This window comes from Adiantum capillus-veneris, chromosome 1, assembly GCF_014529385.1.
Source record: "Adiantum capillus-veneris isolate H3 chromosome 1, ASM1452938v2, whole genome shotgun sequence".
NCBI classification, from domain to species: Eukaryota; Viridiplantae; Streptophyta; class Polypodiopsida; order Polypodiales; family Pteridaceae; genus Adiantum; species Adiantum capillus-veneris.
The window spans coordinates 53,148,351-53,292,529 of record NC_140931.1 but is presented as its reverse complement, the minus strand read 5'-3'; the positions used below and the strand labels follow the sequence as shown (position 1 = coordinate 53,292,529).

Below are 144,179 nucleotides of genomic sequence, written 5' to 3'. Positions count from 1 at the left end.
CGGTTTTGTCATAAAAGGACAAGAGACAAAGTGTGCAAATGTAACAAGGCTTTGTATGGGTTGAAGCAATCTCCTCGTGCTTGGTATGAGAAAGCTAACACTTATTGGTCAAACAAGGCTTTCGTAACAGTCCAACACAAAGCACATTGTATGTAAAGCGTGAGGGTGATGTACTTCTCATTGTGGTTCTTTATGTTGATGATTTGCTGATCACTGGACCAAATGAGAGACATATTTCTGAATTTAAGACTGATTTGAATGCTACTTTCAAGATGAAAGATTTGGGGCTGTTGCATCATTTCTTGGGTATAACAGTTTAAGCAGGAGTGGATGGTGGTATTGTCCTTGTGTCAGAAAAGTTACATAGAGACATTGCTATGTAAGTTTGGACTTGAGGAATTGCAAACCTATTGCCACTCTTTGGAAACAGGTTTAAGTTGAGTCTACATGATGTTGGTGATCCTACTGATGTCACTCTTTACTCTTTACCAAACTGACTGCTGTTGCTGCCTCATTTATGTATGCAATGTTAAGTATGGAGCCTGATTTACCCTTGCAATTTTCTGTGGTAAAAGCGCACATTTGTAAGGCTCCCATTATGAGGAGAAGCCATCGTGCGTGAAGGAAAATCACTCACCGGAAACCAAAATTTTCACGGACAAAGAATCAGGGGCAACTTTAAAGGCCTCGGGGCAGAGGCCCCCGGACTTTTTTTTTTCGACGGAATATTATGGCCGGACGGCGGCCGGGAAAGTGGTCGAAAAACAACACCGGTCGGTTGGCGGTGGGTCGAAAGTCAATGGCCGGTGTCCGGTGGCCGAAATCAAAAGCGGACTTGTCTTCTCAAAGGGCGGCCACACATGGGTGGATTGGAGGGTCCGATTTGGACTTATTCGCACAAGGGCGGCTACACATGGCTGTCTCTCACTAGAGAGGGCATCCTTTTTGGCCTACAAAAGGAGGCCATTTCTACACACATTTCATAGTGTGAAGTTGATGCAACAAGGTGAGTGTGAGGTGGTGAGAGTGAAGCAAGGCGGGAGCCATTCTGATGTTTGGGGTCCTGCAAGTACACCATCACTTGGTGGCTCATTGTACTATGTAACATTCATAGACGATGCGACTAGAAAAACATGGGTTTATGTCATGAAGAATAAATCCGATGTATTTTCCATATTTCAAAGGTGGAAAGCCTTTGTGGAGAATGAAATAGGTACCAAGGTTAAATGCCTCAGATCCGACAATGGAGACGAATATTGCAGCCAAATCTTTTGAAAGCTTTTGTGCTAGCAATGGCATTCGGGGCAAAGGACAACCCCAAGGACACCTCAACAAAATGGGATTTCGGAAAGGATGAACAAGCCAATCATGGAATGAGCACGAAGCATGCGGCTACATGCAGGCCTACCGCTTGAGCTTTGGGCGGAAGTTGTAAGTACGTCTGTGTACTTAATCAATTGGTCACCCTCAATGACATTGGATGGGGGAGTTCCAGAAGAGGCATGGACAGGTAAACCGGTGAATTATGCATTTCTCAAAGTGTTTGGGTGTGAGGCTTTCATGCACATAGATAGAAGCCTAAGATCAAAGCTAGATGCAAAGTCCAAAAAGTGTTTCTTCATTGGCTATGGAGAAGGAGACTTTGGGTATCGCCTATGGAATCCTGAGATGATGGTAAAATCTTAAGGAGTAGGGATGTAATTTTTAACGAACAAAATATGTACAAAGATTACTTGGAAAGAAAACAAACAAAAGAAATAGGTGATGAGTACATGGAGCTTGAGGACGGTGAAGACTCAAGGACTGCAAACGGTGACAATGTGCAACAACGTCAACCAAATGAGGAGCCTCAACCTATTCCCCGAAGATCTACAAGAGCAAGTAGACCTCCAGAAAGGTTTGTTCCTTCCTTCAACCATCTCTTGATCTCAGATTCTGGAGAGCCGGAATCATACGAAGAAGCTATGCAACATGAATCCAAAGAAGAATGGACGAAGAGCATGCAAGTGGAGATGGACTCACTACATCGTAACCAAACATGGGCGCTGGTTGAGTTGCCTAAAGGTAAGCGGGCACTTCAAAACAAATGGGAATACAAGCTGAAGGAAGAAGAAGGTGGGAAGAAAAGGTACAAGTCTAGGCTTGTGGTAAAAGGTTTTTCTCAAAAGAAAGGTATTGACTTCAATGAAATATTTTCTCCTGTTGTAAAAATGAACTCAATTAGGCTTGTCTTAAGCCTTGTGGCTGCTCATGATCTAAATCTCGAGCAAATGGATGTAAATATGGCATTCCCTCACGGTGACTTAGAGGAGGAAATCTACATGCTTCAACCAAAGGGGTATGAAGTAAAAGGTAAGGAGAAAATGGTTTGCAGATTAAAGAAGAGCTTGTATGGTTTAAAGCAAGCATCAAGACAATGGTACTTGAAGTTTGATCGATGGATGTTGGATCATGGATTCACAAGATGCAACTCGGATCACTGCGTCTACACGGAGAATTTGGGAGATGGGAAATTCATCATCCTAATGTTGTATGTTGATGACATGTTGATTGCAAGTGCTAACATGTAGGACATCAAAGACCTAAAAGAGGAGCTTTCCAAATCTTTCTCAATGAAAGATTTAGGTGCTGCAAAGAGGATACTTGGTATGAAAATATCAAGGGACAGGACGAAGAAGACAACAAAGCTATCTCAAGAAGATTACATCAAGAAGGTACTAGAAAGGTTTGCAATGCAAAATGCAAAACCAGTTTCTACACCTTTGGCTGGTCATTTTAAACTAACGAAGGATATGTGTCCAAAGACACAAGAGGAGATAGCCTATATGTCTAAAGTTCCATATGCTACAGCGGTAGGTTCTCTAATGTATGCTATGGTCTGGACAAGGCCAGACATTGCACATGCAGTGGGAGTTGTGAGTAGGTTCATGGACAACCCAGGTAAAGAGCATTGGCAAGCTGTGAAGTGGATACTTAGGTATCTAAAAGGGACAACAACAAAATGCTTTGTATTTTGGAGGAACTGATATTTTTCTAGAAGGGTATGCTGATGCAGATATGGTAGGTGACAAAGATACTCGAAGGAGCACTACTGGCTATGTGTTCACGGTTGGAGGCACAGCAGTAAGCTGGGCTTCAAAGCTGCAGAAAGTCGTTTCACTTTCTACCACGGAAGCAGAGTATGTAGCAATGACAGAGGCAAGCAAAAAAATTATGTGGCTTCACAGATTCTTAGAAGAGCTTGGATTCAAACAAGACAATTGTGTCTTGTACAGTGATAGCCAAAGCGCTATCCATCTTGCGAAGAACTCAGCCTTTCATTCAAGGACAAAGCACATTGAGGTGAGATATCACTTCATACTCACTCTTTTGGAAGAGGGACAACTAAAGCTAGGAAAGGTGCATACAAGTGAAAATCCTACAGACATGTTTACAAAGGTGGTCAACAAGGAGAAGTTGAGCTTTTGCTCATCTTCAATCGGCATTCAAGGTAAGAAGCCAGAATGGAAAGCAGTCATAGGTTTGGTTTGGAGATCAATCTCCAAGTGGGAGATTGTTAAGTATGGAGCCTGATTTACCCTTGTAATTTTCTGTGGTAAAAGCGCACATTTGTAAGGCCCCCATTATGAGGAGAAGCATCGTGCGTGAAGGAAAATCACTCACCGGAAACAAAATTTTCACGGACAAGAATCAAGGGCAACTTTAAAGGCCTCGGGGGCGGAGGCCCCCCAGACTTTTTTTTTTCGCCGGAATATTATGGCCGGACGGCGGCCGGAAAGTGGTCAGAAAACAACCGTCGGTTGGTCGGTGGCCGGTAGTCAATGGCCGGTGGTCAGAAGTCAATGGCCGGTGGCCGAATTCAAAAGCAACTAGTTTTCTCAAGGGCGGCCACACATGGGCGGATTGGAGGGTCCGATTTGGACTTATTCGCACAAGGGCGGCTACACATGGCTGTCTCTCATAAGAGAGGGCAGCCCTTTTGGCCTATAAAAGGAGGCCATTTCTACACACATTTCATAGTGTGAAGTTGATGCAACAAGGTGAGTGTGAGGTGGTGAGAGTGAAGCAAGGCGGGAGCTCCATTAAGGGTATAATCCCTTTGTAAACTACTTCTTGTTTTGAAGTACTAAGGCCATTGAGTGGCTGCTTTCCCGTGGACGTAGCCCACATTGGGTGAACTACGTATATCGTGTGTACTCTCTCTCTCTCTCTCTCTCTCTCTCTCTCTCTCTCTCTCTCTCTCTCTCTCTCTCTCTCTCTCTCTCTCTCTCTCTCTCTCTCTACTCTATAATCTCGTGTATATAAATTTGTCTCTCTCCATTAAGTAATCTACTCAATTATCTATTTAGCTACGTCTTATTTCCTAACATGCAACACGAGGCCGGATATTCAGTTTGCAGTCTCACACAGGTCAGCAGATTTATGCATAGCCTAGGGTCTAAGCATTGGCAGGCTGTTAAGAGGATTTTTCGCTACCTTAGTGGCACTTTACATCTTGGCTTGTTTTATCCAAGGGGGGATCATTGCCACCAGACTTACATGCTTTTTCGGACTCAGATTGGGCTGGTTGTTTTGACACGCGAGTGTCCACAAGTGGTTTTTTGTTTCATGCTTGGCAGTCATGTATATCATGGTTGAGCAAGAAGCAACCTACTGTGGCCACTTCGAGTTGTGAGACTCAGTACAAGGCAGTCTTCACAGCTACGGTTGAGTGTGTATGGCTCAGATGCCTTATGGCTGATTTGGGTGTTGGACAGGACACTGCCAACACTATCTACACTGACAGTAAGAGCGCATTGGGAGTTGCGAGGAACCCAGTTTTTCCATGCTCGCACAAAGCACATTGAGAGTGCATTACCACTATGTCAGGGAGAGGCTCTCAGAAGGAGAGATCAGCTTGGCTTATGTACCAACACAGGACAACCTTGCAGATCTTTTCACAAAGGCATTGTCTCGTGAGAAGTTGGAAGCTTTCCGCAAAGCTTTGGGCTTACTCCCCTTTGTGGACTGATCCTGTCCTCAGGGCATGGCACTTCCCTTTACTCATGTGCCAGCTCTCGTTCACCGCATCACTCCAGGGGGGGGGATTTGATTACATATACATGTGGTAGTGATGTGTGTGAACACACTAGGACCGCCGGGGCATTTTTTCCCTCTTTAGGAGGTTTTTTCCCCCGTGCATTGTATATACGTCCATCACTCTAGGGCTATCTATCTTTCCATTACACACTAAGTAACACACTCTCTATTGTGTGCCTTGAGCTTCCTTCGTCTTCTCCAAGCTGTGTGTGTTTCTCTGCAATCCTAATTCCAACAACATTGTTGACACCATTCAAAGAGAGTACATGCCGGCAGAGGGGTACCACAAGGTCTCACCGTCAATCAGAGGCCAGAGACAGATTCAATGACGGCGATCCCAATCCGGCATGGTTGGACACAGAGGAGTGGATTGGGATTTCCTGAGAGACACAAGACAATCCCAATAGATTTCAGCAACATAGAGATGCAGCCGAGTCTGCTGGAGCGTCACATCTTGGGAGTGGAGGCTACAATACGCTTCGACATGAGTTTGTAAGTATTTTACGTATGCTTTAAATTATTGATAGTATATATGTTATTTGAAGATTTATCTAATGATTAAACCATAATTTTGCAGGATGTTGCCATGAAGCGCCTTCGGACACGCCAAGAGGAGAAGTATGGGTACAAGCATGGATGTGGCCCTTTTGACCCAGCTGCTGGAGGAGGAGGGAGAGGACGTCGATTGGAGTAGGCATTACCATGAGGGCTTCTCACTCAGTGATCTCTTGCATATGTACAGTTTTGTAGTACTTATGTTTATGGTTTATGGTTATGTTTATGGTATGGTTAAGGTTTGACAGTCAACTTATGTTTATGCTTTATGGTTTATGGTTATGGTTATGGTTATGGTTATGGTTATGGTTATGGTTATGGTTATGGTTATGGTTGTGCAAGGTTATGGTTATGGTTATGGTTTTGGCAATGTGCTATGGTTATGGTTTTGCTATGGTTATGGTTGTGCAAAATTATGGTTATGATTTTGGTTCAGGTGATGGTTATGGTTTTGCTATGATGGATCAATCGTGCTATGGTTATGGTTTGCAATGTGCTATGGTTATGGTTTTGCATGGTTATGGTTATGGTTGTGCAAGGTTATGGTTATGGTATTGGTTCAGGTGATGGTTATGGTTTTGCTATGATGGTATAGCAATCTGTGATGTTTTTAGGTTTTGGTTATGGTTATGGTTATGGTATGCATGTTTATGGTTTTACAGTTTTTGACTCATGTTTTAATCATTTAACAAGTTATGTTATTCTTACAATTTTGCTAATTGCCATACACTCTCTTTAGTGTCAGCTTGTAGGTAGAGTGCGTGTTGCTGCAGCATTATTTTTCCTTTGGGTAGAGAGGGTTGTTTTCTTTTGCTGACAAGTAGAGCTGCAGTACATGCAGCATTAGTTCCCAGCCCTCTCTGCCCAAAAAAAAATTACACATTTTGGTCGTCGATACAGGTTACGGTATCACCGTCGGTAGGGGTCACGAAATAGGCATCGGAATTTAATATATTAATGCTGCTTATTTTGTTGATTATTTCGACTCTTGTTTATAGACCTATTCCGCCACCTGTCACACCGATAGTTATACCGACACTATGATACCGACGTCTCTTCCGAACCTTATTTCACCGCTTTTAAGTTTAAAATTTAATGTTATTTCGTCAGTACTTGCGTCGAATTCTGCGCGACCTCTTGTAGTGTGTCTAAATCTATTCAGTTTCATGCAATGTTTTTGGAAGTACCAAGATGATCATAAGGTGCAGCCAATGCAGATGGGAGCCTCGACTACTTGCATGCTACAGCAACCTCATGGGAGAGAGAACATTAGAACTCTCAATTTAGTGGTCTTTGTCTCAATTTAAGGCCTTTCACAGGGAAAATTGTAGTGCCAACATTCAAATTGCGCATTCTCCAAAATGGTTTTGGACAATCAATGTAAAAATAACAATAAAGGAATAATGATGAACTTGTGCATCTCTCTACGGCCTATTTTAGCAGCAGATAAATTTGTTTACTAGGTTAACCCAGCAAGGTTTTTTTCGAAGGGCGAAAGGATGCCTCTCCCAGTCAGCTGCCTACCATGAGTAACAGCACTTCCACTAGAGTCGACTCCGGTTGCGCCACCCAGGTTCCAAAGGTATATGCATTCCACGCCGTTCAAATAAAACCAGGCAGTGCACTCAAGTTTTTAAAAATTCTTTTGTGCGCTGTCTCAACTTTCATTTGTAGGCTTTGCTGCCTGCAGCTCCTCGGACGCCATTTAACCTACTGTTGTTGCACCTCCTCCCTCACCTTCCACAACCGCCATCGCCTGCACACTATGTTCACAAGCTCAAGAACATTATACTCATGAAAATCCCGCATGCGGAGAAGACATGCAGCTCTGCATGACTAGAGTGCAGTGTGCCTTATATGCAAAGGTCATTTTTTCTACAGTTTCAAGCTTTAATGGCACCAACCTTGCTTTCTGCTAAACCTGGGTCTGATCATCAAACCTTGCCATGACCAAGCAAGCTTATCGATCTTTGTTCTAATTACAGCATTTGGAGCTTAGGAAATTTCGTTACAAATCGTGTGGATATTTTTCTTTTTTTGATGATACTTCTTTCTGCATTTGCAGAACTTCTCGTCATCTACTACTCAGGTCAATGAGATTTTCTGCTCAAAAGTACATAACATTGACCCTCTCTCAGATGGGGCATTGCTTCCTTGTAGAGGATGCAGGAGCAGGATCCAAATAGTTATTGGGTGGAGAAGCGGTTATAGCAGGCTCACGAGGAGCTAGTTAGCATAGAGAAGAGGTGTCATGAGTTCGCTTTCCATCAACATGCATCTCAGTGGACCCAGGTAGGTGATAGACTGATTGGGGCGTTCTTTGAGACGGTGGGTCCCCGCCATGGACACCCTAGTGTCAGCCGTTGAGAAGACCTGACGTTTTTGTAGCTTCAGAGCCAAAGGATATGGGTGCAGTTGCCACTGACTTTACCGAGGCTTTTTGTCCGCAGAGCCCAAGTCAGAGCGTTGGGATGCATGTAGAGATCATGTTTGGGCACAAATGCCTTGTCTTGTGACTAAGGAGATGCGTCAGAGGCTTGAGCTGCCTCTCTAGTTAGAGGAGCTCCATACATCCCTCAGAACACTTCCCCGAGGTAGCTGTCCCGGTGAGGATGGTTTGACTCCCAGCTTCTTCTTGGAGTATTGGGATTTACTAGGCTCAGACCTTTGCAGCGCCTTTCAGTACATCTTGCACACAGGCGAGATGCAGACAGCATGAGTGAGGGCTTGATATACCTCATTTCTAAGGAAAGTGGCTCCTTGGATAAGATTCGACAGTGGCGAACAACAAAGGAAGATGTAGCAACCAACTTATGGCTATGGTGATCGTCATCAATTCCATTACAATTTAAGCTTGTAAGAGAAGCTGGACAAAATTATCATTGGAAAGAAGAGGACGTTTATACATGGACCATCAAGTCTCTTGCGAAAAAATGAAAATGGAGAAAAAAGAAACCAAACAACGAATCATCTTCTAGCACCCCAATGGTATGTGCCATTTTGTTGGATTTGCTCTATGTAATGAACTTCTATTATTTCAATGTATAATCAAAATGTCTTCATGAAATTAGATAGAAAAAACAAGATGACGATGATGATAACCAAGAAATCTATGAGAATGATGGGGGAGAAAGTGAACTACAAGGAGAAAGTGAGCTATGAGAAAATGGTTCACTCACAAAACTTGTAAGTAATCCTCTAAGGTATTGGAAATTTATATGGAAACGAATGATCAAGAAAGTAAAGCTTTTGTGGTTATTTAATAGCTAAAGGATGCTTGGGCATAAGGAACCACTTCTATACCTATTGAATGAGAAAAAGAGCAACTATAAGCTACTCATGTAAGCACTTTCATCTTAAAATAACAATAATATATGACCTATGCTGATAAAATTTGTTATTATGTGTTTAGAGAGTGACGAAGATATATGTTCCTAAAATGCTATGGGAAAATCATGCTTCACAAAGTGATGGCAGATTCTTATGAGGTATGTGGGGTTTACTCCTCTCTCTCTCTCTCTCTCTCTCTCTCTCTCTCTCTCTCTCTCACACACACACACACACACACAACACACACTCAAGCGAGACACACACACACACACAAAGATAGAAATTGAAATAATTGAGGTAAATTCGGCTAATTTGTGTGTGTGTGTGTGTGTGTGTGTGTTTTATCCAAATTCAATTGCTTAATGCGAGTAAACTATTTTGAATGTCAGGCATATAGAAACTATATGCAAGATGAAGAGTTTGTCAACTATTTTTAAGAAAAGGATATGGAAGTAAACAATGAATTTGATGAGTGTGTTGACCATATCATAAACCTGGTACAATTCTAATTGCTGTACTTTTTTCTCTAAAACTTTTTGTTGTGTCGATTAACATTGCACTCTGTTTTTTAATTTTTGTGAAGGAAAAAATCAATGAAAGGGCACATGGTGTAAACCAAGAACAAAAAAGAAAAAGCACACTAAAGTGCAATGGGCTATTCAAACATGTTTCACATGGATATTTATTTAATAAAACACTTACCCGACTTAATTGTATTGTTATAAAAAAGCTATGTTTTCTCACTTCTATACTTCTGAGATTGAAGAGCTACTAAAAGAGAAAGATCAAGCTTCAACATCTTTAAAGCTTAAAAAGAAAAGGGTATTTTTCTTCACATCAATGAAATTCTTTTTGCATGTGGCTATAAAATAAAGAGTGGACTTTAAATGTTTAGGAGAACAAATCTGATGGGGAATGTTCAATGAATCGGGATGTTCAATGATTCAAAATCAATATTTTCTAAAATCTTAGGTTTGTAATAAAAGCTAACAACATTGCCTTACTTATGTTTACAAAAATAATATGTGTCTCTCTTTAAATCATGTTATTTTGTTGTGACAATTGTGTAGGCGCAAAATCTTTTGCCTAGGGATGACAAAGAAACTATATTAATGATGTGGTTGAATCTCAAGAAAGTACAAGACTTGTACCTCTTGATCAAACTATCTATTTTGCTATGCAGAGATCGAATAGTTTCCTCGAGAAGAGAGCAAACGACGATTGATAATATTTACTATGTGTGAAGATTTTAGTAACATGGCTTTTGTTATTGGAAGCCTTGATAGTTTTTTATTTTGAAAAATTTGGCCCTTTATCCATGAAGGATATGATTGTAACATATGACAAGTATTTTTATAATCCAACAAATTGTAGCATGTAATGCACATTTTGAAAGATTGCTAAACTTCATTCTATTTGCTGCATCTTTATGAATTAAGCATATTTTAGTCTCCTGATGTTGAAGAAAATCTCCTAATTTTTTGCTCAGGAGAAAATTTCGAGATGAATTACTAGTTTGTGTCTGCATGCTCCTTAATGAATTACTAGGTGAACTACTAGCTCGTTTACAGAAAAGTTTGTAGATGAATTACTAGTTTGCAAGCAACCGTCCTCATATATTGCTAGATGAATTTCTAGGTCGAAACAAAAGTTGCTAGTTGACTTACTAGTTTGAGAGCACTCATATGTAAGATCAAACTAGTAAGTGAGTCAACTCCTACATTGAACTAGCAATTTCTTACCATATTGAGACTTAAATTATCATATGGCTATTCAACTCTCCATATCGTAAGAGAATTACTATATGTAGCATCTAGGAGTTGTCTCTTTTTTGCTAGTTTGCACTCTTACTAGATGTTTGTATTGGAACTAGTAAATCATCTAGCAATTATTATTTTTTTTACCATATGGTAAGTTGTCTAAGGCCCTTGTGAATTTTTTGGCACTGCATGCCTTTCATGCGTTCCTTTTGAGCCATATATGATGCATGCTTGTAATAAAACTAGCGCTTGCATAAAGAAAGCTTTGCGCTGCACAAGCTGGAGACTTGAGCGAGCAAGGAGCGCAAGTTAAGGTATCTGCTTATACAGAGCTCTCTCTCTCTCTCTCTCTCTCTCTCTCTCTCTCTCTCTCTCTCTCCACGCTCCAACGACTCTCTCTCTCTCTCTCTCTCTCTCTCTCTCTCTCTCTCTCTCTCTCTGAGGACGTCTCATTTTGCATGCATGTCGATCAAAGCAATGCCAAGAAACTACACGCAATAGCCCTGCAACTAGCATTCTCACCAAATTTTCTTGCCCAATGCCAACAACTCTTCAAGGCACATGCAAAGGTGATTGCATTTGAGGAACGGACTTCATTTAACATCCAACCATGTTGGGCATATTGTGCAGTCATTGCACTCCAACACGTACAACATCCTGGACAGCAAGAAGAATGTTGCGAGACGAAGTCACTCATATGCAATCCCTCTTCATGAGCTCATACTGCTAATAGCTTCAAAAGCTTGTAAAATACCATCACAGCCACACTATGCCAAATCATGTGATGATCTAATAAATTAAGACCCAGATTGTTGCAGCACATGAAGGCAACAAACATAAAATAGCAATGCCAAACTAGAAAACGACAAGATTAAGGTGTCTAAATCCAAGTGCCTAATTCAGTTTCATGCAATTTTTTTGGAAGTACCAAGATGATCGTAAGGTACAGCCAATGCAGATGGGAGCGTCAACATTTAGCGTACTTCTTGTGCATCTCTCTATGGCCTATTTTAGCAGCCAAATTTGTTTACTTGGTTAACCCAGCAAGTTTTTTTCGAAGGGCGAAAGGATGCAGTCCTCTGCTAGTCAACGCTCGTGATCATCTGCCTACCCACGCCGTTCAAATGAAATCAGGCAGTGCACTCAAGTTTTCAAAATTCTTATGTGCGCTCTCTCAACTTTCATTTGTAGGCTTTGCAGACTGCAGCTCCTCGGACGCCATTTAACATGCTGTTGTTGCACCTCCTCCCTCACCTTCCACAGCCGCCATCGCCTGTACACTATGTTCACAAGCGCAAGAACATTATCCCCATGAAAATCCCGCATGAGGAGAAGACATGCAGCTCTGCATGACTAGAGTGCCTGATCATCAAACCTTGCCATGACCAAGCAAGTTTATCGATCTTTGTTCTAATTACAGCATTTGGAGCTTAGGAAATTTCGTTACGAATCGTGTGGAGATCTTTTTCTTGCTTTCAATTGCAAAACTTCTCAGTCAGACTACTTAGGTCAATGAGCTTTTCTGCTCAAAAGTACGTAACATTGACCCCCTGTCTCAAATGGGGCGTTGCTTCCTTGTAGAGGATGCAGGAGCAAGATCCAAACAGTTCTTGGGTGGAGGAGCAGTTGCAGCAGGCTCGTGAGGAGCTAGTTAGAATAGAGAAGAGGCGTCATGAGTTCGCTTTACATCGACAGGCATCTCAGTGGACCCAGGTAGGTGACAAAGTGATTGGGGCGTTCTTTGAGACGGTGGGTGCCCACCATGGACACGCTAGTGTCAGCCAGTTGAGAAGACCTGACGGGTTTGTAGCTTCAGAGCCAGAGGATATGGGTGCAGTTGCCACTGACTTTTACCGAGGCTTGTGTCCGCAGAGCCCAAGTGAGAGCGTTGGGATGCATGCAAAGAGCAGGTTTGGGCACAGATGCCTTGTCTTGTGACTGAGGAGATGCGTCAGAGTCTTGAGCTGCCTCTCTAGTTAGAGGAGCTCCATACATCCCTCAGAACACTTCCCTGTGGTAGCTTTCCTAGTGAGGATGGTTTGACTCCCAGCTTCTTTTTGGAGTATTGGGATTTACTAGGCTCAGACCTTTGCAGCACCTTTCAGTACATCTTACACACAGGCGAGATGCAGACAGCATGAGTGAGGGCTTGATATACCTCATTTCTAAGGAAAGTGGCTCCTTGGATGAGATTCGACAGTGGCGAACAACAAAGGAAGATGTAGCAACCAACTTATGGCTATGGTGATCGTCATCAATTCCATTACAATTTAAGCTTGTAAGAGAAGCTAGACAAAATTATCATTGGAAAGAAGAGGACGTTTATACATGGACCATCAAGTCTCTTGCGAAAAAATGAAAATGGAAAAAAAAGAAACCAAACAACGAATCATCTTCTAGCACCCCAATGGTATGTGCCATTTTGTTGGATTTGCTCTATGTAATGAACTTCTATTATTTCAATGTATAATCAAAATGTCTTCATGAAATTAGATAGAAAAAACAAGATGACGATGATGATAACCAAGAAATCTATGAGAATGATGGGGGAGAAAGTGAACTACAAGGAGAAAGTGAGCTAGGAGAAAATGGTTCACTCACAAAACTTGTAAGTAATCCTCTAAGGTATTGGAAATTTATATGGAAACGAATGATCAAGAAAGTAAAGCTTTGTGGTTATTTAATAGCTAAAGGATGCTTGGGCACAAGGAACCACTTCTATACCTATTGAATGAGAAAAAGAGCAACTATAAGCTACTCATGCACTACAAGAGGTTGTGTGCTCTTGTGACGCTGTTAGCGACGGAAATACACTGGGTTTTTATAACCCCCGGCGTCGCTAATAGCGTCGCTATGAGAGCGTCGCTATATAGCGACGGTCATAGCGACGTTTACACAGAAGTCTATAGCGACGCTACAGAGCCATAAATAGCGACGGTTATAGCGACGTCCGAGAGAAAAAAAAATTTGCTGACAGGGCATTGAATGCCCTGCCACCCATCAACCATATTGTACTTGATTCACTTTTTGAAAAAAGTGCAAGGGTAGATAATAGACCCAAAATAGTCACCCACAAGACGCATTGTTTGCAAAATTGACAAGCGTAAAATTGACAATTGTACACATCATAGGCAAAATGAATTGATTGGCAAATGTAATAATGACAATTGTACAACATCATAGGCATAAAGAATTGATTGGCAAAATGAACTGCGGTGACAAATGTTAATAATATATGGTTCAAAAAGACGTATAAAATTCGTCTCATGATACATAAGCTATGAGAAACCTTAAACTAATGCTATCTAGCTACCGCTAAACTGACGTCGTCTAGTCAGACGTCTCATCGCGTCCAAGCGGCGTATCTGTCGGATTCTGTAAAAAAAGACAATAAGACAGCTTTCAGTAAGTATAAACATATAACGACATTTATAAAACAATACAAAAAATAGAAAAGAGTAAACCCTAATACTAACCATGCCGCCGCGAGAATTGAGAATGTCCATCAGGGCGCTTAAGCCCTTCCTGCTTGCGTACTTGTACCATAGAGATAGTCTCTTCATCCCTGGAGGCAATCCGTCATCGCACATCTCCTTCTGCTCTAACCATGCTTGTGCAGACATCCTTGGTGGCTCTCTTCCCAAAAAGCCGTCACGTAACACATGATTCTCTGGAAGATACGCTTGATGACCTTCGTAGATTTGCTTCTTCAGTGAGGGAGCCCTACGTGCATTCAGTTTAGGTCCACATGTGACACATGCTCTGTATCCGCTTGTTTGAAGCCCTGCATGTATACACATGATAATAGATCAACTATGCGAAAAAACAAGATTTACAGTGTTTGAGTGAGGAGTGTCAATAGATCACCTGAGCATTCTGTTAGCCCGGGATAGTCATGCATGGTCCACATTAGAATGCCTCTGATCAAAGCTCTTCCAATAGTGGACGAAGATACACATCCATATTCCCCACTTTATATCGCCCTGGCACAATCAAGCTTAGCCATAGGTGCCCCTTCTTCGTAGTCAACCACAGGGGAATGTTGTAGTTGACGATGACAACGGGCCATACACTGTAAGATGTTGATCTTTGACCAAATGGATTTACGCCATCCATAGCCAAGCCTAAGCGCAAATTTCGAGCTTCCTGGCAAAATCCGACCATGTTCCATCTATATGTTTCCAGGCTGCGCAATCTGCAGGAATTCGTAGCACACCATCCGAAGATTTATTCTCCTCATGCCATGATGCTAGGGCGGCCATGGACTTACATTCGAAGAAATGCTTGATGCGAGGAAGCAGAGGAAAATGTCGCAAAACCTTTTGTGGAATTTTTGTCTCGTGGAGATCTACTCGATATCTTTCGGAATCACATTTCGGACACTTCTCCATGTCTATGTATTCCCCTCTGAAAAGAATGCAGTCATTAGGACAAGCGTGGATAGAATTGTAATCCATCCCCAAGTTTCGCAAAATCTTTCTTGCTTCATCTCGGGAATCTGGCATCACATTGTCAGCTGGTAGTATGTGCTCTTTAAGCAATCTACACAACATAAAAATACGATACAGTCGTGTAAAAATCTATCAGATCATTATACATTTAGAGTTTTATTAAAGTAAACTAATTGTAATAGATCACCTGAAAAGCGCTGTGACGCTAGTGTCACTCCATCCAAACTTTGCCTGCATGTTGAGAAAAACCAGGAGTGCTTTCAATCTAGACATACGTGCTCCATTATACAATGGCGTATCGGCTTCAATTTTCATATCATCATAGATAAGCCTTTCTGAATCCATGATCGTCTCGATCATTTCATCAATCTCGGACTCAAACATTGCCTCGTTGGGAATGTGCTCTGCATGATCATCCCCCGAGCTGTTAGAGGCTACATTTTGTGGCCTCACATATGCTGCTTAACCAAAGCGCCTGCGAACACGTCTATTGGGTTGCAAGATTGTTGCTTGTTGGCCAGCGTCAGAGTCCGACGAGTTATAATTGGCAACAACTCGATCTATAATAGATGGATCAAACTCGCCAAATTCGCGAACGTGCTGCAAAGAAACACGTCTTGTCCGTCGCACAGCATGCTTGCATTGATTACAAGGACATAAGACCCTCGTTGAGAGATAGGTGTTTCGGTTGGACGGTCCCACATCCTCGTCACTACTCATAATGAGGATAAAAATCTTATAACCTGGACAACAAATTTAATATTCTATTGGCATTCTTCGTCTTATCTCTCTCTCTCTCTCTCTCTCTCTCTCTCTCTCTCTCTCTCTCTCTACACCTCACATTCTCTAGTCATGTCCAATCCCCACACACCTCGGTTTAGAGGTGCACGGAGATCAGAACCACCGGGTTATAATCTCGTCTTTATTGGTCAATACCTATATTTGTGGGTACAAGAAATCTACAGACCCACGTCTATATGATACTGCATGTAGTGGACAAAACCCCTTTGCCTCTTCTCTAGCTGTAGCACTTCACAGCATCTTAACATCTTTTCACAGTAGATCTTTTCATTGTTCGTCTAACTCTAAACCCTAAACCGTAAGTAATTCTTGCGTGGACTCGATCTAACGTAAATAAGCGTAAATCTAAATAAACGTAAATCTAACTAAAAATAAACCTAAATTTAATTTAACGTAAGTCTACATCTAACTTAATCTTTAACGTCTTTTGGGATAGTTTCCTACGACGTTAAAACTCTCTTCTTCTTGTGTGTGTGTGTGTGTGTGTGTGTGTGTGGGTAAACCTAAATAAACCTAAATAAACCTAAGTCTAATCTAATATAACATAAATCTAAATCTAACGTAAATTATGTTATATTAAAAACAAAGAACTAAACTAACAGGGATTATAAGAACCTTAAAACTGATTTAACACATAATTTTTCACATAACTCGACAAGAGTTGGCATTCTCATCACTAAAGATGTGAGAGTTAACTTCCGGCGGTGACGCTGCCTCATCTCCATCCACATCTGACGACAGCAATTGGCCCTTTAGACCGTTCTTGCTCTTGTTACTAACTTTGAAGTTGCTGTTGAATGACTAGAGGTTGTCTAGATGGTCATTGTGTCGGGGATGTAGTGACTCTTGCCGCCCTGAAGATCCACCTTCTTCCCTATCTTCTGAAGACATTTCACCAGTACTTTTGGATCGACGGAGCCCACCATGAGTGAAGGCAGCAATACCCTATATTCCATTGAGGGATTTCTTCACCCGCTTCATGCAGGCATCGCAGTCTATGGAGACCTAAATCTAATCTAATATAACGTAAATCTAAATCTAGCATAAATAAACGTAAATCTAATTAAAAATAAACCTAAATCTAATCTAATTTAACTTAAATAAACCTAAATCTAATTTAATATAAGTCTACATCTAACCTAATCTTTAACGTCTTTTAGGATAGTTTCCTACGACGTTATAACTCTCTTCTTCTTGTGTCTGCGCGTGTGTGGATGTGTGTGCCAATAAAAATAGATAAATGGTATAACCTTTATATCACCCATGCCAAGTATGATAGATTGGTTATGCCATTTCCCTCTTGAATAATAGGTCTTGAGTTCAACTCCTCGTCGGCTAGATCTTTAGGTCTTTTAATTTTAATTAGTTTCCTACGACGTTAAATTAGTTTCTCTCTCTTTCTCTACTCAATGTGTGTGAGTTTTTTTGTTTATGCATGTTTTCTCTCTCTTTTCCTCTCTCAATGTGTGCGTTTTTTGTTTATGCATGTTCTCTCTCTCTTTTCCCTCTTTCAATGTGTGCGTTTTTTGTTTATGCATCTCTCTCTCTCTCTCTTTTCCTCTCTCAATGTGTGTGTGCATTCTTTGTTTATGTATGTGTGTGTGCGTTTTTTGTTTATGTTTGTACTCTCTCTCTCTCTCTCTCTCTCAAAAACACTATGTGTGTGTGTATGTGTGTGTGTGTGTGAGAGAGAGAGAGAGGGAGAGAGAAAGAGGGGAAGGGAACATGAGAGTGAGGAGAGGGAAGGAGCATACCTGGCTCTCCTTCCTCTCCTCGTGTGTGTGTGTGTGTGTGTGTGTGTGATGTGTGTGTGGAAAGAGAGGAGAGAGAGAGAGAGGAGAGAGAGAGAGGGAGAGCGTTACCTGCTCCTTGCTTGAGGGCGTCGAAAAACTCAGATCTGAGATCTGAGTTTTTGAGCACTCTCTGTTATTTTTTTAGCCCAATCGGTGTCGCTATGAGCGTCGCAAATTTACTTGTAAATTTGCGACGCTCATAGCGACCCGGAAAATTTTTTTTGAGCGTCATTGTGTGAGCGTCGCTAATATGAATAGCCTCTTGTAGTGATGTAAGCACTTTTATCTTAAAATAACAATAATATATGACCTATGATGATAAAATTTGTTATTATGTGTTTAGAGAGTGACGAAAGTATATGTTCCTAAGATGCTATGGGAAAATCATGCTTCACAAAGTGATGGCAGATGCTTATGAGGTATGTGGGGTTTACTCCTCTCTCTCTCTCTCTCTCTCTCTCTCTCTCTCTCTCTCTCAAGCCACACACACACACACACACACACACACAAAGATAGAAATTGAAATAATTGAGGTAAATTCGGCTAATTTGTGTTTTTGTGTGTGTGTGTGTGTGATCCAAATTGTATTGCTTAATGCGGGTAAACTATTTTGAATGTCAGGCATATAGAAACTATATGCAAGATGAAGAGTTTGTCAACTATTTTTAATAAAAGGATATGGAAGTAAACGATGAATTTGATGAGTGTGTTGACCATATCATAAACCTGGTACAATTCTACTTCATGTATTTTTTTCTCTAGAACTTTTTGTTGTGTCAATTAAGATTGCACACTGTTTTTGAATTTTTGTGAAGGAAAAAATCAATGAAAGGGCACATGGTGTAAACCAAGAACAAAAAAGAAAAAGCACACTAAAGTGCAATGTGCTATTCAAACATGTTTCACATGGATATTTATTTTATAAAACACTTACCCTACTTAATTGTAATGTTATTAAAAAGCTATGTTTTGCCACTTCTATACTTATGAGATTGAAGAGCTACTAAAAGAGAAAGATCAAGCTTCAAAGTCTTTAAAGCTTAAAAAGAAAAAGGTATTTTTCTTCACATTAATGAGATTCTTTTTGCATGTGGCTATAAAATAAAAGAGTGGACTTTAAATGTTTAGGAGCACAAATCTGATGGGGAATGTTCAATGAATCGGGATGTTCAATGATTCAAAATCAATATTTTCTAAAATCTTAGGTTTGTAATAAAAGCTAACAACATTGCCTTACTTATGTTTACAAAAATAATGTGTCTCTCTTTAAATCATGTTATTTTGTTGTGACAATTGTGTAGGCGCAAAATTTGCCCAGGGATGACAAAGAAACTATATTAATGATGTGCCTGAATCTCAAGAAAGTACAAGACTTGTACCACTTGATCAAACCTACCTATTTTGCTATGCAGAGATCGAATAGTTTCCTCGAGAAGAGAGCAAACGATGATGCTAATACTTCCACTATGTGTGAAGATTTTAGTTACATGGCTTTTGTTGTTGGAAGCCTTGATAGTTTTTTATTTTGAAATTTTTGGCCCTTTATCCATGAAGGATATGATTGTAACATATGACAAGTACTTTTATAATCCAACAACATGATTTAAGAATTGTAGCATGTAATGCACGTTTTGAAAGATTGCTAAACTTCATTCTATTTGTTGCCATCTTTATGAATTAAGCATACTTTAATCTCCTAATGTTGAAGAAAACTCTCCTAAATTTTTTGCTCAGGAGAAAATTTCGTGATGAATTACTAGTTTGTGTCTGCATGCTCCTTAATGAATTACTAGGTGAACTACTAGCTCGTTTACAAAAAAGTTTCCAGATGAATTACTAGTTTGCAAGCAACCGTCCTCATATATTGCTAGATGAATTTCTAGGTCGTAAACAAAAATTGCTAGTTGACTTACTAGTTTGAGAGCACTCATATGTAAGATCAAACTAGTAAGTGAGTCAACTCCTACATTGAACTAGCAATTTACTTACCATATTGAGACTTAAATTATCATATGGCTATTCAAATCTCCATATAGTAAGAGAATTACTATATGTAGCATCTAGGAGTTGTTTTTTTTTTGCTAGTTTGCACTCTTACTAGATGTTTGTACGTATTGGAACTAGTAAATCATCTAGCAATTATATTTTTTTTTACCATATGGTAAGCTGTCTAAAGCCCCTTGTGAATTTGTTGGCACTGCGTGCCTTTCGTGCGTTCCTTTTAAGCCATATATGATGCATGCTTGTAATAAAACTAGCGCTTGCATAAAGAAAGCTTTGCGCTGCGCAAGCTGGAGACTTGAGCAAGCAAGGAGCGCAACGTAAGGTATCTGCTTATACAAAGCTCTCTCTCTCTCTCTCTCACTGGACGTCTCATTTTGCATGCATGTGGATCAAAGCAATGCCAAGCAACTATACGCAATGGCCCCGCAACTAGCATTCTCACCAAATTTTCTTGCCCAATGCCAACAACTCTTCAAGGCGCATGCAAAGGTGATTGCATTTGAGGAACGGACTTCATTTAACATCCAACCATGTTGGGCATATTGTGCAGTCATTGCACTCCAACACGTACAACATCTTAGACAGCAAGAAGAATGTTGCAAGATGAAGTCACTCATATGCAATCCCTCTTCATGAGCTCATACTGCTAATAGCTTCAAAAGCTTGTAAATTACCGTCACAGCCACACTACGCCAGTGCATGTGATGATCTAATAAAGTAGGACCCAGATTGTAGGCAACAAACATAAAACAGCAATGCCAAACTAGAAAACTGACAAGATTAAGGTGTCTAAATCCAAGTGCCTAATTCAGTTTCATGCAATGTTTTTGGAAGTACCGAGATGATATTCGTAATGCGTCGACTACTTGCAGCAACCCAGCAAGGTCTTTTCGAAGGGCGAAAGGATGCAGTCCTCTCCCAGTCAACTCTCGTCAGCTGCCTACCATCTGAGTAACGGCGCTTCTAGAGTCGAGTCCGGTTGCGCCACCCAGGTTCCAAAGGTCTATGCATTCCACGCAGTGCACTCAAGTTTTCAAAATTCTTCTGTGCGCTCTCTCAACTTTCATTTGTAGGCTTTGCAGACTGCAGCTCCTCGGACGCCATTTAACCTGCTGTTGCTGCACCTCCTCCCTCACCTTCCACAGCCGCCATCGCCTGCACCGCATGTGGAGAAGACATGCAGCTCTGCATGACTAGAGTGCAGCGTGCCTTATATGCAAAGGTCATTTTTTCTACAGTTTCAAGCTTTAATGGCGCCAACCTTGCTTTCTGCTAAACCTGGGTCTGATCAAGCCTTGTCATGACCAAGCAAGCTTATCGATCTTTGTTATAATTACAGCATTTGGAGCTTAGGAAATTTCGTTACTAATTGCGTGGAGCTCTTTTTCTTGCTTTCATTTGCAGAACTTCTCGGTTGGACTACTCAGTTCAATGAGCTTTTCTACTCAAAAGTACGTAACATTGACCCTCTGTCTCGGACGGGGTGTTGCTTCCTTGCAGAGGATGCAGGAGCAGGATTCAAACAGTTCTTGGGTGCAGGAGCAGTTGCAGTAGGCTCGCCAGGAGCTAGTTAGCATAGAGGAGAGGCGTCATGAGTTCGCTTTCCATCGACAGGCATCTCAGTGGACCCAGGTAGGTGACAGAGTGATTGGGGCGTTCTTTGAGACGGTGGGTCCCCGCCATGCGCACGCTAGTGTCAGCCAGTTGAGAAGACCTGACGGGTTTGTAGCTTCAGAGCCAGAGGATATGCATGCAGTTGCCATTGACTTTTACCGAGGCTTGCTGTCCGCAAAGCCAAAGTCAGAGCGTCGGGATGCATGCAGAGAGCAGGTTTGGGCACAGATGCCTTGTCTTGTGACTGAGGAGATGCGTCAGAGTCTTGAGCTGCCTCTCCAGTTAGAAGAGCTCCATACATCCCTCAGAGCACTTCCTCGTGGTAGCTGTCCCGGTGAGGATGGTTTGACTCCCAGCTTCTTCTTGGAGTATTGGGATTTACTAGGCTCAAACCTTTGCAGCGCCTTTTAGTACATCTTGCACACAGGCGAGATGCCAGACAGCATCAGTGAGGGGTTGATATACCTCATTCCTAAGGAAGGTGGCTCCTTGGATGAGATTCGACAGTGGCGATCCATCACCATCCTCAACTCAGCCTATAAGATTCTATCCAAGATTCTGAGTTTGAGGATTCATCCACTTCTAGAGAGCCTTATCCATGGGACCCAGACAGGTTTTGTTAAGGAGGGCAGTATCCTTGACAACATCTTCACCTTTTGGGAGGCTTTGCCCTTGCGCATCTCCAAGGGGAGGATCTGGTGATACTACTTCTCGATTTTGAGAAGGCCTACGAAGACAAAGTTGACTGGAACTTCTGGAGGGCACTCTACACAGGATGGGCTTCTCAGATGCTTGGATCAGAGGAGTGTCTACTCTTCATAGACGTGCACACAGTGAGGTGCTTTTGCAGGAGGTAGAGGAGACCGTTTCTTGCTTACACATTTGGTCAGGCAGGGCTGTCCTCTTGCCCCTTTCCTCTTTCTGTTCTATGCTGAGGCGATGAGCAGGTTTTTCGTTTTCCAGCAGGTTGGTTTACGAGGCTTAGCGCTTCCTATTCGGGGCGATGAGCTATTGAATGCTGAGTTTGCAGACGACTCAACTTTGTACTTGGAGGACATGAGGCAAACTTACACAGGTATGAGCAGGCTCTTGAGACATTTTTCTGTGCATCAAGCGCACTGATCAATTGGAGAAAGACAGTGGCTTTCTCGGTTGGCAGTGCTGACGCTTGATTGGCTGCCAGGTGAGGGTTTTGGATGGATCCCTCTAGGGACTGCAGTTCGTTACTTGGGTTGCCAGGTTTGCCTGGATCTGTCTCCTGAGCAGTAGATTGCTCCCCTCCTCTTGTCCATCAAGAGAAAGTTGCTTCACTGGAGCTCGGCACGGCTCTCGTTGGCAGGCAGAGTTGTAGTGATCAACCAGGTGTTGTTTGCACTATGTGGTACATTACCTCTTGTTTGATCTTTTCGAGTTCTTGTATCAGCCAGGTAGAGAGGCTGATCAAGAACTTTCTTTGGTCAGGGCGCGACATTCAGATGGCCCAAGAAAAAGTAGCTTGGCATATCATCACTCTACCGTGTTCTCAGGGGGAGTTAGGGGATCATAGGCCCAGCTTAGCAGAGCAGAGCCCTTCTTGGGAAGTTTGTGGTCAGAGGACTGCTTCCAGGGGAGGAGCCTTGGAAGGATTTGTTGCCACAGCGACTCAGAGCTCGAGTGCCTCAGGCAGGAGGCCCTTGGAGACCCTCCACTCATGGTCAGCACTCAAAGAGGCCACTTGGTTGGTAGTAGGCCTCATGTGTCTTGGGGTTCCATGGCAGAGGGTCCAGCACGCACTCTTGGCGACTGGCTTGAGTTCTCAGGTTTGATAGAGGAGCTACAAACCGTCCAGCTGTAGGGCATGAGAGGAGGACAGAGCATGTGTCAGGACATCAGCGAGGCAGTACCAGCCGAGTGGCTCACACCTTTAGAGTCAGTAGCTCCCAGATGGATGGAGGCCTTCACGCAACTGGAGGTCCTCACATCGCAGTTCGAGCTTGCTCAAAGACTATACCCTCCATCTTCTTCGAGGTACAGAGCAAGGATCGACTATGCAGTCTCAATTGAGGCGCCACAGGTTGCAGAGTGCTGTTTTCAGAGGATCAGAGTAGTGGGCATCTGTGGGAGGACTTGTGTCATCGATCCTGACCCATCAGCCCTTGAGAACAGGCCATTGGAGGCTTTGGGCTATTCTGAGCAGATGGCCACCTCTGAATATTGCACTACTCAAAACGTACAGCTTCAAGCAACCATTGAGGTTAGCTTTCTATCCAACCTCCCATGCAGACAAGTACGCTGGATTTGCATTAGGAAGTGTCTAAGAAGATGCTTGGGTCTGCCTGTACATGCTTGTCATGCTGCTATGAGTATATTGCATAAGTTTGGGCACAGTGTACCGATGCAAATTTGGACTCAGATTGTGTGTTTTTTAGAGAGAGAGAGAGAGAGAGAGAGATCCCACAAATTAACAAAGCACAGTATAGCTGAACCAAAAATGCAGAAGAAAGAAAGATTTAATCCAACACAAATACACACATACATAAACGTTTAAGACTTGTATGAGCCTGCTGATGCTGGCTTGACATGCAAGATTGCTGATTCCCAGTTCAATTTAGTTTTCTGCGGCTTATGATCCCTTCGGAGAGCCCCATCTGTTGATGGTTAAGACAAATGATAATCATTACACTTTAACATTTCAGAAGGGAAAAGCAGCTGGGCAGACAAAGAAGAAACAAGTTTCCTTTAAGACAAGTGAAGCTACAGCTTGCGAAGATGTTAAGAGTAGAGAGTCTAAGACTCGAGACAAGCCAGTCAGGTTGGTGAATGGTACACTAACACATGATCCAGATGACTCGCCAAAGACGCAATCAGCCCTCGTTATCAGCAAAACTCGTGATGGTGAGTGGGGAACTTCGAATTTCACAATATCATCACCATCATCATCAGAATTGGTAGAGAATAATGCCCGTTTCACAGTTTCGTCAGCAAAAGGTCATCGAACTTACCTGAATAATTTTACGGCTGAAATCTTTCGGAAAAGTGAAGAGTCGATAATGAATGTGGCATCCTCACACATTGATTCTTCAAACCCTGGAGTCGAATATTATGCAGGTAACACAGGGATGACAGATTATCATATGGCAAATGGATTTGAACCTGATATAACTCATGATGACACTCAGATTTTCTTTGACAAAGAGAGCTCTACTATGAATTACATTGAATTCAGCATCATAGAAGACTCTAACACGAACCTCATTAAACTCAATAATGCCCCATTCAAGCAGGTAATGTCAAAGCAATGAGATTTCCTTTCATTGAAGCTCTTGGCATTTTCAACTACTAAACAACTTCCCTCTGAAGAGCACATTTGGGTTGTTTGGGAGTAGTTACTACATGGGATTAGAGGAAGCTGTAAACTTTTCATTTATTTAAATATGGGTAGGTTTCAATCCTGTGATGCATATTGAGAGTTTTGCAGGTTGTTGAATTGAGCAAGGAGCACACGGTGGGTTATGATAAACATTTTGTTGCATTTCGGCCTTCCCATTCATTGGAGGTATATTTCTGTGCTTTGTTTGAAAGGTCTATTTTGGAGTATATATACACTGGAGGCATATCTCTAACTGGGGTGGCTGTCAAAATGCTCTATCTCAACAGAAAAGAGAGATCTGAGTACTTTAGGGGACCAGGGTTGCACTTTAATGTCATAAGCTATTCTATCATTATGACGGTCATGGGTTAGTGCTCACACTGAAACGTTCCTCAACTTTCAACAAATGAGTGCCACAATGAAAGAATACTGCAAGCTGTATGGATCAAAGAGAAGGACGTTAATTCATGTAGCTTGAGGGTTTAACGAAAGCATGTTGAAAACTAAGTCGAGTATTTTGCCAAGTCAGTGTGGTGTATTCATGGGTTGGTTGGTGCAAGTGTTCAGTTTGTGTCGGGACCTCGATCAACATGATTATTTAACACGTCTCCTCTTGGAATACTCTGATCACGGGATATGCCCAACAGTGGCAGGGCCAGGAAGCTCTGGGCTGTTTTCAGCAGATGCAAAGAGAGGGAAACTCTCCAAGTGCAATCAGCTATGCTTCTATCTTGAAGGCATGTGGCATTATGAAACATGTTGGTATGGGCAAAAGAGTTCACGGTAATATTGTTAGTCAGGGGCTGTTGACAAAAAACGTAGTGCTTTCTTTCGTTCTGAAGGTCTGCATAGAGCTGGTCGTCAAAGCACAAAAAGTGCTTGACAAGCTTCCATGTCGTCTCTTGGAGTGCTATGATCACAAGATATGCCCAACAGTGGCAGGGTCAGTAAGCTCTGGGATGTTTTCAAAGAGAGGGCAGCTCGCCAAATACAATCACATCATGCAAGAAAACCAGCTCATCACCAAAGCAGCGCATGCAGGCATTGATATCCTTGCGCATCTGTTCAATGATGCGGCCACCCTTTCCAATCAGGCAGCCAACCTGGTTCTCAAAAACAAAGCGGCAAACTATAGCAACGGCAGCGGCAAGCCACACACAGAATACATATAGAACAACCGTAACGGTAGTGGGATCACCTGCTGTCTTGGTTAGCGTGCTTTCCTCATCACTGGCCACAGCTTCTCAATTAGGAAGAAGTGATTCGACGCATAATGACATGCTTCTTCTCGGTTGGGCTTTTCTTTTGTGAGCTCACTTAAAGACTGCTATGAACAAGGATTTGTACCAAGGCAGCAGGATACATCCTGATATTCGCAATAGGGAATTACTTCTTCTCAATTAGGAAGAAGTGATTCGAAGCATAAAATCATGTTTGTTTAATTATTCATGGCTGCAATATTGCTTAGCAAGGCCCACCAAGCAAGACTAGTTTTCAAGCTTAAAACATTTCCTTTGTTTCAAAAATGGATTAGTAAGAATACAGTAAGTGACACATTGCAAATATATGGCAATGGTGGTATCCTTGTAAAAAGTGGCACATGGCAAAGATCTGAGAAGAGTGATATATGACAATGGTGGTATCCCTTTAAGAAGTGGCACATGGCAAAGATGTGAGAAGAGTGATATCCCTGTGTGATATTTAGTTATGGCTATAGAGTGAGAAGAGCATTCTCACAAATTATAAGACAAGCTGAACACACAGATTCGACAAAGCACTCACACATCCGCATGACAGGAGCTCCCAAGTGTTTCGACTAAATGCTTGAGACTTTCCATTGAAAACTGCAAGCCTTCATTAATTTTTTCAGCATCAACATGTCTTGGTTGCAGGTTACCTCCATCAATGGGCAACACATTATATTTGATACAAAATCCTTATGGCTTATCTAGGTCTATGGCTACACAAATAATTGACAATATGCACATGCTATACACCCCTGGAGAATTTGTTCAAAGCTAACGAGCCCAACCCTGGAAGTGGCAGAGAATTTAAATTAATTTGCACAAGAACATGCCCCATCTTGCATGCGGTGCACCCCTGTGGAATCACTGATGATGATTTCTTTATCGCAGACTTTAGATACAATTTTCAAAAACACATGACATTCAGAGCACATTTGAGCACTCTTAGCAACAAAGAGAGAACTCTTGTGGACCGTGCATGAAAAGCCAAAAGCTATGGCCAACCTTTCAGTATGATAACAAGAGGTATTATCACTAGCAACATCTCCATGTGACGTTGCCTTAAAATCAGCATCAGCAGCTAGTCTTTCCAGCCTGCCCAACTCATCATGAATCTCTTGCTCTTGAGGATCGGATCGATCGTCACAAGAAAACTTCTTCACCACTCCATCCACCTCAATGTAGCTGCACTCTCCCGACTGCATCAAGCCCTTTTCCTTCATCCTTGATAGAAGCCTCTCCGCATCTGAGTCCCTACCAGCAGCCACATACATATTGGATAGGATAACATAAGGTGCGGTACATTCCAGAAACATCTCAAAAACCTGATTTGCAACATATTCTCCTCGTTGTAAATCAGCCTGATTACTACAAGCACCCAACAACATTAACCATGACTCAAGCCTTGGTTGCACTGGCATCAGAGAAATTTTTTCTTCAACATCATCTAGCCTTCCTGTCCTCCCAAGAAGATCAATGACACAATCATAAAGCTCTGTATCTGCTCTTAGTCCAAAAAGCTCACGCATGGCATTCACACATGCATTTGCATCATCAACACAGCCAGCATGGCCACAAGCAGATAAAATAACTTTGAAGGTCGCTAGGTTTGGGTGCACACCATCCTTCTTCATGCGTCGAAGCATTGATAGAACTTACTTACCATGTCCATGGTAAGCATATGCAGGAATCATGGTGTTCCAAGACACGACCGTTCGTTCAGACAATCTTTCAAAAACGTTCTGCGCTGGATTTACCTCGCCACACTTGGTGTACATGTTTAAAAGGGCATTGCCGACAACGGCATCTTTGAAGTAGCCACGCCGTACAACTTGATCATGCATCCACTTGCCTTCTGTCACAGCTCCTTCGTCTGCACATACAGATAGCATGCTGACGAAGGTGACTCGATTCAAGGTTACTCCCCTCCTCAACATCAAACTAAACAGCTCAAAGGCATCCTTCCGATGTCGATGCTGTGCGTAGACTGAAAGCATTGTGTTCCATGATACAAGGCTGCGCTGTGGCATCGCATCGAACAATGCTCGTGCATCACTTGGACTGCCACACTTACCATACATTTTCACTAGAGCAGTCTCCACCACGACGTTCACGTCAAATCCGCTGTGTTCGATGCAAGCATGCATTTGCTTAGCCTTGTCAAGTAATCCCTGGCTGTTGTATGCATCAAGAATGCAAACAAACGTAACCTCATTGGGTGTAATTCCATTTTGTTGCATCTTATCAAATATTTCAAAAGCCTCTTTGGTATGTCCATGCTGAGAATAACCTGCCATAAGAGCAGTCCATGAGACCACACTGTGCTCTTGCAACCGCTCGAACGCCTTCAAGGCATTCTCCATGTCACCACACTTCCCATACATATTGATAAAGGTAGTCAAAACCATGCCATCATTTTCAAAAAGGCTTCTCAAAATGCAGCAATGGGCTTGCTTTCCTCTATGCAATGCAGCCTCATTGGCACATGCATCAATAAGACCAATAATTGTTGCTTTGTTTGGCAAAATAGCTTCCTGTTGCATGTGGCGCCAGAGTGAAATTGCCTCTCTTCCAAGATTATGTCGGGTGTAAGCCATGATGACTGACGACCAAGATATCACACTTTTCTCCACTATTTTGTTAAACACAGTCCACATGTCATCAAGACAATGACACCTACCATATAGATTTACCAAAGCATTGCCCACTGCTTCCGATGCCTCATAATCACTATCTACTAAGCAAGCATACGCATTCTTCCCCTGTCTCAAGTCCTCTTTGCCAGCACAAGCTGAGATAATACTAGTGAGGACATATTCGTTCACTATAAACCCTTGAGTACGCGATCGATAAAAGATCTCCAAAGCTAGATCCCACTCTCCACTGTTGGTGTAAGCTGAGGCCATAAAGTTCCATGAGTGCTGATCGTGCTGCTGCATTTTTGCAAAAACTGCATATGCATCATTTACCGCACCACATTTGCCATACATCTGCAACAGAACGTTTTGCAAGAATGTAGTTTGATCAACTTCACACTTTATAATGTGGATGTGTACCAGTTGGCCCTGGGCCAATGCACACATATTTCCACACAAACGCAAGAAAGCAGCAAGGAAAGCGAAATCTGCACGGCTACATGGGAGCTGCACTTTATCCAGCGCCGTTGCCAGTGATTCTGAGTAGGAGAGATGATGAGTGTTGTGCACTTTGACGTCCCTCCTGTCCTCGGGTATGCTTTCTGTGAGTGCGCACAAATGGGTCTTTTCTGATTCTACGTTTACTGCGACCATGCTCAAATGGGTCTGTTGTTTTCCGCATTTTCCTGTGTAATAAAGAGAAGAATGGACTTTTGAGTGGCCGTGCCAAGGAGGTTCGTGGCGGGAAACCCGTCTTTCAACAATAGTGCCTTGCCAGACAAAGAAGCGCTTCTGCCGACATTGCGAGGCGCCGCGCCAAGACATGCGAACATGCTCTTCGCCGATCATCCTTGGGTCTTTCTGTGCTTGAGCACGCTCTCAGACTCAAAAGACTTCAATAAACCTGCAACTAGGCTACTGTTAGGCTATTACATTTCTTTTTTGGAGTTGGGGTAAGCAGTGTTCAGAAAAATGTGTCAGCTTAATATGGTGCCGTTTTCAATTTCAAACTGCCGGTTAAGCGCAGGGGGCAAGGAAAAATTCCGCCCAACCTACTATTCTAAATTTTCCTCTTCACAAAATCAAGGAAAAGAATTTTGTATATTTGGAAAAATGATTGTTCCATAACATTATGGGGAAGAGAAAGTAGAGAGATTTTTTGAGTTTGGCAAGAGATGATCGCATTGCTTTGACTTTTTGGGGTAGGGAATGGTCGTGAAGTGGCCATTCCTTATAATAAGTGAGACCTCGTAGCAATCGACGTCAGTCGAGAGCCATGTAGGAGCACTTATTATGGGGATGATCACTTCACTACCATTCCCGATCGTCATGGTCCAGGGCGTAGGTTTTTGTAAGCTAAGCGATGGGGGAGCTCAATCCAGTGTGCTACATGTAAGCTAAGTGATGGCGGACGTTTCTCGTGCATAGGTTTTTTGCGCACCGAGTGAAGCGATGGCGGAGTTGAAGCCAGGGTGATCGATGGGGTAGGCGGAGCTATGCACTCACCATTGGCTGCACAATTACCTACAGGTTGCATTTTGTTTTGGTCTATTAGGAGGGTAGTAGTTATGTGTATTCTAGGTTAGGGTTCATGGTCAAGTAGATTCTACACAAATTTGTGTTGACGAGCGATCTCCATCAACGATCTCTGTCCAAAAAACAGCTTCTACCACAGTTTTGTGTTGATGAGCTGCGTTTGTGCTTGGAGAAGTGTCGTTGGTGCTGACAAGGTTCCATTGATGTTGGTTTTCCAAGTGTAAGGTTTTGTGGGTTCTCTAGTAATAATGTCACGAATGGACTTGCTTCATTCTCAACATAGCCTTTTGTATTCCATTGTGCAGGTTCTCAAATGTTTGGAGTGCTGTCTTTTTCTCTCTTGCCCAATGATTGTGGACTTCCATAGAAGTTGGCGATGGAGCATGTATTAAAGGCATTTTTGTGGAAGGAGTCTCAACACAATGCGCATATGGAGGATCCGCAGAAGGTGCTAGGTAAGGAGCATCTCAGGTTGCAGGTGTGTGTAAATATTTAGTGTAGATGTGATTAAGAGACCTTGCTAGCATAGTTGATTACTATAAATACTGCAAATTTCTTGTTCAAAATATTCCTTATTCGTTGATTGCGAGGTCTTACATGTAGTTTGGCAGCTTTTCATTTTGTGAATTTAATGTTTCTTCTCATGCTTGTTCCAATGGAATTGGACTAATAACATTGAGAGTAGCAGCATTAAGATAACTGTAGTGAGCATTTCTTTATGAGAATTTTTCATGAGCATAAGGAGAATACTTGGTTAAAGATAGCAAAATAACCATTATACCTAGTTAGCTTGGCATGAACAATACTTGTAAAAGAAGAGAGAATTAGAGAAATTGACAACAATTGAGGACCGGATTTACTTGGAGACGGTCCCCCCTCCAAAAGGCTTTTGTATTATAGATTTTCCCATGAAAAGAGACTTGGTACAATACATGCTTTGTGTTCCTTGTGGATGCAATGAAGATGGTAAGCTTCATGCACCAAAATTATGCCCTTAACTAACTTACAAAAGCATTAACTTGTCCCCGGCCCAATCCCAAGACCTCAAACACCTTCAAAGGTGGAGAGAGCTAGCAAGGAGTGACAGAAGGGAAGAGGAAGAAGAAGTAGCATACGAGAAAGAAGTACTTTCCTCACCATAGATTACTCTTGGAGCTTAGCTTAGCATAGTAATATAGATGATAGAAAAGATGAGCATGTCATTGAAGCTTTGCTCTTGGTTGGATTTGCATTCCACAGCCAAGAGTTGTTGGTGTAGGCTTTCTACTTCTCAGCTTGGATAAGGAGATTGATTTCTTGCTCAAAACAATGAGAGAATGTGTGTGAGTGCGAGAATGAGAAAAATGAGGTCTCTCCCTTGCCTAGGTCGACCCCTCTCTCTCTTCACTCATGCTTGATCCCTATTGGCCCTTGCCAAGCTTGGCCAATTGTAGGGTATGGTCATTTCAAGCAAGAGGGGTTAGCATTTGTACAAGTGTGCTTCTTTTCCCTTTGAGAGATGAATAATGTTTGGATAATTATTTAATTAATCTAAATTCTCAATGGACCTCTTTAAAGATCATCCAATAGGCTTTAGGCACATTATGAGGGCAACCTTGCTGGGGGCTTGACATGTGTCCTACATGCCTCTTGTGGAAGGGGTGACCCTTGAGAGGGTGCATATGTGTTCTCTCTCTCCCTACTTCTTAGGCTCGCTCCCTCCTTTGTAGGCACCTTTTTGACTTCAAGCACCTTAAGCTCCTCAAGCATCGTAGTCATTAAGCATGACAAGCACCTCACTTGCACCTTATTCAAGCACAACAAGCACAACAAGCTTGGGCAAGGTTCCCACCTCAAGGTCAACCCCATCTTGCCTAAGGTCCTAGGTCTAAGGACTTTTACCAATAACCTTTGGAAGTCTTTAATGAAGCTAACCCTAAGTTTTTTAAGCTCCATTATATGCACATTGCTCCTTGGCAGACAAACTCCTTGGACCCCTATTGAGATGTAACCATCTCTCCTTGTTGGTCCAATGCTGAGATAGTCTAACAACACATATCTATATTCTACCTCTTGTTCCCATTCGTCTTCTCATATTAAATGATCAATTCAATATGAGAAAATTATTTGGAATAAGTAGATATTAGTTTTTATGACACTTGTACTAAAAATGTAGCCATGAATAGTAGTTTGAGTGCACAAGGTTATTATAATAAGGTTGAGGCTCCGCTTTGGTTGGGAGAGGCAAGGGCAACAAGGTAAGCTCTCCGCCTTGTGTTCTTTTGGTGTCGAATCTGATTTGCAAACAAATAGAGTGGCTTTCTTGTTGGGGATGCTCAACTAGAGAGAGGGCAACTCGGTATAGGGTAAATTGGCACTAAGCACAAGGACAATTGGGCTTGAAAGAAATTTGAGGTGTGGAGGAAAATTTCTAGCTTAGAGTTGCAGATTCCTCTTGAGAAACTAGATCTCTGTGACCTAAACAATCTGCTCATGCAATTTTTCATTGTAGTGTGCAAGCAAAACAGTGATCTATTTCCAGTTGACACATTGATGGGTATGTTCCAATGCTTTGGGCACATGATTAAAAAGAAGCAAGATATGAGAGTAGAGACTACAGGTGTGTGTGAAATTTGTTTTGACATAGCCAAGTACCCTATTTTCAAAACAACACAGAATGCAGTGGTTTTAACAATGCACCGATTTGTAGCTTGTGGGGTATGCAAGGAGCGTAAGAAAGCTTCAATAATTGGTGCCAGTTTGGAGGAGGAGATTTTGCAAGACATCAACTTAACCATTCAACACAGTCGTGGTTGCCGGTCGAGATTTGTTTATTTATGCATGTTACACTTTTGCATCCATGTTGGGGTTGTACAACACATGCATCAAACTTCCATACAAGCTTCTAACCAAGAATAGACAGAAACACTGTATTCAGACTCATCAAAAAAGATAGATAAACACATTTCGAATCAGCATGCAATGATCTGACAGAACTCATACACGTAAAGAAACACCATAGATAACTTCTCTACATCCTTCTCAGTACTCATGTAGCATACAAAATACCAACTAGTGGTTATAATTGTCCAACCAATTAGAGTCAGCAATATCCGATTAAGCATCCGACCTATCAAAAGTCGGACTAAGAAATATTTTGACTGAGCTTTACTAAGAAATACCCCTTTTAACACATGGCACGTCCGACTCGGATCAACATGTCCCTTGATCAAAATACATACTAACTCTCAAAATGTTCAAAAAGACACATATGATGCTCAGTCTGACTATGCCTAGAACTAGACCTTATTTTCCACAGCTTCAGTACTAGCAACACCACCTTCTGCGTCAGGTAATGGAGCCCCAGCTTGATCAGAACCAGCTATCTCTGGCATTGATTACTCACGTAGAACTAACTGTATTTCTGGCTCAACATTGGACTTTTCCACTTGTTGCTTGCTCTTCTCCTGTAGTGGTTTTTCAAAAATCTCTGCTTGCTCTGAGCACTTTTGAACCTGCTCTGCACTTTGCTTCTCCTCTTCTATAATCAATTTCCCCTTCTGCTTTAATTTAAGCTCCTGCACCTGACAAATCTAGTACTCCCTTTCTTTCTTGAGTTGATCAACTTCTACCAGCAGATTTTCCTCATGAGCACTAACAAAACCTGTTTTGACTTCATATGGATGCTTTACACAGTAGTCAGCCTCTCTCTCATGGAACTCCATGCTTCTTGCATACTATCCATCACTTGCTGGTTAAGTATTGTACATCTCCTTTAGATATCAGCACCCCATTGAAATACTATCCATCACTTGCTAGTTAAGTATTGTACATCTCCTTTAGATATCAGCACCCCATTGAAATCAAGTTCTTCTTGACCTAAAACCTGCTTCTCTAGATCCAACAAAGGTTTCAATCTTTGCTCAAACATAAGATTCTGAACCTGCAATTCTGCATTCTTGCCAGCTAATTGTTCCAATTCATACTTGACCTTTTCCTCCAAATTCAAAGTCCACTCTTTAAGGACATCTTACCTCTTGTCAATTCACTTTGATGTTGCAGCAACAAATCATGTACCTCATCCCTATGTTTAATCTTCAAATCCTCCAACTCCAACTTCAAATTGTGCACCATGTCCATTTGTTCCTGCAACAACACTTTTTCTACCCTGTTTCTACCATTGACTGCATCTGAGCCTCCACTTGTGTCTGTTGCCTGCTCAAAAATTTCTAAACCTCTGTCAGCATCTTTATAGCCATGCCTGCATATTCAATAGCTACTCGTCCTTGATTTCCCTTAGCACTTGAATCCTCAAAATCTAATTGCTTTGCCAGATTCATTCCTTCAGTCCCTATTTTCCTCTTTTTAGATAAAGTAAATATTTTATCTAACTTTGCTGGTGTTTGCTCCTTAAAGCCAGGCTTAGGAATAGAAATGTCCAACTTCTTCATGGAATCCACCATTTCTGGAGTTTGAACAAACCTGAAAGCTTCTTCCACTGTATATCCTGCCTGCACCAGAAATTTGAAGGACTCTTTAACTTTTTTGGATTACCTCCCAACTCTATTGCCAAATCCAATGTTTGACTTGTAGATTGATCTTTCTTCAGCAACTATGCTTTGCTAGAAGTATCAGGTAATGCTTGATACTCTGTCTCACTTTGTTCAATTTGCGGCTTTTGAGCAAAGTTAAATAAAGTTGACAGATATGCAGACAACCTGCTACCATTATGTGCTTTCCTTTTATCTGACAAATATACCTTAGCAGACAATTTCTCATACAACCAATTTCCCCAATTTACTGTACCCCCTTGCTCTGCAAAAGATAAAGGTGTGTAGTTCTCCTTTGACATGTAATCAAACTTAATCAAGAAGCATGTCTTTTCTAGGCACCACTTTTAACTGTTCTCTCCTGTCATAGGTAACTTTTTTTGCATATAATACTTTTTTCCTCCTTTTGTACTACCAAATTCCTTCCTCAAGATCATGTCAAAACATTTAGGTATCATGGTAGCACCCTTCAATGGAAATTAAAAAACTTATGTTACCAATTCAGGAGTAAAAAATACAGTGCTAGACAGCATGCCTTTTGTTTTCCTCGGAATCTCTAACTAAGACTTTGCATAGAAATTATGCTTCCAATCACCCCATGGTAATAATGCAAAAGCATGCAATCCAATCTTACCTAACCACTCAGCATTAAACTTTCTTTTACAATCAATGCCTACCTTGAAGTCCATGAAAGGATCCATGAGACCTTGTCGAAGCTTGACCGCACTAAGAGGAGTTTTTGCTGTGAGTCTTCTTCGACAGATACTTCTTCTTCCTCCTGGCTGCTAACATCAACGCTAACAACTATTTCCATGTTGCAATGCGGTCGCTTTGGTGGTTCATCATCCTCGGGTCCCAACTGCATGGCGTTGGAATTCTTTCCCTTGACCATGGCTAAGGGCAACTATACAGCGGGAGCATACTTGTTGAATTCAAGCGACCACATGCATACAAGACCTGCATGATGGGTTTGATGTATGGCACCTTCAATTAGCACACCCCACCTTCCACACCTCTCTAATCGTACCCGCACTTCTATTATTGTGTTTAGTGGAGAAGCATCCCACAATTCTATAACATTTTCGAATCTTGCCCCTTTGAAAATTTTGAGCAACCATGCTTTGACTTGAGAACATACAACGCGGCAAAATCCAACTGACCATTCCTAGAACTTAGCCATCTGGTGACTTTGAGTTGGTGTTTGACACAACCACAAATTTGATTTAGATCATCACCATTTGACACAACCACAAATCTGATTCACCAATCTGGAGTTATAAAGCATCACCCAATCTTTAATTTGGAAAACTTTAAATTCAACATTCATACTTACCCAATCTTTTCTCCTTCTCTGTATCACCTCAAAAATATAAGAGCTCACCAATCTGTCCTCCTCTAGCTGAATCAAATATTTGCTCCTATGTTGCACTAACATCTGAGGGCTCATTTTTTAGCACTAACTATGAGACTTGGGACTACAAATTCCATCGGCACCACCACTTCAAGACCATATACCAATTTAAATGGAGCCCATACCTGTTGTGACCTTGAAAATTGTCCTAAAAGACACAATGCTGAATCTAACTTCTCATCCTAATCTTTCTAATTATCCTAAACAATCTTCTTCAAGATTCTGACCAAGGTCTTATTTGTACTCTCAGTTTGTCCATTGGCCTGAGGATGATAAGCTTGTAGACTTCTTATGCATAATCATATGAGTTTTTGTTAGTTCAAAAATCGTTTCATTTAGGAAATGGATTCCTCTATCACTTACCAGTTCCACAGGAATCATGACACAAACTAGTCATGATATTATGATAGAGAAATCTAGCCACACTCTGAGCTTTATTTTCCTTGAGAGCTACTGCTTCCACCTATTTAGTACAATTATCTGTAGCAACTAAAATATATTTGCATCCCTTGCTTGTTGTAGGCTTCACTGGTCCCACAAAATCCATCACCCACTTTTAAAAAGGTTCCACTGGTAGTATTGGATGATCAGACATCCTATCCCTAGAATCAAGTTGACCAATTTTGACCAATCTTGATGAGTTATTTGTAGCTCTAATCATCCAACCATGGCTTGTGTCTATCGGCCACTTGCCCTTCATGAGCCCTTCATATAAAAACGCTTGGACATAAGATTAATTTTGGAGCCATGATATATCAATGCAACATATGGCTCCTCAAGATCACCCACCTTGACTAAAGTTTCATTTGTAGCTCTTGCCCAATGACTTTTTTGTGGTAGTAGTAATTAGGAATTGGTTTTTTCCTCTTATCTTAGGCATCGGAGTGTTTCTAACCCCTTTCGTTTTTCTCTTTTCTCTGTAGCATTTCTGGCGTTTTTCAATCTGATTTGGGAAATCATAGAATCTGACATCCTTTATGGTTTCCTCGTTCTCGCTTGAGTTGTCTGTGGACTCGTTGTCAGCTTCATTTCCCCATTCTGGATGATCGGGAATGTCGTGAAACATCTCCTCTTCATCTCTGTTGTCTGGTGTATCAATCTTTCCAGTCTCCTTTTCGAGTACAGCTCTCATCACGAAGTACGGAACCACATCATATCCATCTTTATCACAAAACTTCGTTGTGGGACCATCTTGAATTGCACAAACATCTAGGGTTGCTAGAATGTGTGTCCATTCTAATGGTTCAAGTGCATCCTCTGGAAAGGGTTCACCTATATAATTTTCGTCTTTAATTGCCCTTTCTAAAACACATTCTTCACGCTTCAAACTTCCACAGTTCGAAGCTCCACACATCGATAACTCTTTGGGTTTGCCTAACCAAGCTGGAAACTCTGATCCTGCCAAAGTAGATGAATCAAACTCTTCAACTAGTGTTCGGTTCACATCCTTGTAGCTATGGTCTTTTGGGTTCACGCGAGTAGTGGTTTCCATGTGTCTCAAGTATATGTGGTCGTAACCCCAATCCTGGACCATTTTCAATTGTCTCATGAATGGTCTTCCAAGTATAATATCATAGTTATTCTCCTTGCCAAAGTCAACAATAGCAAAAGTATGCTCGTATTCAATTCCACAAGAAGTCACTACAACTTTCTCTAACAGTCCCAAAGGTCTCTCCATTTGTCCGTCCGCTAGTTGGAGTTTCAACCTCGTTTTTCTTATCGCCGATTTTCCCCATTTTTTTCAGATTTCTTTCGTAGCAATGGCTACTCCAGCCCCGCTGTCAAGTATTTACATCGTGTTAACTCCGTGGAATTCAACTGGTAAGATTGTATTCCCCTCTTCGCCTTCGCAATACTCTCCAACCTTGTTCAAAGGTACAAGCTTAGCGTTTTTTTGTGGCGTACTCAGCTCTCGTATGCCCTCTTGCAGTTTTGTAGTTGGGTCTTTTATCCCAAATTTATCCAAGCATTTTCCTACAGTTGCCCACATGTTTGTTCATAGTCTCAAAAGCTCAGCTAGGGTGATAGTGCATGTTAGTGGTGTTGACAAAATCTCTATCAATCCTTGCGAGTTTGTAACTTTTCCTGAAGAGATTCCTCGTGACGGAAGCGCTCTAATCTCAGATTTTACTTCGTATTCTCCTAAGTATGAGGGCAAGGTTTTCAGCAAATGAGGTTTACTCTCTACTGTTCTAACAGAGCCTCCATCTCCCCAGTAAGAATGCAGATCTAAGTCCACTTGAGATCCTGCCTCAAATTCCTCTATGGGAGGATTCCTGGCGTCCTTTTCCCCATTAGTCTGATTAGCTTGACAACTCAGCTCGTTTGCAAATTTTGCCTCTCTCACTTGTTTCCAAAACTCATTGTAATCCTCATCTCTTCCGTAAGACCTCTGTATCACAGGATGAAAACTCTCTATTTCTTGATCTGTGGTGTTCATAACTATACGTTCATCCCCGTGCATATTTTTAGGCTTTTGTGCACTGTTAGGCTTTTCAACTACCCGTGAGAGGATAGTCTCTTGATGAATTGGGTTTTCCGCTCCACAATTCATTGGTTCTCTAGGTGGTTCTAACAAGGCTTGTGCAGTCTCGATCATTTTTTGACACATTTCGAGTCTCTACTTTTCCAATTCCACATTTGGATAAGTCAACCACCGTTGTTCTTGAGTTTGGTTGTTCTTTAATCTCGCTTCGTAAGCTCTCATCAGTGCATCCAATGGTTCGTGTACTTTGTCGACTACCACTGATCCCCCTGAGCTTACACTCGTTGTCTCTTTGACACTCTTCAGTTTCGACTTTTCAGAGTCCATTTCTCGTATTCCGTTTTGACTCTCAAGTTTCTCTAATCTGTCTTTTGTTTGTTTTAATTCCTCAACTAGAATCGCGTCTTGCTATTCTTTTTTCAGCTTCATGCGGGCTTTCCTAGCTTTCCATGTGTTTCTATGGCTTCATCGTCCTTGACTTGCCAATTCCATCTTTGACTTTCCATTCTCTGGTTCTCTAGTGGTTTTCTTTGCTTGAGCTCTAGTCACAACTTGTGTTGGTATCTTGGTTTCATTTTCAGACCCATTGCTAGCAGGAATCGACTCTAGCATGTTCAATGTTGTCTTTTGCACTTTGTTGGGATTCTTTGAACAATCCTCAATGAAGTGAGTGACACCACACTCTGTGCAATATGAATTTATTCTAATGATCTATATGTGTGGACAAACATTCATCAAATGGTCACCTCCACACTTATAACAGGGTCCCAATGCAGGTCTTGGTGTCCCTTGATTTGTTCTTTGTGGGTAGGCTGGTCTTTGGCCTGACAACCCCCCATGAGCTATGAACATAAGTGTTCTTGCGTCCAAGTTATACCTCTCTTCATCTAAGGCATGTGCGGTTGTTGGTGGTCCAACATTTCCTATCATGCTCCAAGGTTCTGGTTGTTTTGGTTCTTCATGTGGGTAATACACAGTAGGAGCCATGGATGCACGAAAATCTTCATAATAAGTCTGAACAAGCACTAAAGCTCGTTCTTCCTGATTCTCTAGGGTGGGTGCATATCTACTACCCACTGGTCTCACTCCTGGTAAGGGTGGTTGTTGCCCCAATACCGGCTACGGTCTTTCTATCCCCATAGGTCCTGGTACGTTTCCCATTGGGTATCTAGGTACTGGATGTACCTGAGGTGGTGCTATTTGAGCTGGAGGTGCATACTGATGCTCCTTCACATAACCCTTGTTGTAATAGCACTCTTCTGTTGAATGATTTGTCCATTTTTGTTCGATTGCACACCATTTCGTTAGTTTTGGCATTGGTTTAGGGTATGGTGCTAATCTCCTTATAGCATCTTCTATCATTTGTTCCATGTTCGGCACTGTTGTTATTTGGACATTCTTCTTAGTGGTGGTCTCGCTAGCTACGGATGATGAGCTATTGGATGCGACATCCGTATCGTTGTCACCTCACCATAAACAGCACAGTTATCCACTAAGTACAATGCTTCTCTGGTCACTTGCTCAAAACTTGTACAAGCTTTCAGGTGCAAGTCTTTCTTGAGAGTGTCATTTCTCGGTCCTTCTATAAAGAGGACAGATAGTCTGTCATCTTGCGGTCGTTCCCGTACTGGACATATCTCTATGTATTGTTTGAAGCGAAGCAAAGCTTCCTTCACCTTTTCTTGCTCCTTCTGTTTGAAAGCATATATTTGGGATACCATGTTGTGTTTGATCCATCTTTTCGAAAATTCCTCGGCAAACTCTCGCAGCAAGTGGTCAATATCATGGAAACCTCCACCATTCAGTGGTTGAAACCATGTCAATGCCGTCCCTTCTAAAGTAAAACCAAATCCTTTGTATTGTGTGTGGAAATCTGTTATCAGCTCAGCTCATAAGACTTGCTTAAAGAGTGAGACATGTGCATAAGGATCTCTTGAGCCACTATTTGGCATACACTTGGCCACTTGAGATGGTCTCATGCGTCTATTGTCTGCCACCAATCTCATTGCTCCTATATCCCGACTAAAACTTTCTCTTGTGTCATGGACTTCATGTGCTGCTCTAGTTGGCTCCCTTGCCACGAATCTACTACTAGGAGGCAAATGTGATGGTGTTGTTGCAAACATCGGACCTACCGTAGTATGTGTAGAGAATGGAACTGCACTATCTCGATTCGTAGACATTGACTCTCTAGAATGTAATGTTCCCATTGGGCTTGGCATAGAATAATGAGGTCGACTGAAAGATTCAGTTACATGAGTCCTCTCTCTACCTGTTGCCATCGGGTCTGGCAAGACAGTTGTAGGTGATGGTCTCAGTGGGCTTGGAGTGACATAATAATGGTGGAGTGGTCCCCCAAAGTATGTGTATCCTTCCAACTCCTTTTTATCGATTGCTGCATATCGTCTTCCATACTTATCATATGCGACAATCTTCGTTTCTGATCCCTCTGTGTAGGTAAAGACATAAAGTCTTTTCCGCTCTGTCAACTCATCAACGTAGGGTTCCTCGCATCTATAATAGAGATCTTCCTCTCCATTATTATACTTGTATAACCCCACGTAGACGTTGTCTGTGTTAATTCTCAAAGTTTCATTTTCTCATCTTAATCTAGCATTAGGAAAGATCATTGTTGGTGCTTTCTCTTCGGGTTCTTCATCTACTTTGGCTTTCGTGCCCATCCATCCCCACTTGTCCACAATGTTAGGATTCAGGACTACCAAGTACATGATACCTTCATCATCTAAGTACCTATCTCCGCTATAGCTCACAGGCACTAAGTCCTTGAACTTACTTGGTCTATCTTCTATTTTCACACAGTAGTGGTCCATACCATCTTTGTAGATCTTGGCACCTTGCTTGTTGTCATATTGATACTTGATGAACAATAGCTTCATTGCAGCCGAAGGGTTTGATGGTCTTGCTGCCATGTTTTCTCTTTCGTTTAAGTTCAAGTATCCTAAGTGTTCAGTGAAAATCTCGTAAGATCTCTCTGAAGAAGTATCGGAAATACTTCCTTCAAGGATCGGCTCTAACGGTCGCACTACACTTTGGTTTACACTCTCCTCGGTTGATATAACACTCGCTTGTTCTCTTTGTCTCGGTTGGTTATTCTGGAGATATCTACCGGATCTCAAATTCATCAATCCCCATAGAGGATTCTAACTTTTCAGTCTCGGCAGTTTGTTTTATCCCCGTTTCTGTGATCAAAAGTGATCTAAACTGAATGATACTTGGTCAAATGGATTGTTTTGTCAATTGGAAGACTTCTGTTATCTCAAGTGAAAATTTTGTATCAGATTTGCTCAGAAAGACATTATACGCGTATGATGTCTTTTTTCCCAGATTTTGGATATTTTTGCTTTGCTCACTCCCAGTAGCACCCTTATGCTCTGTCCACTCACCCCAAAATTCAATTTGAACTCCTGGTTGTGCAAGTTATGGCCAGATTAGGCTTTTACATAGGCACAATTTCCCGAATGTGGACGTATGAAACTTGAAATACAAGCTCTAGACAACTAGTACAAAGGATCTGTGATAGCAAAATGTCAAAATTTGCCCAGGAATTAAGTTGGAGACATTATATGCGTATGATGTCTTTTTGTCCAATTTTGGTCAAAACTTGATATTTCAGCTATTCACTATGTTTGCAACAATGTTGTCAAGTCAAAATTCAAAAAATCACATCAGCAAGTGCAAAAAGACATTATACGCGTATGATGTCTTTTTTCATAGATTTTCCCAATTTTCTATTTTAAGCTTCTCCAAGTGTTTATCTTTGAGTTTCAAGTGTTTTATCAAGTTTGAATGCAAAATGAGCTCTGAATCAATTTTCCCTATTCTTTGCGTTTTTTTGCACTTTGACATGGTATTTTGAGTTTCTAGAAGTGTTAAAGCCCTTGTTTTATGTTGATCTTAGGGTAAAACCCCCCTTCTGAACACTCTGGTAATGTCAAATTTTCTGTTCTGGTCTTTGTTTAGCCCCTAAGACATAATACGCGTATGATGTCTAATGTTACAGTTCCAGTTTTTTGGCACAGAACTCTTCCAAGAGCTCTCTTAAGTGCTCAGCAACACTCAGTTTCACAGAAAATCTCTCTACACTTTGTTTATGCAAGTTTCACTACCAAATCAATGGTTTAGTGATCTAACATGCAAACAAACACATCAAGCAAATAAATCACTGATTAATAGCCCTAGATCAGGATCAAATCAAGTCCTACCTAAGCTACTTCTAATCATAAATTGGGTTTTTGCAATGGTGAGTATAAAGAGATTCACTTCCACACACAGACTAGCAAATACCTCAATCTCAACAATCACTCAATCACCAACAAAAATCAATCTAATCTAAACTAAAAAACTGTCAAACAAGAAAGACCTAGGAATACCACGAGTTTCCTAGTACCTCTCAAAGATCCTCGGAGTTCACCACTCCTAGACCTTTCTAACTAAAATATACAAAGTAAATGAAACAATTCACCTCGTAGGATTAGTCTAAGGTCACCTACTTAGGGCTCTTGTCCCCGGCGGCGGCGCCAAATGTTGGGCGGTTACGCCGCTAGCGGTGGCTATGATAGCGAGAACTCAACCGACAAACAAGAATGTCAGACGAAGACGGAGCTTGACCCGCAGGTGCATGGAAACAAATAGGTGGGTGTCAAATCACCTACTCGACCTTCTAATGACAATCACTACCAAGGAAATCAAACCTAAGTTCTCAAATACGCAAATGACTGAAAACCGTACCACAAACAAATGCTATCCAAAACGTGATCTAAAGTCATCGAATCAGCCTCAAACTCAAAGGGGAATCTCTACACTAGGTAAGGACAATATCCTATGAATCTACAATATAATCTCAACCTGTAACCACTCCGTGCGGTAAACGCGTATGAAGACAGCCGAAAAATTTAGGTGACCGAATTTCGACTCCGATGGTACTAATGTGTAGCTCTACTCGCTGCGGTTCTATAGATATATGGCACGCTCAATTCCGACACACAGGTAGGAAGAAAACTCACATAGAATCTCGTGGGAGCTCACCTCGCGTAGAAGTCGAATACGCACACACTTGGTATCGGTGCGTAGCTCTCGCCGTTGCTAACACAATGGCGGTGTCGCTTCTCCAATGGCGGCTCCATAGCTCGCGTAGCAAGAGGATAAGACTCTCTCTCAGACACAGTCACGACGCTCAAAACTTATCTTGATTAATGATTCAAAAAAAACTGTCCTTAGGTTTACAATAATTGGCTCTTATACTTCAGCCTTGGAGGTGTGAACACATCTCTAATCTAATTACATAAGCAGGTGAAACTACTTGGTGAATACAAGCTGGAAACTCAATTGAGTCCCGCTAATTACAATGAATCGGCTCCATCAAGAAATGAAATGTCGAAAAGACGTTTATTACAATAAGTGTTCACAAAAATATGCGTGTGAGCAAAAAATTATAGGTGTAGTCCTTCGCTCAACAACTTGCGAAATAAATAAGATCATTAGCTAAGTGTTATTATCTCTAGCTATAAGTGCAATCTTTTAAATGTCCAATGGTAGGATGGTACGTGTCTCCATGTGTTGAAGCACTAAATATAGTTGTCTAATGTGAAAACCTTTGACGTGTAAGAACAACTAGATATATTTTGAACCTTCCTTTTTTGGCTTACTTCCTCAATGCACTCGATTCTCTTTTAACGTGTAGAAACTTCTATAGAAAAGTACACGATTCTAACCTAACAAAGTGAAAACAATAAAATAAAATAAAAAGGAAATCGAGCAATGCAAGGGTATGAAATTAAAGGACCTATAGAAAAATTAGAAAAAAATCAATCTGTAATCTTCAGCACCTCAAGGCTCGGCTTGAGTTTAAGGCTAGTTTGTAAATTTGATGTTGTGCTTAATACAATCCACTCTCAAATTGTGAGTTTTGCAAAAAACAAAAACAAAAAACAAAGAGATTTCACTCCAAAAGGTAGATCCATTCAGGATAGAAAGTAATAAAGTATCACATGTACGCTTAACTCTCTTCTTCTGTACGGCTTCTTTTATGTTTGGTTTGCTAAGAAAAAGGCTTCTTTTAAAAAGCTAGAACTAGACTTTTATACCCCATAAAGTTGCATATATCATCCAAAAAAGTTACACACACACACACACACATACACTTTTTATCTCACCCTTCTAAGAAAATCCCATGTGTTCCATGTGACACATTTTTGCCTCTCTTCTAAGCAACTCCCATGTGTTCCATATCTCGTGTGTGTGTGTGTGTGTTGTGTGTGTGTGTCGTGTGTGTGTGTGTGTGTGTGTGTGTGTGTGTGTGTGTGTGTGTGATGTGTGAGAGAGAGAGAGAGAGAGAGGGAGAGAGAGAGGCTTATTAATGTCTACTAGAGACCAAAATCATTCTATGAGATAGCTTGGATGAACTTATCATGCTTGATTAGCTTCATCTAAGGACACGCTATCTCATGTTGCATAGAAACTAGGGGTACAAAGTCTCATGATTTTTTGAATATGATATCATACTAAAATATGTTTCAAGATCATTTATGAAAGATTAGATTGTATGGAGCACGAATCTTTTTTCTTTTGGCAGTACTCACTCAACTAAGTGAGTTGAAATATATCAAAAACTAGAAAAGCATACACCACCTCCATGCTCCAAATGAGCCATGGAGTTCAAAAGGAGTTACAATAGGACAACTTGCTCACCCAGACAAGTCACAACTAAGCAAAAACACAAAGAGGCTGACAGGGAAATAAGGTGGATTGCCACCTCAATAAGACATCCCCCTCGAGATGGACTACCTCAGAGCCAAAACCCAAAAACATTACAAAGGCTAGAATAGGGAGCCACCCTTCTGAGAGGCATCCATAAACCAAACCATTAGGAATACAACAAAGCATAATCGCAATATGGGTGGAGCCTGTAATCTCGATCACCATCAAGAAGGGTTCACTTTGCAACCAACCCGGACGGATCTTATATTAAAGTTGCTCATTTTGGTGTAAAGCACTAATGCAATGAACACTTCATGACAAAACGAGCATTGACTTGAATAGGTAATGTGTTCATTCAAACATGTTTGTAAATTAAATAACCTTGCTTTTAAAAGATCAAGTTAAATTGTTCATATTATGAAAGCTTTGCGAAAATACTGATAAAGTATATAGTGCCTAGAGTAATAGGGTTCCATACTAAAGTATGTTGCAAGAGTTGGGATAGTATCTCCCAAACTTGAAGAATTGAACCTGTGCCTTGCCACCTTGATCCATATAGATCCTATCCTACTACATGGCATGCAAATGAAGAAAAAGGCAACAAACCTAAAACTGTTGACAATTTGATTATGCATACTTCTTCCATTCACTATATCGTCCATTTCAAACATACTGTAGTGCAAAGGAGCCTACCTTATGAACAATATCTTTATTTTGCATCATTTTATTCTTTTTTCTTTTTCTTTTTTGTCAAATTCACAATTGTGAGTGGATTACTTAAATTAACCCAGAAAGAAATGTACAATCAACTTCAAGCACGACGGATGTCTTGAGGGACCAGATATAGGATGTGGGTTTACATAATCCATAAAATACGATAGCTACTGAGAGAGTCACATTTTTTTGGCTGGAGGGAGCTAGAGTTAAGAGGGAAAATATTTCTTGACGTTAGTCTTCAGAGTTCTTATGTTTTCTAACATCGATGGTTGCTTCACTACTTTCTTGAGTAATCTCTTTGAAGCTAGCCATCGAGTGGTCTTTTCCAAAGACACACTGGTTCCTAGACTTCCACGTTTGTTTGAAGTAGCAAAAGCGGACACTTTGTGTGCAAATCAAGATGGCTTGGTTCTTCCACACCTTGCCTCCCAAGAGTAGTTCATCTTGAAGAATGGGATCATCCAAGTCTTTTGTACCCATTTGCATAATTTTCCCACTAGGCCTCTTGTAGATGGATAATTTTGGAACAAGTGGAGGGGATCCTCACTGGCCGCTTTGCACCCTAAGCATCTATTCAAACCTATCTCTCTGGTTAAAATCTTGACCACAATTGAAAGGGCCCCCCAAAGTATTTTCCATAGAAAGATCTTTATTGTTGGGGGCCATTGAGGGTCCCATATATTTTTGCCGCCAACACCCAACTAGATTTTGGCCAGAGCTTTCACCATTGTTAGTTATTTGGGGAGAACTAGTTTGCTTTGAATATGAGTTTGAGTATATTTCCTTAGTTTGTGGCTTGGTGAAACTTCTGTATTCTTAGAGCTAGCGTTTTTTTTTTAGTTGGATATTGATTCTGTGTGGAAGATAAGTTTCTTTGTTGTGCATTTTTTGAGCTTATTGCAAAAGAAGGATACCGTTCAAAAATTATGATGGTGCGCATATTTTTTGAACACCCCACTTTTTGTAATTTGTATATATGTACATGTAGTGGAGTGTAATGATAGTGAATATGCTTTCCTTTTGTGGGATTTTTATCATGCTTTAGCAAGGTGTACATACAAAGCAACTCACATATGTAGTGTCAGCTAGCAGGGTTGTGTTGGTGCCCGTATGTATGATTTTTAAGGTACTTATTGTATATAATTAATACTAGTAAGTGACCCATATGTTGTTGTGGACAACAAGAAGTAAGGCCTAATTTTGGTAGCACTCTCCTTCCTCCCTTTCCTTCCAAGGTGAAAACATGTGTAAATACTCTCTATGCATCCACATCAAGGTAGTGATAATTATATCTTGGATGCTTTGTTACCAAATAATTAAAATCATCGTCCTAATATAGCTATCAATAGTGAAATCTCCTGTAGAAGGATGTAGGAGATGACATCCAAAAACTCTCCAAAGGCAATCCAATGAAAGAGAAACCCACATTAATATGTTTATATTATCCTTATATCTTTTTTGAAACATAAAGTAATTCATGGCATGCTTTAAGTCTACCTTACTATGGCTTTGGGGATCGTTCAAATGTTTTCCACCACCTCAAGGTCAAAGTGCAATATTGAAGAATCAAGATTGAGCTTGCTATTAGAGAGTCACTTGTTTGACCCATCTGAATGGTTAGGAGAGGTCGTCTCTAAAGGAAAGGCATTCCGCCATCTAGCGGCCCCACTTGGGGTCAACATCACCAACAAGCAGAGGTTCTTGTGGGTCTTGGACAAAGTGCAAAGCAAGATGCATTAGTGGGAGTATGTGCTCCCCCCCTCCAAGGGTAGAGTACAAGTGATTAATATTTTTATGATCTCGTACATATCCTTTGCAGGTCCTCTCTTAAAAATGGCTGAAAGGAATTCTTGAAACTGGTGAACAAATTCCTTTGGAAGAATAGCACGCGAGTTTTGCTCCCCTGGTAGTGGGTCAGATGGAAAATTGTTGCAAAACCTAAGGAGCAAGGCGTCATTGGAATCCTCAACCCTAAGGTGCATGCAAAGGCTCGGTGTGCTAATTTTTTTGTTGCACTAGCCAAACAAGACCAGGCATGGGCCATTAAGATGACATGATTAACAAAGTGAAGGTCTCCTCTCAAGGGGCCCTTGGAAGGAACTAGGGATTCACGACAAACTGCTAGCACCTCAGTGGGAAAAACTAAGGTTAAGGGCCATCACGAGCGAGCTAGTTTGTACATGTGTCAAAGGTATAGAGACCCTCGAATCGGGGGAGTCCGCCAAATATTTCCATAACACACTAGTTCCCATGGCTATAGAAAGTGGGAAGGGATTTAGTAACTCCATTCGAGAGAGATTGCTAGGAAGATCAATAACAAAGGATTGAGATATCTAGCTCAATTTTGGGATGGCAGCAACACAAGATGGAAAGAAGCAAACCAATTAACGACTCTGTTTCTCCTGAAAGACTTCTAATTGAAAGAGCCATCGAAGATTTGAATCAAGTTCTGATGCCTATTTGTGAGTCTGGATCTGAGGGGAAAGCCTAGTGGTGGCCTGTGGAACAAAATTTTCTTAAAACTTCAAACCAAGGAAGTTTACTTTAGCCTAATGCTTAAAACAAATTGGTTTTCCCATCTTAATAAACAATGGCATAAGAAATGGCTAGAAACGAGGCGAAGAATGCTAATCAGTAACATTTGGGACCATTAATGGCCCCAGGCAATGAAGATATTCCTATGGAAGGCACTTTAGGGGGCTATTTTGATAGGCAATAAGATTCTTTGCTAGAGAAATTGGATAAGATAGATTCTCAGGATGCAAAGAAGCAATTCGATCAGATAGCACTCTTAGGATGCAAACATCAAATGAAGATCATAATATCTGACTATAAGTGGCTTGGCAGGCAAAGTCTGCAAATGGATACAAAAGATTATTTTCTACATAATTATTTCATCACGGGAGGGAAGTTTATAAAGAACCAAGCTCCTTACATGCACACAAGTTTTGTGCTTTGGCTACTTTAAACAAGTCTAGAGAACTAGGAACAAATGTATTTTCAAAAATGAACTCTCAACTACTGACTTCAACGAGATAATCCAAGAAAGCAGGGAAGTGATAGTCTCTAATGGAAAAGGGAGGAGCTTTGGTGAGTGGATCCAAGCGATTAAAGCCATCCCACTCCATTCCAGTTGACACTATGAAAGATGATTGTGGTTCTAGCCAACTCGAGGGTGACACCCTCCATTATATCTCTCTCAAGTAAGTCTCTTATGTCCGTAACAAAAAGGCCGATCTGTAGTAATGTTGATCCCTCAAGGCACAAGATGTGCTTGAGGTCTTTTGTACATTATTTTGTTGAGTTTATATACATCTCCACTCACAATTGTGAGTATGGCAAAAAAAAGGTCTATATATACTATATATAAAGGGGAAAGAGATTCATGTAGCCCCTCCCCCACATGTCCTCATTTCTTGTGTCCGGGTGTCTTAAACCGGTGTGCATTGGCTGTCCAATTAGAGAGAGAAGAGAGAAAGAGAGAGAGAGAGAGAGAGAGAGAGAGAGAGAGAGAGAGAGAGAGAGAGAGAGAGAGCCTCTAGAGCGGCACCTCCAAACTAATATCTATATTATATGCCTCCATTTGTCATTTGAAGGGTGACTCTACTTTTCCTTTTCAAGGCCATTTGAAGGTGACTCTACTTTGCTTTTTGAAGGCCATAAAGGAACTCCCCCTTTTTTGTTTTTTCAATGCTCATTTTATGACCTAGGTGAAACTATAAAAGAAAAACCATTACATCCGTATAGGCTTTTATAGGTAGTCACAACTTTAAAAACTTACAAAGCATAAAAACCTCATTCAACTGCCCTAAGGATCTAGAGAGCCCTAGAAGAGAAAAGCACTATCTGAAGCAAGGGTGCCACCACATAAACACTCCCTCACACAGAGCCAAATTTGCCCATACCATGAAATAAAAAAGTAGTAGATATACATAAACGAACATAGCTTGCAGAGCTAAGAAGACATTTTCTCTCTCTCTCTCTCTCCCTCTCTTTCCATGAGGATGAGGCTAAGTATATGTGTGTGTGTTTCACATACATTGCTTCTTTGAAACCATTTGTGTGTGTTTTCAAAAGCACAATGCCGCCTCTTCCCTCTCTCTCGCTATCGAAACTCCTTTCTCTTCTCGTCGAGAGTGTCATGAGAGGCAAGGAAGCTCTCTCTCTCTCTCTCTCTCTCTCTCTCTCTCTCTCTCTCTCTCTCTCTCTCTCTCTCTCTCTCTCTCTCTCTTCTATTGCACTACAGATTGGTGTCACCAGTGTTGCAATTTTACTTTGCCTTGCGTTGCTTTTGCAATCACCAGTGCTAATTGTACAAAGTAACTAGCACTTCCTTTACCTTTTTTCAGTTCTCATCATAATCCAGTGCTACCAGATGAGTCAAGTTCCTCTTCACTCGATTCTATAGATCCTCCTCTAGTTCCTTAGCTTTGAAAGCGTTGCAAGACCTTATGCTCCTCTTGAGCCCTGTGCATGCAAGATGAAGGTGAAGATGTTGATGCACCTCCCGCCTAGGCTTTGATACCACTTGTGAAGTGCGCGTGCACAAGTGTGGGTGTGTGTGTGTGTGTGTGTGTGTGCGTGCAGGAAAATGAGGGAAGTAGGAGCACGGGTTTGGGTGGAGCACAATGTGAGGATGTAATCTCACAACTCCTTATTCTATAGTATATGAAAGAATAAGGTTAGGGTTAAGAGATGGGCTAGCCAGTTGGCGTGAACCCCAACAAATTTCCCTTATGATGGAATTGAAGGTCTACTCAGGGTATTATATAATTTTTAGTGGTCGATTCTCTTAAGGCGATCATACGCCTACAAAGTGGGGATCGTTCTTTGGCACATGTTGTCAATCACACATTGTACAACATGGTTTAGGAATTCACCGAGTTCGGTTCAACCAGTGTGCGGCAAGGTTTTAGGAAGGTCCCTCTCAATCCTATCATTGAGTGTCTCAAGTTAACTTCACACACAAGTACTTCTTGTACTTGACAAATATCACATTTATTGACATCACTATATGAGAAATATTCCACATGTGAAGAATATGAGTCTATGGACCAGATATTAATTCCTTTTTCTTAATTATGTATCATAAAAAAGTCCCTATTTGGCAGGAGGGGTGACCTACACTTCAGCCTGCTATACAGAGCTTACTCCATAGGAGTGGTGCAGCAAGAGAGAGGAGTGTTGGGAGCGCATCAGTGGCCTGACACTCTGGTTCATCTGGTGGGCCCGTTGTTTCTGCATCTTTGAGGCTCGCCCTGTGCGACCAGCAGAGACTGTACGCGATTTTTGGCTAGAGCTGATCCACACTCTCAGAGGACGACTACAAGGCAGCTCCGACCGCATGCGGCAGCGCAGAGAGGCTTTCCTACGACTCTGGCATCCTGGGCCCTTCTACACCATGGTCCAGGGTGCACTACGATGGCACTACCGACCACCTGTGTGGATTTTCCCTCCCCCCATTTCTTGATTTAGCCCCATTGTACATATTCTGGTTTTTTCATTGGGAGAGTCTCCCACCATGGTTGTTGTAGCCCTCTCTTGAAGAGGTGGTTGTAGCCCTATGGGCAGTTTCAGTAACTAATAGAAGGATCTTTTTCTCGTTTTTTTTTTTTTAAAGTCCCTATTTGGTGCTGGTGAAATCCGTTTATTAGATCATTTCAAGCATGAGGTATTGGGAACAATTTGAGTGGCCAAAGCTTATCGAACATCTAGTAAAACTTTGTTGATGTAACAAGTACGACAAACAACATTAATGAATGGTTGATTAAGATTTTTAGGTTATAATTATGCACACCTATTACGTACATAGCAAAGGCTATATCATGTCAATAAAAATGTTTCATTGTTTTTACTTGGATGTGATTTATGTTTGCATTCTATCATGGTTCACATATTTAGCATGTTTAGTAATTGTTCTGTTTAGTATATTATGAATTGTTACGATTCAAAGTGGAAAGTGTTTAATTTCTTTTAAAGAGCTATTTACATATCTATTCCCTCAAGTCTCATGTATGCTATGTGCATCAACTGTGCCATGAGCATAGGCAAGCACAAAACACTCCAATAGTGGAAACACACGCTCGGATAATTTTTTGCTAATGTATGCACACTAAGTGTTATGGATCCTAGTGTTTAGAAAATTCATATGTGAAGCAACATGTAAATTCATTCATTTGACTAATTATGAAGCATTTTAATGAAAACAAGTGAATTACTTGTTGAGTCTTATGTACACCTTTCCACCCAATCCATCAGTAAGGGTGGGATTGGCTACATCAACAATTCAGCAAGTCATGGACATTATCCAAGATCACGTGGATATGCTCAAGATTTCTCGTCAAAATGTTTGACAAGCACAAGATAGATACAGAATGTATGTTGAGAAAAAAAAAATCAATAAGTCACTTCTAGAGAAGGTGAAGATATATTTTTACGTATTCCAGACCATTCAAAAAGTATAAAAACTGGTTAGATAGCTAAGTTATCTCCTACATATTGTGGCCCATTCAAATATATTCAAGCGAGTTGGAGCTATAGCCTACAAGTTTTCTTCCTATCAAGTTTTATGTACTCATCATCATGTGCGTCCACAAGTATTGGTTAAGTGGAAAGATAGACATAAAGAAAGTGCCACTTAAGAAGACATGAGTGTTCTTAGGAACAAAGATTCCACCTTTTTTTTAAGGACAAAAACTCTCCTTCAAGGAGGGAGTAATGTCAAGAGAAAGGTAGGACCAGAAGGACACGGTCCAGCATGAGTTGTCAAGGGGTCTACTGAAGATGGGCCAGGGGGCCTATAAGAGGAGTACAGATATGTGGAGATGAATATGCTAGAGTCCCTCGCCTATCAGAGACATAGTCCCTAAAGCTTATCACTTCTCACTAGCCCTTTTCCATACCGAACCTCTAGCATGGTTAGCAAGTTCTTGGTTGCACTTGTTGGTCAAAGTCTTGATTTACATCAACCAAATGACCATTTCAAGAAAAGAAAAATTCTTGAAACAAATTTGAATGCAACACATGATTTGCAAAAAGTGTATTCTATTATGGACACATCTTTCAAATTGTAGAATGCATGCCCACTACGTATCATGTGATCAAAACTAGTTTACTTCTTTGCGCACACTTACTACCCGCAACTAGTTTACTGACTCTATGGAAGCCAACTTGCTTCTAACCAGCATCTAGTCGACATTGTTTATTGAGTAATTCATTCCAATTTTGGTGGCACAAGTGCTTGAGGAAGCACACTATTGAAGGTGGAATTTCAATTGTTTGTTGGACCCACCTCAATCAACTAGCATTTCCATGCTAAGACAGCATCACATTTAAACTACTCGTCACTCCACATTTTATGGCACTTGTCCAAAGGCAAGGTTATTAAAAGCTAAGAGTTGACCTTAGCATTTCTCGTTACTTTATTGAAAATACCTCGACACTTGAATAGAAGCATGAAGACCTTGTTTTTTGAGATTCTTAACAAAGAGTTTAGATCTTGCACAACACTAGATGAATTTTGAGAGGCTAAATATGCACATATGTAACGTTATGTTTGCTTCATATACCCACGGTTGTAATGTCTTAACTGTAAAACATGCCAAGTGATGAATTTTTGCATTGCTTCTACACTTGTGCTCAAACAAGTTGGCTATATGAGAACCTTAACATAAAGAGAGGTTGAGAAAGACGTCAACTTGGGTATCTTTCTAATGGGACAACAAAATGCAAAAATTAATCATGTTTCTTTCCTGCCTTTTATTCCAAAAACCAACCTTTGACCCTTTTGCCAATGTAAGGAGCTTATTGAGAACATTTAAAATCTACCTACTATGAATGCTAGGATACAAATGCATGTTTTATTATGGATAAGATCCTTCGTTATCATCAGCATGACAATACAAATCCACATGTATCCATAAATTATTAATAGTTTATGGAACCTTATCCTTCAAGAAAAGTACTATTATTAATAACATATTCATGGCAGGGAGCTTTTTTTTGCTAGATACGAACAAAGCCCGTCTAAATGTCAATTCATTGAAGCTCACTATTAGGACTGGCAAGATGTTTGGATGTGCAAAGACACATTTTTTGAGTGACAACCACATCAATAGGAAAATTCTAGAAGGTATGAATTAAGGATACGAAAATGAAGAACGTATGAATGAAGGTTATGGCAAAGTACTTAATCTCACATCAAGAAGCATCTAAGCAAAGCCGATCAACCACAAACAATGGCACTGCCGTCTAACATAGACACAGTAGAGGAGGCAAGGCAAAAGGGGAAAGCAATGCCTCAACCAAACCACATTGAGCCGATAATGGAGTGGAAGATCAAAGTGATACGCCCAAAGGTTGTTGAGAGATAGAGAAGAGATAAAGTTCGAGCTTTTTGTGTTGCATAATGCCAACATTGTTAACATCTAACATGCAGTTTACAAGGGTGCAATTCAGAGGGTGCCTCTTGAACATTCAACGTTGGTTCAGGTCGGGAAACCTTCGAAACAAAAGTGTTCATCCAAGGAAAAAGATCAATGAGCCAGTTAGCACTAAACCTCTCATTTGCAAGTGCTGAGAAGGCAACTGCTCTTGTTAAATCAGGTGGTATAAATCAACAGGCTACCTCTTCACTTTGCAATGTAGTAGCTACAGGCAGAAGAAACTTTAATGTGGTAGAAAACAATCCCAAAAACCTCCAAGATCTATCCAACAAGTGTTGAACTCCACCTGTTACTCAAGACGGAACATAGCGGGAGGTCACCTGATATTTACTTATCACATGGGTTCAATAGAAGGATATTTTTTAATTTCAAAAAATTGCCACATCTTCATTTACAAAGGGGTATAGCTTCAAAAAGAAATACGGATTGAACACAAAAGGGTGTGCTATATTCACAAAAAAATCACAGGTAAGGAATTTTTATGATACCCTTTGAACGCACGAGATATAGGAGTTCTACATAGAGTGAGCGCCCGAGAGAGGTAACTGGGATCCGTACAGCAATTGACAAGAAGAAAATCCTAATTGCAAATTTAGTCATGGATTGATTCATGTCAAATGAAGGTGTATCTTTAGGGGAAGTGTTTGAGTGTGTGCTTTGAGAAAATAGGACAAGCAAAAGAGAAATACCACCCACCAAAAAGGAAGCCACTACTAACTGCACTTCCCATTAGAGCCTTGAAGATTGTAAACAAATTTTCAAGTCCACCAAGATTTAAACCAGTCCTCACCGCTCATACTAACAAAAGCAGTCATTAGCTGACACTCTGCTTGGAATTCGATAGAAATCCCTCCCAAAACGGTCATTCAAGTGACAATCACTACTTCATAGAGCATGCTTTCTTTTGAACAAATCCCGATACATATTGATATTCACCACTAATGGGTACATTACAAAAATGTCGATCGGGTAAATTGGCTAGTGTGACAGAAATAGTAATGGTGCATTAAAAAGGAAGAAAAGCTCTATCTACTCTAGAAAGTGTGTTACTGAAACATTTAACGGACATCCTTTTGAGCACAGGCATAGATGAGTGCTAGAGCCACCACTTGCAAGTCCAGCCTTTTGAGGCCCGTATACAATATCTATAAGGTGTCCTTACTTCAAGAAAGTACATGCAACCCACATGAATACATATGATATCAGTGCCGTTATGATTTCTAGGCTCCAATTCGGAGGCAGTAAAGCCATTGGCACGACAGGTACAATGAAGGAGCCAACCAACCATCCCACAACAAGCCCGCCGAATCTGAAACCACAGACATGCTCAATTAGATCAAATGCTTGATGAATCAGAGAAACTTATTATATATATACATATACACACACACACACACACAGAAAAGTTCTGAGCGTACAAATTATAAGAGAGGCTAAAACACACAAGCAAGGCAACACAAGAAAACAGATGAAGAAGAAAAACTACATGACCTGATATGTTTCTAAACAAAAATAAGATTTGAAAAAAGAAAACCATTATTCACTTGAAAATCCTTTTAGAAGAGGCTTATGTAAAATAAGTTAGAGAAGCTTGCTTGACTGAAACTGTGAAACAAGTATTCTACTCTAAACAACAGACACGGCAACACAAACAAACGACAAAAGAACGAATTCTTTCATATCAACTGTGAATAAACACTTCGAATGCTTACCCAAGCATGAAGGACCGCCCAATGCTTTTGAGCCTATAATTAAGAAGATACACACATCCTGCTAGAGAAACAGCCACCTGCAGATGATTCGATTCTTAAGAGCAGTCTCACAATCATCTTTGATTAGAATAAAGCTCAACAATGTTTGTAAAATGCTCTTTCATATGGTGGTTGCATAACCTGAAATGCGGGGCCCCCCTCGGCTGGATTCATCACACTCCACACTCCCATAAGTCCAAAAAAGGGCCGCCCTCTGTAGTATAATTTGAGAAGGTGGAACTTCAAAAATATTCAGAATTCTTTTCACCCACGGAGGTGATTCTTCAACTTTCTTTTTAAGGTTGCTCTTAAGATTGATTTTTGATTTTTTCCTTGCTCGGAAGCTTTCCATGATGATTTTGTCATGAGCTGCCTCAACAGCTTCCCTACTTCGTTCATGATGTGCATATTGTTCAGCAAGAAAGTTGCGAGCTGATTGAATCTCTTCCTCGGATGCATCCCGAGTAGCCCCTAAAACTGTGTGGATCTCGCACATAGATTCTCGGGAATACAGCTGTATATCCTGCAAAAAAATCATTGGAATATCAAGAAAAATTGTTCATGCCAGGTTTCTTCAGCTGTCACGTACATGTAAAAGTACAGAAATCACAAGGCACCATAAAAGACGTCATTCCTTTTGCATGGGACCAATTCTGACATACAGAAATACCTGCACTTTTCTAGTTGGAGTGGGAACCAAAAACAGCCAACATTGGTACAAGGTCAAAAAATGAAAAAATGAAGTTGTAGCTCGAACAGAAGCATTTGCAAAGGGCATTAACAATTAAACTTCTCCTAAGATCAAACCCATTTGCTATAGTTTTGAAATAATAATTGTTTGTTTTCATTGGTTCGCCCCATTCGGTCCATGCTCATTCCAGTAGTAGAAAGCAGGTATCAGGTTTGTTTGTAGATAGCGAAACCATTAAGGCACTCGCTGGCAAACCATTTGGAAACTTACTGAACTGCTAGCTTGTGTAAGGATGGCTACTTATTTAGTGAAAGAGAGGCAGAGACCATCAGTGTAATCACCTGTCAAGCGGATGATCAACCCGAACTCACAAACTGCAATTGCAAGACTGAGCAGAACAATATAAATGACACTTGAAGACACTAGACAACACGAGAGAATCGTACTTACCCTCCACAGAGTATTGGCCCTCAAGTCGAGCGCCCCATGTTGTATATCTTTACATACCATCTCAAGAGTTTTTACAATTGTTTGTGTGACCGTGCAAGCTGATCTCAATTACATCTAGCACTAGAGCCCTTAATTTATGGGAATGTAGCCTCAAAAGCGACTCAAAAATCATTTGCTAAAATTAATTTTAGGTCAACAGTTGTCAACTAAATGGTTGCACAAAAGCTTCTCCCTGATAAATATCAGCCATGTACAACAGTGTTAGATAAGCATGCTGCAGCCATATCTTAGTTCATACAATCCATGACTTGCAGAGGTTTTTGGGTTGCATTTCACTAACGCCTACGCCCAGAGAAAGTCCCTTTGTTTTTCCATTTTCCTGCTGCTTCACCACGTGTTAGTGCCACGTCATTGCTTGTCACCTATCCCTCTCTTAACGAAGAGTACTTTAAGAGTTATTGTCCCCTCGATTACACCCACATACTCAAAAATAAACCACATTGTTACCAGTTACTACCCGATGCAATCATGCATACAAATTCAATCTTTTGGACATAAACCCTTTTGATGAAGAGAGAATCCTGCAATAATTCATCTCCAAATACAGATATTGTCACGTGCACATTGCACTTGAGGACAAGCTACTGCTAGAGGTCAACATCAGTCTTAGTTATCTTAGGATCTAGCTTGGCACTTTGTGAGCCTCTAGCAGGACATGCATGATCAAGTAGGTCATTGTCACAAGACGGGCACCACGTGCCAATAGAAAAGAGCAGACTGAGCAGACTTTTAGCACTTCAATAACAACTGAACTGAGAGAGAGAGAGAGAGAGAGAGACGACACGCGACACAAAGTGGCGGAATTCCACCCCAAAGAGTATTGGCCTTGGCGCCCCTTTCAGTATTTCTTTATATTGCATCAGCAAAGTACAAGCCGGTACTCGAGACTCTGCACCTTCTCCAGGAAGCATGCCAGAGAATGAGCCCTTAGCACATATTTAAAGGCCCTAGGCCCCAAAAGCAGTTTACAGTAAAAAGCCTTCAAACTCAAAAGCATCTGGTCCAAAAGCAAAGCCAAAAAACTGCCAGCGTAAATCACGGAAATCCATATAGCTGCCACATCATCAGCTAGCGCAAAACGCGAAAATCCGTACAGCCTGCCACGTCATCATGCCAGCACAATTTTCGGAAATCTACCACGTCATCAATTTTGCGTGTGTGCGGGTCCTGCTTTATTTTAATCCTTTATGTCACTTGGGGCCCCATCGGACGGGGTCCCCATAAGTTGATAGGACTTCTTCTGTTACTTGTTCTTCTTAGGGTTTAGGCCCCTCGGCCAGCATTTGCAAGTTGGCTCCATTCTTTAGGCTTTGACACGTCAGCAGTTTGTGACATCTCCCCTTCTCAAGGTTGGATCAAAAAGTACGTATTGATCCGTTCCGTACCGTACGGACGTTCTGTACGGATCCGTACCATACGGAACGATCCATACGCCGTTTTTTTTTTTTTTTTTTTTTTTTTGGGTGGGGTGTGGAAAGCCCGTACAATGTTGATTTAAAATAAAAATCCAAATCTCTTGCAATAGTTACACAGTATATGGTTGTCTTGTGAAACGTGTCTTTGAATGTCTCTATAAGTTGTTGGCTTCTCTCTTGTTTTTTATTGAAAATGTCCTAGAAAATTTAGTACTTTGCGGTTTTTTTATAAGAGTACGTATTTTTACATACGTAAAATTTTTTCCTATAAGGAACAACGTACAGTACATACATATACGCCATGTACAGTACGTTTGGTACCGCCTTGCCCCTTCTTGAAGGAGAGTAATCGTTCGCGATTACAGCATGTCTGCAAAACAACTCAAGTTAGCTCAAAAATTTCCGAGGGACAATCAGTTTGCTCTTTTTATTAAGGAGTTAGCTTCTCCTTTCTGCTCTTTTGATCAAGGAGTTAGCTTCTCCTTTCGTCTAGATCGGAACTCTTGATATTCCGGCGTAGTAAAATTAGCTATCACACCAGACCGACCGTACTGATCTTCCACGGGTGTCTTGATGCACTAAAAAATTACATACCCAAGCAATCTCATCCAATTAGGAATATTCAGTAGCTGGCACATCACAATGCAACACAAATGCTTACATATGCATGTTACAAGACATAGAAACATAAAGCCGTTGAACACTACCCTCACAACCTAAAAAGGTCCGAGCCGGGAGATATTCAACCGATCATCTCTCAATAGCATAAAAAAAGTACGGGCCGGGAGATATAGAGGCCTTTTACAACCAAACGCACGCCGCACCAGTCATTTGGAGGTGCTGAGAGTATGCTCATCTCTTAATACTCCTCCCGTATAACCATCAGTTCCGGTTCCGGAGGAGTCACAACAACAATTATTTTACAAGCATTCAACCAAACGCTCCCGCTCGCTCGCTCGTCGTTCGGAGGTTTTCTAGCATACAACATAACGCTCCCCAGGCATCGACCTGCGCCATTCCGAGGTCAAACAATACCAAAACAGTATTTCTCACTTCTCACCCACCCGGGAGTAAAATCACCAATCATTGAAACCAGTATTAAAACCAGAGTTAAACAATTCAAATCGGCACCAAGACAGGTTTAAAACAGATAGCATCCATTTCAAACAAATTCCAAACCAAACACGATCACCAAACAAGCTCTCAAACAGATTCTCACACAAAATTCAAACTTAAAAAGCAATCTCGACATCAGTCGAGCTCGAAAAGTCGACTGACTTTCCATCCTAAAACCTCGCACCAAAAAAATTAGGGTTAGGTTCATTCCATAGGGTCGTAGCCGAGCACAGCATGGTCCATCAGCTCTTGGACAAACAGTGTTTCTTTGGCGACAATGGTAGTCCCAAGATAGCAATCACACTAAGCCTCCAAGGTCATCTGCTCGAAAAGACATCTACTGAGAGATGTCAAGAAATTTCAAGATATAATCTGCTTGGGTTTTCCATGGCAAGCATTTCAGGATACCACACTCTGCCAAAAGTTGCACTCTGAAGGAAGATGTCAGAAACCATAGAACTTCGGGCAAAAATTTTCTTGAAAGCTTGCCAAGTCCTTGGAGTGTGCTACTTGGTCTGTAGCTGTAGACATCAACATCTGCATGGCACTGCTTTTGAGAAAAACGTGACTTGAAACAAATCTTGGATCCTTCTCTTGCAAGTGATATTAATGGCTTATGCCCTGTAAGACATCAGCGGTGTGTGGGGGAGCAGGAGAGAGAGCCCACTTGCTATTCTATGCAATGAGAGTGAAGGAGAAGAGGAGAGTGGCGCAGAAAGAAGCACACGCAGAGAGAAAACGTGAGAGAGAGAGAGAGCTCGTAGAAGTTTTTGGGAAAAGTCACGATTGTCACATTTTGGGCTTGACCTTTGAGTATATGAGTAAGTGACTAGGGGGCCATTCACACTTGGGCCCCCTCACTTATAAGATTTTTAACTACTTATAAGTTAATAAGTACAAGGCACTTAGGCCTTTATTCCCTAACAACCTCCCACCTAAAGGCAATGTACCTTGGGAGATCAAAGAATCAGCTAACTATGATACATCAGCTGATCATGCACTTACTCATCCAACACCCATCATCTGACGGCAATATGCAAACCGCTCTGCTGGAAGACTCTTGGTCAAAAGATCTGCAGGATTGTCATCTGTGTGCACCTTGACAAGTGTAATGCTCTTGTCATCAAGCACACTCCTGATAAAATGATACTTCACCTCTATGTGCTTTGTCTTGGCATGAAAAACAAGATTCCTTGCAAGCATAATAGCACTCTGACTATCACAGTGTAGCACAGGAACCGGTGACTTAATGCCAAGCTCTTCTACCAAACGCATGAGCCACAAAGCTTCTTTGCATGCCTCAGTGGCAGCCACATACTCAGCCTCAGTGGTAGACAAAGCAACACATTTTTGCAGTCTAGAAATCCAAGAAATTGCACCTCCTGTGAATGTAAACACATATCCAGAGGTAGACTTCCTACAATCTGGATGTCCAGCAAAATCTGCATCTGTAAAGCCATGCACAGATGTCTCACTCTTCCCAAAACAAATGCACAAGTCTTTAGTGCCTTTCAAGTATCTCAAGATACACTTCACTGCTTCCCAATGCTTTTTGCCAGGATTGCTCATGTACCTGCTTACTACTCCCACCGCAAATGCAATGTCCGGACGTGTAGCAACCATAGCATACATCAAACTGCCAACGGCTGATGCATAAGGAATCTTGGCCATTTCAGCCCGCATATCATCTGTGTTTGGGCAGTCATGTGCAGTCAGTTTTACATATGGAGGCAGCGGAGTACCAAGTGCCTTTCCCCCATCCATATGAAAACGATGTAGCACCTTATTAACATAATCTCGTTGAGATAGATACAGACGCCTGTTAGGTCTATCTCGAGAGATACGCATGCCCAAAATATGATTAGCATCACCAAGATCCTTCATGTCAAAGCGATTCTTTAAGCTTTGCTGTAATGCATCCAACTCCGTGACATTTTTACCCGCAATAAGCATGTCATCAACATACAAAATCAGCAATAGACGAGATCCATCACTTGCCGTTTTGATATACAAACAGTGATCAGAATTACTTCTTTTGTATCCTTGAGACCTCATGAATGTATCAAACTTGTGATACCATGCACGGGGAGACTGTTTCAAACCATACAAGCTCTTCAAGAGTCTACATACTTTCTTCTCTTGCCCCTTTGACACAAAACCTTCTGGCTGCATCATATAGATCATCTCAAGCAAATCGCCATGCAAAAACGCTGTTTTGACATCCATTTGCTTTAACTCCATATCTTCAGAAGCAACCAGGCCTAAAACAAGACGTAATGTGGCAAGCTTTACAACAGGAGAAAAAATCTCATCAAAATCCACACCATGCTTTTGCTTGTACCCTTTAGCAACCAAACGTGCCTTGTACTTAGAAGAAGCATCAGATGTGACCTTGGTCTTGTAAACCCATTTACATGGCAGAGCCTTATGCCCTTTAGGCAAATCAACCAAGTCCCATGTATGGTTTTTCTCCAAAGACTGCATTTCCGAAACCATTGCTTTGAACCATTTCTTACTGTCTTCCCGTTGCATAGCCTCTTTATAGCAAGACGGCTCACCACAATCAGTAAGCATGACATAGTCCAAAGACGGTTCATATCTATCGGGGGGCCTTGTCACCCGAGTAGACCTACGCACCCAATGATCCATAACAGGTGGATTTTCAGCCTGTAAACCATAAAAAACAGCAGGCTGTTCAGCCGGTTGCATCGCAACAACGGGGGTCAGGATTCAACCTGTTGTGGCATCAATGGCAACTTGTTGGGGCTGATTTTCAGCAGCTTTGGCTGATTTTCACCATTTTCAGCATGTAAATGCTGTGAATTCTTGGCTGTCCATATGTAACATCTTCACGAAAAACAACCCGGCGCACTTCCTCGACCTTTGTGGGCTGTTTGTGCATGCAATTCTCATTGAAGATGACATCATTGCTACGTATGATTTTCCGTAATGCGGGATCCCATAATCTATACCCCATTTCACCATCCTCACCATATCCTAGGAAAATGCATTTATGAGACTTTGATTCTAGTTTGGTGCGCAATTCACTCCGGATGTGAACATAGGCCTCACAACCAAACACTCTTAAATGTGCATATGAGGGTGGCTTGCCAGACCACACCTCCTCAGGCACCTTTCCACCCAAAGCCTTGCTAGGTGAGCGATTAATCAAGTGAATAGCTGTTTGCACAGCTTCTGCCCAAAAACCATGAGGTAATGCAGCATGTGACAGCATACTCCGAACTTTCTCTTGGATAGTCCGGTTCAACTTCTCTCTGCAACTCCATTCTGAGAGGGATTAAAAGGAGCCGTGAGCTCTCTTTTAATACCTTTAGTGGCACAAAAGTCAATAAATGCTTTTGATACATACTCCCCCCCATTGTCTGAGCGCAAAGACCTAAGCTTCTTGTCAGTTTGATTCTCAACAAACGCAAGAAACTTCTTGAAAGTATCCAAAACATCGCTTTTAGCACGTATTGGATACACCCACACCTTACGTGTAGCATCATCGATAAACGAGACAAAATATTTCTTTCCCCCTAAGGACAACTGTGGCATTTCACATACATCGGAATGCACTAAGTCTAACCTGTCAGACTTCAAAGAAAGAGACCTTTTGTGCGGTGTTTGACTGTGCTTACCATAAATACAGTGCTCACAATGAGAAAAATCAGCATACCTCAAACACGGCAAATAACCACAACGAGACAAAGTTTCCATTCCTCTTTTACTCATGTGTCCCAACCGGCCATGCCACAAAGAAACACTTGGCTGCTCGGTTACGGCGACAACATGGTCACGCACACTAGATACATGCAGTGTCCGATTTACAACCCTTGGCTACAATCCGGGCCCCTTTACAAATTTTCCACTTGCTATCACCAAAAGTGGTGTGATAGCCTGCATCATCTAGCTGCCCTGTACTAATCAAACTCTTCTTGAGTTGTGGCACATGGCGCACTTTGTGCAAAACAAAAGTCATACCATCAGCAAAGGAAAACTAGACATTGCCAATACCTGCAATGTCACACGCATAGTTATCTCCCAAATAAACAGTGCCCTGCACCTCACCTGAGTACTGTGTAAACCAATCCCTATGAGGTGTTACATGAAAGGAGGCACCTGAATCAAGAATCCAAGTATGCATGTTCACATCGAAACCCATAGCAAGGGTATGTGCGTCCACAGAGGAGGCATTGAGTACATCAGTGCTGCTGTCACTGTCACAGCTACTAGCAACATTGATTTCCTCAATCAACACGGTGCTCTTCTTGGCATTTCCCTTGTCCTTTGCATCAGTTTCAGCACCCTTGTTCTTCTCTTTCTTCCACTCATAGCATTCCCGTTTATAATGCCCTTTCTTTCCACAATGATGACACACAACATCTTTCCTACGAGATTTGTTGCGTGCCCTGTCCTTACTGTCAGATTTCTCCCTCTGTTGAGACCTGCCTCTCAAGTGCAATGCATTAGAAGACCCACCTGTGGTGTTCTTCCTGTTCATCTCTTCCATCAAGAGAGAACTCTCTACATCTGCATACTTAAGTGATGCACTTGAGTTACTAAGAGCTGTCCGGAATACATCCCAACTCTCGGGCAATGTGCATAGCAGAAAAGTAGCTTTGAACTCCTCATCAATCGTGAATTTCAGCTCTGTCAGTTGGCTGAAAATAGAATTGAATTCATTGAGGTGCACTGACATGTGCGTGCCCTCCTTCATGCGGAGATCCATAAGCTTCTTAAGCCAATACACTTTACTGGCAGCACTCTGCTGTGCATACAACTCGTCTAAGCGCTTCCACATGCCCCATGCTGTCTGCTCATTCTCTACATTGAAGAGTAAATTGTCAGACACCGAAAGCATGATCGTGGAGCGAGCCAACTCGTCCACTTCTTCCCATTCTTCAACCTCCGTATCAACCGGTTTCACACCCTGTAACTTAATAGGTTTCGCCTGTTTCTTCTGCAACATCACATTATAACATTGCTTCTTCCATATAGCAAAGTTATGGGCACCTTCAAGCTTGCGAATGTGCAACAAATTGCCACTTTCACTGCTAGAAGCCATTCTGAGTGATTGCAAACACTGAAACCCTGTTTTGCAGACCTAAACACGCCCAAATGTGCGCAATCGGGCAAAAAACAGCTTGCTGTTACAAAAAACAGCGAGCAAATTTCACGCGAAATCACCCCAAAACGGCGTACATTCATTGCCAAACCCTTACCAAAGGTTTCCACAAGGTGTATACATCATTTGCTTGCTGAAATTCCCTGTTTTGGGGCAAAAATCAGACCTGTAAACACCTGTTTTGCTGAATTTTCAGAACCTCGTTGGTGGAAACACCTGTAAGATTGACCTGTGAGACTTGCCCTAATGAAATTGCATCAAATTGACCCCGAAATTGGTCAATTTCAGCAGAAATAGGCTGCTGTTCGCCAGTTTTTGAAACCCTAATTTTGGGGAAACTGTCACCGGAGGTCGATTCTACACGGTGAGAGGATCCCTTCGCGACAGAGTTGATCGAAAACGGTTGAATATCCTTCCCGCAGCGAGCAAGAACAGAATTCTGATCTGTGTTGCGAAAATGGCTCTCTTGGAAACCCTAAAGCTCTGATACCATGTGTGGGGGAGCAGGAGAGAGAGCCCACTTGCTATTCTATACAATGAGAGTGAAGGAGAAGAGGAGAGTGGCGCAGAAGAAGCACACGCAGAGAGAAAACGTGAGAGAGAGAGAGAGCTCGTAGAAGTTTTTGGGAAAAGTCACGATTGTCACATTTTGGGCTTGACCTTTGAGTATATGAGTAAGTGACTAGGGGGCCATTCACACTTGGGCCCCCTCACTTATAAGATTTTTAACTTATAAGTTAATAAGTACAAGGCACTTAGGCCTTTATTCCCTAACACGGTGAAGACGGGAGCGCGCCTGTTGCTAATTGGACTATTTTCTTATTTTAATGATTAAATCTCTTTTTTAGGATATTTTATTATGTGCACTAAAAACTGTTAAAAAGATTGTAGCTACAGGAACTGCCATCAGGAAGGACGGACAACTCTGATGTGTCATTTGATGGGTGACGGTAAACATCGCGAAGGAGTTTCCGTAAGTTCGGTGGAAAGGGCCGGGTTACGAGTGCCTCTAATGCGTCACATGATGGGTGACGGGTGCATCAGTAAGGGGGCATCCCGTATGCTAAGGAGGAAATCCGAACTGAGTAAGAAAATACGCGTAAGAATGCAAGCACAAGAATAAAGATGGGTTCAATGAAGCTTTTTACGAAAAGCAGGAACAGTCGCGGGAGGACAGATGTTTTCCCGCGAGGAGTCTGTGTCTGCATTGCATCTGTGTCGTGTCCTGCACCCAGGGACGCCTGGAATGTGTCCGTGTAGCATTGTTTTCACTAACTGAGTGAGTTTTTAAAGTTTGAACAGGTTCACACTTTATTTTATAAAGTGACCGATCACTTTTATTAATATAATAAAGCAAGCAAGGCTCTTATAGAAAAAGCCAGCGCTAAAACCAACGCAGGGGGGCTGAATTGCGATCTCTCTCTCTCTCCTCTCTCTAGAAAACACGATTTTCTCTCTCCTCTCTCTAGGAGCGCCAAGCTCTGCTTTTGGACCCCTATTCCTGTCGGGTGTCAGACCCTATAAAAGGGTAGCCAGCGTTTTAGTTTGGAGGAGCCGGAAGCAGCAAGAAGTGCAAGCGCTGGGATTCTGGAGCAGAGACTGGCGACGGAATTTGCAAGTGCTCGTGTGACGACTGAGTACGGAGGTTGATTCTCCGAGCAAGGAGCGACAGGTATAAGGTGTTGATACGCATTGAGAATTGCTCCTTTGTGTGGTTTGTTTTGCAGGAATCTCCCGTCTCAAGGGAAGGCCCTTCACGGGAAGTACGGCTTCACGCCTAAGTCCCTTACGGGAAAGTACGGCTTCGCGCTTAAGTCCCTCACGGGAAGGAACACCGGCCTTGTGCCCAAGCCCTTTACGGGAAAGCACGACCTTCGGGTCTAAGACTACAGAACGGAGGGTTTTCCTCGGGTTCTCGTGCCTGTATAAGAATTCTCCCTGAATAAAAGAATACTCTGAACGGGGGGGGGGGGGGACCAGAAGATGTTCCGGTCCCCAATACTGTGTCGATCTTCTCCCTTCTCTCATGTTTTTCAAAGAATTATAATTTTCAGATTTTCTAAGTGCTCGTGTACGCTCCCGTTTTGTGACAGCGCCCGATGCGCGATGAAGTAAGGGTGGGAGTGGCTAATAAGTCCGGGTTGGAGGGCGAAGATACCTGGAATAAAATTCCAATAGCTCTGTCTGCTCTTTTGTAGGACCGGTATGCTTTCAGAAGAGCACACGCCTGATGCTCTGATACCACTGTCACAAGACGGGCACCACGTGCCAATAGAAAAGAACAGACTAAGCAGACTTTTAGCACTTCAATAACAACTGAACTGGAGAGAGAGAGAGAGAGAGAGAGAGAGAGAGAGAGACGACACGCGACACAGAGTGGCGGAATTCCACCCCAAAGAGTATTGGCCCCAAACCTTGGCACCCCTTTCGGTATTTCTTTATATTGCATCAACAAAGTACAAGCCAGTACTCCAGACTCCGCACCTTCTCAAGAAGCATGCCAGAGAATGAGCCCTTCGCACATATTTAAAGGCCCTAGGCCCCAAAAGCAGTTTACAGTAAAAAGCCTTCAAACTCAAAAGCATCTGGTCCAAAAGCAAAGCCAAAAAGCTGCCATCGTAAATCACGGAAATCCGTACAGCTGCCACGTCATCAACCACGCAAAATGCGGAAATCCGTACAGCCTCCCACGTCATCATGCCAACGCAATTTTCGAAAATCTGCCACGTCATCAGTTTTTGCGTATGTGAAGGTCCTGCTTTATTTTAATCCTTTATGTCACTTGGGGCCCCATCGAACGGGGTCCCCATAAGTTGGTAGGACTTCTTCTTTTACTTGTTCTTCTTAGGGTTTAGGCCCCTCGGCCAGCATTTGCAAGTTGGCTCCATTCTTTAGGCTTTGACACGTCAGCAGTTTGTGACAGTCATAGTCACAAACCCTTACTTGCACTATACAGTCACTTCAGCATACAGACATGAATAGTCACTTAAGTCATTTATTAATAAGTGACTTTGAAATGACATTTCTAAAGATAAATAGGGCAAATGGCTAAAAACTATAATAGAGCCACTTGGCCTCCAGTTTTTAGGATCTTAAAACCTCATGCCAGCATAGGAGTTTACCCATCCCCAACGTTTTACAAAGGATCCGTGTTTCTTGCAGCAACTTGGTAGATCAGCCCCTCACCTACAAGGGGCCAGCAATTGCCCTTCTCTTGCTTACAAGTTCCAAGAAGTATTATCAGCAGTAGCAGATCTAGCGCCCACGGCACCTCACAACCCTAGCGTTTGCAGATTGCATCAATTCAACCTAGCATTTTTGCATCAGTTCAGCCCAACGTTTTTGCACCAAACCAGCATTTAACCATTGCAACAGCATTTCTACAAGTAATCAAAGCAAGTACTTACTCTGGCAACAGAGCAAGGGGGCCCTAGAGGGTGATTGGGACCCAACATGCATTGTGCTCTCTCTCTCTCTCTCTCTCTCTCTCTCTCTCTCTCTCTCTCTCTCTCTCTCTCTCTCTCTCTCTCTCTCTGTGTGTGTGTGTTCAGTTCAGCTTCCCTCTCAAGTGAAGTAACCTAGTATTTATGCTAAGTACTAGATTTGAGCTAAATCCTTAAACCCTTCCGTTGCACTTGGCAGATACTCATCTGCTAACACAAAAGAGGGGTCTTATACATCAATCAACTGACAATGTGCATAGGTCAGTTGGTGCCCAGTGCAAAAAGTGCTCAAGTGTGTCGTGTTGCCAAATCAATCCGATGCTGGTTTCTCACAACGTAATACATGGTTCCATAGTATGTTTAGCAAAGCATTGCCTGATCACACCATTAAATTGAGTGAAGCAATCTAGTGTTCGTATGTATCTTCTCATCGCATAGCCCCATAGTATATCCAGCACATATACCCTACTAGGCTATGCCTTTACACTGTTTCACTCGAACAATGTGTACAGACTAATCATGCGCATACACAATACTTCCTGTGGAGGTTCTTTGGACCTCGACTCGAGAGCCAAGATCGGTTCTTCGTGATTGATCGTATCTGCAACGAGGTTAGCTTCGCTAGAAAAAGCATCAACTAAACCATCATCCCTGTGAACAATCACATCATTATCCTGCAAATCATCATGCTCGTGAATAATCACATCTTGATCATGCAAATCATCATGCTTGTCAATAATCACATCTTGATCATGCTTATCATTATAATGCAAATCATGTGCGTCATGCTTTCGAGAAGACAAGACTGAGAGAATCTCCTTCTCCTGGTTCTTTTCATTCTTCGCCTGCACATTAGAAATGAGAGATGAAGAATGAACAACTTGCTCCCCACGAATGACAATGGGAGAGTCACTTTTAGCATTGAAAGTGAACGTATTAGCTGCCCAATCAATGAGAGGGTTATGCTCACGAAACCATCGAATGCCTAAAAGCATATCACATGTAACCGGCCTGTTCAATCCAAAAAGGGCGGTAGACTTTACTTCAAACCTTGATTTAGCTTTCACCCATTATTAGTCATCTATTTTACCTGTACTTTCAAGACACAACACGGGGGAAGGGATACAGGCTGCTAGATTGCACCTATATGAGTAGACCGACACCAGATTGGCCCCTAACTTAGGCGCCCCTTTCGGTATTTCTTTATTCTTCAAAAGAGGGAATAAACGTTGTGAATCCCTACAAGCTGCCCCGCACAAACTCGGCTGAATTTCCACTGTTCCAGCCCGATTTCGGCAGCATAACTATACTAGGACACTTCACAGTCAGTATTCCCACGCATTGACTGACTTTCCCGACGCATACGGGCACTTTGCAAAACCTGGCGAGAATCTGCAGCACGCTGAATTCTCTGTTTTCAGCCCTGAAAATGCGCCAGATCACCTGTACAGCGGTCCCCTTGCGTCCCCGAACCTCCTGGGGGTATTAGGGTCCGTTTAGGGCCAAAACCCTAAACCTGCAAAAATACACAGCAGGCTGTAATTTACTGTTTCGGGCTCCGTTTCGCGTGCCGGTCGCATCCGTAGCAAGTCCTCGAGCTCCCGCACCTGTAGGGCTACTTGCCCTTTGAATCGGACGAGATTTCTGGCGTGAAACCTCTCCGAATTCACCTGTACCTGCGGGGGGATTAGCCGCTAGCTAATCCAGTACCTGTGCAAGAGGCTCTTGCCTCGGCAATCGCGCATGAACCCACACAACTGTACATTGGTCAAATGAAGAGCCCACTAGTGGGGCATAACATACTGCCAAAGGGGAGAGAGAGGGCAGTGCGTAGCGTGCAGGGCATCACTCCTGGCACCGCACTGTACATAGGAGGGAAAGCAAGCACTCCATAGCTCTTAACCTGTGACAAAAACTGAAAATGAGCCTCTCCCAGCTTAAAAATCAGCGCCCAATTTTCTGTACGAGGAAAGTGCACAGAATTGTGCCACTTGGCACATTTATAAGCATTTTCCCGTTTCGGGGTTGCCGCCTAAAAATCTCCCAACCGGCTGCCCAGTTGACTTCACGGCAGAGTAAGAAAATGTTCCCTTTGTCATTCCGGAGGTAATGACGTCAACACATTTTCAGGTCCCAAAATAGCAGTTCCCTAAATTTTAGGAGATGCTGCCATTGTATCTTTCTAGGTCATTCGACCCTCTTTGTACACTGCGGCCACATCCAGAACTGAAATGTAGCCTCTGTAGCAAAGGATTCCACTTTGGCTAGTCAATGACCCCACTTTGCTAACCATAGTCCTTGTCCAACCTTAGTGCTCTCTTGCCCTCACGCCTGGACTCCCTCTGGACACTTCCACACTAGCTATGCAATGCAGGGCAGTTAGATTTCCCGAGGGGTGTTTCCAAAAAGTGAAAGTAAATAGATAATAAGAAAGAAATCAACAAAAAGGATAGATAGTAGTCACACGCTCGTGACATACCCCCCTCTTGAAATCTCAAACGTCCTCGTTTGCATCTATGTCGTACATGCTTACTGTCAACACTGATGTATTCAACACCTGTCGACACATATACGACACATACATGCTCATTGTCAACCCTCGTGTATTTAACACCTCGTCGACTCATGTATTGCCTACGTGTGAACCCTGTCCCAATGACATCGTGGTAGCTTCGCACTCTGCCATTGCTTTGAGTCACTAACTTTCCAATGACAAAATGGTAGCTGCACATTTTGCCACTGTCTTATAGTACACGTTGGATCCCGTAACACTTTCAAGCATACCCAAACCGACAGTTTAAGAATGCAGTTACACATGTACTCTTTAATAGAAGCAATTACTGTATCCTTGACAAACTGACAAGAAATACTCACTTCTATAGCACTAACCAAACTTTTGGACATTCCATAAGAGCAATTGCCAAACTGACAATCTGTACAGCTCTAACATTCATGTAACAGGTATTTCATTTGAGCTCACTTTAAATACCATGTACATCATTTGTTTCAGAAGCCATTGTCACACTGACAATCCATGTAGCTCTGAAACTCATGGGGTCAAGGTAGGTTGCAAACCGAAGGCTTCAAGGTAAAGTGATAACACAGTTGGTGACTCTGCAAGTTCACCTTCTTCCATCCACTTAGCATCCATTGGTGGATAGTTTCTGAACTTTACCAAGTAACGCCTAGCAACCTTGCCTTTCACTTTCCTTTCTTTGTGTGCCAAAATCTGTTCAAGGACAAAGATCTCGTCAAGTTCCTCGACTTCCGGCTGATCTTCAGCTGGCATATCTTCTGGCACATCACCCACATAGGGTCTGAGAAGACTCACATGAAACGCATTGTGAATCTTCCAACTGTCAGGCAATTTCAGCCTATATGCAACATCACTGATTATGTCGCATACTTGAAAAGGCCCATAGTAACGCATGCTGAGCTTTGGAAACTATCTTTCCTTGCCCTTCATCTTCTTTAACCTTGCCTTTTCAAAGCGTAAAAGCACCCAATCACCAAGTGAATATACCACTTCACGACGGTGACGATCAGCTGCTTTCTTTTGCTTTGCCTGAGTCTTTTCTAAGGCCACTTTGACCTTCTTGTACATTTCATCCATGTCCTGAACATACTTATCTGCTTCAAATATCTTGTCTTTTGTATGCAGTATGGGAGGAACTTTCTTGCCACCTTCAACAATCTCAAAAGGTGCCTTGCCAGTTGATGAATGCATTGTATTATTGTATGCATACTCCACCAATGGCAAATACTGCTCCCACTTTCCTTTATGCTCTAACACATAGCACTTCAGCAAATCTAGGACAGTAGAATTTGCCTCTTCCGACTGCCCATCTGTTTGAGGATGAAATGACGAAGAGAATTTGAGCGTGGTGCCCATATTCTCAAATAAGCCTCTCCAGAACAAACTTGTCATGCGTGGATCACGGTCGCTAACAATCGACTGTGGCATGCCATGATACTTGAAAATATTGCTCATAAACAAGCGTGCCATCTGATCTGGCTTTATCTTCTTCCTGACAGGAATAAAATGAGCTTGTTTGCTGAATCTGCAAATAATGGTCCAAATACCATCGTTTCCTGTCTGCGTTCTCGGAAGATCAAAGATAAAATCCATAGCAATACTTTCCCATGGTTTATCTGGAATAGGTAGTGGTTGCAATAACCCTGGTGCCTTTTGCCTGTCAAACTTGACCTTTTGGCATATTAGGCATTCTCGCACAAAGGCATCCACATCCCTTCTCAATGTAGGCCAATAGAAGAATGTCTCAACCGCTTTAACTGTAGCATCGATACCACGATGCCCTGCATACGGTGGGACATGACTCTCTTCCATCATTTGCGTCGCAATGGCTTTGTGACACACAATCTGCCATGCATCATCATGAACCCATCTTTGAGAAGATAGTGTTCATGACGTTGTCCATCCATTAGCTGCTCAAAGACCCTTGCAAAATCTTCATCATTTGCATACTGTTCTCTCATATCATCAAGTTCATGATGATAAGGAATTGACACAGCTGAAATTTGTGGCTTCCTTGACAAGGCATCAGCCACAACGTTCTTCTTGCCTTCCACATGCACAATCTGAAAATGGAACATTGACAAGATATTTGCCCATCGCATATGCTTCTCAGATAACTTTGTCTGTGTCAAGAAGTACCGCAAGGTCTGATGGTCCGTTTGGACAACGAAATCTGCACCTAGCACGTAGTGTTTCCAACTTAAGAGCGCATGAATCACAGCCAGTAACTCTTTCTCATAGACCTGCATGGTCATCTCTGGCCCTTGCAAAATTCTGCTCTCATAGGCTACTACCCTGCCATCTTGCATTAGCACAGCACCAATGCTACTACCACAGGCGTCGCACTGGACCACAAATGACTTCCTAAGATCTAGGCAACACAATGACTTTGGATCTTGAAGTCAACTTTTCCTTTAAGAGATTAAAAGCTGAAATCTCTTTTTGTGTCCATCTAAAGGTGACAACCTTCTTTTGAAGAGCATGTAAAGGTGAAGCAATCTCAGCGAAATTTCAGATAAACCTTCTGTAATAGGAGTATAGTCCCAAGAAGCTTCGGACATCGTGCACCGTCTTCAAATTTGGCCATGACTTGATCGCTTCAACTTTTGCAGGATCCATTCTGACACCATCCTTTGAGACAATGTGTCCCAGAAAGCGAATCTCTTCCAGAAAAAATTCACTTTTCTTTGCATTGATGAGCAACCTATGACTGCGTAGCTCTTTGAACACAATGGCCAAGTGATGCCTATGCTCCTCTTCATTCTTTGAGTAGACTATCATGTCATCAAAGAATGTACCAACAAACTGCTGGTGTGGACGGGAAATTCTATCCATCATCCTATTGAACGTAGCAGGAGCATTTGTGAGACCAAAGGGCATCACTAAAAATTCGTAAAGGCCAAACGTCGTTCTAAAAGCAGTCTTGTGCACATCCTCTGATCTAATGCGGATCTGATGGTACCCACTCTTTAGATCTATCCTGCTAAACATAGCTGCTCCTTCTAATTTGTCCATAATATCATCAATTCTAGGTATAGGGAACCTATTCTTGATAGTATTCTTGTTCAGTGCACGGTAGTCGATGCACATACGCCATGAGCCATCCTTTTTCTGCACCAACAACACTGGAGAACAGAATGGAGATGAATTGGGCTGAATCAGACCCTTTTCTAACAACTCTTGTACTTGGCCCATTATCTCTTTCTGTTGAGCCGCACTAACCCTGTACGGAGGCTTATTTGGTGGGCTACTACCTGGCACCAAATCGATCGCATGGTCCTCGGGTCTCTCTGGCGGTAATTGGAACGGTAATGAATAAGAAAATGAATAAGAAAAACAGTCACTATACTGTTGTAAAAACATTGACCTTTCTTTATCTAGCACAGATAAATTTGATTCATCACAATCTGACACTTCACGTGCAAAAACCAAGTACGCAGAAAGATGCTTTTTCATTACAGAAGTAATAGCACAAGCTGATACAGTGGAATAGACTCCCCTTTAAGCTTTACATCCAGAATGTGAGTCTTTCCCCTGCTCTGTACAGTGATCTTTTTGTTGTAGGCATCCATGATTCCCTGTACACGAAACAACCAAGGAATACCTAGCAACACATCACATCCGTCCAGTGGCATGATGTAAAATTCTTCAGCATCTACATAGGACTGGATATGTAGGCGCACCTTTCCGATGATGGGTGTCACAGCCTCTGTATGGCCAGGACATGCCAAACCTGCCTCTGTTGTATACCCCATCTCTTCAGGTCTGATTCCCAACGTTGAAGCCAATTCTGGGGAAATGAAGTTGGCTTTGGCACCTGGATCAAAGAAGATAAGCACTGTTTGATCCCTGACCTTTCCCCATGCTCTGCAAACCTCACTTGCATCTGAATTTGGCTTGTCGCCCACCATATATGGCACTAGACCAGCCATGGGCTTCTTTCCTTTCTTGTCTTCCTTGTCATCAGAATCAGCTGGCCTTTTCTTTGTAGGACAATTGTAAGCAATGTGGCCGGGCTGCTCACATATAAAGCATGTGTTCTCTGTCCTCAGGACCTTCTTTTGCTCTTCTGACTTGCGAGGAAAACGTCTTTTCCATTTCTTTGCTGGTCCTTTTTCTGATTCAGTCGTAGCTTTATCTTTCCCTGCGTTGGCTGACTCCTGAGTCCCTTTAGGAGCCTCATTGGGAACGTGCTTCTTGGCTGAATTTTTCTTGCCTTGACGCCAGTGTTAAATTCACAATCTTCTCCCTTGAGCAAACCATTGCCAGTGTTTGCTACCTCGATGAGCTGCGTCAAAGTAGTGACTTTTGTCTTCGTACAGTACTTTCTCAATCCTTTAGGTAGGCCACAACAGTATTTTTCAATCTGTTCTGTCAATGGCACAAACCTATAGGAAGTTACTGGAAGTAGAGCTTTCCAAACCTCCGATTGTAATCATCCAGATTTCTACAAGTGGCAGCATTAAGCTGGTGCCATTCTGTCATGACATCTACTTCAAAGTCATCAGATAACCATGCTGCTGCAAAAATCTGCTTGAAATAAATCCATGTGGACGGAGCTTGCCCTTGAAGCAATAAAGTTGTCCACCATTGTCCTGCATTCCCTGTCAAGAAAGTGGCTGCCTTGCGGACCTTTGAAGCCTCTATAAAGTTTCCCCCTGCATAGGCCTTGTCAAACTGCTGGAGGAATGAGAGAGCCTTCTTCCTGTCATCAAACCCTGTAAAGGTCGTGAAAGACACCTTTGCCACCTTCTTTGTACGGAGTTTGCCTCTCCAGCGGCGTCAAATTGTCATATGGAAGTGACTGAAACATGGGAACACTGTTAGGGTTCATTTGTGTTCCCTGGCCGCAATTAAGTTGACCTGGAAATGCCATATTTGGCTGCTGATTTGTAATTCCAGCCATACCAAAATTTGCCTGTGGCATCCCAAATTGGCCCTGAGTGCTCTGAAACCCTGGTAGCATGCCCGTGACACCGTACATGGGGTTAGGCATCATCGTTTGAGCACCCCCGAACACTGTTCCTGGCGTGTAAAACTGATTTCCAGGCGCATGACCAGCCATGCTCTGGAATACCGATCCACCTCCAAAATAGCCAGGGTGTACTGAAGGTGGTGGAAAGACCTGTTGCATAGCCTGTAGGTTGCTTCCCTGCCCATTAGAACCAGCTATAGGTTGCTGAAAGGTGGCGGGCTGAACTGGTACAGCTTGAAAGACTGGCATCTCAGCCACCTGTTCTTGCACCTTAGGCACAACAAGTTGTGGAGACTGCATGTTCTCCGTCAAGTGTACAGGTTTTTCCATTGAACTGTGCTGTATGAATCACCTGTGCTCGAGCCTTAACAAGGCTTTTGAATATGATCCAGTGACCCAACTTGCTGAGACGGAAGAGGAGAAAAGGCTAAAACCTCGGGTTCTGCATTACTTGTGTGAACATAGCCACAGCAGTAGCCAACTGGGTCCTGAATATATCGTCATCTGTCTGTGGTGGTCTTGAGGACTCACCCACTTCATGTGTCTGTTGACCCTGTGAAGAGGAAACCTCTTCAGTCACATCATCTGGTCTGTCAGCCATAATTGCAATTTCCTGTGTCTGGTCTATGATCCCCTGTGTCTTCAAGCCCAAAACTGACCAAGGCTCGCTTCTATGGGAAAAAGTGATTTAATCCCGTCGATGGAACCATGTAACCGGCCTGTTCAATCCAAAAAGGGCAGTAGACTTTACTTCAAACCTTGATTTAGCTTTCACCCATTATTAGTCGTCTATTTTACCTGTACTTTCAAGACACAACACGGGGGAAAGGGATACAGGCTACTAGATTGCACCTATATGAGTAGACCGACACCAGATTGCCCCTAACTTAGGCGCCCCTTTCGGTATTTCTTTATTCTTCAAAAGAGGGAATAAACGTTGTGAATTCCTACAAGCTGCCCCGCACAAACTCGGCTGAATTTCCACTGTTCCAGCCCGATTTCGGCAACATAGCTGTACTAGGACACTTCACAGTCAGTATTCCCCACGCATTGACTGACTTTCCCGACGCATACGGGCACTTTGCAAAACCTGGCGAGAATCTGCAGCACGCTGAATTCTCTGTTTTCAGCCCTGAAAATGCGCCAGATCACCTGTACAGCGGTCCCCTTGCGTCCCCGAACCTCCTGGGGGTATTAGGGTCCGTTTAGGGCCAAAACCCTAAACCTGCAAAAATACACAGCAGGCTGTAATTTACTGTTTCGGGCTCCGTTTCGCGTGTCGCTCGCATCCGTAGCAAGTCCTCGAGCTCCCGCACCTGTAGGGCTACTTGCCCTTTGAATCGGACGAGATTTCTGGCGTGAAACCTCTCCGAATTCACCTGTACCTGCGGGGGATTAGCCGCTAGCTAATCCAGTACCTGTGCAAGAGGCTCTTGCCTCGGCAATCGCGCATGAACCCACACAACTGTACATTGGTCAAATGAAGAGCCCACTAGTGGGGCATAACATACTGCCAAAGGGGAGAGAGAGGGCAGTGCGTAGCGTGCGAGGCATCACTCCTGGCACCGCACTGTACATAGGAGGGAAAGCAAGCACTCCATAGCTCTTAACCTGTGACAAAAACTGAAAATGAGCCTCTCCCAGCTTAAAAATCAGCGCCCAATTTTTTGCATGAGGAAAGTGCACAGAATTGTGCCACTTGGCACATTTATAAGCATTTTCCCGTTTCGGGTTTGCCGCCTAAAATCTCCCAGCCGGCTGCCCAGTTGACTTCACGGCAGAGTGAGAAAATGTTCCCTTTGTCATTCCGGAGGTAATGACGTCAACACATTTTCAGGTCCCAAAATAGCAGTTCCCTAAATTTTAGGAGATGCTGCCATTGTATCTTTCTAGGTCATCCGACCCTCTTTGTACACTGCGGCCACATCCAGAACTAAAATGTAGCCTCTGTAGCAAAGGATTCCACTTTGGCTAGTCAATGACCCCACTTTGCTAACCATAGTCCTTGTCCAACCTTAGTGCTCTCTTGCCATCAGGCCTGGACTCCCTCTGGACAGTTCCACACTAGCTATGCAATGCAGAGCAGTTAGATTTCTCGAGGGGTGTTTCCAAAAAGTGAAAGTAAATAGATAATAAGAAAGAAATCAACAAAAAGAATAGATAGTAGTCACACGCTGGTGACATCACATCTTGAGAGAGGAGAGACTACAAATTTTCTGCGGAAGGACGCTTGTTGAACACTGAACAAAACATCAAAGCACTCTTGCATGATGAGAGAGTTCATACCGGGAGCGAAGCCCGACACCTCGAAAGGAGATGTCGTGCTAACCTCCAAGCGGGCTCTTTCGACAAGAGAGTCACTAATCACATCATGCATACTACCTGGGTCAAACAATAAGACAAAACCACTGACCCTACACATGACCATAACACTTATTGAGAGACTCATCAATGGGAGGATCATGAGAAACTTGGGTCACACTCGTGTTCTCATTTATTGCATTGATAGAGGAAGTGGGTTCTGTGGGTTCTTTAGATTCATTAGAGTCAAGCTTAGGACATGTTCTTTTTATGTGACCCTTGATGTGACAATGATAACAACGACCTTCCTTAGAATAAATGCTTTGCTCTTCTGACGTGATGTATCCTCCTTTAATTCCTTCTTCTGCCTTTTTATATGGAGTAAGCTTAGGTTAAGCAATTGTGGTTGCTTTACCTTAGGTTCATTTCGAGTGTGCTTTTCTGAGAGACTAGAGGAAGATTGGGTAGAAGAGATACCGTTCTGAGGGTTCTAAGAAGTCTGAGTGGTACTTGGAGAAATCTTGTTTTCGTTTAGGCTTTCCCTTGTTGTGCTTCATCTCTTGTGCAAGAGCAATCGCTACCGCCTTTTTGAGATCGATTGGATCGAGTACTTTGACATCATACTTGATATACTCGTCCAATCCATAAAGGAATGCCTCCTTGCGCTCATAATCCGATTTGCGTAATTGGGTACCGAGCTGCAAAACACGATTAGAGAAAGACATAACGGACATACCATTTTGCTTGAGACCGCGCCAATCATCTTTCAAGCGTGCTAGGTACTATGATAGCATAAACCACGCCTTGAGCTTGTCTTGGAAGTCGGCCCAATTGAAGGAAAGAGGCGTGCCTTCCTCGGCTTCCTCTAGGTGCGCGGTCAACTGTGCCTCTTGACATGCGTGGTACCAATTAATGGCATCACCGGCAAGGTACATAGCTGCCGTCAAAACCTTGCTATTTCTTGTCTTCTTAGTTGTCGCAAAATAAGCATTAAATTGATGCAAGTAAGAATGAATAATTCCATCTTACCATCATACTTACTGAACGTGATCTTCTCTGTGACGAGGTTGTTGGAGTCCGAATCTCGGCTTGCGCCACTTGATGAACTACCAACATCTTTGGCCGGCTCGGATTTCGAGGTGAGAACCTGTCGGACCAACTCTTGCATTCGTAGGTCTCTCTACACCTCACGCTCTGCCTCCAAGGCCGATCGTCTGTCTTCGGCCGCCAAGCACACTTGCTCACGCTCACGCTCAATAGCTGCCTTTCTTGCTGCTTTTCTTTCTTTCCGTTCCTCGGCCTCCAAACGCGCTTCGCGTTCCAAGGCAACGCGATTCGCTTCTTGTTGTGACATCATATCCATCATCGTCTTGAGGAGAGCCTCCATAGAATTTGGTGCAATCCTTGGCGTAGATGGGGAAGGGGGAGGGTCAGAAAAACCTCCTAATGGGGAAAATTCTTCTTCGCCACTTTCATGCTCATCACCTTCATGCAAAGTATCCATTTCACTTCGGGTGATGACCATACACTGAAGTCTTGGGTTCTTAAGTTCACGAGGAACTTGGGTTCTTGTGGGTCTTGGGTTCTTGGGTTCTTGAGTCTTGAGGTTCTGGAGTCTTGAGGTTTTTGAGGTTCTTGTGGTTCTTCTTTAGCTTGCAATCTGTGTTAAGAGAAGGATCTTCTCTTACCCGAGCTCTTCTCTTTCTCGCGGGCGCACCCCTTGGCGGCCTTGCACTCACACCAAGGTTGCTTTTTCCCACCTCACGTCGATTGGCCAGCCGCTAAGTGCACAGTCCGCTCTCAATGAGTGAAAAGAGAAACAAGGGGAGGCTAGACAAGCCCTTCTTTCTTGGGTTTCTTGTCACTTTTCAAAAACACGATTAGGAATCGACACGCCCAAGAGGACTTGGGTTACGTGCGACCACAACAAGCAAAAAGAAAATTCTTGTGGTTCTTTCCTTGAGTGATACAGAACGTTGCCAAAGCTCGGATACCAATGTAAGTTGCAGCGGAAGTGAACGTTGAACTTTGTTCAAGATGAGTGCTTCGAACTGTGCTCAGGGATTCCTTTTACTTACGGAAGGGAGAGCCTTCCGTTCCTTTAGTGAGAGAGTGCAATGGACACAAACAAAGTGGTGAACACTGTGAATGAAGGTGCTGAGACTGAGAGATAGAGAGAGAAGAGAATACGACACCAGAATGTTGTCAAACCCTCCTCCGAAGGCCCCACTCTCTATGGCGAGAGAGGTCTACTATTGATTGCACAAATCTCTACAATGCTTTGGACTTGCCGACGATGTCGACGACGATGGGGACGACGACAAGACAGGCTGAAATCTGAAAACGCTAAGGGCTGAAATCTGCAAATCTTTATCTGCTGAATTCTGACTCTATGTCGGTGACGACGGCAATGACGATGATGCGACGACGACGAGCTGAAAACCAAGGTGGAATCCGTACGTACGTACGGTGCCATTCCGTACAGTACAGCCGTACGGTACGATACGTACGGTACAATGCAACATTTAAAAAAAAAAAGGGCGTTTTCTCCTCGGACGAGTTGCGCTAGGGGGCGCTTTCAGATGGGCTTAATAGTGTGAAGGGGAGAAAGCCTCAGGCTTTTTTAATCGACCACGAAACCAAAAGAGTCTCTGTTCTGTTACAGAGAAGTCTGTAGAGCAGTGCATAGAGACCTGCAGAGCCGAGCTACGCGCGTGAAAAGGTACTGCTTCTGCCACCATGCACTCCGTACTCTTCTCGCACTCCGTACTCCTCATGTGTGCACTCTTTTGCATTTGCAATGTGCAGGATTCATTATGCCCCGTAAAACCAACCCCAACTGATCGCTCCACACCAATGTGTTGAGCATCATCACGACCACTTCTCAGCAAGGTTCCGGCACACGCTTATGGCAATGCAAGTATTGTGCGGACCAGTACACCATACGCCAGTCAAAAAGCACTTGACAAGCATCGTGTGCACTGATCAAATTGGTGCATGTGAGAAAATACCACCACCTTTGAGGGAGCAGCTTATTGAAGAGTATTTTCCTGTTGGTGCTCCTGATTTGAGAGGTGCTCCCAGCACACAGGATGCTTTACATGATGCTTTTGTTGGAGAGCTGGAGTCTTTAGGTGCGGAGACAGAGGTTGGAGGAGGTTCGGCCTCCATGCAACCCCCTACTTCCAGGAAGAGAGCACGTGTTGGCGGTGAAGATGAGGATTCCTTGCCACGTGAAAAAGGTACATCTGAAACACCAACGCAGACCACTTTGCCTAGTCGCATCTCTTCTCAAGCTTGGGTCAAAGAGCGTCAGAGGGTGGTAGAGATGGAGATATGTCGCACTCTTATTGAGTGCAATATATCTTTGAATGTTTTGCGCACATATCAGTGGAAAAGAATGGTAAAATCCATTGCACAGGTGGGGCCTACTGAGACATGGACACGTCTTGATTACACCAAGATGCACACCACTATGTTAGATGAACAGAAGGCCTTAATTGACAAGGCACTTACGCCTGTGAAAGCTGAATGGAAGGAGTTTGGATGCACCATTATCTCAGATGGTTGGGCAGACATTAGCAGACGACACATAATCAATCCTTGTGTCTTCTGCTTTGGGCACCTATTTCTTGCGTGCTGTGGATGCTTGAAAAGCAGGGGAAAAGATCACGGCTGAGTTTATATTTAGTCACATCAAAACAGCCATAGAGGAGGTTGGCAAGGAGAATGTTGTGCAGGTGGTGACAGATAATGCAGCTAATTGCAAGGCAATGGGATTTATGGTCGAGCAACAGTTTCCTGGCATAGTGTGGACTCCATCTGCTGCACATTGTTTGGATTTGCTCATGGAGGATATTGGCAAACTTTCATGGGTGCAGCCCATAGTTGCAGATGTAGTCAAGGTCACCACATTCTTTCGCAAGAAACATCAGGCTCTTGCTATCTTCCGCAGCCATAGCACTTTGGATATGGTTCGGCCTTCAAAAACCAGGTTTGCCTACATTTACTTGGTTTTACAGAGGCTCTACAAACTTAGAGATCCGCTACACCAGACAGTGGTGGATCCAAAATGGCGAGGCATGTCAAGATCGCAAGATGAATCTACAAAATACTTGCAAAGACGGATCCTTGATGAGAGATTTTGGCAGGAAGTGCACGCTCTTTTAGTGGCACTCAAGCCAGTCTACGTCCTCCTTCGATTGACGGATATGGAGGGATCGACCTTGGGACTAGTCTATCATCTGTTTATGCAGATGAAAGACCACGTTTCCAAATGCTCTCTGTTGACTATTGATCGGTAAGGGGTTCCTCATGTTCTAATGGTTGTCTGTTTTAACCATCAAGTCTAAGTTCTAACTTGTATTGACAAGTTGTTTTGATATTTCAGCCGATCAGATTTATTGGGATGTGTTGAGAGCCGCTGGACTTTCATGAGCCGTCCCATGCATGCGGTGGCTGCCATGCTTCATCCTCTCTACAGATCGCCAGAGCTAAACAATCAGAGTATGTTGGGCTCATGTTTTCAGAGGATGATCAGCTTGGGATAGACAAGGAATTCACCAACTACATGAATGGCATTGGCGCTTCTTTCACAAGAGCAGTTTCTTTGAGGAAGGAAGCCACAAAGTATCCTTTGACGTGGTGGCACTTCGTATGGGAGAGTTGGTCTTCCCAACCTCTCACGCGTTGCTCTTCGTATCCTTTCTCAGGTTAGGAAACTACCATCAATGATTCCATTGTATATACTACTTCTAACTTCATCTTTATATTACTTGACACTTGTCACTCTCCTAATTTTGTGTGCATTGATGATTGTGCTCTTGCTTGAGCACTGAGCAGGATTGCTCGACTGGAGCATGTGAGCGCAATTGGAGTGCTTACTCTCTCATACACACGAAGATTCGAAATCGCCTTAGCACTTCTTAGTTGGAGAAGTTGGTGTATTGCAGAGCCAACATGAGGCTCGTGCGGAGTTACCATTCTTTGGGGCAACCCAAACAGGTAAATTATCTCGATGTTGGCCACTTTAAACTCAACCTGCAAGCATATGCCATAAATAAGTCATTTTAACTTTATTTTACTCTTCAACAGGTTGATGCGACAGAGCTGAAAATGGTAGATGATCCTAGACCAGAGGAGGTGGACCGACAAATCAGAGACAAGCAAGAGCAGATTCTCAAAGAACTGCATAGAGAGCTCGAGAGCGTGGATCGTCGTGTGACTAGATCACGTGCACGAGCTCTTAGCCTTCCTCTATGCACGGTGGGAGGAGATCCAGACACTGTGAGACGAGAAAGTATTCGCGGGGGGAAGCTTCCTATTCGCTCCAATCGCAGGCGAGGAAATGAAGCTGTCCGGCTCATCCATGGAGAGATTGTTGATATGCCTGAGGAGGCTTGTGGTGCAAAGGTGCTTGTACCAGAGTTGACATATGCTAAGCCTGACCCTGAGTTTGATGAGGAGGGCAATGTCCTTGATGATGGGGGCTTGCTCACTATACCGACGATTCATCTTCCGCATCTGACACAGACTTTTGAGGCTGCACGTCTTAGTGCACACTGGTGACTGCATGCTTTGGAGGACAGGCTGCAACAGACTTTCATTGTTATCATGGCATTGTAGTATTTCACAATACTTTGTTTTGGATCTTGATTCAGTTTGTATGGTATATGCCGACTTCTGGCTGATGACATGGACATGATGTTTGTAGTTGTTATTTGGTTTTATGATTTATGGTCATTGGTTTTCTCATTGAGTATTGAGTCTTGAGTCATTAAGTTTTATGTTCAATATGTTTATTTTCAGCATTGCATTGTTAATGAGGCTGAATTTTGAAAGGTTTGTGAACTTAAATTTAGTGTAATTATCTTTTTTTACAAATGGTACGTACCTATCACGTACCTAAAGGTTGGTTCAGTACGGAAGTGCGTTCCGTACGTACCTAAACCGTACCGTACACTACGTACCTTTCCACCCTGCAGCACGACCCAAGCTTACTCCTCAGGAGCGGGCTCGCTTCATTAGGGAAGGGAAGTGCTTTGGATGCGGGGAAACTGGACATATCTCCGCAAAGTGCCCTAAAAAGGCATAGAAAGAACAGAACGACAAGGATGACGAAAGGCCTGAGAGTTCGAGAGCAGCTGAGGAACGTGGAAGAAAGGCAAGATGAAAACAGGACTGGTTCCAGATTGCGTGGGTACCGATCCCATCACGTTGGACGAGAGTACAGAACTTTGCCGAGCTTGGGGCAAAGTGAAAGACCAAGAAGCCCTGATCTTCTTTGATGGAGGAGCCAAGGCCAACTTTATTTCACCGGAATTGGCGCCACGGCTCGAGATCACTTCCAATCGGATGGGATGTCACGTGACACATCCAGCCCTATGTGTCCGTGGACAAGCTACAACATGATCAGGGTTCAGTCAGTCCAGTCAGTCTAGATTAGAAGTGATCTGGCACTTTTCTGAGCCTATTCATAGACCGTGCATGCCCAGTCACTTAGTGTAGATGCATATCCCCTCGTTGCACACAGCATGATCATCAGTATTTCCATCAGAATCCACTAGAATCAGTTAGGGGAATTTTCCAGTGATTTTAGGCTATTTTCCCTATTTTTGACATTTTTCGCTTATTAATTTAAGTGACTTTCCAACAAAAGTAGGTAGGGCAATTTTGCTAAGTTTGTATATAAGCAAACCCAAGTTAGCACTCAATGGTAGAAGAGGCAGCAGGAGCTCCACGCTGAACAGGCAACTTCTCAACAGAACCCCCCAGGAGACCTAGTGTTTTTGGAGCAGAAGCCTAAAGCTAGCGTTTTGGGATCAGATCAACCCTGCTATCACCAGCGTGTGACTACTATTTATCCTTTTTGTTGATTTCTTTCTTATTATCTATTTACTTTCACTTTTTGGAAACACCCCTCGGGAAATCTAACTGCTCTGCATTGCATAGCTAGTGTGGAACTGTCCAGAGGGAGTCCAGGCCTGAGGGCAAGAGAGCACTAAAGTTGGACAAGGACTATGGTTAGCCAAGTGGGGTCACTGACTAGCCAAAGTGGAATCCTTTGCTACAGAGGCTACATTTCAGTTCTAGATGTGGCCACAGTGTACAAAGAGGGTCGGATGACCTAGAAAGATACAATGGCAGCATCTCCTAAAATTTAGGGAACTGCTATTTTGGGACCTGAAAATGTGTTGGCGTCATTACCTCCGGAATGACAAAGGGAACATTTTCTTACTCTACCGTGAAGTCCACTGGGCAACCGGTTGGGAGATTTTTAGGCGGCAACCCCGAAACGGGAAAATGCTTGTAAATGTGCCAAGTGGGACAATTCTGTGCACTTTCCTCATGCAAAAAATTGGGCGCTGATTTTTAAGCTAGGAGAGGCTGATTTTCAGAATTTGTCACAGGTTAAGAGCTATGGAGTGCTGGCTTTCCCTCTTATGCACAGTGTGGTGCCAGGAGTGATGCCCTGCACGCTACGCACTGCCCTCTCTCCCCTTTGGCAGTATGTTATGCCCCACTAGTGGGCTCTTCATTTGACCAATGTACAGTTGTGTGGGTTCATGCGCGATTGCCGAGGCCAAGAGCCTCTTGCACAGGTACTGGATTAGCTAGCGGCTAATCCCCCGCAGGTACAGGTGAATTCCGAGAGGTTTCACGCCAGAAATCTCGTCTGATTCAAAGGGCAAGTAGCCCTACAGGTGCGGGAGCTCGAGGACTTGCTACGGATGCGACCGGCACGCGAAACGGAGCCCGAAACAGTGAATTACAGCCTGCTGTGTATTTTTGCAGGTTTAGGGTTTTGGCCCTAAACGGACCCTAATACCCCCAGGAGGTTCGCGGACGCAAGGGGACCGCTGTACAGACGATCTGGCGCATTTTCAGGGCTGAAAACAGAGAATTCAGCGTGCTGCAGATTCTCGCCAGGTTTTGCAAAGTGCCCGTATGCGTCGGGAAAGTCATTTAATGCGTGGGAATACTGACTGTGAAGGGTTCTAGTACAGTTATGCTGCCGAAATCAGACCAGAACAGTCAAAATTCAGCCAAGGTTGTGCGGGGCAGCTTGGAAAGAACCACAGCGTTTATTCCCTCTTTTAAACAATAAAGAAATACCGAAAGGGGCGCCTAAGTTAGGGGCCAATCTGGTGTCGGTCTTCTCATACACGTGCATTCTAGCATCTGTATCCCATTCCCCTCTCTTGTGTCACTATAGCGCAGGTATAATAGACGACTGATAATGGGTGAAAACTAAATCAAGGTTTGAAGTAAAGTCTACCGCCCTTTTTGGATTGAACAGGCCGGTTACATGGTTCCATCGACGGGATTAAATCACTTTTTCCCATAGAAGTGAGCCTTGGTCAGGTTGGGCTTGAAGACGCAGGGGATCATAGACCAGACACAGGGAATTGTAATTATGGTTGACAGACCATATGATGTGACTGAAGAGGTTTCCTCTTCACAGGGTCAACAGACACATGAAGTGGGTGAGTCCTCAAGACCACCACAGACAGATGATGATATATTCACGACCCAGTAGGCTACTGCTGTGGCTATGTTCACACAAGTAATGCAGAATCCGAGGTTTTTAGCCTTTCTGCAACCTCCTGTTCCGTCTCAGCAAGTTGGGTCACTGGATCATATTCAAAAGCCTGTTAAGGCTCGAGCACAGGTGATTCATACTGCACAGTCAATGGAAACACCTGTACACTTGACGGAGAACATGCAGTCTCCACAACCTGTGCCTAAGGTGCAAGAACAGGTGGCTGAGATGCCAGTCTTTCAAGCTGTACCAGTTGAGTCCGCCACCTTTCAGCAGCCTATAGTTGGTTCTAATGGGCACGAAAGCAACCTACAGGCTATGCAACAGGTCTTCCCACCACCTTCAGTACGCCCTGGCTATTTTGGAGGTGGATCGGTATTCCAGAGCATGGCTGGTCATGCACCTGGAAATCAGTTTTACACGCCAGGAACAATGTTCGGGAGTGCTCAAACGATGATACCCAACCCCATGTATGGTGTCACGGGCATGCTACCAGGGTTTCAGAGCACTCAGGGCCAATTTGGGATGCCACAAGCAAATTTTGGTATGGCTGGAATTACAAATCAGCAGCCAAATATGGCGTTTCCAGGTCAACTTAATTGCGGTCAGGGAACACCAATGAACCCTAATAATGTTCCCATGTTTCAGTCACTTCCATATGACAATTTAACGCCGCTGGAGAGGCCAACTCCGTACAAAGAAGGTGGCAAAGGTGTGTCATTCACGACCTTTACAGGGTTTGATGACAGGAAGAAGGCTCTCTCATTCCTCCAGCAGTTTGACAAGGCCTATGCAGGGGGAAACTTTACAGAGGCTTCAAAGGTCCGCAAGGCAGCCACTTTCTTGACAGGGAATGCAGGACAATGGTGGACAACTTTATTGCTTCAAGGGCACGCTCCGTCCACATGGATTTACTTCAAGCAGATTTTTGCAGCAGCATGGTTATTTGATGACTTTGAAGCAGATGTCATGACAGAATGGCACAAGCTTAATGCTGCCACTTGCAGAAATCTGGATGATTACAATCGAAAGTTTTGAAAAGCTCTACTTCCAGTAACTTCCTATAGGTTTGTGCCATTGACAGAACAGATTGAAAAATATTGTTGTGGCCTATCCAAAGGATTGAGAAAATACTGCACGAAGACCAAAGTCACTACTTTGACGAAGCTCATCGAGGTAGCAAACACTGGCAATGGTTTGCTCAAGGGAGAAGATTGTGAATTTAACACTGGCGTCAAGGCAGGATCAGGCAAGAAAAATTCAGCCAAGAAGCACGTTCCCAATGAGGCTCCGAAAGGGACTCAGGAGTCAGCCAATGCAGGGAAAGATAAAGCTACGGCTGAATCAGAAAAGGGACCAGCAAAGAAATGGAAAAGACGTTTTCCTCGCAAGTCAGAAGAGCAAAAGAAGGTCCTGAGGACAGAGAACAAATGCTTTATATGTGAGCAGCCTGGCCACATTGCTTACAACTGTCCTACAAAGAAAAGGCCAGCTGATTCTGATGACAAGGAGGACAAGAAAGGAAAGAAGCCCATGGCTGGTCTAGTGCCAGATATGGTGGGCGACAAGCCAAATTCAGATGCAAGTGAGCTTTGCAGAGCATGGGGAAAGGTCAGGGATCAAACAGTGCTTATCTTCTTTGATCCAGGTGCCAAAGCCAACTTTATTTCCCCAGAATTGGCTTCAAAGTTGGGAATCAGACCTGAAGAGAGAGGGGTATACAGCAGAGGCAGGTTTGGCATGTCCTAGCCATACAGAGGCTGTGACACCCATCATTGGAAAGTTGCGTCTACATATCCAGTCCTATGTAGATGCTGAAGAATTTTACATCATGCCACTGGACGGATGTGATGTGTTGTTAGGTATTCCTTGGTTGTTTCGTGTACAGGGAATCATGGATACCTACAACAAAAAGATCACTGTACAGAGCAGGGGAAAGACTCACATTCTGGATGTAAAGCTTAAAGGGGAGTCTATTCCTACTGTATCAGCTTCTGCTATTACTTCTGTAATGAAAAGGCATCTTTCTGCGTACTTGGTTTTTGCACGTGAAGTGTCAGATTGTGATGAATCAAATTTATCTGTGCTAGATAAAGAAAGGTCAATGTTTTTACAACAGTATAGTGACTGTTTCTCCGATTCATTACTGTCTCAATTACCGCCAGAGAGACCCGAGGACCATGCGATAGATTTGGTGCCAGACAGTAGCCCACCAAATAAGCCTCTGTACAGGGTTAGTGCGGCTCAGCAGAAAGAGATAATGGGCCAAGTACAGGAGCTGTTAGAAAAGGGGCTGATTCAGCCCAGTTCATCTCCATTCTGTTCTCCAGTGTTGTTGGTGCAGAAAAAGGATGACTCATGGCGTATGTGCATAGACTACCGTGCACTGAACAAGAATACCATCAAAAGAAGGTCCTGAGGACAAAGAACAAATGCTTTATTTGTGAGCAGCCTGGCCACATTGCTTACAATTGTCCTACAAAGAAAAGGCCAACTGATTCTGAAGACAAGGAGGACAGGAAAGGAAAGAAGCCCATGGCTGGTCTAGTGCCAGATATGGTGGGCGACAAGCCAAATTCAGATGCAAGTGAGGTTTGCAGAGCATGGGGAAAGGTCAGGGATCAAACAGTGCTTATCTTCTTTGATCCAAGGGCCAAAGCCAACTTTATTTCCCCAGAATTGGCTTCAAAGTTGGGAATCAGACCTGAAGAGATGGGGTATACAGCAGAGGCAGGTTTGGCATGTCCTGGCCATACAGAGGCTGTGACACCCATCATTGGAAAGCTGCCTCTACATATCCAGTCCTATGTAGATGCTGAAGAATTTTATATCATGCCACTGGACGGATGTGATGTGTTGTTAGGTATTCCTTGGTTGTTTCGTGTACAGGGAATCATGGATGCCTACAACAAAAAGATCACTGTACAGAGCAGGGGAAAGACTCACATTCCGGATGTAAAGCTTAAAGGGGAGTCTATTCCCACTGTATCAGCTTCTGCTATTACTTCTGTAATGAAAAAGCATCTTTCTGCGTACTTGGTTTTTGCACGTGAAGTGTCAGATTGTGATGAATCAAATTTATCTGTGCTAGATAAAGAAAGGTCAATGTTTTTACAACAGTATAGTGACTGCTTTTCCGATTCATTACCGTCTCAATTACCGCCAGAGAGACCCGAGGACAATGCGATAGATTTGGTGCCAGGCAGTAGCCCACCAAATAAGCCTCCGTACAGGGTTAGTGCAGCTCAGCAGAAAGAGATAATGAGCCAAGTACAGGAGCTGTTAGAAAAGGGGCTGATTCAGCCCAGTTTATCTCCATTCTGTTCTCCAGTGTTGTTGGTGCAGAAAAAGGATGACTCATGGCGTATGTGCATAGACTACCGTGCACTGAACAAGAATACCATCAAGAATAGGTTTGGTACCCCTATTGGGTTTCAGGGATACTGTGAGTTGACACTATTCTGCTGTAATGACTTTAAAATTTGGAATTCCCGATAGTATGATACTAATTTGTACTTGACTTGTTTAAGTGCAGGAAGTGATAGACGAAATGACTGCAGCATTTTGGTGTGACAAATCTCTATAGACATGATTGCAATAAGGATTAGTTAATCGGGCATCTGTGAGGTCCCCATTGGATCTAGATGCGATTGCTAAATACGTTGCCGATTAATCATAGTCTGAGATTGGAATGACTGTTGAATGTGATTTGCCATGTGGTGTCCTGTGATGTCCAGTGATATCCTCTGATGACTGTCGATTGGTACATGTGCTAGATGTGTTGTTCCTAGAGCGTGGGTACTAACAATCAGTGTCTGCTAAAACAGCTTATGGCCTTTGTTTGTTTTGCAGGCGTAATCGAGGGCAATTACAATGCTTTCAAGAGGGGGGTATGTCACAAACTGGTGACGTATAATGGCCCTAGACACACTTATAAGTGGGGCAGCAGAGAACACACACACCTCGGCTGGCAACACCCGCGGAGACAGGGTGACCTGGCCAGATTCCGAAAAATGCGGCGGAATTCACGCGAAGCTGCTGACGTGACAGTGCGTACGAAAAAAGCAGGCTGTATAGAATTCCAGCTTTTGCGCAAGCTGAATTTTATGCTGGCTGTTTTTGGGGAAGCTTTTGGACCAGTTGCTTTATTTAAGAGGCTTTTAAAAATTGACTGCTTTTCGGGCTTTGCTTATGGGCATCCCTTGTAACCTTTAAATATAAGCCCCTCAGAACTCAAAGCATCTGGACGTAGAGTCTGAGAGTGAGAACCCTCCCACTCTCTTGTACTTTGAACTTAGATTAATACAAAAAGAAATACCGAAAGGGGCGCCAGACTTTGGGGCCAATATCTCTAGGCACGGAACTCCATCGGGCCGTGTTGAATCAATTGTGAATTGTGAACTGTGTTGAAGTGAACCTCTGCTGTGTCGCGGTAGAATCTTGACTTAGAGTGTCCAAGTTTGTTACAATGAGAGCTGAAAAAACATGAATTCCCTCACCATCCACTTCCATGTTGCATCCAATAACCATACACATAACATACCAAAAGCTTTTTCCATTAGGGTGAGGTTTCTCCTCATCGGCAGGAGAGAGGATTCTCTCTCCCTACACTCTCATACAATAGAGAAAAAGCATAAGCTGTTTTTATTGCAAATCGCAAATTTGGAGAAGGGGGGGAACCGGGGGGGGGGGGGGGGGGGGGCTTTTTTCTTGCAAACTATAATTATTGGGCTGCTTTTTGAGCGCCAGCCATTTTAAGAGCATATTGTGTGCACTGACACACTCAATGAATAGTTTAAGCACACACTTCGTACATACAGATTGCGACTTTGAAGAAGACTAATTGCAAATTCCCGCCGTCAATTGTACACGGTCAATCAATAGACAAATCCCCAACCGGGGGCGTCGATAGTGGCGATTCAAGGCGACCGATTCTCTTTCACAATCTTTGTCATCTCTCTCTTCAGTCTCTTGTTTTGTTCAATTATCAGATGCTTAGAAGAGTAAAAGTGTTTTAAGAGTTGCAAATTGTGGTAATTCACTATTTTTTGTCCGACCATTCGCCGAAAGTGGTTACATAAATCAACTGCTTCACCTCAAAAAGAGGGAGGGAGAGGGGCATGATGCAAGCGAGGGAATGCCATCTCACTCACTATCTTATTCATCCTCTCCACAAAGGATGTAGGTAAGAGAAGTTTGTTGTTGAACTGCTCTTAAGAGAGAGAAATGAATTAAATCAATACATACGCCTCCATTGTCCCTTCTCAAGATAGAGACTATAGAGTTATATTGGTCTTCAACTAGATTGATCCACTATTGAGAGAGAGAGAGAGAGAGAGAGAGAGAGAGAGCATTAGACTTGTTGGCAAGAAAAAATACATATAGCCCTCATGCTCAATATGGTATGCTATATGTATGTGTGGACCTTCACTATGGTTTTAAGACTTGAGGCCGTCTCCTAGATTTTAAAATTTCTTGGTTCTCATCTTATTTTGAGCAGAAGCTAAGGATCCACTCTTCATGTTGGTGCACTTAGGATATAGAAGCGACACTCTAGATATGCAATCGGCTACTATACATGCTTTGTGAAGGATTCTATCTTCTCTACTAATTGTTGAATGGCACTATGGGTGGGGCAAAACACTGATTGCTTGCATACCATGAGCCTTCAACAGCTAGTACGCTCATTGGCAGATCAATAGAGCTTCTCCACACCCTTCACAGTCAATGCGTTAAATTACCTGGCTATTCATTGAAGAGCGTCATATACTTGTTTCGAGGAATTGGCCTCGTACACGACTTTTCTTCCACCTCACATGGAGCAAGATTACTTCGGAAATATGGACCCACCAATGTGGTATATCCTAAATTCCTCTTATATACCACCTGTACCATTTGAATGGCTTTCCAGCTCCTCTACATCCGCGTAGTGATAGGCTCCTTCTAACACCCTAGGCACTCACCAGATACATCTCTGCTTCTACCAGGCCAAGATTTCCCTAGTTAGCTTTTGGCGATCAAACTGCTTGCCCCACAGCATAGAAGGCGGAATATGGAATAATAGCCACAATGACCCCAAAAAGAGGGCGCCACATAATCACGCCATTAAGGGGAAAACAAAGTGGCACGGCCAGGCATATCCATACAGCATCAACACGCGATTTGGGCAAGACTGGCATGATATATGGCAATGTATGGACTAGAACTACCTCACAAACAGCAACGAACAACCACAAAACAACCCTCACCCCCTATCATCTGCCCCTGAAAGATGCCGGGGCTCGCACCTTGTACATACACGAGACGACTAACTTAAACACATGCAGGCATTAGCAAATAACACTAAGGCCTGAGCGAGCACTCCTATGATGGAACAATAGAGAGAGGGAGAGACCAAGGCAGTTTTGGCCATCACTATAAACATGATGCAGAAAAAATAACAAAATAAGCCAAACTAGAATGAGTGAAGGCTTCACTTTGTGAACACATATACATACACAGGTGCAGAGGAAATATGAATGGGATTAGCACAAGGCGCAAAACTCGTCTTACAACTTTTTTCCGTGACCGAGTAAGAGAAGAAACACAACTAAACTATTTCCTCTCAACAATTATTACAGGATTTTCACGGGATATTGTACAGGATTGAAAAACCTTGGCAGTAGAGAACAAGCTTACCTTCATCAGAAGAACCACCCAAAGCACATACTATTTTGTTGTGGTGATGGATGTGTCTGCTGCCTTTTTGGCCTGGCCAGAAAAAATGGAGCTCTCTGCAACCCAGAAACCTGGTTGTCCATTTCGAAAAAAATGCCTTTTAAAACCTAAACGTGTACTACATGCCCATAAATCTGCGTGAGAAAACCTGTTTGTGGTTGTACATTTCAAGTTAAAACCCTCTTGAGCAGCTGAAATTGTACCTTGCAGACTGGGCAGACTCATGACCGTCTGGGCGACCCACAAGCGGGGCTGCCGGAGAGAGGGAAATTCTTAGACCCGCCATCTTCCCCTCTTCACATCCAAAATTGTAAATGGAGAGAGAGAGAGAGAGAGAGAGAGAGGGAGATGATACGAGTGCCCTCTATGGTCAAAAAATCATGGGACCCGATGAAAACATGTCACATGCGTGACATTGGAGATGAGGTTGGCAATTGAGAGCTCACAACATAAGGTTAGGAGAGAGAGAGAGAGAGAGAGAGAGAGGTATGAAGGGAGTGCTTCAAGCTACAAATTTGAGAAAAACAAGCTCAAATGTGAACAGAAGATGAGCACTCAAGTCAGGTATGATGTCAAAACTCTTGTGCTTGCGAGGGCATTGTGTGCATCAAGGAAGGGTCCCTAGTGCCTCAGTGCTTTATCTCACATTGAAAGGAGTGCGAACTAGGCTAGATTGTTCTCATAAAAGTGCAAATTGCATACAAGGGGATAAGCTCAATCAATAAGGGTGTTTTCTCTTAGAGAAGAACGCACTTTTGTAACTGGAGCATTGTGGGTGGTATAATGGTAAAGTGCAAACCTCCAGATTCTTCCCACATCGTGATACATTGGCGTTGTAGGAAAGCCGTGTTCATTGTGTGGTCCAATGATTCATCATCGTGAAGCTACTATATTGCACGCCATCTTAGAAGCGAAGAAGCGAAGACAAGCTTTTAACATCGTAGAAACAATTCAATATACCTCAAAGATCTATTCGTTGACAAGTGTTGAAAACTCAAGAGAAGGAAAATTTTGGGTGGGGGTGCATTGTAATGCAATTTGTATTCTATAGCTTGATCGCATGCTTTTGACTCCACTCTCACTAAACAAAATCGATGAAGAAAAATGTGACTTGAGCCTCGAACTTCCACATTGAAGCCTAATGGCATGACCATTGGGTCAAAGAGTATACTACATGTAAGTAGAGAGAATAGGGAGATTGGCTCCATAGGTTATCTCAAAAAGACATTAAGGGATATCTTTTAAATGGCAATAAAGGGCTTTAAAATATGCTTTTAGATTGTGCTAAAAGAGCATTCCATAGAATTAGCTCCTCAAGCCTTGCATATCTGCCATCTACAAGATTTATGATCACAAAGTTTGGCTTTCATTCCCTTTACTCTAAAGCCTCAACAAAATCAAACATATTGGCAATGTTCAAGAATTCAATGTTGTAGGATATAATAACAAAACCAAATGGACCTAACATAGCAAAACTTGTATAAAGACAAGACAAGTCCACAATTTTGATGAACCCATTCGATTATAAACTATTAATAAGGTGCAAGATGATGGCTTTGTCCACTCGTGCACGATGTTTAGAGGGAAATCCAATAAGTTGGCAGATATTAAGGAGAATAGTATATAGCAATGTTGATTCTCATGCCAACATTTGGTTTTGACTTCCTCCTTTGTGGTTGCAAGGCCCATCCTCTTTCCAAAAAAATTGCAATGAGAATCCAACATATCAGGTTTAGTGCTCCCAAAACAAGATCATCTTTGAGGATGGCAAAAACCAAGTTTGGATCCTTCTTAGTTTTTGCAAGTTTGGCTCAAGAAGTAATCATATTAGAATTTTGATAAGAGCCTTTTATCTATTAAGATTTATCTCTAGTTATTTTTAATGGTGTACAGAGTTTCATGGTTTGATATTAACTAGCCCAATATGAGCCCCAAAAAGCATCTGAAGCGGACATCAATGATTTCCTCTTGGATAAAACACCAAGATGTATACTCGACTAGCAAAATCCTAGTAATAGTTAAATCTTGGGCTATTCACCTATGAGACTGCGTATTCAATTCTTGGCCTAGTAATGCAAACATAAACAAGGTAGCCAATGGTCTGTTGAGAGAAAAAGACATCAAAGTAGTCTTCGACATCATGAAGGGTAAGCTTCACATTTATTTCCATAGGAGTATCCATGGGTTTATAGTCCTCAAAGTCGAATTATGCAAATGCAACATTGTCTCGATAGAGTTTGTTTGGCACAAAGCATATACCTATCACACCACTTAAAGTATAAGGCCCATGTAACAATGCAAGAATCCTAAGTGTGACATCTCAAGGGAAACATTCAAATCATTCTTAAATTAGCAGTGTGCTTCTCATTCAGTCCAGCTAGTAGCACGTTGTTTGAACAAAGAACAACAATAATGTGTCTCACTTTCAATGAGGGCTTGTGGCCAGATTGCACTCTAGTGCCCAAATCAATCATAAGGCCTCTAGGCCAAATGCATTCAAAAGTAGATGTGAAAGCCACATTGTATTCAACTTTGTAACTAGAAGTAGCCATAATAGGGTGCTTCTTTGTTAAAACAAGATGCATGAGTTACCTGGGAGAAATCAAGGCACCAATTGTGGGTACGCACGTGCCATAGCAATCAACCCTTATAAAATCACGTAAATCACATAGCTATCATACCCCCTTGGGCTAGAGCAAGTGGAGGATTTGTTTAACATCTACAAATTCTTAGACCCTAGGCTACGCATAAATTTGCTCACTTGTGAGACTACATACTAAACATCTAGCCTTGTAATCACATATAAATAAGGCAATCATCTATTGGGCATGAGCATGTAGGAGCATGTGGGTGAGCTCATGTGATAAAGACAAGCGAGCAACTACAAGGCATTGGATTAAAAAATAATGCAGCTTGGGTGGGTCAAGGGGAGCCCAAAAAGGGTCTGCAAGTTTGCAGATAGCGCCAAGCCAGTTTCGAGATGATGTCAAGAATGGAGGGTGTGTAAATGTTAAAAAGAGAAAACCAATAAGATCTTGTTCCCACAGAGACAAAGGCCTTTGAATGTGAACCCCCACGGCTAACTAGCGAGGGAGAGGGAGTCTCTTACATGATACAATAAAGAGAATGGCAAGAGGACAAATATGAGTGTCGAGGTTTGTAAATTTTTGCAATAATAATATCTTAACCCAAAAATGGCAATCATTTGCCATGCACACTCCCCAAAAAACATAATAATCACAAAATCCTCTTGTCATTGATGGATCAAGCATACAACCTTGATGTTCGAGCTTGCACACAAAAAAATATGTTCAATTTTATGCCACTTTAGCAATACAAGCACAAAATTACGGCCTCATTTTCTCTCATGAAGAGTGCCATATTCTATCAATAAAACACTTGACCTCATTCTAACTATCATAATCCATGCTTGAGCCCATGAATCATGCATTCACAACATGAAATGAGACGAATTGGAAATCATGCATGCACAAAGATTGGGCTTCAATTTCAAAATTGATGCAATTTGATTGCCATTTGGGTAGCACACTTAAACAATGCATATATTCCCTTCTTGGCCATTCTAAGACCAATCAAAATCATTGCAATATGAATTTCTCATCTCCAATAGCTCAAATCATCCAAACCCAATTGGATTTGTCATTTTGGTTTATATGGCTACTCACATTTGTACTTATAAACACACAAATCAATGCACTTTTGACCATACCAATGAACTTGGCATACATTGTAATGGTAGTGCACTTAAAATCATCCCCAAGTGAGAACCAATCGGGTCATTCATCTCAAATCCTTTGATGATACACACCAATCTTTAGCTCCATTAATCATTATGATTTGTAACCAAGACCAATCATTCATCTCAAATTTGGACATCAAATGCCATTGAGTAGGCACACACACCCAAATTTAGACCAAAACTATATGCAATTATTCCATCGACTTCACATTACATAGCTCAAATTGCATATTCAATCAAGCATGAATGAATGAATGAATGAATGCATGCATGCTTAATTTCTCAAAGATTAACACTAACTTGACCCAATCAAGCAATACTCACAATAAAAAATTAAGCACCAAAATTCAAAATTAGCTCTTTTGGCCATGCAATTAGGCCTATCCCTAATGTCATATTTGATGCACATTTGATACATATTTTACAATCAACAAGCATTTGGGTGCCCCAATTGACCATCAATCATTCAATCAAGTGGTCTTCAATTGGGCACACACACTCTTTCTTTGCCCAAATTTTTGGCATTTAGGCTTATCCAATGATTGAATTTTCAGCACACACTAATTGCATTGAAGTTGGCCTCCCCAATCATCACATGCCAATCAAGGTACTCTAATCATATCACACACAAGTGACATTAAGCTCAAGGCCCTTAAACCTCCACATATTAAGCACACAATTAGACACAAAATCTAATCACATGACGAATAGTGCACACACTACACTAATCAAGAGAATTAGAGGAGTCATCAACTAATTGAAGTACTCATGGAAGAAGAGTGTTAAGATCAAAGAAAGAAGTCATTACATCTCTCAAATCTAGAATAATGAGAGTGCAAAACTACTTCATGACATAATGAAATATAGAGAAGGCTAGATTAATGAGCAAAATAGAGATTAGATTAATCAAGAAGAGCTACTCTAATTACAAAGGATTAGCACTAGCTTTCCCCTAAGCATGGGCATTAAGCTCAAGGCTATGCATCCATAAAGTGAACACTCAAGAGTGACTACTCAAGAATGGCTTCTCTTTAAGCATAGGGCTCTTTTATAGGTTTGGACCTCAATCCCTTCAACTATGGATTAAGTTGAGCCATTTTGTCTAAATCTTATACAACATGGAACTCCTAAATGATCCCAAATCCTTATACAATGAATAGGAAATATTGTGCACAATAGCACATCCATAGCTTGGTGCATAATTGGTGTAGCATGTGTTAGCTGCTGCTAACACCTCATCTTTGGACCCTTCTTCACATTCTTTAATTGGTAGATCATCAATGAAAGGCACATGAGGAATAAAGTCCCTTGATACCTTATTCATGCCGTTCATCATATGAGCTATTGAATTAGTAGCACCGTGTGGTAGAGTGCACATCCTTACCAAAATGAGAGTTGTGCGCATCGTAGTAAGATCCTTTCTCTCCAAAGCTAACTAAGATTGATTGTATCAAGAGTAGAGATCACCCATATAGTAAATAAATCTACCTGCAAAGGCCTCAACAAATTCATTCACAATTGGGCCACCAGTACCCACATTGCAGATTGTTACCTTGTTAACCAGCTACATATCATGTATGAACCTTAAAGTACCATTCTTCTTTGGCACAATGAACCATCAAGTGTAGTAGGGTGCAAATGATGGTTTCAAAATGCCCATTTGCATCTTCTCATTAAGCAAATCAATAATCTTTGGCAAGTGAGATTTTGGAACTAGAATGGGATGTAAGCTCCATGGCATCTTCTCATTAAGCAAATCAATAATCTTTGGCAAGTGAGATTTTGGAACTGGAATGGGATGTAAGCTCCATGGCATGTGAGGAACAATGAGTATGAACATAGGTGAAACAACACTCGGATCCACACACCCAATCTTGCTTGGATCAAAAGAAAAATATTTACCGTGGTTTTCAGGCATACCTTGAAAGCATTTAATCTCCTCTTCATTGAGGAAACCATCCTCTCCAATCTTCAACTGCTCCAATGTCTCCTTAGTAAATTTGTGTCCAATGTTCTTCTAATTTCTAAGTATAGGATGTCAAAAAGCTTCATTGAACATCCCATCACTTCCTTCTGGTAGAGGTGGAGCCAGTGGTCTCACTTTCTTGCAACCGTCTTGTACTTGGTCTCTACCCGTGCTTCAACTGCTTCATCTAAATCTTCCTTAATATGAATAAGTGCCGTGTATATGTCTAGTTCTTCATACATGTCCATTGAGTGCACTTTAACAATGTCAGTTCCACTTTGTAACCTGCTTTGCTTGATCTACTCAAGCTTTGGCATAGTATCAACATAAGATACCTCTTCAAAGATTCTTGAAATCATATCATCTAGCTCAAGCACATCAACACATCCCTGCAATTCACTTTGAATACTTGAAACATATTGTTTCTCCCACTTAGGCAGCTTATTAAATTTCTTGTAAGATAATGAACCCTTAGATGTCAACCCCAAAAGCCCTGAGAAGAGAAAGCTTCTCTCTGCAAGAACTTCTCCTCACTTGTACCACCCATAGTCCTGCTTTATAGTGGCACCCCAAGAAAATCCTATGCAAACTTGTGTTCTTTGAACTCCTTGCATATTTAGGGGAATGGGAAAAGATGACCTTGGGAAAAATAGGATGAATTTGTAGCTAGCTAATGACTATATTGCAAAATCTATTGGTATTTTGGAACAGGTGGTGATGAATTCTTGTGGAATCAAGCATGAGCATAAGTTTGCTATAGTAGATTTAGGTACTAAGAATAACTATGATGTTATTCTAGGAAGGCCATTCATGCACCAGTTAGAGATGGTTCACGACTAGAGCTATGATTATATGTACTTGTGCCACATGGAGACCAGGTCCACACTCATCAACCTAAGTGACCACAAATGCAAAGATGACAGAGAACACCCGTAGAGGATTTCAATTCTACAACTGCTACAGAATTTAAAGTACCTGCATTGCTAAACTCTAAATCTCACCTATGGATGTTTGGAGCTTCAAACTATGAAAATTTTATCAAGGACAAATGCAAGAGAACAAGCCCATTTGAGGATCCAGACTATATAACGGAGCATTTTCTCAAAGAAAGAATGGAGCCCTTGGAGTGAACTCAAATTAAGGCCACTTTAGATGTGTGCATCAAATGAGATCACAACTACCAAGTTTTGTGATGAAAATGGCTTGGACTTAGTTCCTTTCCACATGATTAGAGTGGATCTAGGCTCGAATCACTGAGAAACAACCAAGATTGGTGAGGTGAAACAAGAAGTGGGGATTGAAGTATAGTGTTTGTGTATCTGAGACAAGATTTCTATTAGAGATCTTACCATGGAAATTGATTCAAGCCACATCTTGGAGAAAAATAAGGAATCAAGTGATGAATGTTACTATGACACTCTTGATACTCAAGGTACGTGGATCTTCGCATAGACAATGAAAAATTAGAAGGTCATGAGAGTGATCTTGAACACAATCAAAACAATTCTTTGATTTTTCAAACCAAAAACCTAGAAGACAACGATGTTACAGAAATAAGCGCTCAAAAAAGAGGATGAGAAACAATCCAATGCCATATATCAAAGGGAAACAATCATACTTGAAACTAGTGGGAGCCCTTGATTGCATAAATGACAAGTTAACTAGAAAGGAAACAACACCTTCTCAGCCAAACAAATTGAAAAAAAAAAAAGGGACAAACAATAAAACCTCCAAAAGACGCATCAAAGACAAGCTAGTGAACCTAAATGGACAAAAGTTTAGCAAAAAAAGAAGTATAGGGAATTGAAACGCACACTTAGAGAGGTTTGGACAACAAAAATGGAAACTGATGATGAAAATGGGAAAGAATTGAGAAAGTATGGAATAAGTATATCCTCTCATTACAAGAAGTACACTATTCATGATTGCAAAACCATCATTGAACAACCAATGAGGGAGAAGGTTGAACCAAGAAAATCTTATGTTGGACTTGAGAATGGTAAAAGGATAGATCTAGCAAAGCCATGCAAAGAGCCTAAAGTTTCTTATATTTCTATGGATCTAACACTTGACAAGGAAGAATTGTTGATCTAGACGCTCAAGGAGTATAAGGATGTGTTTGCGAGGTCTTATAAAGACTTGAAAGGGGTTGATCCTTCCATTTGTCAGCATAGAATTCCCTTAAATTGTGATGCTAAGACAAGGAGACAAAAATATTAAACTTACAATGAGACATTTGCAAAGAAAATCAAAGACGAGATTGATAATCTAAAGGAAGGTGAGTTCATTTACGAATAGAGCACATGGATTGGGTATCCCAATTGCAGTGGTACCTAAAAACAATGGCAAGTTAAGAGTGTGTGTCAATCTTAAAAAAGTAAATGAAGCTACTATCCATGATAGTTATCCTCTTCCTATCAATGATCATGTCTTGAAAAGAGTAGTGGGGAAGCACACATACAATTTTTTGGATGGATTTTCAGGTTATAATCAATTGGTGATTAAACCAAAAGATTAGCACAAAACAACCTTTGTGACTCAATGGGGCATGTTTGCTTATGGGTTGATGCCATTTGGGCTGACAAATGCACTTACCACATTCCAAAGACTCATGGATCAAGCTTTCAGATAGCGCTTGCATATATTTTTAGAAATGTAAATGGATAACTTATTTGTGCACTCAATGTTATGCAAAGACCATATAGAACACCTAAAAAGCGTTTGGGAAATTTGACACCTATCGAATCTACCTGAATCCAAGAAAATGAGTTGTCATGGTTAGGTAGGACAAGATCCTAGGTCATATTGTGTCCACAAATGGAATATCCATGCATATGGACAAAATCAAGGTGATTGTGGATATGCCACATCTAAAAATAGCGAAGGAGTTCCAATCATTCATGGGACATTGTGGATAATACTGAAAATTTGTTTACATGTATGCAATCATTGCCAAGCCTCTCTATGGTTTGATTGTAACCTTTGATTGAGCTGGATATTGTGAGAAATTAGTTTAAAAGTTGAAGCAACCATTGGTATCATCACCAATTCTCACGGCACCATATTAGAGCAAATTTTCATGTTCATGTAGATGCCTCTGCTTTTGCCATTGGATGTATCCTGGCACAACCTGGTGAGGGAGTTATGGATTTTTTATGGATTTTTAATATGCTATGCTAGCCTTCAACTGAACAATGTTGAACAAAATTACACAACTATGAAAAGGGAAGGATTGGGAATGGTTTATGTTATGAAGAAATTTTTGCATTATTTCCTAGCCAACCAATTCATTTTCTTTGCGGATAACCCAAGCACTATTGTATCTACTCAACAAGCCATGCAACACATGCCGAATAGTGAGGTGGCTCATCATTTTGCTTGAGTTTGATCTCTTTAACCTAGAAATGATACATAGGTGGAGTGATAATATATTCCTAGTTTTGTCTATAGGACAATTGTCAATAGACCATGACAAAATAGATGACAGATGCATAATTGAGCAAAGAATTCCTTTCCAACTACTTAGTGGATGACTATATGTTAGGAGTTTGGATGGCATCTTGCAGTTGTGCATCAAAGCCTTTGATATTCCTTTGTACTTGAAGGAAGCACGTGTCATGATGGACTTTATCCATCATGGGAAAATCAAAACGTATCAAAATTTGATGAGAATGGGAGTTTTTGTCCTAGTATGAAATTTGATGCACACATGTGTGTTAGGAATTGCAAATCATGTGCATGCATAATCAACTCACACTTTGTGCATCAAAAAATGAGTACATACCAATCTTACATGGGGAAAGCACATTCACAGCAAGTGAGAGGTCATCTTTCAACATATAAAAGGGCTAAGGCTATAATGTTTGTCAAAATTTATTGATCTACACTCTTCGTGGATGCTGGAGCATTTGTGAAGCGGTGTGATGAGTGTCAACAAAGAACAAAAATTCCCATAAAAGGTATGAAATACTGATGAGACTGATGGTAGGAGCACGTGTATTTTCCAAGTAGGGTTCAAATTTTGGGTCCCATAGCACCGTCGGCTTACAGAAATCATAAAAAATATATCATAGTAGTCACATACTATTTGACCAAGTGCGGTAGAAGCTAAAACCACACAAAAATATGATGCATGCACCACAATACATTCTTATATGAAAATGTTTTCACATGTACAATCTGCCTATAGAAATTGTTAGCCATCGAGGGACATATTTTGTTAATGAAGTCATTGAGTACTTGCTTGATGAATTCATTGTCATACATAGAAAATTGGCCTCGTATCACCCACAAGATAATGGTCAATCCAAGAGCAGCAACAAAGTCTTGTGCATAGTTCTCACTAAAATTGTGAAAAACAATAGATTGGATTGGGATCAAAAGTTTTACTCCGCTATTTGGGATTACAAAGTTGCATACAAAACTATTTTAGGGACTACCTCTTATAACATGGTGTTTGGACTTAATGCAATATTACCCATGGAATTTTTGGTTCCAACCTTGGGAGTAGCCAATAAACTTGAATGGACTAGACATGAATGGTCTGACCGTCTAATTGACTTAGAAAATTTGCATGAAATTAAATTAAAGGCAGTGGTCACAATATGTGCCTTAAAAAAATGCATGAAAGAGTTTCATGAAAGCGCGTAAAGTCCAAAGACATCACACTAGGGAATTATGTGCTTGTCTACACTCTTAAGCAAAAAACAAAAAATTAAAGAAGCATGGAATGGGACCATTTGTGATTCATTCCATATCACCGAGTGGGGCCATTAAGCTTGCTACATTGGATGGACAGGAAATGGCAAACTAGATTAGTGGATGCAAGCTTTAAAAACATCACTTGCCGTTGACACATGCATGCTCAAAAGGACACATGTAGTTAAAAATAGGAAAAAGAAGCAAGAGCTCAAGATTCAAGAGGCACAACAAGAAGCCAGAGAATGTGTAGCAAAGAGGAAGCACAAAAGTTATTAGATTACCAGCATTGAGGACAATGACAAAAATGTGGATCCATATATTTCTGTAAAGCTAGGAGTCAGAATGTTACCTATTCATGCATTGATCTCATGTGAATACAATTAGTTGGAATATGTAGCAACAAATTCCAAAATTGATCCTACACCCCTTGGAAAAAACATTTACCGGATTCAATGGAACTATTAGTATTGCTATAGGTTTTGTGGATCTCATATTACATATCAATGGATATGAATGTTCCCATAACTTTTTTGTATTATTATTAGATACCTTGAATAATCAACTAATATTGGTCACACCATGCAACGAAAATACAATGTGTATATACAATGCTTTGACAACTAGGTGCATGTTACAATGGGTAGTCACATAATGTGTGTCATTTTTGCTCCCGTGGAAGATACCAAGCATCTTTTTGAGAAAGTCAGTAACAAGGTCAAGAATGAATCCAATGGTGGGACCGTGATCGAGACATAATAGCACAGATCACTATAGCTATCGGGTCTATTAACAGTCTTGAAGTTGCAGCTGCCAATCTTTCACTCCCTTTAGAACAAGTCACAACAAGTACTTTGGCACTTCAAGCCCTAGTTGCTACTCCTCTTTACCTTCAAAGATAAGCACTCAAGCATCTATACCCGTGGCTCGATTATTATAAATTGCAAGGAATAGAAGAGAGGGTTTCACAGAGCTAAGACAACATTGGTTCCTGTCAAGCTTCTAATAGCTTAATAATGATTAAGCCATAGGCAAGCCCCATAGGACTCCATTATTAAGACCATAGCTCTCCGGTATCCCCGTTAACTTCATAAAGTAGGCGTGCTTCAAGGATAAAAAATCCCTAGTCTACTTATTCTTTTGCAATTAATAACACCAACCGTTTGTAGCAAGCTTGAGGACCTCTCTTGTTGAGCAGGAAAAGAGAAACCAATAGCTCTGATACCAATGTAACACTTAATACACTAGTAACTTGTGTGTAGCGAAAATAATGACATAGTGAGAATTTCATTAAGAACAAGTCCCTAATGAGCATAGAGAGAGTGCTTGGTTGGAGAAAGCAACATAGCAATTACACCTAGCTAGTTTGGCATAGACAAAACTTGAAAAGAGAGAGAAATAGAACAATTGATGTAACATTTAATGCACTGGTAACTTGTGTGTAGCGGAAAATAATGACATAGTGAGCATTTCATTAAGAACAAGTTCCTAATGAGCATAGAGAGAGTACTTGGTTGGAGAAATCAACATAGTAATTACACCTAGCTAGTTTGGCATAGACAAAACTTGAAAAGAGAGAGAAATAGAACAATTGACAACAGTTGAGAATCGGATTTACATGGAGCCGGTCCCCCCTCCAAAAGGCTTTTGTATTATAGCTTCTCCCATCAAGATAGACTTTTGTACAATACAATCTTTGTGTTCCTTGACAAAACTCATTGGTGCAATGAAGATGGAAGCTTCATGCACCAAATTATGCTTAAAAAACACACATAATGGAACTAGCCTGAGTCCCAAGACCTCACACACCTTCGAAGATGGTGAGAGCTAGCAGGGAATGAGGAAAGATGAAGAGGAAGAAGATGTATCTTACAAGAAAGAAGTATTCTCCTCACATAATCACTCTTAGAGCATAGCTTAGCTTAGTAATTAGCATGGTAGAGGAGATGAGCATGCCATTGAAGCTTGGCTCTTGGTTGGATTTGCACTTCATAGCCAAGAGTTGTTGGTGTAGGCCTCTACTTCTCAATGCTTGGAGAAGGAGATGGAGTTCTTCTTCCACACATGAGTTGTGTGTGTGTGTGTGTGTGTGTAATTGTATTAGTAAAAAATGCAGCCCTCTCTCTCTTCTTGGTCGACCCCTCTTGGGATTTACTCATTCTGGCCTCCCATTGGCTCCTGCAAGGCTTAGCCAATAACAATTAAGAGGTAAATTTAATATTCTTGTGACAAGTGTCCCCCTTTCCCCTTTTGTGAGAGCTTTAGGTAATTAAAATAATTTATTAAACTCTCATTGAACCTTTTAGTCTTCTGGCCAATAGGAATCCAGCAAGCCATTGGGCTGCTTGATGCTCATTTGACCCCTTGGTAGACTATCCAATAGTCTCCTACGGAGCTTAATTTCTATTCGTTCTTTTATCAAGCAATTTTAAATTGATTAGACTAATTTTACTCTAGCCTAATTCTCGTTGGTCCACCGCTTTGGCCATCCAATAGGATCTGAGGGAAGATCTGGGGGGAACTGGGCTAAGAGCCTGCCATGTGTCTTTATTCCCTTTGTGAACAAGGGGAAAGCTTTGGAGCGTGTGGGTGTGTTTTTCTCTCTCCTCCCCTATTCTTAGGGCTGGCCCCGGGGGATTCACCATGGAAAACTTACCGCACCACGTAAGTGCAGGGGAGGGGGTTTTTTTACAAGTTACATAAGCGTATAAGTTAGGGCTAGACCCCTAGTAATTTATCTTCAAAATAAGGGAGGGGGGTGTTATATTTATGGGGAGAGGGGGAACTTGACCCAGGTTGATTACTTGTAACGACGACTGGTCATCAATGTGCACTAGAAATTGGATGAATTTAGGGAAAGTTTTTTATCAGGTCACAAATCAAATTTTGCATCAAGTCGATCATAGATAAGGACTGATTTGGAGCAGGTCAAGGGTTGATTTAAGCTAGCTTTGGATGGGTAGAATTAGACGAGTAGCCACAAGAGTGCAGGTTGATCGGGCACATAGTTTGAAAGTATAACTAAGACACATTGAGGGTACATCTAGTTATCAACAGAATTGGTCCTTAGTACATTGCCAGTCACTATGCTACACACTCTTTGACTAGTTTTACTCAGTTAAATCATGTGAGACCTAAATTTTATATGTAAGATAAGGGTATGATAGTTTTATTCTGTCATGCGATACGGGAGAGCGAAATACATTGATAATAAACAAAGAATATACATAGTACGCAGAGTAAACAAATGGGAATAAAGAGTCTGTATGGACAAAGTAATCATTACAAGAAGAGCATAGCTCGTTCATAACCTCCCGACCACCCCCGAGCTATCTCAATCACACTCTCACTCTCACTCTCAATCTAAATCTTGTGCATAATCTCAATCTTAATCACACTCTCACTCTCAATCTCAATCACTACAAGAGGCTATTCATATTAGCGACGCTCACACAGCGACGCTCAAAAAAAAAATTCTCGGCATCGCTATGAGCGTCGCAAATTTACAAGTAAATTTGCGACGCTCATAGCGACGCCGACTGGGCTAAAAAAATAACAGAGAGCGCCCAAAAACTCAGATCTCATATCTGAGTTTTTCGGCGCCCTCAAGCAAGGAGCAGGTAACGCTCTCCCTCTCTCTCTCTCTCTCTCTTTCTTCTCCACACACACACACACACGAGGAGAGGAAGGAGAGCCAGGTATGCTCCTTCCCTCTCCTCACTCTCATGTTCCCTTCCCCTCTTTCTCTCTCCCTCTCTCTCTCGCTCTCTCACACACATAGTGTTTTTGAGAGAGAGAGAGAGAGAGAGAGAGAGAGAGAGAGAGAGAGAGAGAGAGAGTACAAACATAAACAAAAACGCACACACACATACATAAACAAAGAATGCACACACACATTGAGAGAGGAAAAGAGAGAGAGAGCATGCATAAACAAAAAACGCACACATTGAGAGAGGAAAAGAGAGAGAGAACATGCATAAACAAAAAACGCACACATTGAGAGAGGAAAAGAGAGAGAAAACATGCATAAACAAAAAAACGCACACACATTGAGAGAGAAAGAGAGAGAAACTAATTTAACGTCGTAGGAAACTAATTAAAATTAAAAGACCTAAAGATCTAGCCGACGAGGAGTTGAACTCAAGACCTATTATTCAAGAGGGAAATGGCATAACCAATCTATCATACTTGGCATGGGTGATAGAAAGGTTATACCATTTATCTCTTTTTATTGGCACACACATCCACACACGCGCACACACACAAGAAGAAGAGAGTTATAACGTCGTAGGAAACTATCCTAAAAGACGTTAAAGATTACGTTAGATGTAGACTTACGTTAAATTAGATTTAGGTTTATTTAAGTTAAATTAGATTAGATTTAGGTTTATTTTTAATTAGATTTACGTTTATTTACGTTAGATTTAGATTTACGTTATATTAGATTAGATTTAGGTCTCCATAGACTGCGATGCCTGCATGAAGCGGGTGAAGAAAGCCCTCAATGGAATATAGGGTATTGCTGCCTTCACTCATGGTGGGCTCCGTCGATCCAAAAGTACTGGTGAAATGTCTTCAGAAGATAGGGAAGAAGGTGGATCTTCATGGCGGCAAGAGTCACTACATCCCCGACACAATGACCATCTAGACAACCTCTAGTCATTCAACAACAACTTCAAAGTTAGTAACAAGAGCAAGAACGGTCTAAAGGGCCAATTGCTGTCGTCAGATGTGGATGGAGATGAGGCAACGTCACCGCCGGAAGTTAACTCTCACATCTTTAGTGATGAGAATGCCAACTCTTGCCGAGTTATGTGAAAAATTATGTGTTAAATCAATTTTAAGGTTCTTATAATCCCTGTTAGTTTAGTTCTTTGTTTTTAATATAACATAATTTACGTTAGATTTAGATTTATGTTATATTAGATTAGACTTAGGTTTATTTAGATTTATTTAGGTTTACCCACACACACACACACACACACACACACACACACAAAAAAAAAAGAAGAAGAGAGTTTTAACGTCGTAGGAAACTATCCCAAAAGACGTTAAAGATTAGGTTAGATGTAGACTTACGTTAAATGAGATTTAGATTTATTTTTAGTTAGATTTACGTTTACTTAGATTTACGCTTATTTACGTTAGATCGAGTCCACGCAAGAATTACTTACGGTTTAGGGTTTAGAGGTAGACGAACAGTGAAAAGATCTACTATGAAAAGATGTTAAGATGCTGTGAAGTGCTACAGCTAGAGAAGAGGCAAAGGGGTTTTGTCCACTACATGCAGTATCATGTAGACGTGGGTCTGTAGATTTCTTGTACCCACAAATATAGGTATTGACCAATAAAGACGAGATTATAACCCGGTGGTTCTGATCTCCGTGCACCTCTAGACCGAGGTGTGCGGGGATTGGACATGACTAGAGAATGTGAGGTGTAGAGAGAGAGAGAGAGAGAGAGAGAGAGAGAGAGAGAGAGAGAGAGAGAGAGAGAGAGAGAGATAGAGACGAAGAATGCCAATAGAATATTAAATTTGTTGTCCAAGTTATAAGATTTTTATCCTCATTATAAGTAGTGACAAGGATGTGGGACCGTCCAGCCGAAACACCTATCTCTCAACGAGGGTCTTATATCCTTGTAATCAATGCAAGCATGCTGTGCGATGGACAAGACGTGTTTCTTTGCAGCACGTTCGCGAATTTGGCGAGTTCAATCCATCTATTATAGATCGAGTTGTTGCCAATTATACCTGGTCGGACTCTGACGCTGGCCAACAAGCAGCAATCTTGCAACCCAATAGACGTGTTCGCAGGCGCTTTGGTCAAGCAGCATATGTGAGGCCACAAGATGTAGCCTCTGACAGCTCGGGGGATGATCATGCAGAGCACATTCCCAACGAGGCGATGTTTGAGCCCGAGATTGATGAAATGATCGAGACGATCATGGATTCAGAAAGGCTTATCTATGATGATATGAAAAGTGAAGCCGATACGCCATTGTATAATGGAGCACGTATGTCTAGATTGAAAGCACTCCTGGTTCTTCTCAACATGCAGACAAAGTTTGGATGGAGTGACACTAGCGTCACAGCGCTTTTCAGGTGATCTATTACAATTAGTTTACTTTAATAAAACTCTAAATGTATAATGATCTGATAGATTTTTACACGACTGTATCGTATTTTTATGTTGTGTAGATTGCTTAAAGAGCACATACTACCAGCTGACAATGTGATGCCAGATTCCCGAGATGAAGCAAGAAAGATTTTGCGAAACTTGGGATGGATTACAATTCTATCCACGCTTGTCCTAATGACTGCATTCTTTTCAGAGGGGAATACATAGACATGGAGAAGTGTCCGAAATGTGATTCCGAAAGATATCGAGTAGATCTCCACGGGACAAAAATTCCACAAAAGGTTTTGCGACATTTTTCTCTGCTTCCTCGCATCAAGCATTTCTTCGAATGTAAGTCCATGGCCGCCCTAGCATCATGGCATGAGGAGAATAAATCTTCGGATGGTGTGCTACGAATTCCTGCAGATTGCGCAGCTTGGAAACATATAGATGGAACATGGTCGGATTTTTCCAGGGAAGCTCGAAATTTGCGCTTAGGCCTGGCTATGGATGGCGTAAATCCATTTGGTCAAAGATCAACATCTTACAGTGTATGGCCCGTTGTCATCGTCAACTACAACATTCCCCCGTGGTTGACTACGAAGAAGGGGCACCTATGGCTAAGCTTGATTGTGCCAGGGCGATATAAAGTGGGGAATATGGATGTGTATCTTCGTCCACTATTGGAAGAGCTACAACAATTGTGGATTGGCATAGAGGTGGTGGATATGAGCCGACACACAGGACGACGGAATGCTTTGATCAGAGGCATTCTAATGTGGACCATGCATGACTATCCCGGGCTAACAAAATGCTCAGGTGATCTATTGACACTCCTCACTCAGACACTGTAAATCTTGTTTTTTCCCATAGTTGATCTATTATCATGTGTATACATGCAAGGCTTCAAACAAGCGGATACAGAGCATGTGTCACATGTGGACTTAGAATGAATGCACGTAGGGCGCCCTCACTGAAGAAGCAAATCTACGAAGGTCATCAAGCGTATCTTCCAGAGAATCATGTGTTACGCGATGGCTTTTTGGGAAGAGAGCCACCAAGGATGTCTGCACAAGCATGGTTAGAGCAGAAGGAGATGTGCGATGACGGATTGCCTCCAGGGATGAAGAGACTATCTCTATGGTACGAGTTACCATACTGGCCCTGACTCATGAACAATCACTTGCTCGATCCAATGCACATATTCAAGAATGTGGGTAATCTACTATGGGACCATCTGACCGGTAAGAAAGATACTTTGGGAGCCAGAGTTGACCTTAGAAATGTGGATCGTATGGAGCAATATTGGCCGCAAACAGCATCTGATGGATCGATAAAACTCCCTAAAGCACCATGGATTTTCACAGGAGCCCAAGAACGCAAAGTAAAAGAGACCATTCAATCTTTGCGGACCCCCACTGGCGTAATGCACTCGCTCCGAACGTGTTTTACTAAAGAAGGAAAGCTTACCGGTTTGAAGTCACACGATTGGCATAAAATGTGTCAGGTACGTTCATAGTGGACTTTAATATCATTGCATAAAATGTGGACTTTAATATCATTGCTGCACATACTTTACAGTTTATTTTACCGGTTGCCATTGAGGGATGTTTGTCTCTCGACATCCGTAACACAATCTACAAACTTGCAAAGCTCGTGCAATGGATCTCACAAAAGGATATCAACGTAGACTCCATACCATTCGCCAAACTAAATGCTGCGGAGCTTGTGTGCATGTTTGAGAAACATTTTCCTACTACCATGCTAACCATTTAGGTGCATCTTCTTGTTCACATAGTTGATGAGGTGGAAATAGCTGGCACAGTTCATTCCAGATGGATGTTCTTCTTAGAACGTTTCATGAAAACGCTTAAGGGATATGTGCGTCAAAAGGCACGTCCGGAGGGTAGCATGGCAGAAGGTTGGTTGGTATCAGAGTCCCTAGTGTACATTGGAGAGTGGCTAGACGGATTTGATAAATCCCGGGACACGCTATGGCGAACCATAGATGATGAGCGCATATCTGGGATTGTCATGTGCAATCTTGGTGTTGAGAAGAAGATGACGGAAGATCTAGAGGCTAAAATCAACCGATTTTGCATGCTTCACAATCCAGTGATGCAAAAGTGGATTTCACAATATGAGGATGCAAAGCAAGAGCGACAAAGGGCACGAATCGAGTGGAGACGGGGAAGACGACCACCGATGCACTATCCAGCGGTTCTGGAGAGCCTACCAACCTTCATGAGCTTAAGATGGTTGCACAACCAATTGAAAAGCGCACAACAATGCGGTGACGAAGTGACTGAAGAAGAGTGGGAGTACTCTCGGGGTTGCGCGACCAAGGTAAGTTTGCAATGTACGACTAGCTAGTGAATTTATTTCTAAACGTTTGAACGGCCACTCATAATCTTTGTTCGTTGTAGTATAAGTCATACACAACAGCATGGTGTAAAGGTCGACATTTTAGGGTGGAACCAATCGACAAAAAGCGTTTTACTCAAGATTGTGGAATCATGGCAAAATTTGAACAGTCTAGTCGACGACGTTCCTCTGATGCAGATCCTGTGGTAGCGGAACTCACTTACTTCGGCACGCTGCAAGAGATTTTGAGGATCGATTACAGAGGATTTTTTGTCGACTTGTTCGACGTGCAATGGTTCAAGATAATCATGGAGGGTCGCAACGCTACTGTGCGTAGAGGAGAGTCTGGTTTTCTTGAGGTGGATTCTACTAAGAAATGGACTGACCTAAGAGACACTTTCGTACTACCCGAGCATTGTGAACAAGTAAGTATATAAATAGTTAACATCCCCCTTTTACAAGTTATGTGCTTGAAAGCACTCATGTAAGTTATGTGGCTCTGGCAGGTAATATTTCATCCTACAAAGTCTACATCAAACTGGTGGTACGTCATAGAGGTAGCCCCTCGTAGTGCAAGGACGTATGAAGGCTACCATGTGCCAATCACAACGACATCAATGGAGGAGATCAGAGAAGATGCTCAATCAGAAGCCGCTGCGGTGGTGTGCCAGACGAGCATCAAGATGCTACTACTCTATATGGGGTGCATGCAGAGGAGCTACAAAATGAAACAGAGGATATGTGTTTAAACGGAGAGCTCTATATAGATATAGGAAGTTATGCTGAGTTATGCGAGGATGAGAGAGAGATCTCTTAAAGCCACAAATATTGTACTTGAACAATTTTGCTCCGTGTTGTAAAAGCTCTGGCTCTCTAAGTACCTTCCATGGTGTATAACGCTCTTTTCTACTCGCGCTCACATCTTTTGATTGAAAATTCTGAGTTTTCGACTTGCCTCTTCTATCACTCGATTCATTGCGTCATTGTATTTATATGCGTCATTACGTCATTGTATTTAATGGTCTTTGCGTCATTGTCTACTCTATTCATTCAATATTAAGTTTAAATATTCGTGTGTTTAATGCAGGTATGGATGATGAGGAGTTTCTTTCTTCTTTGTCACCGCAGCAGAGACAGTGGTACGTGGAGCGTCATCGCTCTGGCGCATCATCGCGCGTTCCTACACCATCCGCATCTCCCTCTCTTTCGGAGCATTCGGCGCGCTCCGAAGCTTCGGCGTCGACGAGACGAGCTTCACACTCGTCTAGACACCGGCGCTCTAGTGGTGGCGGTGGCGATTGTTGTGGGGATTCCACCACCGATGCCTCCACACCGCCTCGTGTTCGACGAGGCTCTTTACCCTCCCCTTCTTTGCCCGCCCCCACACCAGCCACAGCATCGCCATCTACGCCAGGTTTTGCACGGCTGACTGTTCCTAGAAGCTACACACCTCTACCTACTCACTCCAGGAGCCACCCCACTCGACACTCCTCGCTTCGGGGCCCAGACGCCGGTGGAGACACCTGACGTCCGTACCCCCATCGACACGCCGCTAGAGACCCCTGCCGGGACACCCAGGTTCACGCGTCACCGGCCAGAGGGCTTGCCTTACTCCGTCGACATCAGCGGCGGCATCATCATGGATGATGACGGCAAGAAGGTGATCTCGCGCATGCGTGGTCTTTGCTCCCAGCTGTTTAGACACTACATACTAAACAAATGGAGTGAAGTACCAAGTGATTTAAAAAACAGAGTCATCAGCATACTTCATGATGAGTTTCCCGTTCCAACACGGGATCAGCGCTTCAATGAAGACCTGATGAAGATTCAAATGCGCGAATACTGCAAACACAAGCGTTCCGAAGTGCAAAAAGCAATCAAGAATGGGTGGAACAGGCCAGATTGGTTGGCCAAAGAAGATTGGAAGAATGCGAAGAAAGCAGCGCGCGAGAATCCCGACAAGTGGAAGCAACAAAAGGATGCAGCCAGAGCGCGAGTAGAGGCAGGGAGCTCGCACCACTTGGGGAGCGGTGGATGGGCATCATTTGAGGCCGATTTTGTAAGTGTTTTTGCATTGCTCTTTATGTTCGATAGTTTAGGGTTTATGAGTTTTTTAATTCTAACATAATGAAATCTTTGTATGTTTTGACAGTGGTCGATGACAGGACGTGATCCCACACCGTACGAGCGCGAGTACGCAGGCAGGAAGGGCTTAAACGCCCTGATGGACATTCTCAGTTCTCGCGACGGCATGGTTAGTATTAGGGTTTACTCTTTTTTATTTTTTGTATTGTTTTATAAATGTTGTTATATGTTTATACTTACTGAAAGCTGTCTTATTGTCTTTTTTTGCAAAATCCGACAGATACACCGCTTGGACGCGATGAGACGTCTGACTAGACGACGTCTGACTAGACGACGTCAGTTTAGCCGTAGCTAGATAGCATTAGTTTAGGGTTTCTCATAGCTTATGTATCATGAGACGGATTTTATACGTCTTTTTGAACCATGTATATTATTATATTTGTCACCGCAGTTCATTTTGCCAATCAATTCTTTATGCCTATGATGTTGTACAATTGTCATTATTACATTTGCCAATCAATTCATTTTGCCTCTGATGTGTACAATTGTCAATTTTACGCTTGTCAATTTTGCAAACAATGCGTCTTGTGGGTGACTATTTTGGGTCTATTATCTACCCTTGCACTTTTTTTAAAAAGTGAATCAAGTACAATATGGTTGATGGGTGGCAGGGCATTCAATGCCCTGTCACCAAATATTTTTTCTCTCGGGTGTCGCTATAACCGTCGCTATTTATGGCTCTGTAGCATCGCTATGAGCGTCGCTATAGACTTTTGTGTAAACGTCGCTATAACCGTCGCTATGACCGTCGCTATATAGCGACGGTTATAGCGATGCATATAGCGACGCATATAGTGACGCTCTCGTAGCGACGCTTTTAGCGACGCCGGGGGTTATAAAAACCCAGTGTATTTCCGTCGCTAACAACGTCACAAGAGCACACAACCTCTTGTAGTGAATCACAATCACACTCTCAATCTCAATCTCAATCTCTTGATGGTGAGGCGGTCCGGGGCCGGCAACAAGAAGAGCGTCCTCTAAACACCCTTCAAGGCTCCCGTGCTGCTCAATTGGGGCTGGGGCAAGCACAATCAGAGACAACAACAACCCACAGTCAGAAACGAAACAAGAAAAGGAGCACCACCTAGTTGTAGATGCGAACTAGGACGCACGTGATATCTCCTTGTACTCAAACGCACAAAGAGAGGGGAATGCAAGATAGCCACACACACCAAACACAAACATTCACCACGCCAGAGAGAGGTAAAGAGCACAAATCAACTTGAGCAACTCAGTCTTAGCCTTAAAGACTAGATGCACACAAAGCTTGATGAGAAATAGAGAGACAACACAAAACTTGACCTTGTTGCCAATACACAAATTGTCTTAGGGTCACGGGAGCCCTCTCACCGAGCACCCTCTTACAATTTACCTTTTAGGCAAACAATTCAACAAGCCCTTAAACTACCAAGCATGAAATGGCACAACAAACTTCAAGGACAATATACCTTCAACCACCTCATGAGCCAACTTATCAAGTCAATTTGGAGAGAAGAGTCCTAGTTGCAGCATATAATTGCACCCAAAACTATGAATCTTATTTATGGACAAGAGTAGGCTACAAGTGTGATTGCAGAGTATAGTATCACTCCACTCCTCTAGATGACATAACTAACTTCAAGCTTCTCCATGCACCTATGTGTAGTGATGGAATAGAGCACTCACAATGCACACACTCTACACAACTAGGCTTGAAGAGTGGTGTGTTATGTGTTGAGAATGGTGTGGTGTAGTGTGATCATGGGATGATTTACAAGGGAGAGAAGGGCTCTATTTATAGGTTTTAGAAGCCTTCGATTAGGATTAGGCCTAATAAGTTTATTTGAAGGAATAAAATATTATATATATATATATATATATATATATAATGAGGGTGGGTCTCTCTTGTCCTTTGAGTCACATGGATGTGGGCTCAAGGAAAGAGAATTATTGAGGATGAAAGGAGAGAGGATTGAGTGAATAATTTGGGAGTGCCTACTCTAGTAGAGGGTGCATCTTACAATAAGGTTAGTGGTTAGTAGTTAGTAATTATCACTAAAAAATATTTACAAAATCATTCACCAAATGGTGAGATATATGATGAGAAAAGTTAGAGAAGGGATAAACTTGTAAAGCAAGGTTGAAGCTTGGAGAAGTTGACATTCACCTCTTTACAGCACCGTTAGAAGAAGCGGTTAGCATGGTGAAGTAACGTGTGTCGATGAAGCTATGTTATCTTCAAACGTTGGAAAATTCATGATAAAAGCCTTCATTTGCAGAGGTTATCCTTGGATTTTTGTTGATTTTTTGAAGTTCTTTACAAAGCTGAAGAGAGTGTGGTAATATGGACATATATGTAAAGAGAAAGGGGGACACATAGGGTGTAGAAATGGAGGATGAAGGCTATTGAGGTGTGAGAGATGTGGCAATGGTGAAGAGGGTGAATTAGGACATGGGAGTTGCAGGTTTGGGAGTGGGAAGGAGAGGGAGGAGTGTGTGTGAAAGAGGAAAATGATAAAGTGGAAGAGGGAGTGTGGCTGCATAGCATGGGCAAACTGGGATTCACCAATAAAATCATAGCTCACAGCTCATGGCTCAAAAAAAATATGAAAAAATTTGAGGTGAAAGTTCAGCTCACGAGCTACAACTTTTGTTTGTACCACCTTTTCAAATTCGGGGAGCATGTGATCTTTAAAAATTCAGCAAAACCGACTGTTTTTTCCACTGCACAAGGTCCTTGTGAGGTCTTTCTTTGAATGATTCTTTTGAATACCTCCAAGAGTGAGCTCCCCATGGTGCATGCATGCATTCCACATACCCTTGACCTTATTTGGTAGGTCTAAAATTGAAGATATTGTTGAGATCATGATATAAATGAATAGTATAACTAAGAAAATCAAATATTGAGGGGTCTAAAAAAATATGTACATGTCAAATATAAATAATATAGGTGGAAAAAATATAAAGGGGTCAAAATAAATCTCTCTCATTATAAGTCTACCATAAAAAGATGAATATTTTTGGTGTTCTAATTTATGAGAGTAAAAGAGAATAGATGTAGGAAGGAAAAATCACAATAGTGAAAAAACATAAATAAAACTAGTTTTTTTGGATTTTTGTTGGGATGGAGTTACACCAAAAATAAGAGAAGCTTGCATGAAATTATTTTTATATGGAATAAAGAGTATGCAAAATGGTAAGAAAAAATATGGTAATGGTGAGTCAATGTACATAGCATAAATAACACACACCTAAGTATAAATATTTAAATAAATACCAAATAATTATGAAAAATCATTTTATTTAGGCCCTATATACAATAAAATATTTACACACAAATGGGCCATAAGATACTTATATTTTTTTATTTTTTTATTTTTTTGGCTCAACTAGCCCAGTGACTAGCTAATTGAGGGTTTTTAAAAAAATATGGAGAAAGTCCCTAACTCACACACGCCTATGTACAGTGAAATGGTAGGGATAACCAAAATGTTTGAGTGATTTGATAGGGTGAGGTAGCTTACTATGGCAATTATGGAAAGCCGAAAAACGACTATCAATGGCAACAACGATCATAATCGAAATCTCAACACGATCACAATCCCAATATCATGACACCCTGCATCGTCTACAAAATAGCTAAAAGAACATACTCGTGCAACCAAATCAACATGGTAATCAAATTCAAAACATCATTTTGTACCATCATAAAAGAGTATAATCACTTCTTGATTGGATCAAACAAAAGAGATATTACCTGTACTGTATATTTGTTTGTAAGCTAACCTGTTGGCTACTTGTAGGTTACCCTGTTGCTGCTGGCAATTTTTTTTTGTCATAACTTGGTCAAACAAACTCAGAACATAGACTTCCAGATACTCAAAACGACGGGAACATGTCTGGTCTAGAAGGCATGGTAGCCAGAATTGCGAAAAACGTATTTTTTTTGGCTGAAAACTCAACTTTTAGGTCGCGACTCCTAAAAACACTATTTTTGGGTCTCCACTACTTTTTCAACTTATTTTAAGCCTACCCATGCATTTTAAGCTAAAACACATAAATATAACACATTGATACTAATAAAAATCTCAGTTTTAATTACGTTTTTATTATACTGTTCATAGACAGACTATCTGTTGTTCATTAATCTTTATAAAATATATCTTTGGTGTAGTATTTGAAAAGAAGAGAGTATATTTTTTCTCTTAATATCTTAAACTCATTCATATAAGCTCTATCTAATAGACTATTCAACAATCTTTGAAATCATGCTAAACGAAAGATATGGCTTACGACATTCTTTTCGACTTTAAGAACTTCAAAATTTAGTCCTATTATATCTTCATTGATTATCGTATAAACGTAGAAAGGGGGGTCATATTCCCTAATATGAGTCGTATATAGGGGTTTTTTCAAAGTTGTCCGCTCGCAAGTGGAAGCAGAAGAGGTCATGAAAAGAGATGAGCTAGCCCAACATCAAATGATAGATTTGAGGCAAGAAGTGGAAAGGGCACGGGGCCAAACTACAAATCCAAGTCCAAGTGACCTTAGAGACAACACCCAATACGAGCCTCTAGAACTCCCTAACAGTTCCAAAGAACCATGACTAGTGGAGATACCTCCGCAAATCCAAGAAGAAGGACAAGTGTTAAAAGCAGAAGACGAGGCTCATCTTTGTACTCTAATAGAGAAAGCAATCAAAGAGAGCTCAGAAGCTGCCATAGAGTGGGAACAGAGCAGGATGCTACACTCCATGGGTGTCCAAAATATTGACACAAAATGTGACCACAACAGAAAGGATGCAACCATCCCTTCCTTATCCTCTACTCAGTATGAAGTAATGACCATGTAAAAGTGCATCTAAATGGAGGAGCCAACACCACTTTTTGATGGTGATATCAAAGATCACAAGGCCTCCAAATGTATAGTGGACTCACATCCTAAATGTAAAAAAGGGTGGCTTTCCAAATATCCAACATAACCTTGTATGTCTGGTTGACGCGTCAAAGTCAGTAAGGGATGATGTCTCCTTCTACCAGTGCCGCAAATGAGGTCCTGGAAAGATCATGCAATGTTGTTGCAAAGGCATTCAAAATGGCTGAATTATCCTAATCTTCCACATCCAAGGAGCGAGAGACAATAAAGAGAACTTATGTGATGAAAACCCTCACCGGTGCCATTAAGCTTTTCACTGGCTCTCTTGACTTGAGCTGTGTGATGCTTAGAAAGATATGTAAAACAATGCTAGCCTGCATCAAGGAGTTCGCGTCGTCCAAAGCCACAGACTCAACATTACTATCAACGAGCGACACTGTCACCAAGATGATTTATGATTTGTCAAAGAAGCCATCCTCGGAGGTGCTCCACTTATTCTATCAAAGATTGATGTTCCTGCCAATCTTCCATATGCAAGCATTCAAGGAAGCCTTCTACATCGACTTCTTCACTTATGACAGCAGGATCTTTGGCCCTACAATCAACATGGGCAACGTGAGATATGAGTCATACATAAAGCCACTAGGCTTCCATTGACAAAAGCTGAAGAAGAAGACTGCCACCAACTCAAAAAAACAAATCCCCAACACATGGAAAGCTCATGCTGAGGACGACATTGACGCGGAGGGGGGGGGGGGGGAGTGTTAACAACTGAACACAAGAAAGCCTATTTTTGTATCATATAATTTGACGAATACATTTGTAATTTTTTTTTTGGGACTCCATTGAGTTTCCAGATTGTAACCTATTGAATATGCAGATCAATAAAACCCATGGTAGAAAGTAGAATTTAATTTTGATGAGTTAGAACCTCCAAGGCTGAGGTTTAAAAGCCAATTTTTGTAAACCTAAGACAACTTTTGAATCAATCATCTTTTTGAGCTCTACGAAGTGTATCGTGATTGTGTGTTGTGTGTTCAGAGTGAGTGAGAGCTTCTTCTCTTCCTTAGATGTGCTACTAAAGCTACATTGCAAAGGCGACTACACCATTGTGTTAGAACGCCAAGCTTGCACAATTTGGTCTCCTCGCAAAGAGCTCTCCACGATCTTTGAGGTGAGTTTTCTCTCCAACCGTGCATCCGTTTTTGATTGCTATATGTCATTGCATTTACGGAAAGCCAAGCTACATCTTAGGCATAAGCACTTTGAGAATCGATGACTTATAATTTGGGCCTCTCTTCATACGCGATTTTCACACAAAGTGGTTGCAGGTAGTAGATTGGGTTAGGGACTAAAGGGTAGTGTCTTCTAAGTGTGTAGACGTTATCCTTGAGATTCATGACGATTCGATGACGTTAGGAAATGTTTTGGAGAGTTCAAGCATCGTAGGTAAAGCAGCGGTTGTGTACACCTAGTGTGCTTTGAGTTGATTTCCCTTGGTAGTGATTATCTAGAGAGGTCGAGTAGATGATTGACACCCATCTATTTGTTTCCATGCACCTACGGATCAAGCTCTGCTCTTGGTTGACATCTTGTTTGTTGTCCAAGCAATGTATCTGCCCAAAAACACTCCTTTTGATTGGTTGATGGTTTCTTTGTTGGTGCATCATGTCACATACATATTATGATTACTTTTATCTTTGTGAGACACACTGATTGAACACCACTAGCATGCTGCATTTCATTCATGATCTAAGTTCTCTTGCGTCCTAGCAGCATATTTGCTAGGTGGTCCCCCCCCCAAGATTTCCAACCCGGCATTGATGATGCCTCTGGGAATTGTCTTGGTGTAGAGGCCACCCGAACTAATTTTCCTCCCTTAAAAATGCTTCTCATTCAGTGATTAATGTGGTTTTAGTTCAGTCTTCACGTGCAATCTTAACTTGATTGTAGCCACTGTGATCGTTTATAAAGCTATACATTTCATGGCCTAGAATCTCATCCAATAGCATGTCTGTAAAGGGCATGGGAAGGGGTCCTTGATAATCCAAGCAATCAAATTCCTATAATCCACACACACCCTTAACTTGCCATTCTTCTTGGGAACTACCACTATTGGAAACAACTAGTCACTGCTCGCCACCTCTATTATGAACCCTGCATTGAGAAGATTGTCTATCTCCTCCTTGACCTTCTTAGCATAGTTGGGGTTCATCTTGTATCTCTGCAGTCTCACTGGTCTAGAATCTGGCTTTAGTGGTATTTGATGTTGGCATACCTTTGGATCTTCTCCTTTCAAATCAATATATTCCCAAGAAAATACATCCTTGTATTTCTGGAACAGTGCCTTTGATTTTTCCTTGATCTCTGTCTTCAGGTGCTTATTGATCTTTATCATTCGAGGGTTCTCCTCTGAGTTGAGATTCTTCCACTTCTTGTTCATTTGGAAGTAGCCAATTTGGACCTCCTCCCTTGTGCTTATCCAATGACTCAGCTTCCTTCTCAGTCCTAATACCAACATCATAATTATTGAAGGATCAATCAATTCTAGTAGTCCATTATTTGTTCTGATCAGCTGCTTGGTTTCCTTGCTCAGAGTCAATATGACTGGTTTCTGGTGCTATTTTGAAAACAAACTTATCCTATGCTTGTTGTTCTGGTGGTCGTCCATATAATAGATGAACTAGGTGTTTCCCAGGATTCAGTTCAGTGAACTGGTATGGGTACTGTCTTTTCTTCCTTTCTGCTTGTTCTTGTCAATCAATAGAGTAATTAAATCTATCTCTGTCAATGGGAAAATGTTCATTGAAGCCAATTCACTTGATCTTCTTAGTGATGTACTTTTTGCGTAGTTCCTCTAGTTTGAGATCTTTCTTCCAGCTTCTGGTGTCACTTTTATTCTCCTACTGGATCCCTGAATTGTTAGTGTTTGATTAGCATAATCATGGATTGCTCTAGCCATTTTAGAATCTTAGCCATGGTCTACCTAGAAGCATCCCACAGGCTCCCTGCACATCCAATACCAAGAAGCTGGGCTTGAATTTATTTTTTTCCTACTATGAACTACATGTTCTCAATCAAACTTGTGCTTGAACTACCCTGTGATCAGCATTCTTACTTTCAATGGTGTTGTCTAAATCTTGAATCCCCAATCTCTACCTCAAATGCTCACCGAGGATATTAACTAGCTGCCCATCTAGTATTACTCAACAAATGGTTCCCATTGCTTCCTTAGCTTGTATTCTCTGTATATTGGGACTCATCGTCTCTTATGGCTGCAAGTCTATTGCCCTACTTTTAACTTGTGCCTTTATCTTTTGTTGATAAATTTGCAGCTTCTAGTAATCCGCATTGATATCATCTAGCTCCACTGTCGCTTTGGATTCGTTCACAGATCTTTACATAAATTTCATTCTATTCATACCAGAACTACAATTGGACTGAAAGATTTCTCTCTATTTGACTATCTTCACAGTTCCACTGGGATGCTTTCCTTGTTGGCCGTTGACTGACCAGTGGACTCTCTGCTGAATCCTTCATCAATTCAATGCCTCTAGCTTTGATCAAGTCTGATCAGACTTGTCTACTTCCTCAAACCAAGCTCTACATTGTAGCTATTGAGAGGCGAAGTGAAAATATAGACCGGTGGCCTCTACACCAAGACTATGCACAATGGCCTCATCATGGGGGATACACAATGGGGCACCACCTAGCAAGATATGCGGCTAGACGCATACATATACACAATGAAGCATGCCATGGAAAACAATTTCAAGATCCATGCCCAAATGTGGAATGGGGTGGTCGGAGAATAGGTGAGAGGGTGGTGAATGAGTGAGAATGGGCTTGCTACTCATGCATGTTAGTAAGGAAGGTAATGAGGTAGGGAAGCTTGTGAATATGCTCACTTATCATACAAGAGGTGGCGAATCCGCACACCTCAAGATGGAAAGCAAGATGATAGGAATATGAGAGGGAGAGAGAGAGGTGTGTGTGTATGGTGGCGAATCCGCACACCTTTACATAAGTAGAAAAAAAGGCAAGGAACAAGCATCTACCATACTCACAATGAGATGTATCCAAAGCGACACAAAGTATGGCACCAAGATGGAGTGTGTTGATTGCTTGCAAAAGATGAATACAATAGGTAGCGTATGGCAGGAAAATGAGAAGGGAACAAGACCGTAGGAGGCATAATGGAGAGATGGGAGTTGATGGCGAGGAATATCATGAGTGTGTCCACCCTTCTTCTTCTTGAAATTGTGCCTTCAACCCTTAATTACAAGTGGTGTGGAGGTGTGGTGCTCATCTTTTGTGCATGGTGATGGTGATGATGATGATGGTGTTGTGATTATGTGATTAGGGTTCATGCTACAAGCATGTAGCACAAAGAGTGTGTATGGATAGGTGTGTGTGGTGTGTGTGTGTTCTCCCCTAAGTGAGCTCTCATGGCCTCCTTATATAGGGAAGGAGGGAAGGCTTTAGCAATATTTCTATTTGAGGTGAGTGTCCCACTTTGGTGACTAGGAAAATGGGGTGCATGTGACTGTGGCTCCCATCTTGTTCCTCATTATTTAAAATACCAGAGTCAATAGAGGAGAAAAAGAGAGAATGTGGGTAGGATGTAGAGGATAGGAAATATTTACAATAGTCTAGATTTGGATAGACATAAGCTTATTAGGGAGAGAAGAGAGAGGTAAGAAAATTATAAGAGAGGTTGTCGAAGGTGGATATTTGTTGATGAGGATGGATCCTCCAAAAATGGTGATAGAATTACTCTAGACTAGCCAAGACCTCATTAAAAGAGCCTTGTCTCTTGTAATCATTCTTGAAGACTTGTAGAACCATAGCCATTCTAAAAGAAGAAAAGTGGGGGATGGCCTGTGTCACCATTACACGAGAAAACTGGGGTCCACTACAAAAATCATATCTCCGTGATTAACTCCAAAAATTCTGAAAAAATTGAGCTAAAAGTTGAGATCACGAGCTACATCTTTCATGTTGAACGCTCCTTCAGATTTGGGGTTCTTCTTTACTTAAAAAATTTCAGCCAAATAATGTATTATTTGTGGCCCAAAAGTCTTTTGGTGGTCCCCTTTGAGTGGACTTCTCTCTTGCCTTCAAGTGTAAGCTCTTCATGTGTATGAAAACATGACCTAGAGTGTTGAAAAGATTGGCAATCATCTAGATGGAGGTATTATTGAAATTTGAAAGTGGGGTTGAGGTTTGAAAATGAAAACTAGTGAATAAAATATTTGGTAGAGTGGAATAATATACATACATGAAAAAATATATTAGAAAACTACTAGAATATATATATATTTGATATTTAAGGTCAAAAGAGAGATCAACAAAGAAAGCTTACTTCATTATGCTACATCGTGATTGATTTAGCATAAGTATTATTTATTTAACTAAAGGCTAAAACGTTAGTGAAAAAGAAGTAAAAAAATCAAAGAAACTTATAAAATAGGAAATATTTTTTGGTAAAAGAGAAAACAATATGGGGGGGTTCCATGAATGGAAAAAGCTCTACCTCACTATCAAGGATTCATTCAATCCAGATACTACTTTTTCTCTTGAGTCCCAAAAGTTGAGGTTGTAGTTTCTATATTGTTCAAGACTCAGAACACTCTGGCTGTTCTAGCATTTTCTTTGCCAGGTTTTCTGTGATTCTAATTTCCATCGCTCCCTGTTCTTTCCATTCATCAACTACTTTTTCCTTGCCTTTGGTTTCCATGTGGCTCTCTATTGTTCCCACTTCTTGGCTTCAGTAGGTTGCTTCTTTGCAGGTTCATCTAGGATTTCTTCAAATAATAGTCCTTTACTTTTGGTCACCACCCTTACTATTTTGGGGATTTTTGTTTAGTCCCCTTTGGTTTGGCAACGTTTGGGTACTGAGATGAAAAGTGACCATACTTTCCACATGTATAACAATTTAAGCTTTGTTTGCCAAAGTCACATCTGCCTCTCTCCCTACCAGTACCTCCTTGCAAGTTGCCTCTGCCATTACTAGTACCTGGTACTAGTGTCATTGTCCTTGGATCCACTTGGCCCCTTTGCGTTCACTGCTTTAGGATTTGTCAGTGCTATCATTGATAAGTCTTTTCCCTTCTTGAAATGACAAATCTTGATGCCAGAGTTACCCCACACATGCACATAAACCTTGCAATATGTGCATTGTGAGCATTCATTAGATTTGTCGTCTCTAGATTTGCATTTTGAACACCAGATCTCCATCTTTTTGATTGAAGACCTCGTCTGAGCCATTTCAGCAATTTGCTTTGATATCTCTTCCAGCTTTCTGGTCTAGGAACCCTTCTTCTTGGTTTTCCCTTGATTATCTAAGTCACTTTTAGATAAGGTGGAAGTAGTGTTGGACTCTGACCCATCATTTGATGACTCGTTGTCACTAGATTGTGTTGGAATTAGGGTTGCAGAGAAACACACACAGCTTGGAGAAGATGAAGGAAGCTCAAGGCACACAACTGAGAGTGTGTTACTTAGTGTGCAATGGAAAGATAGATAGCCCTAGAGTGATGGGCGTATATACAATGCACGAGGAAAAAAACCTCCTAAAGAGGGCAAAAATGCCCTGAGGACATGATCAGTCCACAAAGGGGAGTAAGCCCAAAGCTTTGCGGAAAGCTTCAAGCTTCTCACGAGACAATGCCTTTGTGAAAAGATCTGCAAGGTGTCCTGTGTTGGCACATAAGCCAAGATGATCTCTCCTGCTGAGAGCCTCTCCCTGACATAGTGGTAATGCACCTCAATGTGCTTTGTGCGAGCATGAAAAACTGGGTTCCTCTCAACTGCCAATGCGCTCTGACTGTCAGTGTAGATAGTGTTGGAAATGTCCTGTCCAACACCCAAATCAGCCATAAGGCGTCTGAGCCAGACACACTCAACCGTAGCTGTGAAGACTACCCTGTACTCAGCCTCACAACTTGAAGTGGCCACAGTAGGTTGCTTCTTGCTCAACCATGATATACATGAACTGCCAAGCATGAAACAAAAACCACTTGTGGACACTCTCGTGTCAAAACAACCAGCCCAATCTGAGTCCGAAAAAGCATGTAAGTCTGGCGGCAATGATCCCCCTTGGGATAAAACAAGCCAAGATGTAAAGTGCCACTAAGGTAGCGGAAAATCCTCTTGACAGCCTGCCAATGCTTAGACCCTGGGCTATGCATAAATCTGCTGACCTGTGAGACTGCAAACTAAATATCCGGTCTCGTGTTGCATACATAAATGAGGCATCCAACAACAGTTTGGTATAGAGTGACATCTGCACGATCACCAACATCATGAAGACTCAATTTCAAACCTGTTTCCATGGGAGTGGCAATAGGTTTGCAATCCTCAAGTCCAAACTTACATAGCAATGTCTCTATGTAACTTTTCTGACACAAGGCAATTCCACCATCACACTGCTTAAACTGTATACCCAAATAATGATGCAACAACCCCAAATCTTTCATCTTGAAAGTAGCATTCAAATCAGCCTTCAATTCAACAATAAGTCTCTCATTTGGTCCAGTGATCGGAAATCATCTACATAAAGAACCACAATGAGAAGTACATCACCCTCATGATTTACATACAATGTGCTTTCTGTTGGACTGTTACGAAAACCTTGTTTGATCAAATGAGTTTCAGCTTTCTCATACCAAGCACGTGGAGATTGCTTCAACCCATACAAAGCTTTCTTACATCTACACACTTTGTTCTCTTGTCCTTTCTTGACAAAACCGCGAGGCTGTGTTACATAAACTTCCTCAAATATGTCACCATTCAAGAAAGCAGTAACAATGTCTGATTGATGTACATCCCAACCAAAATGAGATGCCAATGCACATAGAAAATGCACAGTAGTCATACGACAAGTGGGAGCAAAAGTATCTTCATAATCTATGCATTTTTGCTGTGCATAACCCTTTGCAACAAGTCGAGCCTTATGACGATCGATCTCACCATCCAGCTTGTGTTTCAACTTGTAAACCCACTTCGTACCAATGGCCTTTTTACCAGGAGGCAAATCACATAAAGTCCATGTGTCATTTTCTATAAGTGCATCATATTCTAATTGCATGGCAGCCATCCAATTTTGTGAATTTTGTGCTCCGTCAGAAGACAGACGTTCCTCAACATCATGTAAGCTAGACACAGCCAAAGCATAACAATCTGATGCATAAGATGCATGGCGAGAGCCTGAACGAGTACGACTAGACAAAGGTGCATCCAATTTACTATCACACAAAGTGTGCACCAGCCATTTTGGCATACCTCTAGCCTGCTCATTTTCAGCCCTTTCTCATCAAGTACATCATGTACATCTGCATCAGTAATAGGCTGATTTGTAACATTTTTGAAAACCCCCATAGGCTGTACATTTGCCTCATTGGAATTTACATTCGAACTTCCACCACTGAAAAGAGGCAACAAAGTGTCATAAATGTTGTGAGCTTACATTACTGTCTCTAGTACATGACAGTAAGGGCTGAACAGAATCTTCCACAAACACTACATCCCGTGAAACCAAAATACGCTTTGTTTACGGATGATACAACCTGTAACCTTTGCTTTTAATGCTATAACCAACAAAAATACATTTGACAGCCTTATCATCCAATTTTTTGCGCTGCACTTGTGGCACTAAGCCATAAGCCAAACAACCAAAAACACGCATGTGCTCAATAGATGGCTTTCTATCATGCCATGCTTCATATGGAGTCACAGACTGCAACGCTTTTGTAGGACACCTGTTGAGTACATAAGTGGCACACATGACAGCCTCGAGCCAAAATGAATGTGGTAAAGCTTGACTCTTGACCATACATCTTGCCATTTTCGTAAGAGACCTATTTTTCCTCTCAGCAACACCATTTTGCTGAGGCGTATACGGCACTGTACATTGGTGTTTTATCCCACGACTAGCCAGAAATGCATTAAATTCATGAGACATATACTCCCCCCCCTCGATCGAAACGGAGGGTGCCCATAGTACATTTCAATACATTTTTAGCCATAGCCAGAAATTGTTTGAAGCACATAAAAACTTAGGACTTCGCTTTAAGCGGAAATAGCCATGCATGCCTGGAGTAATCATCAATAAATTCACGAAGTACAGGTAATTGCCCAAGGACGGAGTTTGCATGGGCCCACAAACATCACTATGCACAAGCTGCAACCTTCATGTGGCCCTAACTGAACCATCCTTTGGAAACTTAGAATGTTGCATTTTACCCAAAATACAGCCTTCACAAACATGTTTGACAGGTGCTTCAAGAGGCGGCAAAGAAGCAACCATATCAGATTTCTGCAAACGCAGCAAACTGGCAAAATTCAGATGACCAAAACGTGCATGCCAAAGTTTTGCATCTGAAATAGCCCTTGAATCTGAAACTGCATTTGCAAAATTTTGTCCACATTTGTCATACAAAGTGAGTTTATACAGCCCACGACACAAAAGGCCAGATGCAACAATTTCATCACCAAAATCAAGATCATGAACTGTACATCTGTTATCCACAAATTTGACTACAAGTCCAAGTCTAGCAAGTGCAGATACAGACAATAGATTCTTCTTAATCCCAGGTACATAAAGTGCATGAACAAGTGTGAAGGAACTGCCATTTGCAGCAATAAGCACAATCTTTCCAACTCCCTGAACCGGATGAGAGGCATTGTTGGCACAAGTGACTGAATTCCCATTAGGGATAGACTCGAGAGAGGTAAACAATTCACGATGTGAGGTAATGTGCTTTGTAGCACCACTGTCGAAATACCACACATGTGAATTTGCAGCAACTGACAAGCATGCATCATGGACAGCTGGACTGTAAGTGCACTTTGCACCAAAACCCCATTCTGCATCAACATCAACATCACAGTCTCCTTTTACAGAAGACTCAACAATGGCTGCATTTGTAGTGGAATCAGCATTTGCAGTGGAACCACCCTCTTTCTTCTTAGCCTCTTTAGCCTTCAACTTAGGACACTGCTTGATCAAATGATCATTAGCTCTACAATAGTGGCAACGCATCTTCTTTTTGCCCTTATGACCAGAATTTCCAGACGAATTGCTGCCAACAGAAGCATTAGGAACAAAAGTTTTGCCACTCGCAGCAAAACCATAAGAAGTGGCTCTGCTGTTACCACCCTTTCTTTGAGAAGCAATAAAAGCCTGTTCAGCTGCAAGCTACCTAGTCCTGGTTTTTTTGGAAAGTGACTCTTGCAACAGCAATGTGCATAATGCATCAAATTTGACAACTTCAGGATTTCATTGGGTCATGTACTAGCAAAAGTCTGGTAAGGCATCAAGAACAGTCTGCACAAGGGAACTGTCTGAAATGACTTCACCTGCAGAAATAAGTTTCTCATTGATATCCTTGACACCAGCAAGGAAAGTGTCCATATCATCTTCCTCATGCATAATCTTTGATTCTAGCTCTTTACGCAGCAAAACAATTTTAGCCTCATTGCGGCTTGCATAAAGACCTGCTAGAATATCCCAAGCCTATTTTGCAGATTTTGTTGAACGAATGTGAGGAATAATGGTGCACTTCACAGACAACGCAATCAATGCATGAGCCTGCGCATCCTTTACATCCCGACGAGCAAAACAACTCTAATAGCAGCAATCCTTGCAGCAAGACTTGCCACATCCTCAACATCACCTGCATCCTCAGAACTAGGACAAACATCAATGCCGTGCACAATATTCCAGACACCCTTTGACACAAGAACATGTTGCATCATATAAGCCCACATAGGGTAATTGTATCCATCCAACCTGTCCTCAACAACAAACATCTTGAACACATCTATGTTGTTGTTGTCAGCCATGGTAAATGCTGCACCTGATGTGAAAACTGCCCGCAAAGAGGAGAAACAAAGCGGGAACAACATGTGCTATATAGCACAAGCCGTAGTAGACTGTAAGACACCTGTTCTGTAGAAAACAGCACTGACAGAAATTCTGCACAAAATGATGAAATTGCCTGTGTAGACCTGCCTGAAGTGGAAACAGAGGCCGAAATGAGCCCGACTCAAAAATCTGAGAAACCTAAGCTCTTTGAGCAGTCCCAAAATTTTTGTCGACCTACGAACGCTTGCCAAACCTCACTGAAATCGGAGAAAGTGAGCAGGCATGTGTTGGAGCAGCTAGCGACTAAGCCTGGGAGGACGCAACCTGCTCCAATACCAATTGTTGGAATTAGGGTTGCAGAGAAACGCACACAGCTTGGAGAAAATGAAGGAAGCTCAAGGCACACAACTGAGAGTGTGTTACTTAGTGTGCAATGGAAAGATAGATAGCCCTAGAGTGATGGGCATATATACAATGCACGGGGGAAAAAACCTCCTAAAGAGGGAAAAAATGCCCCAACGGTCCTAACGTGTTCACACACATCACTACCACATGTATATGGTAACAAATTGTCTTCTCTTGTGGCTCTTCTCCTTTTTGGCTTGTTGTTCCAACTTCACTGCCCTTTGAATTAGATATTAAATTTCTTATGTGGGTGTTGGAACCTCATGTTCCCCTAACTTCTTGCTTTTGAAACCATTAAGGAACTAGGCTTGCATCCTTTTCTCTGATGGAAGCTCTTACAATTGTCTGGTCAATTCCTTAATCTTTTCTACATAGCTTCTGGCCGACAACTTGCCTTGCTTGATCTTATCCAGTTTGCACATTATATCCTCATCACCCCTATTATCTGAATACTCCAAGTGAAAAGCTTTAAGCAATTTATGGTAGGATCTAAGTTGGCAAGCTGGATAGTGGTAGTACCATTTTCTACCTGTCTCCTTTAGTGTGTGAGGAAAATATTCCCCCCATTCGTCCTCATCTATGTCCTTGAGTTCAACATACTATTCAAAAGCTTGGATGTGTACATCTCGGTCATCTTTCTTGCCTCCTTTGAAAGTTGAAGGTGAGCTGGCTTTCTATCTTTGGATCTTATTTTTGTGTAATGATCTGTATCAGATTTCTAGTCCTTGTTATCCTAGATCTGAGTCATTGTGTCCTCTTCAGCTTGCTTTGTTGATTTATGTCTTGCTGACCGATAACTTCGCTTACTGCCCTCGCTTTCCTTAGTGGGTTTTCGGCTTCGCTGAGATCCATGAGACCGGGTCCGTCTTTTCGCTCTCTCTATACGTCTATGCCTGGAATGAGTAGAATGTTGAGAATCCCTTGATCCATCTATGTCATTTCTGGGTTCTCTCTCACAATCAAAGCCTCGCTCACACTTTTGGGATTGGGTTGACACAGTCCGGATTATCCATGAATTTGGTAGCTAGCCTTCTGCCGCGTGAAACTGGTCTGGACGGCATTGTCAATATCTGGAAACTCTAACACCAAATGTGAGATAATTCATTTGTCAAGATCAACTTAGCTCAAACCACCGTGATCGCGCCAGAATGAACCCTTATGACAGCTATTCCAGGCTGGTCAGTTAGAGTTATTCAGATCAGACAAAGACTTTAGATTAGACAAGACTGGAATGAAATGTAAGATTGGAACTGAAATATAGACTGAACTAGAAACTGAGATTAAACACTAAAACTGGAGACTGGAACTTGAATATATTTTAGGGTTAGTGTAAGCCAATACAACAGTGTGAGCCAAGTCTGTTCCGAGCTCAACTAGGGTTACAAAGATACAAGAGCATAAAGAACTCTAGAAGAGATATCGAGAGAGAGATCCCGCGAAATGAATAGTGGGTCCTATTTATAGCCACCGGGTTGGACCTCTGACTACTGTGCATTGTATCAGTTATCACAGTAAAAATGGCCTTTGTAATTAGTTGTTCCCACCATCTATAAGGTGTTCTAGCTGGCTCTTGACAAAGTAAAATTCTCTCTGTCTATGGTAGAGAGGAGGTGGATGGGTGAACCGGTTGATCGCTACATAGGGTCCAGTGCTCTACTAGTCATTTACATTTTTGATGTTATGGTATACCCATATTCTGTTATTGCATTAATTTATGGTTGCCTATTTCATTTAGATGGAGCATGTAAAGATTCTCTTTTTTTTCATTCTTCTATTCTATGTCTTGCTCACTCTATTTCTCTCTCTCTCTCTCTTCCCGCAATGCTGTGTACACATATATTCACCCTCCACTTGGTCATTTTTTGGGGTACGCTTTTATTCATACCCCCCATTCAGAGGTAGCACTAGTTGCTAGGTGCCTCTTGATGCCGTCTGGCTCATCACTTAAACTCCATGCTAAGCCGGACGCCGAGAACTCCTCCCCTTTGTAAACGCTTTTTCAACTTTGTTGTGTATTAAAATTTCACAAATTTACAAATTGTGTAATTTTTGCATAGGCCCTTGGCAAAGGGTATCTCTCAAGAATAGTGGTTGTCCATGGCTCAAGTATGTATCTTAAGTAAACTTTTTAGTATTATATTTACTTATGATATGTGACCTAAATAAATATAATGCTAAAAGGTTTACTGAGGGTATATACTAATAGGCCCAGTCAATTTTCGAAAGCAGGTGAATTAAATGGAATCTGAAAAGATGCTTGCAAAAGGTTTACTTAGGGTATATACTAGTAGGTTTGGAACAAAATTTATGTAGGAAATCACCTACATCGATTCCCAGGAATCTTGGTAGTGATGATTAAAAAAAAAAAAACTATTAGAATGACCTTTTACTTAGGGTACATACAAGTAGGTTTCAAAAATGACTTATTACTTTCAAGATTCCTTGGAATCTATGTAGGCAATTTCCTACATAGATTTCTTTGAAAACCTACCTGTATGTACACTAAGTAAACCTTTTAGCATTATATTTGCTTAGGATATGTACCTTAAGTAAACCTTTTAGCATTATATTTACTTAGAGTATGTTCCTTAAGTAAATCTTTTAGCATTATATTTACTTAGGGTATAATTGAGTAGGAAATATCCATTTTGAAAAATAAAAGAGAAGAGAATCTTCTTAAATTCTCTGTCTTCTTTCATTGAAAAAATGAGATCTCATAGCGGTCTCTCTCTCTCTCTCTCTCTCTCTCTCTCTCTCTCACACACACACACACACACACACACACACACACACACACACACACACACACACACACACACACATGCGCGCCCATCCCGATGAGAACTACAATCTATGCACCAGCCTTCTTGCAAGAGGGGAGAATCCATGATGCGATGGAAAGGGAAATTGAAGGGGTGGACATGCAAGCTAACATGGCAGCAGTCAATCTAGAATGAAACTAAAATTGAATCAATCTGTGTCCTGCTTGTGTGCTCTCTCTCTCTCTCTCTCTCTCTCTCTCTCTCTCTCTCTCCAGCAGAGGCCAGGACATGCCTCTGTGTGACATCGAGCCTGAGACAGAGTTGCACTACACATGCCACTGCCCCGTCTACTACGAGATACGAGGCCGCTTATTGCTTTTTCAGAGAGGGATTTGGACCATTCTCTAGAGTCATGCGGTACGAGGATTAGAGATGCCTGGGTTTGTTCTTGCTCGAGCTGCACAGACACAGAGAGAGCCTGATGAGAGGAGAGGCTAGCCAGTCTCAGAGACAGATCACATACTTCTTTAGAGCTACCACTGGACACCCGAAGGAGTTACTACCACAGCAGAGCTCGTCGTTTTACACCAGAGGCATACTGATCGATCGAGCGACTGAGCTGGGGAGATCCAGACACCCATGACTGCGGAGGACTACACAGCATCGACGGAGGTTGCATAAGAGGTTTCGGGTCACTTTGGCTCGACATGCACGACGCCCAGCCAGACTATTGACCATGGAGGAGATTGATGAGATCCACCAGTACCAATGCTGGATCTCATGTGATCTAGCTATCCCAGCTAGTTGTTTAGCTGCTAAGCGTCCACACCTAGAAGTTTAGGATTCCATAGTATTTTATTTTGTCATTTTGTCATTCTGTCATTTTGTCATCTTGTTACTCTGACTTTGTATCAGATCCACCACATTGTAACTTTCTGTCCCATAGGTCACTTTGGCCTTTTGAAGACGTTAATATAACATTTTATTTCATTTTCATTTCTTTCTCTCTCTCTCTCTCTCTCTCTCTCTCTCTCTCTCTCTCTCTCTCTCTCTCTCTCTCTCCCTCTCTCTCTCTCTCTCGGGTCCACCTTGAGGACAAACAATCAGCAATTTGCGAGGGGATGAGTGCTTAGGAAATTGCAGCAGCGCCATGGCATACCTTCCAAGGGGGGCTAGGTGAGGCATGCTTTGCACAGAGGAAGAAGTAGAGATAGTTGAGTGTTGAAAAATTAGATGCAATAGCATCTTTGTAAGTATCGATTTTTAGGGCGGATTCAGACGAAGCCGACGACACCCGTTCTCTTTTTCAAGTGCCGCCTCCCCCTTGTTCACAAGAGGCGATGGTAATTTTTAATTTGGTTTTCTACATTTTTGGCATCCAATGAACGTTAGCGTGCTGGTTCGACTCCAGCGATTGCACACCACTGATCTAAGTTCAATCTGCAATCTCTGTATTCCTCGCTGAAAAGGTGGTGATAGAGAGCTTGTGGAAGGTGGTGACAGAGAGCTTGTGGGCCTCATCACTATATCACACGGGCATGGTCAAATGGGATCAATGGTGGAGGAGGAAAACGTAGGGCGCGCCAATCGTGGACCGTCAGATTCGACATTTTTTCCGAATTTACTAGTCTGCCAGAATTTACAAATTTGCCCCGAATTTACTACTCGGTCCACATTTACAATATGACATACTAGAATCACCTATATTTCAACGAACGCATGCGGGCGTAGTGGTTAGTGCTCATGGCTCGTAGTGGGGAGGTCGCGGGTTCAAGATATGGGTGCGGACCGCCCCGAATTCACAAGCCTACCCGAATTTACTTTTCTCCCCGATTTTACCAAATGTCCCGAATTTACAAATGTGCATCTAGCGGTCCGAATCACCTCAACCGTGGATCCCATTTGAAGCTGCCCGTGCGAGATAGTGTGGAGGGGAGGTGTTGGCAGAGAATCATTTGCTCAAACGTAGGGGTACTACATTCCCGACTCACAGAATAGAGGGTGGCGTCTGTCAAAGTCAACGATGCGGAAGCATAAAACAATGGGGAGAACACACGAGAAAGGGAAACAGAGAGAAATACTGGTGAACCAACCAACCTTGGCAATGAATTGATGATTTACAATGGGGGCAAGGTGGTGCTTATATACGCACCTTCTCAAATTGCCCCACCCAAGAATTGACAAATAAGTAAAATAAATACCTAAAGCCAAAATAAATATTGGGATCACATTGGGCTATTCACTTGAGATGCTGTTACTTTAATACCCTCTGTGGAGCTCATAGTGGACTGGGAAGACCAAGGTGATGAAGAAGCTACCATGGACACCCCAACAAATGTACACTCCAATGGATACACCTCGGTTATGCCTTCACCAATCTTTACTTGATAAGAATGCCATCTTGAGCACATAGAAAATTGAATTTTTTTAGATCACACTACGTCCAAGAATGTAATGGAATTGATATTTTGATGATATATTTGTGAAATATTTGATATTCTGATGAAGCATTGCAATGTTGATTTGAATTGTGGAATATGATCACTTGCTGGGTGTTGTGTGAGCAGATCAGTGATTGGCACGTGCTGGACAATAAAGCGATAGCAGTTATTTGGAATAAAATTGCCACCAGTGGATTTCTGTGGCAAGCCTTAGTATTTATGGTTTAGTTATAAGTTGAGATGTAGACAGCTATTAATTGTTACATTGAGCTCTTTATGAGCCATGACTATTTTATGCCCAAGTGTGAATTGGATGTAACTCAATTTTGAGCATGAACTTCTCTATAAATTAAATACGTGCAAGAGGGACATGGTCACTCTTGCACGGGGGAGATTGTACCCAGTGTCTGTGTTATTCTTCTCTTCTCTCTTGCCATGCCGGCGTAGCACTCTGCTCTAGGTGGTGCGCCTACATGTGCTCTCTCGTTCTATCACACTCTCTTTCTGTCTCTGCTCGTGTACAACTTGGATTATGCGTTGTGTGATTCGAGGTATGTCGATTTGTGCTTTTTCATGGATTGCAGCGTGTTCTTTTGAGTATTTTGCAGGGCAGCCACGCCCCCGTCTGTAGCAGTGGTATCAGAGCCAGATTAAAAGGCTCTTGATAGTGCTAGATACGAGCATGCGAGGAGATTCATGACCAATCAATCCCACAACTAAGTTTGCCTTACTTATCTTATTAGTATCATTAGTATCAAATTTTTATTTCGACAAGTGTCTAAACATCGTTATATAATTCAATTAAAACAAGCCTTGCTTGAAGTTTAAAATAAATAAAATAATCAACACGAATTATCGTGGAATTAAAAGATGATTGAAGAATAATTAAGTATGAAACTCAATAGAATTAACTTGTTTAAGCGTTTACTTACAATCTATTAAGCATCCCCCATATATAATTATAATACTTAGTCTATGCATAGAGATTTAAAGAAACAGGAGACATTGAACAAGATTTTTTGAATGGTGGAGTTTTGAGGAAGTAATTAGAAGAACCGGGATTCTCTGTTAACAATCGGTGCTACCTCCTTGACATAGGCGACACAATTATCGTGAAAAAAGAGCGTGAGGTTTAGGCTCAATCAAAAGAAGAGGAACAACTCTGTGCGCGAATATATTGCAGAGGCATACTGCATCATCACCATTCCCGTGTTTTTACTGCAACTGCACCTCAAATTTCAAACACATATCCCAATTCCCCCAGCACGTCGTAATGGTGTTCGGTGCTTCAAATGCCGCAATACGGCCATGTTGAAGCCAACTGCACCAACAATCGGCCACCCGGACCTCGCCAACCCACAGCTCGCATACACAACATCGAAGATGCATCAGAACCCCTAGACGATGACATGGCTGATTGGACAGCTGCAACACCACCTCACCTACCAGGTAAGCCAATTTCAATTCATGCCTTGCTCCGTCAAATAGGAAAAATTCAAGATTCAAGCGTGTCTATTTTACATGATGATGGTAGTTCACACGACTTTATTTCTGAAAAATTGGTAAGAAAATTGAATTTAACCACCACACCATCTGCATACAAAGTTAAATGTGCTTTTCAAGGAACTAAGTACAATGGCACACGTGAAATTAAATCTCTCACAATTACCATTGGTGATTACACAGAACAACGTGATTTTTTAATTGCACCATTGCAATCCACCGATATCATTTTGGGCATGCCATTTCGACACTAACATAATCCACAAATTGACTATCGCACACACACAATGAATTTCACTTTCAATGGCAAATCTATTTCACTTTCTACTGCTGCATCACTTGCTATGTTTCCCTTGATATCCCACACACAAGCAAAACGTGCACTACGAAAGGATGACAAAGCATACATGATATTTGTTACTGAAGTGGAGCACACACAATCATCTTTCTCTCACACACGTAAGATTTCCTCTCACAGCATAATGATTGCTTTGTGGATGATTACCCCCCTCACCTCCCACCCTCTCATGGTGAATTAGATCATAAAATTGAAATTTTTCCAGGCTCACAACCTCCACACAGAGCACCATATAGACACAGTCCCTTGCACCAATAAGAAATCCAAAAACAAATCACCGAACTCCTAGATAAGGGCCTCATTCGTCCTAGTGCATCCCCTTTTGGTGCACCAGTTCTCCTAGTCCAAAAGAAAAACAAAACTTTTCGCATGTGCATAGACTACCGTGCATTAAACAAGGTTACTGTCAAAAACCGCTATCCCATCCCACGTATAGACGATCTCCTAGATCGCTTACGAGGAGCCAAACTGTTTAGCAAAATTGACTTGAAATCAGGATACCATCAGATCCGTATGCACCCTAATGATATTTTTAAAACTGCATTTCGTACCCAGTCTGGTCATTATGAGTTTATTGTTTTACCGTTTGGTCTCACAAATGCACCTGCCACATTTGCTAGGATGATGAACAAAATATTTCTTGATTATCAAGACTTTGTTATTGTGTTCTTTGATGACATTTTGATTTTTAGGCATGATGAGCATGAACACAAAAATCACCTGCATATTGTCTTTGAGTTATTGCGTGACCACTAGTTGTTTGCAAATCCCGATGTTTTAGGGCTTAACTACTCCCCTGTTCATACTCACAAGCACGACACAGACAACATACTTATCATCCGATGACACGACTAACCCACCGTAGGTGCACGTAGGAAATCTCGTTATCTTGTCAGGCTGAGACCAATCTACACATACACACTTTTATGATGCATCAATCACTAACCTTGGAAGAATGCAACCCACTCTATCCCTAACCGCTCACAACACCGTTTACACTTCCAATGAACTCGGAATCGCATCAAACCTTGTAGGCACCATCCTCTCACTAGGATATACTTACCTATAAGTCTAATCTCACCAGATTTGAACCCTAGTTATCTCGAATACAGTTGCGATAGACTAACAGGTCATAATCCAAAAGTGGGCGAAACTTAAGTTCATGAGTATCTATGTGTAGCTAATCTCTTTCTCATTCCATAAAGCACTTGATTGTTGAAAACAGACATTGTTTGTGCTACTTACAAACAAAACAAGCTCGAGGAAGGATCGATCGCGAACAGCTCAAAAATGTGAATGCGTGGCGTGGGCGCGTAGCTCTCGGAGAGACTACCACGATGGTGTAGTCACGTCGTGAATCCGGTGAGGGAGAACGCCTAGCGAAGAGGATAAGAATCTCTCTCTCTCTCTCTCTCTCAGACTCGTACGACATAGGATTAATATTAAAAAAAATGTTATTCCAAAATGATTCTAAGGTGACTTTTATACTTTAGTCACCTTAGCTCAAAAATGTACATGGGATTCTCTTACTCATTATTACAAAGTGGGAACAAATCTGAGTACTGACTAACTGATTAATCTTTACATGACCCAGACAAATGGATCAAAATGATAAGACGTCTTTGACATAAAATGGGAATTTGATATGCTTTACAAGATGGCCTCATTACAACAGTTGGAAAAATGGGCTCCAACACTCCCCCCCTCCTAATTCATGTCTACCATGACATGATCGTCTTTGTCTTCAGTGTCGTTGTCATCCTTCTTGGTTGATTTGATGTAGAAACGCATCATATCGCATAGACTCGCTTGCCATTAATGGGCCAAAAAATTTGGGACTTGTACATGAAGAAGCCTGTGTAAAATGCTTCTTCGAAGGTTTGGAGATGGTATCTTGGAAAAAACATTAGCCGTCTGAAATAGGCATACAATACTGGCTCTGTGGGTGGCCCACTTAGATTGTATGACAGCTATGAGATGCTTCTTTCGGTATCCATATACTCTGAAGTCCAGCTTTCTGAGAAGAGTGTGAGACAGGCCAAAAAGGTTCGAGCTATTTTACATAGCATCTTGCAGGATAGGTCGGGAGAGCCTCCGAATTCTGCAATGGCGCCCTGAAGGGTTTTCACCATGTAAGAACCGGATATTCTCTCTCCCTCTGCAGGCCCTGGCAATACTGGATAATTTAGCCATGTCGGATTTCTGCTTTGTAGTGCTTTATGTTGGCTATAGGTGTATGTTCAGGGAGTTGGGCAAAAAGTTATGTCATTCCTCAGCTCAGGCGGTGCGTTGACTAAGTGGATCAGGTTATTAGGATGATCCAAGAGCCATTGACGCCTCCACTTTGGCTTGCTGTCTACTATTCTGTTTTGCTGTTCCCGATCCTGTAATTCTCCTTCAAACATTGGCACTTGTTCTTCTTTTGTGAGCTGCCGTTGATGTGTTAGAGTTTCGTATTTCAGCAGAGCATAGGGTAACATAGGGGCATTCCATTCCTCCCGTAGCTTTGCTGCTGTTTTGCATGATCTGGAGAGCCCTTGTCGCATCTCCTTTTCTAGTTGCATTGCCTTGTACCATATCATCTCTGATTGTTTTTCCATTTGCTCGGCCAGCCTCTGCTCTTCCAATCTCGTGACCGAATCTTCGTCTATTTCTTGGTCTTTGGAGCTAGTTTGATCAGTTTGTGTATCTGGGGCTTCCTGATCATCTGATTCTCCCTCGTAGTCATCTTGACCCCCATATACTTCGGCGAGTCCAGCCAAATCCGTGGCTGCTTGCTCCAAGTGCACTCGTACCTATCCTTGGTGTTGCCTTGCAGTTTGAAGACTTGCGATTTGCGCAGCCATTGTTCTACTATTGATTTGGAGAGCTTGAAATTCCATCTCTTTTTGAGCTGCAGACTCCTCTAACTGCTTTACCCTGATGTGAAAGTTTTCATTTTCTTCCCTGAGTGATTTGGAAACAATGCTTTCCATTTCACTGTCAGGAGCTGGCCCTTGTTACTGTTCACTTTGTAAGTCTGAAATTTGCCTTTGTAGTTGATCTTCTGCTCTAAGAGCACTTTCGGCTATCATTAAGCGCTGTTTTCTTTCCAACTCCAGCTCCCTCTTCAGTGCAGCCACTTCTTCTTGTGGGTGGACTACCGGTGTTGTTGGTAGCGACGTTTTTTGTTTCTTACCTCGTTCGATTTCCCTTGCTTGTATATCTGTTACTGCCCTCAAATCTTTGACTTCAATTTGTAAGTCATCGATGACAACTTGCAAACTTTTGACTGTCTCCAGCGCATCTTGCTTTTCTTTTTCCAACTTATGGATGTGTTCATCTTTGTCACTGACATCTTCAAGGAATACATTGATTGTATCTTCACAAATGGCATTGAAATCTTCAAACTCCTATACATTGTCTTTGAGGAGATTTACCGTGCTTTTGATTCCCAAGATCTCAGCATCTCTGATGCTGATCAATTTTAGAGTGTCATCTCTTTGCTCCTGCAGTCTCATAACTTCTTGATGGGTTTTTTCTAACTTCGTTTTGTTGGACCTGTTCTGATCAGCTAACCATTGACTGTGCAGTCTTGTTCGGTTTAGTATTGTCAACATTGACTACAAATCTTCATCTATAGTAGCTTCCAACTCAATTTCTTGAGAGGAGGAAGCTTTATCTTTTGTCTGATCCACCTCCTTTTTCTTGCCTTTATCGATTTGTGATATGGTTCCAGTGTTTGGGTGACCATCTGTTCTTTCTTCTTCTTCTTCTTCACTGGGTGGTGTATGAACTCTCTCATCACGATGTGAGCTTTCTGAATGCAAAGGAGAGTCAGCAGGTGAGGTAGATTGCCTCTCACTTGTCTCTAGCCTTGGAGATGGCGGTGGTGTTTCCTGATCTCGTGAAGTTGGCCTCAATTGATCTCTCAAAGTTTGGAGATCCTCCTCTTCTAGTAGCAATTCTGGTTCGTCCCTAGCATTTCTTTCTTGGATGTACCTCTCGAACCAGTCCAACTCAAAAGCTGGGTTGTTTTTATTCTTCGTTCTCAGTGTGTAAGTGCTACTAGAAGGTTTCCAAGTGGCGCCTACATCGCCTCGTAGAGATCTCTCTAGAACAAATCCTTCTAGCATCCTTTCCATTTTTGCTATCTTCTGCAACCTGGTGTTGTTTTCCATTTCCGCTTCTTTAGTCGGACATCTTCCTCTTCAGTTCTTCTTTCTTCTTCCATCTTTTCTTGTGCACTTCTTGTTACTCTTTCCAGCCTGCGTCCTCCAATGGTGTTAATAGAGGCCGGTACTTTCCTTTGTGATCTGTCTTCGATATTCTCTCTTAACACCAGCCAATCGTTTTGATGGGGAGCAGGTGGTAGCTGATCTGCCGCGCCTATGGCCTGGTATATGATTCTGGTGAGGACTTCTCCTCCTGCAATGTAATTTGGCTTGTCCTGCCTTAGCTTTGTCACTTCTTCAAACAGATATGATGCGTGATCTATATAGAACTCATGGGTCATTCCCATAGCCCATGTCAGTGTGGTTGAGATGCTCCCGTGTGGTGTAGTGTATCTTGGCGGTCTTTTGCTGTAGCTCAACAAACACTGACTATAGATCTGTGTCAGTTCTCTTACTTCCGGGTTTGCTATGAGTTCAAAAGATGGTAGTTTGGACTTTTGCAAGTAGACTGTGAGGTTTTTCCTTCTTTCTCTCATGTTGGCTCCTTGATCAGACAATTTCAATGCCTCCTTGATGATTTCTTTGGTGATCTGGATCTCCATCACTTCATTATCCATGCCTGCCACTCTGCAAGTTCCATCTTCTTGGATAGTCTCAATTAGGTGTTGTACCCTCTTGAAATCTATCCCTACTGGTGGTAGTGATACAAAGTTCCATAAGCCAACTTTTTTGAGCCATGACCTTTGCGGTGATATTTTCAAGTAATTTTCTGCCTCCTTGGGGATCATCACTGTATCCACTAAATTTCTTTTGTCATCCACATATGAACCTTGATAGATCTGAAAGGCTGCTACCTGTTGCACGTCTGCAAGTATCCAGGTGGCCGCTGGCTTTAGTGAATTGGGTAGAAGTGCATAGGGTATTGCACCTTCCGTTGGTTCTTGCCTTTTCTTTTCCCCAGAGAAGCATCCATGGATCCTGTATTCACAAATAACAGTTAATGTACAAACATAGTACTTCTCTTCTAAATTGATTACCACTTAATCATGCATCTAGATGAGCCTTCTTAGTCCCAAGATGAGTTAAGGTAAAATGTTAGCAGATAGACAAGCTCTTCCATTGTGCGACTCTGACGGCTTCAAATTAATGTTGTTGGTGAAGGAGAACAAGTCCAAATGCCTTGAAATTTTGTGTGGTGTATGTTCATAGGGCATGTAAGGTCACTCTATAATCCCAAATTGAAAATCAGTTCATTTGCAACTTTTGCTCAGTCTATCGCGATATACTAGCCATCTTTTGACAAGGGTCCTATTTTGCAGTTGTGCCTCCACCAATTGGTTTCTCATACCTTGCACATGATCTGATCCCATTTTCACCTCAAATGTCAAGTGACCCCTTTTTGGATCAACTCCCATTTTTTCCACATTCCTTCCAAGGAGATGTTGGTCTATCTCCTTCATTTTGTGTTGTTTTGGGCTCAAACTTAGTGGGTAGTCTTCTTGCATCATGTTGAATCCAACTGTTAATTCAAATTTTTGGTTAGATGGCCTAGTATCCCTCTGCTTAGTCTATCGCGATAGACTGGTACTCAGTGTCAATTTGTCATTTTTTGGCTCTGTGATCATCTGTCTACCTTCTCCAAGTTGATGTAAGGTTTCTTGACCTCTCACATGTGAATTTTAACTGTCTGCCCTTGAGATGTCCTGTTCTGACTCTGAGTTGTCGTCATGTCTTTCTCGGCTTGCCATATGAGTCCATCCTGTCACCAAATTTGGTGTATTGCCTTCATGTGCTTTCCCAAGTCTGTTTTGTGAAAATTTTGAAAAGTCTTTCCCCCAAATATTGTAGTAGCAAGTCTATCGCGATAGACTAGGTTATTTGGCCAAAAGAGATCCCTTTTGCACTTTGATTTGATAATGGTGGTTAATATTCCTTGTTAGAACTCCTCATGAAGCCAAAATCAAAATTTTACTTGTCTAATTGTAAATTCAAGTCTATCGCGATAGACTAGTACTTAATCATTTTTACCAGTTTTTTTTAATGTTAGTTGACCACAATGGTGTTAATAGGCTCTCCTAGACACACACATCAAGTTTTAATCAATTTAGAAGAGTGTACTCTCTGTTTGCAGCACTTAGCTAGTCCTGGAGTCGAAGTAGACCACTTAGGTGATGGTCGCCATTCCTTTTGGTCATTGTAT

The 144,179-nt window shown here is 42.0% G+C and overlaps 1 protein-coding gene and 2 pseudogenes across 2 annotated transcripts; all 3 read right to left on the bottom strand.

Annotated features, from left to right (window-relative positions):
* Positions 1-26,699: 26,699 nt before the first annotated feature.
* Positions 26,700-27,626, bottom strand: LOC147464755 (pentatricopeptide repeat-containing protein At3g12770 pseudogene; annotated as a pseudogene).
* Positions 27,627-27,635: 9 nt separating this feature from the next.
* LOC147464754 (pentatricopeptide repeat-containing protein DOT4, chloroplastic-like) lies at positions 27,636-35,451 on the bottom strand. Its single transcript, XM_086516437.1, has 2 exons — positions 35,359-35,451; positions 27,636-29,520 (listed from the first exon to the last, which is right to left on the bottom strand). The coding sequence occupies exon 2, from the start codon at positions 29,463-29,465 to the stop codon at positions 27,636-27,638; it is 1,830 nt and encodes a 609-aa protein (XP_086372563.1). The 5' UTR covers positions 29,466-29,520; positions 35,359-35,451.
* A 19,869-nt stretch (positions 35,452-55,320) lies between these two features.
* On the bottom strand, positions 55,321-93,940 carry LOC147464753 (protein CHAPERONE-LIKE PROTEIN OF POR1, chloroplastic-like; annotated as a pseudogene). The gene is made up of 5 exons (XR_015188628.1): positions 93,784-93,940; positions 93,542-93,651; positions 56,348-56,729; positions 56,168-56,244; positions 55,321-55,764 (listed from the first exon to the last, which is right to left on the bottom strand). The product of XR_015188628.1 is annotated as a protein CHAPERONE-LIKE PROTEIN OF POR1, chloroplastic-like (transcript).
* Between the last annotated feature and the right edge of the window lie 50,239 nt (positions 93,941-144,179).

Excerpts from the sequence above, each read along its gene's own strand:
- LOC147464754 (XM_086516437.1), bottom strand. The coding sequence starts at position 29,465 with ATGATCGGCGAAGAGCATGTTCGCATGTCTTGGCGCGGCGCCTCGCAA.